At 37.0% G+C, this 144,010-nt stretch overlaps 4 protein-coding genes across 5 annotated transcripts; 2 read left to right on the top strand and 2 right to left on the bottom strand.

Moving 5' to 3' along the window:
- Nucleotides 1–25,154: 25,154 nt before the first annotated feature.
- On the bottom strand, nucleotides 25,155–93,122 carry LOC125241882 (5-hydroxytryptamine receptor 2C). The gene is made up of 9 exons (XM_048150567.1): nucleotides 92,480–93,122; nucleotides 90,556–90,658; nucleotides 72,342–72,463; nucleotides 71,519–71,717; nucleotides 65,690–65,806; nucleotides 44,059–44,253; nucleotides 42,306–42,475; nucleotides 41,389–41,515; nucleotides 25,155–25,376 (listed from the first exon to the last, which is right to left on the bottom strand). The coding sequence occupies exons 1-9, from the start codon at nucleotides 93,120–93,122 to the stop codon at nucleotides 25,190–25,192; spliced, it is 1,863 nt and encodes a 620-aa protein (XP_048006524.1). The 3' UTR covers nucleotides 25,155–25,189.
- Nucleotides 93,123–97,811: 4,689 nt separating this feature from the next.
- On the top strand, nucleotides 97,812–100,117 carry LOC125241545. 2 transcript variants are annotated; one of them, XM_048150074.1, is made up of 2 exons: nucleotides 97,812–98,039; nucleotides 99,813–100,117. In XM_048150074.1, exons 1-2 carry the CDS (start codon nucleotides 97,908–97,910, stop codon nucleotides 100,062–100,064), a joined length of 384 nt encoding a protein of 127 aa, XP_048006031.1. In that variant the 5' UTR covers nucleotides 97,812–97,907; the 3' UTR covers nucleotides 100,065–100,117. The 2 variants fall into 2 exon arrangements, with proteins under 2 accessions (XP_048006031.1, XP_048006033.1); XM_048150076.1 differs by lacking the exon at nucleotides 97,812–98,039 and adding an exon at nucleotides 98,102–98,143.
- Nucleotides 100,118–122,252: 22,135 nt separating this feature from the next.
- LOC125241881 lies at nucleotides 122,253–128,339 on the top strand. The gene is made up of 4 exons (XM_048150566.1): nucleotides 122,253–122,980; nucleotides 123,577–123,814; nucleotides 127,872–128,048; nucleotides 128,223–128,339. The coding sequence occupies exons 1-4, from the start codon at nucleotides 122,253–122,255 to the stop codon at nucleotides 128,337–128,339; spliced, it is 1,260 nt and encodes a 419-aa protein (XP_048006523.1).
- LOC125241937 lies at nucleotides 128,340–132,693 on the bottom strand. Its single transcript, XM_048150650.1, has 2 exons — nucleotides 131,810–132,693; nucleotides 128,340–129,009 (listed from the first exon to the last, which is right to left on the bottom strand). The coding sequence occupies exons 1-2, from the start codon at nucleotides 132,597–132,599 to the stop codon at nucleotides 129,005–129,007; spliced, it is 795 nt and encodes a 264-aa protein (XP_048006607.1). The 5' UTR covers nucleotides 132,600–132,693; the 3' UTR covers nucleotides 128,340–129,004.
- Nucleotides 132,694–144,010: the final 11,317 nt, after the last annotated feature.

Here is a 144,010-nt window from a genome sequence, read left to right as displayed (position 1 = left end):
TTTGAATTACATTCAGGCGGCGTGACGGAGACGTCCGTTGCGCGCCGCGAGACACGCGACGCACTCCTTTTTGCTGTGTACTCAACACAGCAAAAGGGAATGTACAAGTTTCTAATGGGGTGGCAACGCGCATGTGACAATGTTTGAGTTGCAGGCGTCCATAGGTTACGGTGACTGCTTTACATCAGGCGGGCCGTATGCTTGTTTGCCACCGACATAGTATAAAAAAAAAGTTAAGAAACATTTCACGTCCTAATAATAGGTATGTATAATTTTCAAAAAGGAAATTTATTTAAAAATATCTAATACATTTAATTATCAATCGTTATTGCTGCTCTGTAAGGCTTCTGTATACGTAATACTTTTGGCTAGTCCACTTATATCGCGGTGTAGGCGTACTACTAGTAGGTACTTGAACATGAGTTGACATAGCTAAACTATTCCTATATCCTTAATTGCTAAGGGCCACTTGCACCCACGAAAATGGAGAGTTAACCCGAGGGTTAACCCACCATTTTATATAGAATTTGACAGTTGACAGCCCACTAACCCTGAGTTAAGTGGTTGGTGCAAGTAGGCCTAAGAGTAGTACTGAAACTTAAGCAGTTTCATGTGCTTTGCTTACCCTTATTGGGAATAAAGGCATGACTTTATGTTTTTTTTAGATAGGTACCTATTTTATCATCAATTAATTATTTATAGGTATGGCAACGTATAGGACTAGAGATGAACTTTGATAAGACAAAAGTAATGACGAACAGTTTCAAAACGCCGATCAAAGCTTGTCAAATAAATATAGAATATTCTATATCTTTTCTTTTGACCCAAATAGTGCTGCCGATGAAATCAATCGTAGAATAAACCTATCGTGGAAAAAGTTTTGGGCCCAAAAGGACATTTTTAAAAGCGATTTGCCCTTATCAATAAAGAAAAAAGTTATGGACAGTTGTATTTTACCCTGCCTTACATATAGCGCGCAAACATGGCCACTAACAAATTATATTAAGCAGAGCATACGTTCATGTCAATCAGCGATGGAAAGGTCAGTACTAAAAATCAGGAGAATAGACAGGTGCGCAACGCAAAAATAAGAGAAAAAACCAAATTCCTAGATTTTTGGTACAGGCACTTAAGTTGAAATGGAGATGGGCAGGCCACCTGGCACGGCTGCAGGATGGTCGTTGGACAACAGAAGCTACGGTGTGGACCGGGCCCACGGGTAAGCGCGGCAGAGGCAAGCCGCGCACGCGCTGGTCAGACGACCTCGCCGCCGCCGCCGGCCCCAACTGGATAACGACAGCTTCAGAGAGAGAGCTCTGGAGATCCTTGGAGGAGGCCTATACCCTATAAAAAGGGGTTCTCACTCAGGAAAAAGACTCCTGAACTTACCTTACTTAGTTACTAATTAGTGTTATTGTGAATAAACTTTCATTCATTCATTCATTCGTTATAATGTTAATTATTCTGGTGAGAAATAAACGGCTTTTTTATTTTTTTTATTTAGGTATGGCAAGGTATCATTTTTTTTTGGCTGCTGTTGCAATGGAAGAAAAGCAATTGAGGAAGATTCAACGACGAGGTATAAGAGATGTGTCGAATCCTTTTCAAATGCCCGGCGAAGAGTTTCGGCACATATATAGAGTGCGCAAAGAATTGGCGCTCTATTTATCCTGTGGTGGACGTAGGACATAAACAGTGTTTACAATTAATAAATTAACTTTTTAACAAAAAATAAAACCGCCTTCAAAAAAAAGCGCGTTACAAAACACGTAGAAACTAAAAAGCAAAAAATAATAAACCTTTGAATTCAGATTTCTTATCGTATTGCAATAATCTAAACATCCAAATTATAAACAAATCAATTATTTTTGTAGTCGGTGCCAGACCTGTTCGTCGCCTTGCTATATTGCCTGTTTGGCCCCACCCAACCATACTCAGGCTGGCCCCGACTCCAAAAATAATTGATTTGTTTATAATTTGGATGTTTAGATTATTGCAATACGATAAGAAATCTGAATTCAAAGGTTTATTATTTTTTGCTTCTTAGTTTCTACGTGTTTTGTAACGCGCTTTTTTTTGAAGGCGGTTTTATTTTTTGTTAAAAAGTTAATTTATTTGTTGATTTTTAGTGGTTCCTATTGATATTATATGTATCAATCCGAATATATGTACAGTAGTGAAAGAATTATCCTTTAACTCCTAACCATTGAGGAGTTGACCTTCCATTATCAGCTCAGCCACATAAAATTATTACCATCAGGCGTAAATACTGGTGTACCTTTGAAAAATACATTAAAAACATTACATGTGCCTATAACATTTGAAGAGTTCCCTCGATTTCTCCAAGATCCCATCATCAGACCCCGACTTGGTGCCAATGGGACCATCTCGGGGTTATACCCGTTCGATTAAAAAAAAAATTTTGAAAATCGGTCCACGATTCTCGGAGATATCGAGTAACATACATACAAAAAAAAAAAAAAAAAAAAAAAAAATTCAGTCGAATTGAGAACCTCCTCCTTTTTTGAAGTCGGTTAAAAATAAATACACAAGATTAAAATGAATGAGTAAGAGATAGACATTTCTATAATTAATAAGTACTTACTAATAAGGAACTTAAAAAATTTTCTTCTTGGAATTTAAATTTAAAATAACATAACAGCTTTTTTTCACTTATTTAAGCATATATCCTGTTTGTGTGTGTGTGTGTGTGTGTGTGTGTGTGTGTGTGTGTGTGTGTGTGTGTGTGTGTGTGTGTGTGTGTGTGTGTGTGTGTGTGTGTGTGTGTGTGTGTGCGTGAGGTATATATATACGTAGTTACAATTCATATTTTTCTTTTTAGGTTCTAACATCATTGCACCTTTTAGCTGACGGTGGTTAGCAGAAGGGTAAGTGGGCAAGACCACGAGATTGAGATTGACCAAGTGATTATTTCTTCATTACAAAATTGTACAAGTATACAAACATGCCTCGAGAAACGTAAGTACACATTCAGTTTATTACTACTTTGTTTATACTGAGCATACATTTGGATTACAGTTGTATTAGATACCCTCTGGCATTTCGGTATATGCGCGGTTTTCGAAGATCGAAGAGTGTCCTCGTATTCGAATGTTACGACGAAGCGTTACAGATGTAGTGCGAAAAGGTTTTCCTTTGTATTTTTTCGGAAACGTTCGTATTTGTCATGATAGTTCAGATAGTCTTACGTTTTGTACTGAGACATTGAAATAGAACGACAAATTCGACTACTATTTATTCAGAAAGGTACGTAACTCCAGGCGACTGGTATTGACTTGCATTTGGGCGGTGTCTTTTCAGACGTTGCACGCTAATGCAAAAGAGAAAACTGTGCGAGTTCATGGCAAGTAATCCTTTATTCGCCAATGGTGAATTTGACGGGCCTCTTGGGACGTCCCGCTATAAAGCGCAGTGGGCTCGTCTGGCCAGCGAGCTAAACACTTTTGGACCCACCAAGACTGCCAAGGCTTGGAAGGTGGTAAGTAACGTTGTAATGACGTCCCTTAAAATTTATTTCTTTATTTACGAATGAACTTAGTCAACAAACTTCTAAGCTGTCGCTAGCCGTCACTCTCCGGTGGATTTTACTCACAATCGCAGAACGACCTACGCGGAACAAGAATACCGAATAATATTAATATATAGCTTTCAGTATTAACATAATTATTTTTAATGTCAGACATGGCGGGACATAACGAGAAAAACCCGGCAGAATAATGCGGCCGCAAACCGCACGTGGGAGGACGGGAAACTTCGTGGAGGTGCCAGCGGTCACCGATGATGACGAGCTGGTGCTTGCCGCCATCGGAAGAGAGAGCTCGGAGGGCGTGGGCCCTGAAGAAACCAGGATCGGCGACGTGAGTAATTGCTTGTAATTCAGTCACCTACGAACTTTGCTTCGAAAATAAAAAACACGGCCAAGAGATTGTTGGGCCACGCTCAGTTTAGGGTTCCGTAGTTTCCCGTGTCCACGTTGAAATGTTGAATGGGTCAGTCTTCAGTAGAAGTTCTCAAAAGATTATGATTACATTAAGATTATGATATATTACATTAAGATTAAGAAAGAAAGCTACATTAATCGGGAGTGTTCTTAGCCATGTTTCATGAAAGTCGGTTTGTGTCGGGGTTTTTTTTCAAAATTATAATTTTGTGGTTAGGTTATTGGAATAATTCTTTATGCGTGAACCGAATTACAGTATAATAATTATTATATTGTAACTATACGGTTAAATAACAAACTTACTTTTCATACTTATGGTTCAAAAGTTAGAGGGGGAATTTTTTTTCTTATTGACCGATTATTTTCTAAAATATTAACAAAAAAAAATGAGAAACCCCCTATTTATTTTAAAATACCTATCTAACAATATATCACACGTTGAAAAAAAAATCACTCCCCACTTTATGTGTAGGGGGGGTACCCCAATAAAATATTTTTTTCTACTTTTGTTTTTACCACTTTGTCGGCATCATTGATGTACATATTGTACATATTGGTACAGTCAGCTGCAGAGAAAAGTACTCTGCAGCTCTTTCTCTGCAGCTGACTGTACCAAATTAGAATTTGTTTGTATGAGAATATGTTGAGCAGTGGCAAATGCTGGGATAACGCATGGAGGATGATGATGACGAGAAAATGTATTATTGACTTTATTTTGCACTGTGAAAAAGGGTAATTTGACTAATTTGAGTTTAGGTTCTCAGTGAACCGGAAGCGCACATATTGATACCCGAGCCAGCGAGAGATTCCAATATTCTGAATATAATATAGAACCTTGAGCGTTGCGACGTACAGTCAAGTGTAAAAATATGGGTGTACACATCTTACTCAAAAATATGTCCTATAGCATCTTAGTCCGGTGTAATAAGAGCGTAGTACCATATTTATGAGACGATTATTTCGATGCGTATTTTTGCACTTGACTGTACATAGGTTAAACGGTATACTCTTGGGTCGACACGTTCGTTTTTCGTCACGTTCCTAAATTTGTTCGATTCTGTTTTCGTCAGCCATTCTTCAATCGTCAACTTAACGATACGGATTAAGATAAAGATGAACAACGGACTTGGCCGTAGTTGAGAAAGATCATCGACGATCGTGACGAATAAAGAATGACTGACGAAAGCAGAATCGGACAAATTTAGGAACGTGACGAAAAACCAACATGTCGACCCAAGATTATACCGGTTAAGCAGATTTGCCAGATAGTGAGACACAAAAATTTTCACCACATACTTAAATACGAGGAAAAAATTACCTAAACTACTTTGCACTCATGTGAATAAAATGCAACTTTGCTATTTGTTTTCAAAGAATTAAGAGAGCCTTTACCAGTTGGTGTGGCGAAATAGTACATTTCGTTATTAGTGCGTAGGTATGTCTTCTTTGTTGAACTCTTTGAAACGCCGGTTGCATAAAATACTATATTTAAGCATTTACTCCCTTAACGTGTAATTTAAATTGGTTACTTAAATAAACATTTTTTTTTTGTTATTCATTTATCTTTTAAACTTTCATGTGCTGATGCGTTCAGTTACACGAGGTGATGGTGCCGGGAAGCTTAAACTTCATGGCTGGGGATGTCGCGCACACGCACACTATCAGATCAAATAACCACGCATCTTCATCAACCCCATTAACGACCACGACGTTCCAGCACGCACCTTCATCAACCCCATTAATGTCCACGACGTTCCACCACGCACATTCGACCCCATTAATGACGCCACGCCACATCTTGACTCACAACTTCAGTCCTTCTTCTTCTTCAATATCGTCTATATTTCCTGCAGCCACTACACACCTTCCATACGCTCATATTACACGCCCACAAGCTCATTCTTCATCATACGTCAACCATCCATCCAACCATCATCCCCAAATCGCACAACCCCAGCTGGCTACACCGCACAGAGCCACACGTCCCGACCTGGCTCTTCCGCCACAACCCACGCCTCCAGCGGCTCTTCCAAATGAACAAAACGCTGCGCCTGCCTCCCAACCACGCACAACGCAAGCCCGGTATCGTGGCGCAACGACAACGACCAATTTTACTGAATTACAAAGGGAGCAGAACGAAATCTTAAAAGTAATTATTAAATCCATACTTATACAGAAATATGTAGTAAGAGTGGTGATACCATACCAGTTTAATGCTAAGAATATAATTGACAACGTTTAAAATTTTTCAATGTCCCTAAATCGAAAACCATTTCGAAATATACGCTTGTAGATCACATAAATCATTTTTTTAATTTTTTATTCCGCGTTTTTCGTATAAAAATCTTAAAAATAGTTTAAAGGGGAAGTGACGTCAAATAGCTGATTTAGAGCTGCCACTATATCAAAAAAATCTTCCAGTTGGGATGTCATTTCAGTTTGACAGTGAAACTTACCACAGTTCGTCTTATAGACCTCATCAATATTTTTTACTATATTATTACGATATACGATACTCAGGTAGAGTTGATAGCGTACATGTCATGGAAATAACGTTTACGGTACCTACATTACGTTTTCGAATGATAGTTATATTTCAGATACAGAGCCCTCATCAATAGTTTTTGACGTTATGGAATAAAGACTCAATAGGTGTCGGTAGGCACTCTAAACTGCAGTTTTGGACTGAGGCAAAATATCGTACAAGCTTTTGTAGTACACATAATATTTTGCCTCCGCATTAGCCGAGGACTTGCTTACAACGAAAACAACTCACTGGATTGAGTTGCATAAACCCAAAGTTTTCTATTATCCTCGGATCGAGAGAGGCGATGGACATTAAAAACCTATATATTTTCACAGAGAGGACGGGTACAAGTTAAATCGTCAACATGGGGACCACTGATTCAGATGTTGAAACCACTCATGGTTTATAGATCTCTATCTACCTATCTTACGCCGTGGCTTGCGTGGACGACGGTCGCGCGACGGCGACCGTCGCCCACGCCACCACTGAGTACCAGCTCTTGTCAAAGGTCTTATTGAGACGATCCCATTGAGCCTAAACACGAAGTGGTTTAGTCATATGGTTCATTGGTACTGGTGACCACCATCTGGCTCCATCATCAGACCCTGAGTACCAACTCCTGTCAAAGGTCTTGTTGAGACGAACCCAATGAGTCCAAACACGAAGTGGTATAGTCATATGGTTCATTGGTACTGGTGACCACCATCTGGCTCCATTTTCAGACCCTGAGTACCAGCTCTTGTCAAAGGTCTTATTGAGACGATCCCATTGAGCCTAAACACGAAGTGGTTTAGTCATATGGTTCATTGGTACTGGTGACCACCATCTGGCTCCATCATCAGACCCTGAGTACCACCTCCTGTCAAAGGTCTTGTTGAGACGAACCCAATGAGTCCAAACACGAAGTGGTATAGTCATAATTATGGTTCATTGGTACTGGTGACCATCATCTGGCTCCATCATCAGACCCTGAGTACCACCTCTTGTCAAAGGTCTTGTTGAGACGAACCCAACGAGCCTAAATATTACAAAAGCAAATATTTACGGGTCTAGGATCAAATTCGTTGGTCGCTGTTTACACACACACACAATGCGAGGATAGCCCGTGTATAAACAAGGCGTCCGACCCACACAACGATAAATATTCTCGTCGTTCGCGATCAAAATTCGGAGAGCGGAGCGACATACGTCTTACCTTCACGAGCTCCGACGCGGTACTGAAATCGCGAGCGTCCGTCACCGGTAAAATAGCGACAGGAAGGCTAGTTTTCAAAAAATTGCCAAAAAACCATTATAAAATATTATAACGACAAATGGATAACAGCAATTTAAGCAGATTGTGCAGATTATTTATATACTAAAATAACTTCGATAAAATGTAGATTTTCGGAGAAATGATCACTTGTTTCGATGTATTTTCAAGACAAAATTGAGTTCGTTTTACTTTCAATTTCTCAATTTCAAAGTATTAAATGATAAATAAATATTGTTTAATGGGACTAAAATACAAGATATTAGGAACTTAAACTTACCGCATTTATGGGAGTGAGCTTATCAAATTGTACATAATAAGAGCTCCGAAATCTGTGCTTCACGCGGTTTTTTCTAAACGAGCATCAGAAAAAAAAATCATTACTAATTGGGAAAGCTTTTTCTTCCATATGTTTTTTAATTAACCGACATTTAATAACATGTTCTAACTGAAACAAGTACTTTTACTGTCTTTTAGTATGAGTAAAGTGTACAATTTTGTCGATAAATATTGTACATTTTACAATATATCGCCTTTTTTTGTCATAGCGCTCTTAATGCAACATAAATTTGGCCTTTTACAATTTTTTTTTTGCCAAATCTGTTACAGCTTTTTCCAGAGTCGTACCTTGGAGTTTGTGTACTGTTACCGCCCAGCTTAATATTATCGGTAACATACGACGCTCCACATCTCCATAACCGTTTGTAGCTTGGAATATGGCACTTGATGGGGGTATGGGTATGTGTCCATCACTATCCTGTAGTCTTCGACCAATAGTGGCATCGTCAAATTTAACGAATATAGCTTCCGGCAACTCCCCATCTTCCAGTTGGTCTCTTCTTAACACCGGCCATTTAATTCGTTCTATTATTTCCATGGCCCCATTTACCAAGCCTTCTGAGACGGTAATATTGCGTCTCAATATTATGCGAGACTCAATTGCAATTTTGATTGAAGACAAAAGTCCGCCACAGTTATTCACATCTTTAGGTATTACACTTTCAGGGGGTTTCATGCCATATGTCGCAGCTTCGCGAGATTCATCTACCGCTGTTATGAGATATGTCCGGTAAAGGCTGGAATTTTTCTCGCTTATTCTGTTGTTGTATTCATCTACTTGCTTGACAGTTGGGAAAATACGCACAGCAACCCCATCGGCGAATTCCCCATTTAAAGGTATGTGTCGTCGCTCACAGAGTAGTTCCAGTTGAGACGTCGTGAGCTCACCCACCCTTAAACTGTTCAACAAGTCAACGAATTCACTGTCATTTTGCTGGCGCATGTTTATAGTCAGTTCATAAAACGAAAACCGATTCCATAGATTTACCTCTGCCGATAACCACGATGGCTGTATGAAACACCAGTGTCCTTTCACCGGCGGAAGTTGAAATATATCTCCAAAGAGCAAAATGTTGACTCCGCCGAATAGTTTCTCGTTGTTCTTGTATTCTTGAAGTCTAAGGTGTATAATCCTTAAGTTTTCATATGACACCATAGAAATCATTTTCGAGCCTCTGGCCAGTCAATTTTTTGTACGTCATTGTGTTCCCTTTCTCTATCGGTAAGAAAAAAATGCTATGAAGCGTTTTTCCAAAAATTTGGCGCGCTGCTACTCCAGTTAGCGCTCCGACCATTACGAAGCTTGGGTTAAGAAGTGTATTTACTGTTGGTGCGTAACATCTCCTAATATGTTCTACTATCAATTTTAGTATAAACGATATACCGCTCCCTGCACCGCCAGTAATGAAAAGCAATAGTTGATTTTCTTCTCCAACCAAACCTTTTTCAATAGCGGCCGTAACTTGCCTAAACAAAACTTTTTGTTGCATATTTAACGCTCTAATACTTTGTAGGAAAACATCATCTGACATAGTTATTGATTCACCTATGTCTTCGCAATAATTTTCATCATCATTGACAATTTCTTCAACGTCAACAACCAAATTAGGATCACAGTCTAAGAAATGGATTTCACGTGCAGCATTGAGCGCGGTTGGGCAAGGGCCTGCTGAATCACTTGTTCAGCATAAGCAAATTGTTCTGCGGTGACGTCGTTCTGCAACGGGCTAAATCCATTTGACGCCTAAGAAAACATTCTTCGCTGGTCTCATTTGCAAACAGTAATTCGCTTTCATCCCGAAAAGGTATATGGCAGACAAGCAAACTATAGTAATATGCTTCTTTGTCGCTGGTAATGGTGTAGTATCGAGTACGTAACACTCCTAGACTGTTTCTTATGCGCATTCTCGTGTTATCCTGTAATTTAATGTATCTTGCAGGTGTATTGTCTTCGTCTCTCAGCTCCTCGTCACCATCTTCCTCTGACCATGCCGTATTCATTACCGTTTCATAGCGAACAGCAAATTCAGCGAGACTTAAATGCTCCAACTCGTTTGGTCGCAAGATGTACCGATCAAAAATGTTATTGTAAATAGTTGTTTCACATTGATCGAATCTTAAAAGTCTGTAGCGTTCCTCTGGCTTGCAACTATTTACAAAAACAGTTTTATGCGACGACATTTTTAATGGCAAATGACATAATCTGTACGCGCACTCTGGTGCACTTACTAAGCGTTGATTTAAAATTGCCATTGATACACTAAAGAGCTGTTGCCCCACATCACCGCCTTGTCGCTTAATTTTAAGAATTTGTATTTTTGACGTTAAAGTAACTATTTAATGAATCAAAACTTTGTCTTCATATTAGCTTTTTTGGAATCAATTGTATAATTTAAATGTAGTAAAATTGTTGGTTGTATTATATATTTTGTTTTGACGATGCAAATTTGCTGATTTTATAGGTATGTATAATTTGTAAATATTTTGATATTGCATGAAATCTACATATTTTTCTACTTATTATTATTATGAAATGACATAAATACCAATAGGTAGTCACTTTACGCGCATGGTTTAATTCTTAGTTAGCTTTAGTTTAGTACCTGTTCAGTAATTCAATTCCTGTTTGACATCTTTCCTTATATACAGTAATATAATTATTCTGTATTGTAATTGTGCATGTTTGAGATATAACGTAGATATTGACGATGCAAAAGCGGTCTATTTGATCCTACTTGAATAAATAAATTTTTATCTTTTATCTTTATCTTAAATTGCTTCTCGAATAACTTCACCCGTTTCATGCGGTTCGCATTTACTGGCATATTTTGCGATGTATTATGCCACAGCAGTGACACTACCACACGGCTGTATGTCTATATTTGCCTTCCACAAACGCAACAGTTCAGGATTATAATTATTAACCATGCTTTCCTCGGGCGTTCGTTTGAGCAAACAAAATCGTCCATTATTTGCTAATGCTTCTTCTGACCCTAAACACACCGTCCTGTCACTCGCTGGCTTTGCAAATCCGAAGCGGCAGTTATTGTCCTGGTGACTTTTTTTGCACGTGGCAGTATGTTTGTGAATCTGCAAATCGTTGACTAATTGTTTTAACACATGATCTTCAGGATTGAGGGAGCATGAAATTACCTTCTCAATCAAAGCAATTCCTTGTGGATTGGTAAAGTCAGGAATATTCTCACACCAGACGAGCATATGCAAATGGGGGCTACCACGGTTTTGGAATTCTATTCGGTACCAATAGTCTTTTAGGGGACCACCCAGACAGTCTTCGCTGCGCTTTGAAAATCGCATTAGAGCGTTAACTCGAAGTGTGAACTGTCGTGCCACAACCACAGGACGTTTTTCGACTAGTTCTAGACGGTTACCCTGGATTATTTCCAAGTCCGTGTAATGGGCGCCGACAAAAGGTTCAACCGGAATGAATATTTATTTTATTCTTTGTCAGTAGTTGAATATTATCGGGCCAAATCAAGTGTTTCTGTGTCATGCCGAATGCGACAAGATCATCATGGAGAGCAGATACCTCAAGGGCTTCAACAAGCCCTTGAGGTATCTGCTCTCCATGATCTTATCAACATAACATGCATCTTACAATGCGAAACATTAGAGGATCTGCCTCTTATTTAACCTGGTTTTTAACATTTTCATGTAACGACCTGAATTGGAAAGACATGTTGAAAGCTTTACTCATAGCTGATGACCGTGACATTGTTGACGAGGAAAGTCTATCCTTCCCTGAGCACAATGCATATTTAAAATTTGCTGTTTCGCTGATAAGTTTTAGGTTTTAGTTCAAAAGTTCAAAACTCAACAATCTTTCAACAATGAAATGAAGTTGTCATTGTCAAATTGCTTGCCAAATTTATAAATTTTCTCTAATAGCTGTAACAGACGGTTAGATGTGGTTCGGGCCGGACCGGTCGGATTTGGTCCGCGTGCTCTACAGACGGCCGGATATGGTTCGGAGCGAATTAAATCCGCTGTCCGACTCGAACCAAATCTGACAGTTTGTTACAGCTATTAATTTTATACTTCACAAAAGTAGTGATGAACCGGTACCATCGCAAATAAATTTCGCTCCGTGCAAAACTTAGGCGAAGGAAACCGAAACGATCACAATCCTCAAGATCTCTACACACATGGCGATCGGTTGCTCGATTAGAGTGAGATAGAGCGATAGAGTGAGGCAATACATGTTTGTCCTTCTCTACCTATTGCTCCATCTCACTCTAATCGTGCAACAAGTAGTTGATTAGGTGGATGTCACACTGGCTCCGATTCGCATCGCACAACCGGAGCCAGTGTATCATCCACCTTAATATGTAGCGGCCAGGTAATGCGGCTAAAAAATATTGCTTGAAAACGAGCAATTCTTGTATATTTATTTATTTATTTATATACACCGTCGATCTCGGAAACCGCTCTAACGATTTCGCTGAAATTTGTTATGTGGGGGTTTTCGGGGGTGAAAAGTCGATCTAACTTGTCCTTAGGTCCCGGAAAACGCGAATTTTCGAGTTTTCATGAGTTTTTCTTCGCGCGCCATCTCGTGTGGAGTAGTTGCATTATTAAGACAGAATTCTTTCGGTCGATGTAGGTACTATTTATTGCAAAAACTAGATGGCGACACAGGTCAAGGCCCCGTATACGAAGCAACAAACATTGAGTAACTTATGAATCGCGGGCGAGGTGTAATAATTTTTTCAAGTCATTTCATATTACTGAAAAAAATACTTACCACTAATAGAAAATTACACAATTTTTTTGAATGACAATTTTTGTGGCGGAAGCGCGCCATTTCGTGTGGAGTAGTTGTATTGTTAAGACTGAGAATTCTTTCGATCGATGTAGGTACTATTTATTATCAAACTAGATGGCGACACAGGTCAAGGATATGAAACAACAAACATTGACTAACTTATGATTCGCGGATGACAAAACTTGCGTATTCATTATGTGCTTTAATTATTATTACGAATTTTAAGCTTCTTCCGTTATCTCAGTAGTATTTTTAAAATTAAATACTTCAAACAGAAGTGCATTCTAGAATTATCCGGAAATAATAGGCACATACCGCCATCTGTTAATTGTAATCCGTACTAGCAAGTACTGTTATTTTAGAACTATGAACAAGTAAAAACGAGCAATTCTTGTATATTCATTTATTTATTTATATAGATGTTCGCGGAAACCGCTCTAACGATTTCGCTGAAATTTGTTATGTGGGGGTTTTTGGGGGTGAATAATCGATCTAGCGAAGCCTTATCGCCATCTCGTGTGGAGTAGTTGTATTGTTAAGAGAGAATTCTCGGGCGGCGAAAACAACGACCATATAGCTGCGCTTAGCTCAGCGATGAGGTCGATCTAATAATGTTCACAGACAGATCGCATGTGTCAGGGTTTCGAATTTCGGCCAGAAATTAAGTTTTTGTTTTTATTTTTTTTACAACAGTTTTTTTTTTATATAAAGACGTGATATAATAAAATAGAACCGAGCGAAGCTCGGTCACCCAGATATTGAAATGAATGAGAATGAGCTGTCATAACAGAAAAAAAATCTGTTAGACGTTGTCAACTGTTATTGCTGTGATTTGTGTTTTGAGATAAAATAAAAATAGTATATTTTTGTAGTTGGAATAAACTAGCTTAAATGGTGTATTTTAAATGAATGGTAAAAAAACTCCAAATTGATTTCAAAAGCAATTTAAAGTATTACAGTTAGTAACTAAAACAACGCAATAACCGGATGATTGCCACAAGAGGAAAAAAGTAAGTCATCTTATCTCTTCAATAGGTATGTGTATATTAAATAGGTACGCTATAATGTAATTAATGATGTAGCTACTTAATTGTGTCAAGTAAAAATGGTCACTTCTTTGCCTTGCCCCATGTTTTGCGCCTCCAAGTATAAGGCGATACGAAGTACGCGGGGCAGCTAGTCTCGAATAGAAATTGATATTAGAATTGTTTTTTTATTGGCAAACTGTTCACATAATATATTATCTTTTTCTCTAAATTTAGAGTAAAGAGCCAGGTGTTTTGAAACGACCATGCAATTCTTTTAAACTATACATATAGATCATTCCAAATCGTTTGGTAGTAGGTACGATAGTGTAAACTGCTTTCTGACTCACATATTGTGCGGCAATTCTCATAGTCATCCAAATCCTTTGCAGATAGTTTGGTCACAATTAAAACTGTTGTTGTTCTATCTCTCATCTTGGCATTTAAATTACATATAATTTATTTTGCCTCCAATTCTTAGAAGTCACTTTTTACCTATCTGACGGATTGACATATGACATACGATATAAAAAATTGACTTTTTTTTTCAAAGCATTACCTACTAACTTGTTTCCATAAGCAACGTAAGCAAATTTCTACAAAGCTCCGAATTAACATTTAGCGTTGATGAAAAATGTCTGTTAGACATAAATAATTTACTACTTACTGACTAATTTAAAAGAACAGGTATTATGGTGTTCTGTAAAAGTTTCTTTTTATTTGTGGGTCGTTAAATTATATTATATTTATCACTATCCAAAAAGAATCGATACATCTCGATTTTTTTAGTAAATAGAGACAGGATGGCGTTTTTTCGTTTCTTTAATACATACTTTTTTAAACTACGTGTTTGAATTTTATTCCAATTTCTTCCAAATATACTAATCTATAAAGCCGTATATTCGATTTTTTTGATAGTATGCGTTCTTTTAGACTAGCAGTACAGTCGAAAATCTGGAAAACTCACTAGGATACTAATTAAAAAGGCCGAATAACTACGATACTGTTTTTAACTTAGAATCTCGAGTGCGAGATTGGCATTGTTGCTAAGCAATAAGACAGTATGTGATTATATATACGGCGTTATAACCTAGTTTAAGAGAAAATCCTAGATTAGAACACCGTATAAAGCATATTTACTGCTTTTTTGACTAGTAATATGTAGATATTTTTGAAGCTCAAACCAGTCGCTATACAAACATACAAATAATGTCTAAAATAAGTAAACACTTATACCTACTATATACAAAAAGAAATAATGAAAAAAGTTTCCGTTCTGTAGAAATTCAAAAAAGAAGGTTTTTTGCGATTATCTCAAAACTAGCTTTTGTCGAATAGCTGCCTTTTACCTTAGGACGGCAGATCAAGCGACCTGTCTGCTCGTTTGCCTCCTATCCCATAAAAAAAGAAAAAAAAAACAAGTACTTTGGCTAATAGTACTTAAGTTTAGGCACAGAATATATTATAGTTTAAGATAGGAAGGATGTAAAGATACACTTAATGTAGCTATTAGCCTAAGGTCCTACTATCATCTCTAGGTACAGTCAACCAATTGGAACCCTAGGCCACTCTACAACCATGTCAAAATGACAAGCAGTCAGAGATTTCTTACAATCTTATAACGTCACTATGACATAGTTCTACGGTGGCCTAGGGTTCTAGTTGGTTGACTGTACCTACCCATATACCTACACCTACAGTAAATATTTGTACCTACCTATTTCGTACAATTTTCGTAAAGCTGCAGAGAGGAGTGATCACCTACAAACATTTTTTTCGCATAGATGTCACTTTTCTCTGTAGGTAGGTAGGTGGGTAGATATCTATCTCTATCGCTCTTGCGTATTGGCGCGACAGAGCCAGACTACCTTTCGCGGCGTTTCGTTTCATTTCGCGTCGCAGAAATTTCCTCCGCTTGACTTACGCAGGGCTCCTATTCTGTGCATTTGGCCATTTGAAGAGATCTACCTGACGAGCCTAACCTATCTATACCAGTGTGCGTAGCCGAATGGCATTTCTCCGACGCCAAACCACAGAATATATAATAGTACAAGTACAGAAGGCCCACTGCTTTGATGTTCACGAAATGCCGCCTTTTTAAATACCTACAAAATTCTCACAAAGAAACGAGCCGCACGTGCGCAGCGCCCGACGCTAGGGTTGCCTGTGGATTAAAACGAATTAATATTAAAATAAAATGTTTAACTATTATATTCAAGTCTTGGGTACTTTCTAAGTATATATACAGTATTTATAAATTTTTGTTTAAGTTCCATCACAAACCTTATTGAACTTTTCCGTGGGACTTAATCAATAGTAGATCTGTGTAAGAATGTCCTATAGTATTTATTTTGTTCATGATGTCTATTTAACTAATCAGTATTAGACATTCCACACGCGGATATCGCATATGAACCTTAAAAAAACTCGCGACGTAAAGTAACAATAGAAAGTGAAAACGTGCGTTCAGTGAGAATGCGGGCCACCCCTGAGTAGGCTCGCGGCCGCCAGCATGTACTTGTAGCGCGGCGATAGAATCGCGGAGTGAGCCGCCCCTGGCCAAACGAAAACGAAACGCCGCGCCAGTTAGTCTAGCTCTGTCGCGCCAATACGCACGAGCGATAGAGATAGATATCTACGAGCGCTTCGTTTCGTGAGCGTTTGTGCCATTCGGCTACGCACCCTGGACATTTTGCGGTTTAGACCAGTTCCAAAACGTATCCATGGAAGTCTCTGTCGTAAATAAACATATTTATTATTATAAACGACACTATCATATCACCTACCGTTATACCTGTCGTTGTATATATTTATTTATTTATTTATCGTATGACATTTTTTACGTCTTACTGGATTTAGATTACATATTTCCTTACGTAAATATGTACTAAATGTTATCTTAGTAAACTAAACCTATACGCATGTTCCTCACAATCGCTCCTCTATTAATAGGTGAAGACGGCGTGAAAATCTGCTAAGTAGATTTTAAGTTCATAGTGAACTTAAAATCTACTTATTAGACACATATTAGACAAACAAGAACTTTGTTTTCTTTTATTAGGTGTAGTTATGTAAATAATTACTTAATTGTGACTTTAGTACATAAGTATAACCCTTTGTACGCCCGCGCCAGTACACAAAACTCAAAAGTATGCGCTTGCTTTGCATATAATCATCTGTGCATCTTACAAATTCTACCTTTTTGTCTGTTTTTGTGTGATAGGCGTAGATATATAAACACAAAAGTTATAGTCAATAGACGGTCTTTCCGGGTAGACGGTCTTCCCCACACAGACCTCACTACATAGAAAACATTTATGACTCAGGAACAAATAAATGCCCTTACCGGGATTCGAACCCAGGACCGCGGCATAGCAGGCAGGGTCACTACCGACTGAGCCAGACCGGTCGTATACATAAATAAAAAATATAAAATTCACTATAAGGATGACGTTCAGACTTGAGGAGTTCCGTTCTACTTAATCATCATCACCAGTTCCACTGCACCAAATGTCACTGTTCTGAACGTAATTGCATGCTGCTCTTATAAAAATACCAAAGTCACTATAAGTGTGCCGTTCAGATTTGAAGAGTTCCGTTCTGATCTTCATCAGCAGTTCCACTGCACCAAATGTCACTGTTCTGGACGAAAGTGCATGCTGTTCTTATAAAAATACCAAAGTCACTATAATTGTGCCGTTCAGATTTGAGGAGTTCCGTTGTGATCATCATCAGCAGTTCCACTGCACCAAATGTCGCTGTTCCGTACGTAAATGAATGCTTTTCCTTTAAAAACACAAAAATCACCATATGTATGCCTTTAAGATTTGAGGAGTCCCCTCGATTTCTCCAGGATCCCATCATCAGAACTGGGTATTGATAAAAATGGAACCAATCTGTATGTCCAGTAATGAGGGAGATATCGAGGAACAAACATAAAAAAAAACATACAGACGAATTGAGAACCCCTTCCCTTGAGATTTGGAAGGCGGTTAAAAAACAAAAATAGGTTCAAAAGGGCTTTGTTCCAATACTACATAGTTAGATGCCCTACTTGTTAACAACTTTTTACTTACCTTAGCAATGATATGTAAATCCGTATTATTATATTAACGTTATAACTAATTATATATTGTATAGACTCGTGGATCCCACAGTCAAACTGTGTAAACAGTTTTGGGGGACGTTGTATTTATTTTTATGTTCATGTACGATTCTTATTCAATAGACAATTCAATTCAATCTAACCCGGCCAGTGGGGTATCATCCTTTGAAACAAGGTCTCGCAAAACGTTAATCACCTGAAAACTGTTATAGTTAGGACGACAGCAGCCATTCTCGATTAAAAACAAAGAATAGTTTCAAAGTTATACGGGGTTTTCTGAAAGTGGGTCATCTAACCCGACTTTCCCCTATGAAGGAGGAAAAAAAGGCTTGAAATTAAGTTTTTTATCTATCTTTATCGCTGTTGCGTATTGGTGCGAAAGACTGCATTTCTGGTAAATAAATAGACAGTGTAGTGGTACTTTGTTAGAAGTTTGATTTATTCCAATACAAATCTTTATCTTAGTTGTTGTTATGTTAAAATATTTTTGGGCCAACCCAATAGGTATGTGTTTTACAAGGGGGCAAAGATGTTGTTTAACTGCACGTACCAAAATATTCCAATATTGAACCGCAAGCGTAGCGAGGATTTCAAGGCATGAAGGTTAAACAAATTTTGACACCGAGTAAAACTCAAAGAAATATTAATTAAAATTACTTATTACACTATTACAATTGTAAAACATCCAACTAAATAAAATTTATTAATTTAATAAGCATTTCTAATTCAAAATCATCATTTGAAAGTCAATTCTATCCGTCAGGTTAGGACATCAAGTTAAAAGGGCGTACCAGGATCAGCTAAGTGAATCTGTTGCCCCCATGAGTTTGGGCTTCTAATTTTTCCTCCAGGACCACCAAGTTGAATTCCTAAAATGTTGGATTTGCAAAAAGTTGAATTTGCAGGATGTTGAATGTTAAAATGTTGAATTTGCATTCTGTTGAGTTCTTTTTATGTCCAAATTGCATAAAGTTGAATTTGCAGCTTGTTGAATCCTAAAATCTTGAATTTGCAGAAGTTGATTTTGCGGTATGTTGAATCCTAAAATTTTGAATTGCCATAAGATTGAATTTGCCCCTGTAGCCACGTAGTCCGACTGCTTTGTCCGACTAGTCGGACGACGTGGATTTATTTGTCCCGTTGGTCCGTCTATCGGACTATAAGGAATCGCAATTCCACTTCGCCCGAGTAATCGGTCTACTTGGTCTTTTGAATTCCAGTTAGATCGACTATTCGGCCTACATGGATTCGCAATTCCGCTCAGTCCGAGTGATCGGTCTACCTGGCCTTTTTTTTCCTGATAGATCGATTCATCGGACTAGAAACTCTCTCCATAAAGTCAAAATAATTAAAACAGTTAAGTACATGTTTTTATTATTATGTATTATATATCTTAATTTGATAATGTAACTAACATAAACAAAACAACTCTTCTGGTTTTCAAATAAAACTAAAATTAATACTATGTATTAACATTTAAAGAGCGAGCCTTTCCAAGCCAAACGCTCTAAAAAGAAACCTACATCCATATCTAAATCTGTAAGCATTGCATTTGGTTCTAAAATAAAGTTAAGTACATGTTTTTTATTTTTTAGTATAAATTACTATTATTATCATTTATCCAAAGGATAAATAGGATAGGATAATAGTAATAGGATATAGGATTATGGTAACACACTTTGTAGGATCATGTTTACCATGTCCATTACGACGAGACAACTTTATTTTAGAAACAAATGCAATGCTTACAGATTTAGATATGGATGTAGGTTTCTTTTTAGAGCGTTTGGCTTGGAAAGGCTCGCTCTTTAAATGTTAATACATAGTATTAATTTTAGTTTTATTTGAAAACCAGAAGAGTTGTTTTGTTTATGTTAGTTACATTATCAAATTAAGATATATAATACATAATAATAAAAACATGTACTTAACTGTTTTAATTATTTTGACTTTATGGAGAGAGTTTCTAGTCCGATGAATCGATCTATCAGGAAAAAAAAGGCCAGGTAGACCGATCACTCGGACTGAGCGGAATTGCGAATCCATGTAGGCCGAATAGTCGATCTAACTGGAATTCAAAAGACCAAGTAGACCGATTACTCGGGCGAAGTGGAATTGCGATTCCTTATAGTCCGATAGACGGACCAACGGGACAAATAAATCCACGTCGTCCGACTAGTCGGACAAAGCAGTCGGACTACGTGGCTACAGGGGAATTTGCGGTAGGTACCTACAGGGTGTAGCAAAGGTCCCGAGTGATACTTTAACAGCTGATAGGGTTACTAATGACCCTAAGTGCGATACAAGTGAAAAAATTTCGTAGTTCGAAAAAAATGAGTTTCGATTTTTTCCGCTTAAATAGCAATCAGGGTATTGACCTTGTCGGCTGTTGAAGTAGGGTGCATTGGGGTAATTTCGAACGTCGTCTAATTTCGAAAGTCACATAGAAATCACCATTATTTCCATCATATCAAGATTCTCCTTTCGAAATTACCCGAGCATTTCTGTATGTCGAAATTATCTCAGGTCATACAGAAGTATAAATGCTTTGAAACATTCTCTACCAATCAACCAATGGTCAACCAACAGTCAACCAACCAGAAAGATTAAGTAGGTCTTTAGTGTTAAACGGTATTTGGTTTATTTGGTAATTTATATGTGATTTGTTCAAAAAATCGTGGACTCTTTTAATCCTGATAGCCTGATAGGAGAAAGGAACTGTCCCAAGATTTATTTTCCATTCCGTTTACCATTTTTTCATAGCTATATCGGTAATGGGATGGACAATCCCAAAAATGTCTGGAAATCTTGGGACAATTTTTTTCTCCTATTAGGACCAAAAAGCTCGCGATTCTGAGTAAAAATCATATTAAAAAATACCCACGTTAAAAAAAGATTCCAGGAATATAAACTTGAGTTCCTAAAATGTTGAAATCCCGAAATGTTTAAAGCAAGGACCATTTAATACTAGACTGATATAGCCCATACAAAAAAGCGTACCCCTGAAAAAAGCTTAGTTTTTGCTTTAAAACTAGATGGCGTTGTTTCGTAACCCGGGAGTGGAAAAAAACATATTTTCACACATATTTTTACTTGTTTTTATATTATACTATGAATAACTATCAAAAAACTTTATTTTAATATCAAAATATTGTCTCAAAACACAATTTTTATAAATTATACTTTTTGGTCGGCCTCGACGTAGTTGTGATCACTTCGCTGGCTAAGTTTGTTCGCATGTTATCTAATTATTGCCAAATAAAATGACTAGATGACGTTGGTGGACTAGGAAAATGTCACATCCGTTTCGTTGTTCATTAATATAATATACTTAGTGATAATAAACCTATATGTTGAGCTCAAATACGTTCAACAAAACGCAATCATTGTGCCAACAGATGTTACATCTGACATCCATGTCACATCACAAATGTCATTGTATGATTTATTGAATATTCATAATATGGATATTAAATATTTTAGAATCGCAGTAGCAATGCGAGTAGAGATACAGAATTAATAACGGTATAAATTAATAATTGTATGACCAATGACCTCATACATAAATTTACCAGTTTAGGTGACAGAAGGCGAATCCAATTTGTAAACATTAAATGTGCTAAGGAAAAGAATCTTTCCGATTTTCAACGGGACACAGCTGAAGGGGCGAGCTGGTTTCGACTGCGCCCATGCATCTCAATTGTCCAGAAAGTTCATTCGAAGATCATTTTGCTTATAATAATCTGAGTAATCACAGTGAACGGTTTGACAGTATTTCAGCTAACATGTAGAGAGACTTGCTAGCTTCGTCGGTCAGGCTTCGTCTTGGACACAACGCGGATAGTTCAGCGTTTCTTGTATGTCACTCCGAGCACCCTGACCATCGGCAGCGTAGGCCATGCACTGGCCGACTAGGTGTGGCACTTTGGATTACGTTTTTATAATAAATTAATGATAGTTTGTATTGTTTTGGTAATATATTTTCTACTCGTATACTACTCGTTTGGTACTCGTATAAACCTAAACTCTGACATAATTAATAATTAATGAGACTAAATTTAATGCGTTTTCACATTATCCGATCCGATATCGGATGTAGGACTGATACCCCATACATTACAGGCGCTATCTTGGATTGTTTCCAATGAAATCCTTCCGACATCCGATATCGGATCGGATAATGTGAAAACGGACTAAGACAATAGATACCTTGTTAGTGTTATATACCTATGCCTATGTATATCCCACCAAAAACATTCTGTAAAAAATAGCCGTTTCGATGGAGCTGCTTGTTTATCTCTAAAAAGTAATGAAATCTACATAAAGTTCCTTACTGCGATTTCTTTATTATTATAGTTAACTAGCCTTTGCCCGCGGCTTCGATCGCGTTAAATTCGAAAATCTCTCCACAAACTTCCATCCTCCATTATAAGGAAGTGGGGGGATATAAAAAGAGACAAAAAGTAGCCTATGTCACTTTCCATCCCTTCAACTATCTCCACTTAAAAAATCACGTCAATACGTCGCTCCGTTTTGCCGTGAAAGATGGACAAACAAACAGACACACACACTTTCCCATTTATACTTGACGTGACTTGGCCGTTGAAGTGTAGCGGTGCTGGCGACAGATTGGTGCAATGGTATCATGGAGCACCTGGTTATAAACTTCTTTATATCCTTGTGTACAAAGAAGTTTATAAGTTTCATATTCGATGGTCCGAGCTTAAGGTTCGTAAAGCCATGAAGCCGAGCTGATAATCATTGACGCTAAACGCCGATCGAAACGCAGTCTGAAGTGGGCGATAGACGTACGATACGAGCAAGTATGCGTACTTATGGCTCGACGACCTTTTTCGATTATGTGTCACCGTAAGTGCGTTTTCACATTATCCGATCCGATATCGGATATCGGACCGATAATCCATCCATACATTACAGGCGCCATCTTGGATTGTTTCTATTGAAATCCTTCCGACATCCGATATCGGATCGGATAATGTGAAAACGGTCTAAGTACGCGTAAAAACCGCCGCGCATAGTAGTCGACCATCCAACGCGTACTTGCTCGTACGCCTATCACCCACTTGACGTCGCGCCAACACTTTATGGAAAAAGCGGGTTTTCGACAACTACCAATAAGATTTTAGACATTCAAAAATTTTCAATAATACTCGACTGTTTCGGTCGCACTTGTTCAAATATAGGATTGGATTGGTGTGAGCGAGACGGTCAGGAGATTGATTGTCAACATGATATCTATCATAAACACCGTTCGAAATGGCCTCATTAAAATCTAAATTTTAAATATATTGAAAGTAATATTACTAATCATTGACGTCACGCTGAAATGAAAGAGATAGAAAATTTGACAGTATGGTACTCTTTTGCATGATTGTCATAATTCAAAATAAGAACGATGGCTTGCGTTGTAAACAGGGACCGAAACATGACACGGGCCCCTAGCGTCATCTATGTACTTTTCACTGTATCACTTGTAATGCCGTTGAACTACCGCGTGCGTACTTTAAAAAAAAACGACATTTTTATTCAAATGACACTCTTAGTGACATCTAGCGACATAGATTTACGGCTGCCAACGGGGTACGGTGTTTAGTATGGACTCTGCTGGTCCTTTATAATCGTCCTTGGTTTAAAGTATACATTTTGAGAATTCAACTTTTTAATATTTCAACGTTATAAGAAGTCAACATTTTGCGAAACTGAAAAAAATCAACATTCTGGGAAAGTCAACATTTCGGGATTTTAACATTTTAGGAATTCAACCTGGTGGTCCGGGAGGTAATTTTTATGGCCTGTTTTTATGGCTTGAGCACTCTAAACTCAAACTGTAAAAAAATAAAATCGAAATACCTATAATTTTTCTACGATATTTTTTTTTCTACTTAGTTAACTTATTTTAACGTGCTTTACATATATTGGCTACGCTTCTACGTACAATTATTAGAGATGATTAAATGACAATAATTACATTACACAATTTCGTACAAAAAATTTAAAAAATAAATGCCGTTAAATTTTTTCAGATTATTTTTTATTTACTTCCAGGTTAGAGACCGCTCAAATTGTTTCACTAATAATACACCTACCAGCGCATTTCAGCTCCTATAATACGTATTTTTTTTAAATTTTAGCCAAGGGAGAACATAGAGAAATCTTCGACCTGATTTTTTAAGAGTTGAAGGGATGGAGAGTGACATAGGCTGCTTTTGTCTCTTTCTAATTCGTGCGAAGCCGCGGGCAAAAGCTAGTTGTACAATATATGTAAATCAAGCAAGAAAAAAAAATATCGAAGAAAAATTATCTTTCGATTGTTTTTTACACAAAAACTATAAAGTTTAGAGTGCTCAAATATTGCAAAATAATTACTAACAATGAGGGCAGATTCACTTAGCTTTTATGGCCTTTTATCCTGGCACGCTCTTTGTTGGAAATTAATGTGTAACTTTAGTGTTGTCGATAAAATGAAACTTTCTCCGTTTTTGAATGGAGCCTTTACCAGTTAGTGTGGTGAAAAATATATAATCACATTTTTATATTGTCTATTGTCCTTTGAGTCGTCGGCAACCCGATCCCTCCTTAGAACTTGTGCACTCTTTTTTTGCTGTGTCTGTGTACTTAACACAGCAAAGGGGAGTGTACCAGTTTCTAATGGGTTGGCAACGCGCATGTGACACCCTTGAATTGAAGGCGTCCATAGGCTACGGTGACCGCTTTCCATCAGGCGGACCGTATGATTGTTTGCCACGATGACTACTCCGTGAAGACAGCTTAAAATATCCCAAAAAAACCCCGTGGCAAAGGTAGTTCACTTTCTACCTGGCGGACTACTAGAATCGAGAAGGATCTAAAAAGCCCTGAACATCTCATCAACGACAACCCAGGACAGACGGTCCTGGCGCCTACGTACAAGGAGGCCCGACCCCAATTGAAAATGGGAATGTGGCAGGAAGAAGAAAAAGATGCTTGTTTGCCACCGATGAAGTATGAAAAACAATTATACAGTTAGTTATATACAGCAGGGTACGTAGCCGAATGGCACAAACGCTCACGAAACGAAACGCTTGTAGATATCTATCTCTATCGCTCGTGCTCAGAGCCAGCCAGACCACCTTTCGCGGCGTTTCGTTTTCGTTTCGCGTCGCAGAAATGCCATTCGGCTACGGCACCAGGTAATTAATAGTGACGATCGTTTGGTAATGTTGGTTCCATCATAATAGTCTCAATGGAATCTGGCACTCTCACTTCATCCAAGTTCGGGGGGCGGAGAGATATAGCCAACGGCAACGCAGATTGTGCGCATAACTGCGAAGCGCTGCGTGCGGATCCTGCGGCAGACCGATACAGCGTGCAGCGTCCGCGCCTGGGAACACCAAGAAAGAGTGAACGATATTTTTCATATTTATATTTGAATAGGGCATTTTGCTTTATTAACTAAAATGTTAGTTTTAACTCAAAACTCAAATAAAGGAACCGTTTATTTCTAAGGAAGATAAAATGGGGTTTATATTTTTAACCCCCGACGCAAAAACGAAGGGGTGTTGTAAGTTTCACGTGTCTGTCTGTCTGTCTGTCTGTTTGTCTGTTTGTCTGTCTGTCTGTGTGTGTATCTGTCTGTGGCATCGTAGCTCCCGAACGGATGAACCGATTTTGATTTAGTTTTTGTTGTATGAAAGCAAAGTTAGTCGGGAGTCGGGAGTGTTCTTAGCCATGTTTCATGAAAATCGGTCCACTGTGTCGCGGTCGGGGGTTTTTTCAAAATTTTAATTTTGTGGTTAGGTTATATTCAAAGATGTCATATTGGCTTCGTGCGAAGTGCATGGAGGGGGTAAGCAAAGCGATCGCAGTGCTTGCGGTGGTCAAAATCGACACTGATTGTGGTTGTCATCTATCAAAACTCATAAAATATAATACAATGTGTAATGTTTGATATGAGGCACCAATGTCGTTTCGTTGTTAATTGTAAAAATAATGGCATAAATAGTCGTTGCACGTTCTATGAGTTTCTTAGAGCACACTGGAAATTGGATCAAAGAACTAAATGGATAGCTACCGTAAAAAGAAAACGTAAGTGACATGTCAAAACAAAACATTATAATAAATTATATTAAAGCTTTGTTTACCTAATATTGTTCAATACGCTGTTAGTATTTTTCCTACCGTAAAAGATTATGCTTAAAGAATCAGGCCTAGCCTGGGAATAGGCCCGTGTCGGATATTTCTGCGGCCGCGGACATGACTAGGTACTTACGTTTAGATTTGTTTTACATGGCATTAACGGGACGGAGGTTTAGGGAATACCATATCACTCGCTCGTAGAACTTCTACCGTTACTCCTATGTTCTTCAAGATTCCTTACATGCCCTGCCAGCACCAATTTATTGCCTCTTTCTGTGGTCTGGGGTTGGAAGTTTATACCGTGAGTAATGCTTTGGAAACTGATTTTTATTATTATATCCATGTCTTTATAATCTATCTACCTAAATTACACTTGAAATAGTAGCTCTTGTTATTCGCGGTATTTAAAATTAACGAAAAATCGCTAAAATATATGTTTGTTTACATGTCATTTTTTGACATTTTCCACTTCAAGTTCACATGGTAGTGGGCGTAATTGTCGTGCACGTAGCCAATACTTATACCAAATTTAGTTCTATGACGCTGATACTTTTTTTTTGTTTAACTAGTTGTCAAAGCGGACTCAGGCTCCTATGAGGCGTGTCAAAATGTCGGGATAACGCAAGGAGGACGATGATAACATTTTTTTTTTGTTTAACAAAAGCTTGAACATACGGAGATTGGATGTACGGGGAATTAGATATTCGACTCATTCGAGGCCAAAACGAGTAGGTATGCCAGATTCTGGCCCCCTGGAATGTCCATGTGCCTCGAATGTCTAATTCCTGGATTGTCCATATGCCTCGAATGTCCAATCCCGGAATATCCATATGCCTCAAATGTCTAATTCCTGGATTGTCCAGATGTACCAACCTTTTACTTTCATTAAAATGTAGTACGGCTAACTCGAAAAAGAAAAATCTAAACCATAATTTAAATAATCTATGCCCGAAAGAAAAAAAAACATATGACATTGTCTTTTGTAAAAAAGAGATAGCAATAACAGACGTTGCCAGCTCGTCCTAAAGGCACGTTTATACTTCATTAGCAATTATTATGTATGAAAATTTATTTAAAAAAATCTTGTGTTTCGGCCTAAAAGTTCATATAACATTTATAACTTCTTATAACATCAGGAATTCGTGGTTGAAATCTCTCACATGAAGCACCGTGTATTATCGCACTTGTTAGGTAATGTGTTCATTACGCAACTACGTCAAACATATAAATGGCCGCATGTTACCTAATGTAAAACGTTGTACGATACATGTGTGAATAAAAAATTTGCAACTCGTGTCGATTTAAACCACTCTATGTTCGTGTTTTTACTTATCGCCACTCGTTTTTAATTTCTTATTTGTCGCACTTGTATCGTAATATATTTGGGGGAAATATGATTTTGGCCACTGCGAAGCTGCGAACAGTGCTATCTAGTTTTAAGGCTGCTTTCAAAAAAAACGTCAAAAGAATGTAAAATTGATAGTTTTAGTCAGTGAAATACTACACTTTCCGTTATCCAATAGATTTATTTAATTCAAGTTCCAGTTAGAGCATCTTATTATCTTGATTTTTATAAGACTGGATTTTTGAAAACTAACTCACTAAATTAAAAATGAATTTTTCTCTAATGGACGTTTAGAAAAACGCACGTATAGAGCTGAATCAGTCGATCTTATTTGTAAAATTTGGACAATTTTGAATATTAAAACGGGTAAATTTATAATTTGTATATCCTGTACCATAATCATTTCAGACTAGATTTTTATTTTAAGTTTTTGAAAAAGAGTAAACTAGCCTAAGGCGAATTCAATTTTTTTCAGAAATTACCTAAAATTAAGTGACAATTTCTTTGAAAATCTACATCACATCGAAGTAAGTTTTATACTAAATTAATCTGCAACGTTTACTTAAATTGCTGTTATGCCTTAGTGATTATAAATTGCTATTATTGATTTTTGCCAATTTTTTGAAAACGAGCCTTCACCGGTACAATTATTACCACTTTTGGACATTTTCTCATATTTTGTTAGACCAAGTAGAAAAAGTCCTATAATGTGATATATATTTATAAACTACTCGCAAAGTCCTTTAATTTGATACCACACACGGTATGATCGAGCGCTCGGCTGCGATTTCACTATTTTTAACACGAAAGCCCTCTTAAGCCTAGAAGGCCCATGTTTTAGGGGTACGCTTATTTGTATGGGCTTTGTCAGTCCAGTATTAAATCGTTCTTGGTACTATCTAGACACGCGGTAGCGTGTCAAGACAAGTTAAAGTAACAGAACTGGCGAGCAGCACCGTGTGTTAATATTACACAAACCATTTGGAGCCACTTTTGACCCCCTCATAACTCAAAAACTATTTTGCATAAACGTGTCAAATTTGGCTCATATATTAAGACATGCGAGATAGACTTAGTAACTTTAATTCTATTTTTTATTAAATTAGGACACTTTGTTCGGTTGTTTGTTTCCTTTCTTTTAGTGAATATTTCAAATATATGATTTTGACTCATGGATACCATATACATCTCTAAGGAGAATTAGATTAAGTAGATATACATTTTATTTTTAGTTGTGACATTTAGAGTCTTTTGCACCTCTAAAGTAATTTTAGACATTTTTTTTGTATTTGTACTTTTTATATTAAAATTTAATGTAGTTCTTGGTAGTAATTCGACATTTAGAGACCTTCTACATCTCTAATTAATTGTATAGAGTTAACTTTAGTTAGAACTTAGAAATTAGTATATAATAGTATCAATTGTAATTTCAACTCAATTTTAAATATTTTTTAAATACCTATGTATATGTGACGTGTAAAAGTGCCCCTGTGGCCTATTTGCTGAATAAATTATTTTGATTTAGACATGTGCGCCAAATGTCATAAACACCTCAAACGGTTATTGAGGTAATAATGTCCAAAAATCGTAATTTTAATTATTTTTAAAATCGGGACTTAATCGCGTATGACTACATATTAAACTGACCTCCCGTCCTTCTGATTAGGAGGTCAGTTTAATATGTAGTCATACGCGATTAAGTCCCGATTTTAAAAATAATTATGTGTAATAATCGTGAAAGTTTAAATCAGTGAATCGTCATTTTTATCATATACCTATAGACATAAATTCTAACCCAGTTCCATATGACCTAGAAAGTTGAAAGGTCGTAGCAGGATAACCAAAATGAAAAAAGGATTGTATGATAAAGTTAAATAATTTTAGAGAAAAGTCATATTTCATGAATTTGGATTTTTTCTTCTGCTGGCTGAACCACTGGGAATTTTTCAACAAAACTTTGCACAATCTTAGTACTAAGTGTAAGTAACTATAGAAAAAAAAACCAGCTCCTAATCATAAAGGGCACTTTTTGTTCCCTTATCCTGCTACGGCCTTTGGCATGCAGACTGGAAATTAGGTAAAAACACGGGAAAAAATCAGAAAATGGTATTTTTTACCCTAACATTCCCGCGTTAGTGCTTACAACTAAGAGTATAGTCGACTATCGTATTTATTACGTCATTAACTGGGATTTAAAATTAATTCAATATTTAGCGTATATAATTTATCTACAAAAAGTAATGATATCCCATCAAAAACATAAATGTGAAATGAGAGCCAAGTTCAATATTATGCAACCTATATGCCTTGGTGGTTAACTTCAACGAAAAAAGAAGTGAAATCTAAATGGGTGCCAAGTTCAGTGATCCGTCCTGAAATTATAACAACATAAAATATTATTTCTTCTTATTACTTAGGATAATATATTGTAGCCTAAGGTCTGACTTGGCTAGTTTTCATATACAAATTATAATATTATAGCCCTCGCAAGTTCTAAACTTGTTACTTCTTATTTTATTATTCCGAAATTTGACTTGCTGATAGAAACTAGCCATTGAACATAATTCGTATATGAGAACTCGCCAAGTCAGACCTCAGGTTACAGTATATTATCCTAAGTAATAAGAAGAAATAATATTTTATGTTGTTATAAATAAATTTCAGGACGGATCACAGGCACCCATTTAGATTTCACTTCTTTTTTCGTTGAAGTCAACCACCAAGGCATATAGGTTGCATATTATTGAACTTGGCTCTCATTTTACATTTATGCTTTTGATGGGATTAATTACTACGGCGGTGATCAAACTTATTTTCCCATGGAACCCATTTAGAAATCAAAATATCTGACGAAACCCTTTAATTAAAAAAATGGTTGCAATCTTTATTTTAATAATAATAAGTCATCATAATAGTAAAATCTAATCATTAGATTCTAATGTGAGGTACTACCTGAAACTGATTTTTATTTTTCAGTACAGATGGTGTCTTTTTTACGCACTAGTGCGAGAAGTGGTTCATTATATGCCAGGGGCCCGTTTCTCGAAAGGTATTACAAGTGCGCGAACTGTCAAATCGTATGGGTGCCATCTGTACTGAAAAACGTCGTACGATACACGTGCGAAAAGGAAATTCGTAACTCGTGTCGATTTAAAACACTCCTTTCGGTCGTGTTTTAATTTATCGCCACGCGTTTCGAATTTCCTTTTTTACGCACTTGTATCGTAATATAGGTATTTTCCCATTATTACCTCTAGTATTTCTATTATATGAAAATACCGGTAATGAAAGCCCTGTTCACAGTATTACTTATCCGCTTGATAAAAATCAAATACAACTAATAATAATAACATTTCTTTGTAAAGTTGTAAAAAACTACCCAACACACTTCTTATACAATTTACTTAAGCATAGGTAGTATGAATGTTTTTATTTTCTTTCTTTATGGGATTTCTTTTTAATATTAAGAACAAGGCGTAAATGGATGACTAAGAATCTTATAGGCTGCATTTCACTTTAATCAGAAGTCGTAAGTATTGTCTGTCAAACTTTATGTCTATAGGTCTTCTATTTCTTTTGGGTGCATCGTATATAGTTTGCGAAATTTTCAGGTCGTGATATGCTGCCTCCTTTTTCATACATTGTATAGTGTATGAAAAAGTAAATGTTAGGGTCTGTGGCAATTTCATGTTAATGCGGTAGTGCCAACCCTCCAATGCGTTATTAGTACGATTTATTTTCGCTTCTGCGCAACTTATAAATTCAGGTGTAATGTGTAATTTTTCTTATCCACTGCTTTTGAAAATATCTTTGAAACTTTTTCACTATGACGGTTTGCGGAGTACACTCTTTTATCGATTCCCATGCTGCAGTAATTTGATGAGCAGTAGGCCTAGCACATGATGGTCGCGAGAGTATGTCGCCGCGAGATAGATCACACGTCTTCTTCTAACTGTATTAAAGACATAAGGACGGGTAGTCTATCTCGCGGCGACATACTCTCGAGGCAATTATGTGCTAACCCTGGAGTGCAAGCAATGGCAGAAGGGATACTATTCTAGTCATATTTCGTCCTTCTTTCGTTTTTTTAGTTTGTTTCTTTGATTGTCTCCATATTGCTCTGCTAAAAATGGTACCAACAGCCAGAGATTCGAACCTCTGGAAACAAGGCTTGCACGGCATTAATTTGTGCCTGCTCGTAATCGCATTTGAAATCTGTTATGCATACACCAAGCTTCTCTTTCAGCAACTTAAAAAAGCGGTAGTAGGTTTATTCCTTTTCATTTGGCAGTAATCCATATACTACGGGAAAAACATATTAGATTTGCTGTTTAAGTGCAATGTGTACATTTGGACGAAAGGGCTTGGTGCGCTTTTAAATGTGCCATCAGACGGAGACTGGACGTACGGGGAACTGGACGTACGGAGACTGTACGTACGCGGAATTCGACATTCGAGGTCAGGGGGTCGATTTTTGAATCTCGGCCATTCGATTTCGTGAAATTCGTTCAATAATATCTCCACTACTCTGCCGTCTGAAGGAGAAAAACTATAACTGACATTTTTTACGATTGACACCCTCATCAGGAAGAGAAATGTGATTTTTCTCTCTAGTCGCTGTAGAGATATCTCTAACCAATTACGATTTAGACAAGCATAACTGCATGCTATTTCGTTAAAACTACATCATTTTTGGCAAAGAAAAAGCATAAGTGTATATTCATAGACAGAAAGGTACTAAGTGATGCTCTTGTGCTATTTTACTCATACCTTACTCTCAAGTCCAACGTTCAATTCAGAAGAAGAAAAACCATATGTTTTATTCAATTTCTGTGCAAAAAAGCCATAAATGTACATTATATGTTTATTAAGGTTAGTATTACATTAGAATTGTATTTACCTCTCGGAATGTAAAAAAAAATTTCACAACTTGCACGTTATGGTTAATTTTTGACGCATTTATAAAATGTAGCGTTTTGCCAATATTTTTAGACAAATATCTGCAAAATACTTCATGATATGATATATATTGCAATATAACATTGTATAAAATTTATTTTTCTTTAGTTTTAGTGCAAATAAAGGTCAGTAAGACGAATAGTTACTTTGGTGAACAAAAAAATCTATAAATAGAGAAGCCAAGAGTCTGGTAGATTGGTTAAGGTAAAATAGTTTACGCTAAAAGTTTTAGGTTGAAAGTGCTATCTATTCGATCTTACTTTCTTTGATATCCGTTTATCTGAAAAAAATTGTCTAAGCTAACTTTGCATCGATTTGACTATTACTAATGAAGAAATAAAATACAACAAAATTTTGAAGTTTAGTAAATTAGAAAAATAAAACAGAATTAGTTAGATTTTACTTTTTCCTTTTTGAGGGTCCTGGTTCTGCATCTTGATGGCACAACTCCTGTAGTGATAGAAAGTCCACTTGAGTTGTATTTGACCACCAATTGCTGTGGAATAAACTACGGGAACGTAAAGCGCCCACGCCAATTATTAAGATACTGGAGAAGTGGTATTCCCAGCAGAAGAACGTAGTAAGATGGAAATCAACTCTGTCCACAGCGAGCGGGCTAAACTGTGGCGTGAGACAAGGAGGCAGTATGTCTCCGGCTCTCTTCAGCGTGTACATGGATGGACTGTCGCAGGCTTTGACCAGTACCGAGGTTGGCTGCTCCATCAATGGGCAAATGATAAATCACATCGCTTATGCAGACGATATGGTCCTACTAGCACCATCTGTGGGAGCTATGCGTAAGTTACTTGCAGAATGCGAGAGATACGCCAGCCAGCATAACATGAGATACAATCCGGACAAGTCTGAATTTATGCTCATGGAGGCAGCACATATGCCCACACCTGTACCACCTCTTTTGCTTGATGGAGTTCAAGTACACGAAGTCAAATATCTTGGCCACATCTTGTTGTCCAGTTTAAAAGACCAGGAGGACATAGAAAGGCAGAGGCGAGCCACCGCAGTAAGGGCAAACATGTTGGCTAGAAGATTCACCAAATGTAGTGACAGCGTAAAAAGACAGCTGTTCCTCAGTTTTTGTACAAGCGTGTATACTGTCGAGTTATGGCCCGACTACACCTGCGCGGCGGTGAGAGACCTGCGCGTGCAATACAACACATACTATGTACTGATATTTCGTTAAACGGAGAATACTATGATTCGGGCAGGTCCACGACAACGCTCGTGAGATCGCATCGATGTTATTGACCCTCAGTGATATGCTTTAAAAACCAGTCCGTACAAGAACAATTTCGGAACAATCTGATTCAATTAATGAGGGTTTTCTACTCGTAAATATTTTTTTCCGCTAAGCGGCGATCCTGAGGTCTTTCTGACCGTAAACTTAACTTACTAAATAAATGTTGATTTGATATACGCAAATATGTGTCTAAGGCCCACTTGCACCAACCACTTAACTCAGGGTTAGTGGGCTGTCATCTGTCACATTCCATATAAAATGGTGGGTTAACCCTCGGGTCTTTTCTAACTCGTTTGACTCTTTCTTATGCTTTTCCTGCTGAGTAACGGTTTCAAAAAAGGGAAGTTGTGGTTTATTTCTTAAACGCGACCGACAGTCATTTATGCTTTATCAGGCTAGTACGAAAGTAATCGATCGAGCCTCGCGCCCCTCAAGTGCAGATTTTGGTCGGATTTTTCGGCGCACGAGGCTCGATCGATTACTTTCGTCTGGAATAAGTAGCGCGTACGTCGCACGTATTTATTACTCCTGTCTGCTTCGTATTAGTAGGGATGCTATTGCAAAGAACTTTTTGATTAAGCTCTGAAACGGAATAGTTGTTCTTGGTTGGTTTTAAAATAGAAAAAATAAAATAAAATAATAAATATTATAGGACATTCTTACAAAGATTGATGGAGTCCCAGGGTAAGCCCAAGATCGATTGTGTTGTGGGCATGCAACGATATGTATAATATATTCACTTATATAAATAGAAAACACCCATGACTCAGGAACACTTGTACACTCCTTTTTCTGCGTATTTAACACAGAAAAATGGAGTGTACAAGTTTCTAATGGGGTGGCAACGCGCATGTGACACTCTTTGAGTTGCAGGCGTCCATAGATTACGGTGACCGCTTTCCATCAGGCGGGCCGTACGCTTGTTTGCCACCGACGTAGTATAAAAAAAAAAGAACAAATATCATCACACAAATAAATGCCCTTACCGGGATTCGAACACGGGACTGTAGCGTTATAGTTTTGAGTAGATTCGGACCGGGAGGCATCGAGAGCCTTTCTGCATTTAGGATGGGGAAGGGGGAGGGAGTATGGCGCTTTCCGCACTTCCTTTCAAATCATACTTCTCTAAAACTTTACGCAATAGGGCAAGTAATAAAATTATAATTTTCGGATAAATGAAGGACGAGAAATTGATCTTGGAACAAAAAAAAATGTACTTTAGATGATCTTGGGTTTCATAACATGCAAAAACCGTAATAATTCCATTTGTTTAGTATTTATTGCACCTATCCTAAACTTTAAAAAAAAACCGCAATAAAAAAGGGATACTTTTTTGTCAAATATCTCATATTTTTCTTTATGCGCAACAGCCATACAACACAACAGCAAAAAGCCACATTTATGTTGTTTACAAAAATAAATACTTAGTTTGTTTTGTTACATAATTATACTACCAAACGGATGATAAAAATTAATGAATATGATGCGGCAGGGCAATCTTGATGTACGGTTCAATTTTTATTATTCAGTGAGGTCAGTGAGGTGTTTTCTTTTAGCTTATATCTGTGGGGTTTATTTCGGATACTCTTTGACCAATGAGGATCTTCCATGCAATTATTCCCTAGAATCTTAAGATTTTTCAGCTGTTCGAGAGCTTCCCGATCATGTTAAATGATGAGGGTCATGGCTTTTTCTGAATTCCTTTGGTCCCAGGTAACCTGCTCTAAAATTCTTTACACTTTGTCTGCTGAGGGCGTAACATTCTCTTTTTAGGTATGTAACATTCCCTTTTTCTTTGCTACACATACAACAATCTGCCTAGATTAGTTTGACCCCGTAATGGGATGCATAGCTGAATGTGCACGTCGCAAAATGAGCACTAGAGCAAATCGCAAAAGGTGCAGGTCGCCAAATGGGCACATCGTAAGAAGTGCAGGTCGCAAAATGGGCACATCGTAAGAAGTGCATGTCACAAAATAGGCACATCGTGAAAAGTGCACGTCGCAAAATGTACACGTGAAAAAGTGCAGATCTCAAAATGTACACGTCGCAAAATGTACACATCGTAAAAAGTGCAAGTTGCAAAATGTGCATATCGTAAAAAGTGCAGGTCGCGAAATATTTATGCATAGGAACGATATGCAATTATCGTGCCAGCATTTTTATCTGAATCAAGGCATGTAGGACTAAGATGAGTATCCACGATGTCATCTGGTAGCACAGAATATATAATAGTACAAGTACAGAAGGCCCACTGCTTTGATGTTCACGAAATGCCGCCTTTTTAAATGCCTACAAAATTCTAACAAAGAAACGAGCCGCACGTGCGCAGCGTCGGAGGATAGGGTTGCCTATGGTTTAAAACGCATTAATTCTCAGATAAATAGTTATACTATATATTCAAGTCTTTGGTACTTTCTAGGTATATATACAGTATTTATATATTTTTGTTACAGCCTTCAGCATCACAAGCCTTATTGAACTTTTCCGTGGGACTTAATCAATAAGATCAGTGTAAGATTGTCCTATTTTATTCATGATGTCTATTTAACTAAGCATTATTAGCCATTCCACACGTGGACATCGCATATGAACCTTGAAAAAAACTCGCTACGTAATGTAACAATAGAAAGTGCGAACGTGCGTTCCGTGAGAACGCGCGCCACCCCTGATCAGGCCGCGAACTCGCGGCCGCCGGCATGTACTTGTAGCGCGGCGATAGAATCGCGGAGTGAGCCGCCCCTGCTGGTAGGTAATGCTATATATTGATAATCTGACAAATTGTACCAGTTCCGTCGCGGTAATAGCTGTCATATGTGGATAACTATAGGCTCATCAGACTATCGGCATTGGCATCTTAGCCCCACTGAGTGGACGCTCGAGCGGAGCGTGCAGCGGGCGGATCGTACGGCGTTCATGTAAAACACAAACCAATAATGTATGTAATCGTCCTGAGTGCACGCTGCAAAAAGCACCAAGACGCTGCACGCCACGCTGCCCGCCCCGCCGCACGATCACGACTTACGAGTAGGTACTATAACTGTTACAAGTGTATATGAGATTGAGAGTTGTTGAATCTAAGCCACAAGTGCATAAAAGTTGGCACTCATTTAGATCTCCATTATTTTTGTATTGAACTAGGCTCTCCTTTTTTACGTGTTTATGGTGGGATTTCATTACTTTTTGTAAAGAAAAGTAGGCAGGTAATAGTACATTTGATGCTAGTGCGAAAAGTATGTCATTACTTCACGAGTTCCGAGATATTTTCCGAAACGAGTGAAGAATAGCTCCGATTAGACACACATTCTGGATCGTCAATCTACCAATCCTCGTGCCCGTTGTCTATGGTCTAAGGTGGGAAAATATGAACGAGCCAATCATCGTGGAGGATTCAACATTCCAGAACGTCTACAAGAGATGTCCAGACGATGATGCCACCCTTCAATTATATTTGTGGTCCTGTGTTTTGACTCGGCACAACTTAATATTGACGATTTATATTTTGGATACCAATTCGTCTGGAAATATCCAATAAAGCAGGTGAATTTATCTTCATCTGGCAGTGCGTTAACGATGTCACACCAGGCACTTCCGATGAAACGGGCGGGCAACATTGGCAAATTTGTAATTAGGCGCACCAATTTCCTTTCTTCACTTGTTTGGGTGACACCAAACGCTTTAGCATTATCCCAAACAGCTTTTTAGGGTTCCGTAGTCAACTAGGAACCCTTATAGTTTCGCCATGTCTGTCTGTCCGTCCGTCCGTCCGTCCGTCCGCGGATAATCTCAGTAACCGTAAGCACTAGAAAGTTGAAATTTGGTGCCAATATGTATATCAATCATGCCGACAAAGTGCAAAAATAAAAAATGGAAAAAAATGTTTTATTAGGGTACCCCCCCTACATGTAAAGTGGGGGCAGATATTTTTTTTCATTCCAACCCCAACGTGTGATATATTGTTGGATAGGTATTTAAAAATGAATAAGGGTTTACTAAGATCGTTTTTTGATATTATAATTGTTTTCGGAAATAATCGCTCATAAAGGAAAAAAAAGTGCGTCCCCCCCCCTCTAACTTTTGAACCACATGTTTAAAAAATATGAAAAAAATCACAAAAGTAAAACTTTATAAAGACTTTCTAGGAAAATTGTTTTAAACTTGATAGGTTCAGTAGTTTTTGAGAAAAATACGGAAAACTACGGAACCCTACTGAGCGTGGCCCGACACGCTCTTGGCCGGTTTTATTTATAATGCTGGTAACAAATATGTACATTCGCTTCAGGATATATTTTTGTCACTGTATTGATTGGGCCTTTTTCAGCGTCACATATATACCTATTCTTGCATGATTAAATGCAAGTTGTCCCGTATGAGTCCAAACAAACGTACATAAGTACTTTGCTTCTTATTCGGCAACAGAGCGAAGATCACAGGAACAACATTTACCGTATTGCCATCAGAAAACAAATCCACGTGGATTGTATAGAGCTGTGCGAATGGTTTGGGACAAACTTTGAATGTGCCGTCTCTAAAACACGAGTCAAACGCGGAATTTTTTATAATTTTTAGGGTTCCGTAGTCAACTAGGAACCCTTATAGTTTCGCCATGTCTGTCTGTCCGTCCGTCCGTCCGTCCGTCGGCGGATATTCTCAGTAACCGTTAGCACTAGAAAGCTGAAATTTGATACCAATATGTATATCAATCACGCCAACAAAGTGCAAAAATAAAAAATGGAAAAAAATGTTTTATTAGGGTACCCCCCCTACATGTAAAGTGGGGGCTGATATTTTTTTTCATTCCAACCCCAACGTGTGATATATTGTTGGATAGGTATTTAACAATGAATAAGGGTTTACTAAGATCGTTTTTTGATAATATTAATATTTTCGGAAATAATCGCTCCTAAAGGAAAAAAAAGTGCGTCCCCCCCCCTCTAACTTTTGAACCATATGTTTAAAAAATATGAAAAAAATCACAAAAGTAGAACTTTATAAAGACTTTATAGGAAAGTTGTTTTGAACTTGATAGGTTCAGTAGTATTTGAGAAAAATACGGAAAACTGCGGAACCCTACACTGAGCGTGGCCCGACACGCTCTTGGTCGGGTTTTTTTCGCTTGAGATGAACAAAAGATTAAAATCTTTTCGTCCTGCCCATCTTCACACAACAAAAATGATTCGGCCAATGAATTTGGAACAACAACATCTTTGAGTTTTTTAAAAGTAGTGGTTTTTGAGTTTAAAAATGTTTTTCTTTTTCTGTGTAGTGTATCGCGAACTGCCGCAAAATGTGGCAATTGGTCACTGTATTTATCGTCCTTAAACAGCAAGTCTTCCATATTGCGCTCGTATATTTGTTGGACAGGACCCATGTCGTTACAAACATCCTCCTGCGTTTTTTTTATCAACATATAGATATCGTTCTGAAGATCATTAGATTCACAGGTGTGCTCACTTTTTCGTATTATTTCATTCATTACATTGTTAGTAGTTACAGACGCACAACAATCAGACCTCTTCACACACGTCCACAAAAGACTACCGCTTGGATTTTCCTTTTTTAAATTATAACGATAGCATTCGTGAAGCAATGTCTTATTGCCTTTTTGATTTACACTTATTTTAATATCCATGTTTTCGATCAATCACGTCAGAACCTCTGATAAACACAATAAGTATTTCGTTAAATTGATGTAATAATGTTTTTGACGTAATGTCACACATGACAGAAAAGATGTAACAAAACTAGCATGGAGGATTGTAAGCCAGTAATGAAGAAGTTTTACAATTTTAAGTCCGTCATAATGGATTTTATTAGATTAGATTAGATTAGATTTCTTTATTTCATGATAAAAATTACACTATAAATTTGCTACATGTCAAAATTATGTTTATCTTCTCATCATGATCGTCAAAAATTACATAATAAATTCCAAATAAAAATAATTGTGTCTCCCAAATGAGGATCGTCATTTACAAAGAAAGAAAATACACATGCCAAGCTAAATAAAATTAATAAATTAAGTTACAATATCATGAAATTATCACGAAGCAAGAAAATATTATATAACAGAGAAATATAGGTATAATTATATCATCGGTCATTAAAAATTCAAATCCATGTACTCATTTACAGAGTACATGGGGTTATCTAACAAAAGGTTTCTCAATTTGCGCTTAAATGCTTCGTCACATGGCTCATTTCTCAGATCGGCAGGTAAGTGCTCATAGTAAGTAGGGCCGATGACTCGAGGGTTCTTTCAACGGAATAGAATTCAATAGGGAATATTTCAGCTTTTGCCACCAGAGTGCATCACTGGCATCTATGTTAACAATATTATGATAAGTACTTCAAGCACATTTCTCAAACATGCAATGAAATGCTCTAGTTACGTTCCAAAAAAGCAGCCGGGAAGTACCTCGTTGCCGGTGCGGTCACTTCACCTGCTTTACAAGTGGCCGGCAAAAAATTCCATACAACATTCCCGGCCTAGCCCGGCAAGTGCCTCTTTTCATGCGACCATCCAAAGCAAATACTTACATGAACGCTGAAAAACGATTGTTTTCAGGGTTCATGAAATGTCCACGTACCGGTAGACCCAGCGTGGGAAGGCCAAAGATTAAATGGAACTACGATTGTCCGACATGCTCATTATGAGACCTGCACATTTTGCGATGTGCTCATTGTGCGATCTGTACATTTTGCGATGTGCTCATTATGAGATTTGAGTGCACATTTTGCGATCTGTACCTTATGAGATGTGAGTGCACATTTTGCGATGTGCACATTGTGAGACCTGCACGTTTTGCGATGTGCTCACTATGCGATCTGTACATTTTGCGATGTCTTCATTATGAGATCTGCACGTTTTACGATAAACCCAGTATACGTAGCGTGCTCATTTTGCGACGTGCACATTCAGCTATGCATCCTATCTCAAAAAGTATCTCAATGTATCATTTAAAAAATAATTTCGAGTAATTATTATCACAAAAGTTTCAACTTTGTCTTTTGAATTTATCCTATTTTAAAAGAGCGCAAAGTTTTTTGGCTTTTTCTCGAAACTTACTTTTTGTCAGTTATGGTTTTTCTCCTTTAGACGGCAGTACTAGCGATTTAAATTCTACTGACAGAATCGAAAGCGAGTGGTCATTACCACTAGATTAAAAATTACTAGGCGTCCTTTTTCAAAAATAGCATTACGTCGTTTTCCACAGACTTTCGAACGGCGAATTCGTGCGTTCGAAATTCAAAAATCGATCCCAATGGTATGCCAATGTCCTGCATGTTCAATGTTCTATCAAAACATTTAGGTATTACCACGAAAGGGAATTTCAAAGGTGTAAGTACTCACATGTGTTTGTTTTACAAGGGGTTAAAGTTGTTGTTTAACCGCACGTGCCAATATTGATACCCGACTAAGCGAAATATTCCAATATTGAACCGCGAGCGAAGCGAGTTCCAGAGCACGAAGTCTAAACAAACTTTGCCACCAAGTGAAACATAAATTTTTTATCACACCAACACGAACAAAATAATGACTATAAAACATCAAACTAAATCAAATCCATCAATTTATTCAATAAATTCTACCAGCCAGCTTAAAATATCAAGTTAAAATTTGTATGAAATTACTTTGTACTAGACAGCCCTTACCAGTTGGTGTGGTAAAAAAAAATATATTTGGGCACTTACCTTGAACATTGGCAGCAAAGTAACCGCAGGAATGCAGCTCGAAAGGTTCTATTGAAAATGGTGTAGATGATGGGATTGATTGTCGATGAAACATATCCAAGCCAAAGGCAGACGTCTACCACGTGGTCTATAAAAACAGGTACATAATTTAATTAAATTGGGCCATTCTTGAAACGGCAAATGATTTGCGTCTAGACGAAGAATGTATTAAAATATCTGATCTCATACATATTTATGAATTAGGTACTACGTTACGCATTGTGAGTCATGATCTCAAATCTCAGAACCCTGGCGTGACCATATCCTATTTTTTAACAGACCACTCTAAATAAACCAGGTCATGCATCGAAAACCAAATACCTAAGATTTAAGGAGTGGATTAGTTAGTAACATTACCGCAGACGCCGAGAAGTAAGGGGTTGCCGGCTGAGTGTTATAGGCCATAGGCCGACAGGGATACGAAGCCGGCAAGCCCACTTCACGGCGACGCATGTATAGTTCTTTTATTAATAATAAAATAAAAGTCTACTAAACATAAAAGCCTTCAATGGCTGTATCTCCAAAACCGTGGCACGCAGTGCAAAAATAATCAAACTTGCGTTCCCATTAAGACCGCGTTACATAGGTAGCAATAAAAAATAAAATAATATAAAAAAAATTAAAAAGTCAAAACGAAACTAAAATATTGCTTGGACAAGTAGCTGTCTGAACTTCTGTAAAGCCCCTCTTAGTTTTTTAAAATTGCCAAATACTATAGACGGTCAACTGACCAGACTAAGGAATTCATGTACTTAATACATTCAAGGTAGCGTGTAAAAAACATACTGCAAGGCATATTTTTTTATTATGATGTCCCTAACACACACTAGGTACATGAAATAAGTCTGAAAAAAATACCTACTCGTAAGATTGCTTACCCGGAACAGAACAACTTGGACAAGAAGCAAATAATATATTTAGTAGGAAAAATGGAGCCCAACATAACACGAATGTAAAAAATACCAAGCCGAGCACTTTAGTGGCTTTTTGTTCATTTGCCACCGCATTAGCGCTCATGGCGCGGTCCTTTTTCCGATAAGGTAGAAATCTGTAACAGAAAGTAAGCGTAAAATTACAAGTTTAATATAGTCAACACTAATAAAGTAATAAATATATAAAATTCTGGTTTAAGAGTTCCAGATGAAAATAGTTTATTGTGTGGTAATATTAAATTACACCTCTTGTCATTGAGATTTAATTGTCAGCAACTTTTACAGACCAACTGATTTTGATGTCATTAGGTACAACGTTTTAATACCACGTTGATGCTGGAATGGAATGGAATGAAAGGTATATTTGGCATTTAATTTTTTAAGAACCGAATAATAATATGATGATAATATTCAATAATTAATATGAATAATAAAGCTTGTCCCAAAAAAAAATGTCGTTTATACATTACGTTACGTTAAAACTTCCAATCAAAAAGGTTTAAAAAAATACTGTCATTTGTAAGGTACAATCCTATATTAATAGTTATTACGAAAAAAAAACTAGAAATAAAATACATTTTGAAAATGTCGTCTTCCCAAGAAAAGTTGCACAAAAATGTAGTGTACATATAAACACGTCGAATATGGAGGTAATACTACGAAAAAGCAAAGAACCGGCATAAGAACCGTTCAAAGGGTGCCTGAACGATTTAAGAAGACTGGTGGGATTCGGTGCTGGCCTGGAAGTGGTCGTAAGAGAGGGAAGATTGAAAAATTGAGAAGAAACTCATAGCGGCTTTGCAAAGAAAACCAGTCCTAGCTCAGTAACGGATTTGGCTAAAAAGTTTAAAACTTCGAACTCTACAGCGCAACGAGTGAAGGAAAATAATCACAAAAGTCTATTCATCAAATTAAAAAATAGAAATACCAAGCAGCCAACAGAAGAGAAAACCAGATCAAGAAATCAATATTCAAAACTAATCACATAAAATACTTTATTTTTACTGCAAATAAGACTTAAACCCGGGCATCATTTTTATTCTGGACCCAACAGAAAAGCTATCGATGATGAGTACAAGGTTATCAAAACTGATGAATTTGCCAAGAAAGTTCTGGCATGGCAGGCCATTTGTCCTTGTGGCAAAACAGTACCCTATAAGGAGTATAAGGGTACTGTTAATGGCGATATATAGAAGAGCGAGTGCCTAAAAAAAGGACTGTCGCAGTTTATAAAACGGCATAAGAAGCCTGCTCTGTTGTGGCCTGATTTGGCCACGTATTACTACACAAAGAAAGCTATAGAGTGGCATTAGTCCAACAATATCGAATATGTGGAAAAATACCATTATCCTCCCTGCGTTGCGGCCCATTTAAAAATATTGGGCCAACATAAAGCTTTTAAAACATAAAACGAATGCAACATCAGTTGATAATTTCGAGCGAAAATGAAGTAAGCTTCGAAACTAATCACAGATTCAGATGTACAAGTGTTGATGGCAGGGGTGAAGCTTAGACTAAGAAGTTTTTGGATAAATAAATTGTAAAAATATTAATTTATAATTTTGGTTACTGAATGACCTTTCATCATAGGATGATTCTTTTAACTTACCATTTATTGAGGCAAAATGAAAAACGTTATTTTTTTCTGGGAAAGCTTTAATATAATGATACCAACTTCGATCCTATGTAAGTAAATTACCTTAATGTCAATGGATTTGGAGCATGTATAAGTTTCGGTGGTCTGGTCCTAGCCTTTCTGGTTTCAACACCAATATTGGGCGGAGTCTGGGTGCTAACGTTACGCGCTCTTTTACTCCTTATTGTTTTTGCGCCGTTTAAGTAACTCAGTTCGGGATGGGAAACACTTACACCCATCGTCTTACTTTCATGACGGCTGTTGGATAAAATGTAAAAAAGTACTATGTACTTTACTTAATTATATAGCTACATATTGAGCCATTGGGCCACCAATTATACGATGCAGACTAGAGATGGGCCGAATATTTGGTAAATATTCGGTATTCGGCATATTCGGCAAGTTTTTCAATGTTCGTATTCGGCCGAATAATTCGGTTGAATTGCCGAATATTTACCGAATAAACAAAGTAAATAACTAATGAAGATCTTATGTATTCCATTGGATAATAAGCTTCTATTTTAGAAGCTTTCTAAGGAACTACTAAAAACAGATAATTAATACGTCAAAATATGTAAAAAACCGTAGTTTAAGAGTTGAGAAGAGTTCAGAGTTGTTTTAATAGTCTAGAGCCAATTTGGCCACAAGTAGTCTCCTTCACGATTTTCGTCGACATCTCTTCTAAATACCTAAAACAAGTATGGATATGTTCCTCGTTCTCTCCAGATTACGAATTGACCTGTTTTAGTTTAAGGAGAGGGGGACGGGTCGATAAAAAGGGGGGGAAAGATGGCGACCGACCATCATAGATATTTATTCACATCTCGAGTCCAAGAATCTTATATACCATGGATATTGCGTGCCGAACATTACGTTGAAGCCAGAAAATTTGACCTTGAATTACGTCACGCCGGTCTTGCATCTCTTTCTTTAGGGTGTCCATGATTAAGCATACATTAGGGATATCCCGCGGAATTTGACGTATTACGTTTATACGACTGATTAATTTTGTAACTTATTAAATTCAAATCCGATCAATCGTTTTATCACGAAAGTGAACATCCATCCTCACAAACTCAAAAAGTAAGGCACATTAGGGCAATTCCGAAAGTCGTCTAATTAGGAAAGTCGCATAGAAATCACCATTATTTCCGTCATATCAAGATTCCCCTTTCGGAATTATCTGAACATTTCTGTCATTCGGAATTACTCTAATGCACCTTACTAATTTGTCAACCGCCAATAAGGTCCATTTCTACACCACTCTGCAGTTACTTTGCCTTACGCCACAAAATACGGTACAGTTTTTACCAGTGGTAAACTACTGGGATTTTTTTTTCAGAACCGTTCCAGAATAAGAGCGTGGTGAGTGTTGCAATACGAGGCTTAAAATATAACTTTTCTTTTACTAACTGACACCTGTATTTATTAAAAAATGTTTCAGTCACTTTAAACCATCACAACAATATTTTGGTAGAACTACTGGGAAAACTAATTTAACTAGTCAACTACCAAACCAGGTGGTTTGGTAGTTAACAATGTGGGAAAAATCCCCGTAGTTAGGGCTGGTAAAACTTGGTGGTAACTAGTGGGAATAGTCCCAGAAATATAAGGGAAGTATTTCGTCACTACTTTTCAAAAATCTCGTATCTCATGCTTCTCCTCAAAGTTAAAACACAGTAAGTCTATATGCATTCCATACATACTACTACATTTTCTTTTAATTGACAGAAGAAGATACAAGTTTTTTTCAAAGTAATAATTTTTTCATTGGGGAAATAATGAAATACTAGGACGTTTTACAACAGTATCTTTATTTTTAAGCGCCGCCCGTGTTTTGTATGTTTATTCCACGATATCTCCGTCGTCACTGGACCGATTTTAAAAATTTCTTTCTTCCTTTCAGTGCCATAATCTTCAGGCTTAAAGTGCAAAGCTGCAAATTGTCGAACGCTCTGAAATCTTTCCCTTTATCGGCAAAATTGACAGCCAAAGCTGTCTCCTTGCTTCATCTTTTGGAACACTGAAATGTATAATATTATTCATGTTAATTTGTAAAGACACGAACAATAAATTTGGTATTATATATGTGATATGAATTATGAACATAGAAACCGTACCAAGTTGATAGATTTAGCTCCATGCATGAAAAAAGATTGGTCACCCTAGTCGTAAAACCACACATAGCATTATTTTTAGGGTTCCGTAGCCAAAATGGCAACAACGATTTTTGGTTTGATCAAAGTATCTCTTATAGTTTTTGAGATAGGTTGATTTAACTGTAATTTTGGCAGGTGTATAAATTGACATAATAAGTTTATTATATTTGCTGCTACGGAACCCTTTGTGCGCGAGCCCGACTCGCACTTGGCCGGTTTTTTTCTTTAAAGGTCATATTTATCGTTCTAAACCTATTCGCGGGAATTTTGATATCATTTGAGACAATGAAAACAATATAATGATTAGAACTAACCAAGATTACAAGCAAAATAGAAGAAAATTGATTACCAGTGAGGTTTATGAACATTTTGGTAAAATAAGTACTTACTTGTGAAATCTTATGTCGGATTTCGGTTTCCATTTACTTCCACAATGCTGCACTATGCAATACATTCCGCATAACTTAAGGAAACCGACGAAAAATGTTTATATCACAAAAGAAAACTCTGAATTGGTGAATTACTTTTGACAATTCTGACATATCGGGCATATTTCTTTATTATTAGTGTTCCCATAGTACGCAGGAGGTAAATACCGGAGAAATAAGGTTTTTGCTTGAGTGCTTTTTTGTATAATACAAAGAAAACTAAGTCAATTTGATTGAAGAATGTTTTATACGTTTCTTTTTAGTAACTAATCTGGCAATACATCACAGTCTCGGAAAGAGCTTACTTCCATGCAAATCATGCGATGGCACGTATTTACCGCAAGGCTATTTAAACAAGCTGTCGCCGCGTGAAATTATCGACTAGAAGGAATACAAAAACACTGTTTGTATGTGTGAGTGGTACTTAAAAATAGTGTAAAATAGTAAATTTATTTACATTAAGGGGATTAACGTTACAATGAGAAGTTGAATGTTGTTGTAATACGTCAATTTTAATATTAAATGTTCGCGAAGCATAATTGAAAGTATATAAATGCCTGTACGACTCCACAAAAAAAATAAGACTGGTAATTTTCAGATTAACGCCATCTAACGCAGCCTGAGCTTCGGGTAACCTAGGCGAGCCACCTTAAGAATTTTGTTTGGCAGGGGTTATCCTCCAGGTCGCATAAACGGGCGCTGACCGTAGTAAAGTATTCAATATTTTTGAGGTCTTATTTTACGGATCCATATGTGAGAGGTATCGTTTGAAAGATAATTAAACCTAGTATAATTGTTTATACATAACTATAGTATTAAAGGTAGCTGTTTACACAATATTTGAAAATATGTGTTTTTTATCGAGCATGAATAGCACAAGTACTGGTAAAAAATGTTTCTAAGTCAATAAACAATAACGTTACCGCAATTGATGTTATTATAAAATTTACGCGACGATTCATGAGCTTTCTAAAAATATAAGTTTTATTGGTAAGTGATAATATAACTATTAAATTACGAATTTTGTTTCGTAGTGGTCACTCCGCGGGTCGCATAAAAATGAGCGCTGACCGTAGTAAAGTATTCAATATTTTTAAGTTCTTATTTTACGGATCCATATGTAAGAGGTATCATTTGAAAGCAAATTAAACCTACTATAATTATTTTTGAATAAATATACTTATAAAGGTAGCTGTTTACAAAATATTTGAAAACATGAGTTTTTTTTTCGAGCATGAGTTGCACATATACAGATAAAAAATTTACGCGAAATTTCATACGCTTTCTAAAAATATAAGTTTTATTGGTGTATGATAATATATGACCAAGTAATTACGAAATTGGTTTAGCAGGGGTCACTGCGCCCTGTCACGATATTGGGTGCTGACTGACCGTCGCCAAATTTTCTACGTTACTCAGATCCTATTTTACTGATACATTTGTGAGAGGTATCATTTGAAAGCATATTATGCGTACTATCTTTATTTCTAATATTTCAAGTCGAAACTGTAGAAGTTTACAAAATATTTGATTAGTAATATGTGTATTTTACTGTGCATGAATAGCATTGGCATTGATAAGACACGCTTCTAGCTCAATAAATTATAGTTTTCCGCAATTGAAATAATAACAAAATAAACGGAAAATGTATGACTTACACAAAAAATAAGTTTGGTTTGTATTGCATAAACAATTAATTTGAATTTGTTCAGCTCACCTACTGCGCACCATCATATAAATGGATGTCCACCGTCGTTGCCTTTTTTCATGATTTTCAGATTTTATTTCACTAATCGTATATTCATAATAAATATAATCTATCACGTATCGAATTTACTTATATACTTAATTAATCAGTAAAATAAAATCTGTAAAATGATGAAAAAATTAAGGCAATGGCGGTGGACATCCGTTTATATGACGATTGACCGTGCGCAGTGGGTATGGTGGACAAATTAACATTAATTGTTTAAGCAAAACTAACAAAACTCATTTTTTGTAAAGGCCATACATTTTGCGGTTCATTTCGTTATTATATCAATTGCGGAAAAATATAATTTATTGAGTTAGAAGCATGTTTCACTCGTATCAGTGCGAATGCTATTTACAGTAAAAATACACATATTGTCAAATATTTTGTAAACTTCTACAATTACGACTAAAATTATTAAAAAGTAACAATAGTACGCATAATATGCTTTCAAATGATACCTCTCACAAATTGATCGCTAAAATAGGATCTGAGAAATACATAAAATTAGGCGACGGTTAGCACCTATTTACGTCACGGGGCTGCAGTGACACCTGCTAAACCAAATTCGTAATTACTTGGTTGTATAAATAATATCATACATCAATAAAACTTATATTTTTAGAAAGAATATTAAATGTCCTGTAAATCTTATCATAACATTATTTGCGGTAAAGTTATTGTTTATTGGTCATGCACCAAGATACAATCTTAAAAATTATGAAAACGGCAACGAAAATGGTCATCCATGTATATAACGGTGCGCAGTGAGTATGATGGATAGAAGGGATGTTTACAAAAACAACATAACTACACTAGACATGAATTTATTGGAAACGAAAAAAACTAAATGGCTTCTTATATATTAGTTATTGGAGATAAAAATTGTATAGGTGATTTTATTAAGAGGCCAATAGTTCCGAAATATACGATTACATATTTCAAAGACCAATATATTTAGGAAAAAAATGAAAAATAAGTTCGTCACTTACGCTGTTTTTGTAAAATTTTGTTAGTTATGTTCTTTTTGTAAGAAAATAAAAAAAGTTTCTATAGAAATTATGTTTTGTATTATATGAGAGAAGTACAAGTTTATCTTACTTAACTAGTGGATTTATTTTAATCCTCACATCCGCTGCTGTTGTCATCGCTATCTACCTCCAGAGACGACGATTCTTGATGCGTTGGATACAACATTGATTGGTAAATTGATGGCTCGATGGTTTGACCAAAAACTGCATCAATTTCCTCAAGTCGCCTGTTTTATGAAAATTTTCCAGTTACATAACCTACTAAAGAGTGTGTTATTTTTAATTAAGTTTATTTAAAATTAAGTTTTTTACGTGAACAGTACACAGTTATGTTCTTTTTGTAAAAAACAATGTAGATATGTAGTTTTTGTAAAATGGGTATATTTTTGGAGTCTGATTTTGGACACTTGGAGTCATTTTTGGACACTATCTTTTGCTCTACTTGTAGATCCTGCTTAGATGAATGCTATGATACAAATAACTCAAATTCGCAAAAAATGTTAGTTATGTTGTTTTTGTAAACATCCCTTCAATTGTTTATGCAATACTGTCAAAACTTATTATTTGAAAAGGTCATACATTTCGCCGTTTATTTTGTTATTATATCAATTGCGGAAAAAATATAATTCATTGAGCTAGAAGCATGTGTTACTCACATCGGTTCCAATGCATATTTTCAAATATTTTGTTAGCTACTACAGTTACAACTAAAATTATTGAGAACTAATGATAGTACGCATAATATGCTTTCAAAAGATTCCTGTTAAATAAAATAGGATCTGAAAAATATAGAAAATTTGGCGACGGTCAGCATCCATACGTGACCGGGCGCTGTGAGTAGTAGGGTACCCCCGTTACCAGCCCGGGTCTGGGGCCTGCTCCCAGGACCCCACCACCGCCCATCCATGGTCTTACTGAACCTAAAAAAAAAAAAAAAAAAAAAAAAAAAAAAAAAAACTAATAGCCCCCCATTTAGATTCATTGCGCTGGGTCTCGACGCTCTCAGAAGCCTCCTTCTAGTATTTACAGAATACGTTCTTTACACAATAAACCTTGTGCACGACGGTCACAAAAGGATTACCGACCCTTTCTATTGTTCGATCTGGACTCGGCGCTAGACCATTGTTACCCTACCCAGCTACCTGGCAGTGTCATGCACACCTTTTCCTTGTGTCTCATACTGATAGGTATTTTATAATTAATTTTTACTATAACTTTGTAATCATATGGATTGCGATTCTAACCTAACCTAACCTAATTAAAATACCTAACTTTTCCATTCGTAACCTAACCAAATTTAATTAAAACCTACTCTTAGTTAACCTAAGTAGTCTAGACTTACCTTTATGAAACCTAACTGAGTTTCACCTACTTTTACTTTTATTTCTATAAATGTAGGTATTTATGAAATGTATTATAATTACGTTTTAACTTAAGAACTTCTGAGTTACATTTAAGTTTATCCAAATACCTAAACTTAACGATCCTATCTAGCGTATCTTTCTTTTTCTCGAATATTTATGATATCTTATACCTATTTCTATCATACATCTCTTTGTTGTATTACCAAATTTGTACATATGATTAATAAGTAAATTTTTTGATTACGTCTTAATAAAAGTTAATTTCCCATCTTATCAAACTTTTTTTTTTTACATGTATTTCAATGTTTTGTATCTGAATAAACCTCGGTAATTTTGTGAAGTTGCGTTTTTGCTTAATTGCTTTATTTATTGTACCTTCTTTGAATAATTTACTTACCTATGTCTATTATTATTTTTTATGACTTGTGTATTGTTTAAGAGAATGCATACTTTCAATAAACTTGTTACGACGTGAGAAACTGAGAACCGGTTAAAACATGTTTAAGGCTAATTCTATGTGAATAAAAATGTCTTTTGTGCATTTTTAAAGATAATATATATTTATTGTTTCCGCTTATTTGAATAATTCGGGTTTTGGGTAAAGAGATCCTTCGACGAACATGTCAAGGCATGATACTTTCTATTCATATTTAACAAAGAGCATTAACTGGTGTAAACATGTTTTAGACTAACGCACCGGTAATTCTTGTGACTTGAATTTATTATTGTAACAACTTAGTTGCTTTATTATAGATGTTTATTGTATTGTAAAATGACAAAAAGTTTATTGTTTGCGTTCAGGTATAAGATGAACTGGTTGAAACAAGATTTATGGTACGTTCCCCTGCTCTCTACCATATTACGAGTATAAAAGCCAAAGAGAGTCGAGGCTGAATAAGTATTCCTGTAGAGGCAGCCTTCTGTACCAGAGCTCCTTGTATCTAGTGTGGTATATAGAGAAGTGGAGTGTGCGTTCAAAAGTGAAGTGTTTATAGACAGATCCAACAATGGACGTGAGTATGTTTTTCTTTTTAAATTACTGTAACCCATATTGCCTTTTTATAATATTGTTTCGTCTAGTGTTCTTTGTATTTAATTAATAGAATTGTTAATAGTGTTTAAAATATTGTCTTTCATTGTTTCAGTTCTCTGAAAATACTTTCAAGAACTATTACTACCCGGAAAATCAGGGTGATTCAACCGATGAGGAAGGTACAGCTGGTTTCAAAGTTAAGCAAGCCCTCGCAAAGAAACGTCCTGGAAATAATATTGACAGCTTCTTTGAACGACCTAAAAAGCAGTGTAAAACCTTGAAACGGTCTTCGAATGTAAGCAAAAGTTCGCCAGAAGGCGTGGCTAATTTATCATCTGGACAAGACGATGGGGCGTATTCATCTCACTTAATTAAAATAGAGATATATGATATGCAAACAATCAAAAACATCCCATCCACGGAACACTGGAAGCACGCGGACGTCAGACTGAAGTATTTTGCGTTGGAAGACGACTTGGAATTACAAAATACGCGAAATATTGTATATAATATTACAAAACAATTAGCTTCTAAGGACACATGTGTAAAATATTTTATAGATAATAAGAAACAGTGATAAATATAATTTTTAACGATAGCAGTAGGATAGTGTTAAAGTGTTTCACATTTCTTATCTTTCCTTTTTATGATTTAAGTAAATTTCCTTGTAAGATATTCTTTTGCATTGTTTCACATTAAAAATGACGAAAAGTGTTAAGTCGGTCCACTACATTTGATAATATGTAATAACCCTCTTTGTTTTATAAAATGTATACTCTTTATTGAATTACTTAACGCAGAAACTCAATGTGGGGAGGCGGCTTCGTTTGACAATGGATTCTCTGAACTGTGATGTTTATGATGCGGAACTTATAAGACTCTGTGAAGTAATCGAACTAGATGAAGAGTTATATGAAGCCGCCCGACTTGTGAGCCAATGTCACGGAGAGACGTAAGTTATTTCCACTTAAAATATTCATGTTCCTGCATGTTCAAACCATTTAACGAATACCTGGTTCATGTTGAGTTTTAACTTGTTATGACCGGATCTTGTTTCTACTTGTAGCGATTATTCCATTACCTGCTGAACAATAGGATAGTTTTTTAACGAGGCGATACTTGATCTTATTGTTACGTTGATGGTGAGGTGGGAGAGCCCACATATATAAACGGGGTATCTGAGATTGTTATCATTCAGTGTTTTACCACCGTGCTTCAATAATTGTAATACTTATTTGTGACGTTCATTTCCAAAATGGTTTTTACTTACTATCATATTGGTCCCACTTTACCTCGTGACAAGATTGCACAATTAAGTAAAGAATTTATTTTAAAATGTTTCCATAACAGTATAAGGCTCTGGTACACAGAAAATAAGTTACCTTCTACATTAGTGGAAGATTTTGATATTAAACCATACTTTACACCATGTAGTGGTCATTATATCAACGATTCCAAGAAGAAAACTGTATCTGAAGATGTAATTGACGGTGTTTTAATGATGCAAGCCTATTGTCAGCAGTGTCGAAAAGATTTGAGTTAGTATAAATGAAGTAACATTTAAATATTTTTAATTATATCTTGCATCAGAGTATTTATAAATGTATATGTTTTCGTTGTTTTAGATCTTCTCAAATAGGAGGTGGATTGAAAAGGTCGGCTACAGTTTTAGAGACAGAAGAAGAAGTATCTGTTAAGAAAAGTCGCCTAGCTGTTGAGCCTACATCATCAACGTCATCTAAACCAACCCCTTCTGTCATTGTAAGTACAAATAATAATGCTGAAATTGAATGTTCTGTATGTAAAAAGTTAGTGTCTAAAAGATATTTTAAAAATCATTTAAACAGTAATCTTCATAAAAATAATGTTATAAGATCTGACTTAGAATGGATTGATGTTCAATTAATTGAGAATGCGTTTAAGAATAGGGTGGCCACTTATAGAATACTACTTAATGAAAAAGTTTACCAACCTTTTACACCTGAAACTATTTTACAAAAGAATAGAGATAAAATCTTTGCATTATTGGATCGTTCCCTTAGTAATCATTTTGCATTGAAAGTTAACTTTATTCTAAATGCCGATTTTACACAAGAGAGCAAACAAATCAATAATACTTTTGATTTCCAATTATGTAACAATATTATTGATACTAGTAGCGACAAGGATGAAATTTTCGAGTCCGTGATTAAGGATATATTAACAAAATTATCTAACTTTGAAAGAAAAGACAGTGGGTGGGGTTTAGTAAAATTTAACTATCTAGATGTTAATGTTAACAAATTTAATCCGTTGCGCGGTTCTTCTTATATTGAGTTACCACGAGATATTCAAAATAAAAAAGCAGTTATTAATGTAAAAAATAGTGATCAAGAATGTTTTAGATGGGCAGTATTGTCAGGATTATACCCCCAACAAACCATCGTTCAAACTGTACTAAATCGTATATTGTTCATAAAAATAAATTGAATTTTAGAGATTTAACTTTTCCAATAAAATTGAGGGATATTCCAAAATTTGAAAATAATAATAATATGAGCATAAACGTTTTTGGAATTGAATACAATTCTCAAAATAAAAAACATGATATAGTAGGACCATTGTATTTAACAAAGTGTAGAAAAGATATCCATTTGAACTTATTGTATATATCCAAAAATAGTAACGGACATTATTGCTTTATCAAAAACTTATCTAGATTAGTATCTAAGCAATTATCAAATACACAGCATGCTGTTCATATTTGCGATGGATGCTTATCCAACTTCACAACTCACGAAAATTTAATGAAACATCAAAAAAACGATTGTTTCCATGTTTGCACACATTTACCTTCAGAACAAGATAAAAAGAAAAACTGGTTCAATGAAAACGTTCCCACCAATGAAGTTACCTTCGATAATTACGAACGTAAATTAAGGGTGCCTTTTGTTGTTTATGCTGATTTTGAAGCCTTTTTAAACCCAATAGCAACACAGTCAAATAACCCTACAACATCTTCTACTACAAATATTCAAAAACATGAGGTATATAGTTTTGGATATTATATTAAGTGTTCTTATAATGATAAATTGTCTGTGTATAGAACATACAAAGGTAAAGATTGCACCCAGGTATTTATGAAGTACATAGAAAAAGATTTAAAAAGCATTTGTAAGAGGAATACTTTCGGAAAAACTCCATTGCCTTTATCCATTGAAAATAATAAACATATTGCTCAGAGTAGGACATGTTACATTTGTGATAGAAATTTAAATAGTGATTCTATCATTTCCTACAATTTCCATACTGGTCTTTACGAAGGCGTAGCACATACATTTTGTTCTGAAAAATACAAAGCACCTCAATTTATACCTGTATTTTTTCATAATTTGAGTAACTATGATAGTCATTTCATAGTACATGGACTTGGTTTGGTGGAAGGGGACATTGAATTGATTCCACAGAACAAAGAAAAATACATTTCATTTTCTAAGAAGTTACAAATAAATAATCGCACAATCAAATTGAGGTTTGTAGATTCACTTAAATTTATGCCCAGCAGTCTTGATAAACTAGCAAAAAACTTGTTTCCTAAACAATTTCATGAATTAAAATTGAATTTCACTTGTGAGGACGATTTTAAACGCTTATTACGAAAGGGTGTGTATCCGTATGAATACATGACATCATACGATTCTTTAAAGTTAACTGATCTTCCCTCTAAAGACAATTTTTTAGTTCTTTGACTGATAGTCACATCTCAGAAGATGATTATAATCATGCAAAAGATGTTTGGTCCCATTTTCGTTGCAAAAATATGGGCGATTACTCCGATTTATACCTAAAAACAGATGTTTTGTTACTGGCTGACGTATTTGAAAATTTTAGAAACCTTTGTCTTAAGACGTATGGTTTAGATCCCGCTCATTATTATACTGCTCCAGGATTAAGTTGGGATGCAATGTTATTTACTACAAAAATAAAATTAGAACTCCTAACTGATATAGATAAAATATCATTCATTGCAAAAAATATTCGAGGTGGCATATCGCAATGTAGTAACAGATATGCGAAAGCTAATAATAAATTTATGGGTGATTTTGATTCAAACATACCATCGTCCTATCTTATGTATTTTGATGCAAACAACCTTTACGGATGGGCTATGTCTCAATGTCTCCCTACAGGTAAATTTGAATGGGTTCATGTAGATACAGACTTCAATATAGCCGATGACGCTGATCATGGTTTCATATTAGAAGTTGACCTCGAATACCCTAACGAAATTCATGACTCACATTCAGATTTACCATTCTGTCCTGAAAACGTTTGTTTGGGTAATTGTAAAGAAAAAAACTGATTCCTAATTTAAATAGAAAAACTAATTATGTAATTCATTATCGAAATCTAAAACAGTGTTTGAAGAATGGTTTGGTATTAAGTAAAATACATCGCATTCTTAAATTTCAGCAGTCTATGTGGTTAAAAAGTTACATAGATTTAAATACCCACATGAGATCGCTGGCATCATCTGATTTTGAAAAAGATTTTTTTAAACTAATGAACAATTCAGTGTTCGGTAAGACTATGGAAAATGTTGCAAAACGTGTAAACGTCAAATTATTAAATCACTGGGAAAATCGAGGGAAATCGCAAGGGGTTCAGTCTTTGATAGCTAGACCTGAGTTCCACAGTCTATCCATATTCTCAGAGAATTTAGTAGCTGTTCAATTGAAAAAACTAAAGTCTTTTATAATAAACCGATTTATTTGGGGTTTTGTGTATTAGATATATCAAAAACTTTAATGTATGACTTTCACTACAACTACATGAAAATCAAATATCCTAACAAACTCAAACTTCTTTATACAGATACGGATAGTTTAATTTATCAAATTTTCACTGAAAATTTTTATGCAGATATAAAAAAAGATCTTAATTTCTATTTTGATACATCTGACTATCCTCCTATCAATAAATATAATTTCCCACTTATAAATAAAAAGCGATTAGGATTTTTCAAAGATGAAAATAATGGTAGAATTTTAAAAGAGTTCGTTGGTCTAAAATCTAAAATGTATGCCTTAGATGTTGAAAAATATGATGAGAATGATGACAAAAAAGGTAAATATGGTGTTTTATCAAAAGCTAAAGGAGTCAATGTATGTGTTACAAAGAAATTTACTCTAAATAATTTCAAAACATGTTTATTTAACAAAAATGTGCAACGTGCTCAAATGCTAAGATTTAAATCTATAAAACATGTAATATTCACTCAAAAAATTAATAAAATATCATTATCTCATGATGATACAAAACGTTACTTATTAGAAAACACTTGTGACACCCTTGCGTGGGGACATTGTAAAATAAAAAAATAATTTAAATTTTGTCATGTAAATGACAGAACATTCAAATTCGAATTATTGTTTGTAATATATATTTTGTATGTAAATTTGAATAGTTAACTTAAATTTAATTGTAAATTATATTTTAATTAATTGTTTAATTTAACATTTATTCGTGTTTTGGCATAAGAATATTGTAAACATAGATTTATTGTTTTTTATGTTTAAATTTAAATTGGTGGTTGGGTATATAAAATGTAACAATAGATTATAAAGAAAAGTGTTAATATCAGAATAAATATACATATTTTTTATCAGTTTTTTTTTTTTACTCTACTTTAGTTTAAATAGTAATATGTTTATTGAATAGCACCATTTAATGTCTATCCGCATTCATATCAACACTGTTAAACATATTACAGCATTCAAAGATGATTCATTTTTATCATCCTTTCACTACCATTGTCGCAGGTCCCAGTGGGTGTGGCAAAACTCAATTTGTTACAATTTTTTTGAATAATACTAAAGAGATATGTAACATAGAATTTGATGAAATTATTTGGTGTTATGATGAAATGCAACCTCTTTATAATCTAGAAAATGTAAATTATAGTCAAGGAATACCAGATTTTTCAACTTTCGATGGGAAAACCTAAACTTCTAATAATAGATGATTTAATGAGAGAATCAGATGGACGAGTTGTTGATATTTTTACTAAAGGAAGTCATCATAGAAATTTAAGTGTTTTTTATATAACACAAAACATATTTCATCAAGGAAGAGGTCAACGTGATATTTCACTGAACACAAGCTACATTGTATTTTTTAAGAACCCTAGAGATAAAACTCAAATACGATACCTGTCACGACAAGTTTGTCCTGAAAACTCAAAATTCGTGGATGAAGCCTACAAAGATGCTACAAAGGATGCTCATGGTTACCTTATGATTGATCTGAAACAAAATACAAATGACATATGTCGTTTTAAAACAAAAATATTTCCATTTGATGGACATTGCACAGTGTATGTACCCAAAAAAGGATTTAAATATGATAAAAATCAACAAATTTTAGTCAGTTCTACATGACGCATGCAAGAGTAAACACATATAAACATTTATTAGAAGCATTGCACTTGCTTAAACCCAAATATCGTACTGCATTACTTAAATCTTGTGATGATGAAGAGATCAACATTATATGCGAGTGCATTTATAACGTTCTGAATGGGAAAATTCCTTTAGAAAAAAGGAAAAAACAAAGTTAAAAAAGTACAAAGACATATTAAGGAAATTAGTTTCAAAAGGTAAACATAAATTAAGAAAAACGGTTATAATTCAAAAAGGAGGTGCCTTTTTACCTATTATTTTAGGAGCAGTTCTAAGTGCCTTAGTTAACTCTTTATCATAAATAAACAAAATGGAAAACACGAAAAAATTGTTATTAGTTGAATCGGACTTTATTGAAAAGTTGAAACGCAATGAGAACCCTCCTGAAAATTCCTCATCTCGGCTAGATGAAGAGATGCAAAAAATTCTCAAAAGTAAAATGAACGATCGTGAAAAATGGATGCTTTATTCTCAAGCATTGCAGCGGTTTCTACATTTTATTGAAACAGATCGAAAACCGTTTAAGATACCTATAGTAATGGAGGGGTTCGATCAATTCAACAAAGAAAGTAATGATATCATAAATTCAAAGATACCCAAAAAGGAGGAGACAGAATATAAGGAATCAGCGAAAGGTGATGTAACTGAGATAGCTGCACCATCTTTGTTTAACACGACACCTGGTGAAATAAATCAAGAATCAATGCCGATCAGTCCATCAAAAATAATAGAGATATTACCTAAATCTTATGAAAAAAAGCTAGAACGCTATTAGATTACATTGTTTTAAGTAAACCTAAAATTTGGTGGAAGCAGACTGGTGAAGTTGTTATAAACAACCAGACTATTCAAAATAGCAATATTACTGATTTGGTGAGCGACACGGTTAGATGTCTTAAACGTCCTAAACCAATTGGCTGGGAAGTGTTTGCTTTACTTTTAAAAGATATCAAAGTTCCTAAGTCATGCATAGGTAATCCTACAAATTTAGCATTTATTAATGACACTCCTTTGATTGAGCCCTTTACCCCCTCTACTTCTATAAGAACACGAGCCTCGTTAGATAAAGAAAACAACACATCTACTCCTCTTACTACACGAGTACAAAAATCATCTGCAAAAACTATAAATTGGGAAAGATGGACTCCTTATTAGATATTAACAGAATCTACTATGATATCTCTCATCCCGCTGGTTATAGCAGTTTAAATAATTTAACAAAGGAAATGAAAGGTCAAATGAATAAAGAAGATGTAAAAAAATGGTTACAATCTCAAGACACGTATACACTACATAAACCTGTTCATAGGCGGTTTACTAGAAATAGATACATTCTATCTAACTTTAATGAACTTTGGCAAGCTGATTTGAGTGACATGAGTACATATAGTCAATTTAATGATGGTTACAAATATATTCTTTGTGTTATCGATGTATTCAGTAAATATGCTTTTGCAAGAGCCATGAAGAAGAAGGATTCAGCAACAGTTAAACATTGTTTTGAAAGCATATTTACTGAAGCCAACTCAGTTCCTCGTCATATCCAATCTGATAAAGGTACGGAATTCGTTTCAAAGGTGGTAAGAGATTATTTCAAAAGTAAAAATATTAATTATTATACCACTAATAACCCTGATATTAAAGCAAGTATAGTAGAAAGGTTCCAGAGAACTCTTAAAACGAAAATGTGGCGTTACTTCACTCATAAGAATACATATAATTACATAAATGTTCTACAAGATCTTCTTTATTCTTACAACCACAGCTATCATTCAAGCATAAAAATGTGTCCAGTTGATGTTAACTCTAATAATATTATGACTGTTTGGTGTAATTTATATGATCGCAATACAGATAGACAAATCTCACCAGAAACTGCAAAACTAAACGTAGGAGATCATGTTAGAATCACTAAATACAAACATATATTTCAAAAAGGTTACGAAAGTAATTGGAGTGATGAAATATTTATAATTAATTCAATTATTAAAAGATCTCCTCGGATTGTTTATACACTAAGGGATTTGGAAGGCGAACGCATAATTGGGACGTTTTATTCAAAAGAAATACAAAAAGTAACTTACCTCCCCTCCAACGAGTATAAAATTGATAAAATATTACGTTCACGTCGAGTTGCTGGCAGAAAGGAAATACTAGTGAAGTGGCAAGGTTATCCTAATAAATTTAATTCTTGGATACCTGAATCAAGCTTAAAGAAAATATGAGTGATAATAGCTTTTATTTAACTTTGTTAAGTAATAGTTCATCCGATTATTACACAGATAATACGACTGCACATTTTTTAACAAAATTACCAAAGACCATTAAATTGGATGGAGAATGGGTAGTTGGTTTGGTGGAATTTCAATACCCTTGTTCTATGTATAATGTACAAGAGCATGAAAACATAATTTATATAAAGAAAAAGTGTTTTCGCCTGCTGACAAGACTTCAAAAATTGTGGATATAAAAGCTCATATACCAGCCACTACTTACGATAATATAGATCACTTTCTTCAAGCGTTTAATGAAAACCCTCAGTTAAAAAATAATGTTAAATTTCGTTATGATGAACTAACAAAAATGATAGGAGTAACAACATCAAATAAAGATATCACTTCTATCATAACAACTCCAATACTAAGTCTTCAAATGGGTTTTAAACCAAGAACAAATTTGAAACAAATCACATTGGGAAAAAACCCAGCAAATTTATATTTAGGTTTACCATCTCAAATATTTGTTTATACAGATATCATTCATCCACAAGTAGTTGGAGATGTTATAACATCGTTACTTAGAATAATACCTTTAGATCCAACTAAGTTCATTTATGGAGCTTATAAAACACATATTTTCTCACCTGCTCACTATGTACCAGTTTTACGAAGAGAGTTTGATACAATTGAAATAGATATAAGAACAACAACCGGTGTCAGAGTACCATTTCAATTTGGGTCTTCTTGCGTGAAACTACACTTTCAACGTGTAAAATGATGTATAACAGATCATCAACCTCTTGTCCTTACGAACATTATTATTCACACCAAGCCGGCTCTGGTGTAGGAATTGTCTATAAGGGAGTTCCATATCAAAGAGGACATGGTATAGGCAGTTTTTTGGGAGGACTATTTAGATCCGTACTCCCTTTATTATCTAGTGGTTTAAGAACCATTGGAAAAGAAACTTTAGGAGCAGGAGTTGGACTCTTATCTGATATGGTAAATGCTCGCCCTATAGACAGTTCCATACGATCACGATTCAAGGAAGCAAGTGCAAACCTGAAAAGAAAGGCCGATGAAAAAATTGATTCCCTTATGTCAGGATCTGGGTATAAAATGTCCAATAAAAGAAGGGAACCGCTCATTGCTCTAAAAGCATCGCGACGAAGAGGAAGTAAAAAAAATAAAAAAGATATAAATAACGATATATTTTCAAACTAAATAATGTCATTTTTACATAATCATTCATGTGAGTGTGCGAAATCTGAATTAGATATATTTGCCCTTCCATCAACTCAAACAAGCATTGAAAGCGGACAGTGGATTCATTATAAACCAATTTCATCTTTAAGCGATGACGGTCCAATCGAATTTCAAGTACCTGGATCAGGTGATGACTACATAGATCTATCACACACAATGATACACATTACTGCTAAAGTGTTGAACCAAGATGGTACTAAATTAAAAGCAGATGCTGCAGTTGGACCCACCAATAACTGGTTACATTCTCTTTTTAATCAACTTGATGTATATTTAAATCAAAAACTCATATCACCACCAAACAATACATATGCCTACCGTGCTTATATGGAAAATCTTCTCAACTACGGACCAGCAGCCAAAACAACTCATCTTACTTGTGGATTGTGGTATGAAGATACGCCGGGCTATATGGATACTGTTGACGTTAACAACAAAGGGTTTAACAAAAGGCTGGAATTTATCAAGGAGAGTAAGGAAGTAGAAATGATTGGTCATTTACATGGTGATATATTTAATCAAGAGAAATTCTTAATAAATGGTGTAGAACTACGTATTAAGTTAGTTCGCTCAAAAGAATCATTCAATCTTATTTGCCACCAAGATAAAAAATTCAAAGTACAAATAATGGATGCCAGCCTCATTGTAAGGAGAACGAGAATCAATCCTAGTGTTTTGTTAGCCCATCAAAAGTATTAGCCACAACAACTGCGAAGTACCCCATTACGAGGGCAGAAGTTAAGGTTCTCACAATACCAACGGGGTTCAGGGTAAAACATTAGATAATATATTTCTCGGACAAATTCCTAAAAGATGTATTATTGGATTTGTATCAAATTCAGGTTTTAATGGTAATTTAGCATTAAATCCGTTTAATTTTCAACATTATAATATGAATTCATTTAGTTTGTTCGTAGATGGTCATGAAGTTCCTTCTAAAACATTACAACCTTCATTTAGTTCTGGTACAATAGCAGCAGCATATCACACTCTATTTTCTGGAACTGGTATTCATTTCCATAACGAGGGTAATGGAATAAGCAGAACAGATTTTGGTCAAGGTTATTGTTTATTGTGTTTTGATTTAACTCCTGATTTATCTGCTAATTCAACTTCACACTGGAATCTTGTTAGACATGGTAGCGTTCGGATAGAAGTACGTTTTGATTCCGCTCTAACTAGTACCATTAATTGTATTGTGTATGCAGAATTTGATAATATAATTGAAATAAATAAAAATCGTGATGTATCTGTAGATTACAATAGTTAAGAAACATATAAATACCCCGTTCTCTTTAATTTATTTTATTTGGAATTCACCATTGTTTGCATGATCATCAATAATTTGTATATGTTACTTAACTATGGATACTAAAGAAATTCAATTTTGTATGAGGAAACTAAACCCATTGTTTAATTCAAATGTTTTTGCTGCCAACAAAATACCTATTCGGGTTAATCTACCTACCTTTATTGTCAGTAATTTGGACCCTGATTCAAAACCGGGTTCCCATTGGGTTGCTATACACATTGATGTAAATGGTGTAGGTGAATATTTTGACTCCTTTGGCAGGAAACCTTCCGGTTATCATAAGTCATTTCTAGATAGAAATACGAGACGGTGGTTTTACAATAATAAATCACTTCAAAACCATTTCACTTCTGTTTGTGGTGAATATTGTTTAGTTTATTTGTATTTTAAGTTTCATGGAAAATCTATGAAACATATGCTTAACTTGTTTTCTGATAATTCTTTATGTAATGATCTAGTATTACGAAACATGTTTAAGACCTTTTTTGTGAAATAAATAAAAATACGTGTACTGGTAATAATGATTTTTATTTTGAATTCTCACATAGTAACCTTTATAAAACTACAGACATTTGACACCATTTTATTTCTTATTTATTTTGTTTGGAATGTGAAACAATGCAAAAGAATATCTTACAAGGAAATTTACTTAAATCATAAAAAGGAAAGATAAGAAATGTGAAACACTTTAACACTATCCTACTGCTATCGTTAAAAATTATATTTATCACTGTTTCTTATTATCTATAAAATATTTTACACATGTGTCCTTAGAAGCTAATTGTTTTGTAATATTATATACAATATTTCGCGTATTTTGTAATTCCAAGTCGTCTTCCAACGCAAAATACTTCAGTCTGACGTCCGCGTGCTTCCAGTGTTCCGTGGATGGGATGTTTTTGATTGTTTGCATATCATATATCTCTATTTTAATTAAGTGAGATGAATACGCCCCATCATCTTGTCCAGATGATAAATTAGCCACGCCTTCTGGCGAACTTTTGCTTACATTCGAAGACCGTTTCAAGGTTTTACACTGCCTTTTAATTAAATTTGGTTAGGTTACGAATGGAAAAGTTAGGTATTTTAATTAGGTTAGGTTAGGTTAGAATCGCAATCCATATGATTACAAAGTTATAGTAAAAATTAATTATAAAATACCTATCAGTATGAGACACAAGGAAAAGGTGTGCATGACACTGCCAGGTAGCTGGGTAGGGTAACAATGGTCTAGCGCCGAGTCCAGATCGAACAATAGAAAGGGTCGGTAATCCTTTTGTGACCGTCGTGCACAAGGTTTATTGTGTAAAGAACGTATTCTGTAAATACTAGAAGGAGGCTTCTGAGAGCGTCGAGACCCAGCGCAATGAATCTAAATGGGGGGCTATTAGTTTTTTTTTTTTTTTTTTTTTTTTTTTTTTTTTTTTTTTTTTTTTTAGGTTCAGTAAGACCATGGATGGGCGGTGGTGGGGTCCTGGGAGCAGGCCCCAGACCCGGGCTGGTAACGGGGGTACCCTACTACTGCTGTGGCCCCTACTTAACCATATTTGTAATTACTTGGTTATATAATATCATACACCAATAAAACTTATGTTATTAGAAAGCGCACGAAATTCCGCGTAAATCTTATCATATAGCGTAAATCTAACATCAATTCCGGAAAAGTTGTTGTTTATTGATTAAGAAGCATTTTTTACCAGTAGGTACTTGTGCGACTCATGGTCTATAAAACACATATTTTCAAATATTTTCTAAACAGCTACCTTTATGATTATAGTTGTTTATAAAAAAATATAGTAGGTTTAATTAGCTTTGAAACGATACCTCTCGCATATGGATCCGTAAAATGGGATCTCAAAAATATTGAATACTTTACTACGGTCAGCGCCCATTTCTGCGACCGGGCAGAGTGACTCCTGCTAAACCAAATTCATAATTACATGGTTATATATTATCATATACCAATGGAACTTATATTTTTAGAAAGAGCATGAATAGACGCGAAAATGTTATAATAACATCAATTGCGGTAAAGTTATTGTTTATTGAGTTAGACGCATTTTTTACTAGTAGTTGTGCAATTCATGCGCGTTAAAAAAACACATATTTTCAAATATTTCGTTAACGGTTACTTTTATGAGTATAGTTATTTATAAACAATTAAAGTAGGTTTAATAGGCTTTCAAACGACACCTTGCACGAACAGATTGGTGCCATAGGACTCGAGATGTGAATAAATATCTATGATGGTCGGCCGCCATCTTTCTCCCCCCTTTTTCTCAACCCGTCCCCCCCTCCTTAAACTAAAACAGGTCAATTCATAATCTGGAGATAACGAGGAACACATCCATACCTGTTTTAGGTATTTAGAAGAGATGTCGACGACTTTTTGTAAAAGAGGTCGTTTGGCTATAACTAAGTTTTAATTATCCACTAAATTATAAGAACATAGTTGTAGTAACATATGTAACCATTATCAATCATTTAATAGTTTTAATGAACATCCGCTTTAAAAATACGGCGTAACCGAATATTCGGCCGAATGTTCGGTTCGGTAAGAGCTGAACCGAATGTTCGGCCGAATATTCGTATTCGGCAAAGTCCATATTCTGCCCATCTTTAATGCAGACATACATCATTAGGCATTTAAGAGTTAAAAGTCGGTTATAAACATTTATCTATCGCGAATTACCTTGCTCCTGATAGCCTCCAAATAGTCTGCCTCGATACTGATCGGCTTGTCGACAGATTGGGTGAACTTCTGGCTCCGATCCGTCGTATATTTTGTCCAGTGTTATAACCACGTAATCTGAGTAAATACAATTTTAAGTTCACTTTTTTGTGCAAATTATTAACAATTCGCGGAGTCAATTACACTGCGGGCTTTAAATTAGGTAAATACAATACAAATACTCGTACTCTTTATTGCACACCTCGATAAAATACAACAATACAAAATAAAGAAGCGCCACAAACAAAGGTAAACAACAGGCGTCGTCGGTCTTGTCGTTATATATTTTTACATTACAATTTAGTCGTATCTGATGATAATTCGTGGTTTACAACGCAGGGGTACGCCACGTCACGTACACGTACACGTCTATGCATACATCTATGTGACGTTCCCTTTATGAGAATTCGTATTTTATTGGGTTGGTAAGAAAGTAATGAGCGAATCATAACCAATATTGTAATTTTTATTTAATTTATTATTTCAATCATTTATCAAAAATATAACGGCCTTCGTTATCTACTACTTGTCTCCATCGTTCTGGTAAAGAATGAATAGTATCGGCGAAGAAGTTCTTAGGTTTAGATTCAAAAAACTCAGCTATGTACTGTCGTAGATGGGCTTGATCATCGAACTTTTTTTCATTCAAGGCATTGCTTAGCGATCTGAACAATGCGTAATCCGTAGGTGCCAAGTCTGGAGAGTACGATGGATGAGGTATCACTTTCCAACCTAGCTCCAATAGCTTTAGCCGAGTCACTTTTACAATGTGTGGGCGAGCATTGTCGTGTAAGAAAAAAACTTTAGCATGCTGTGGACGATTCTGACAGATTTTTTGGTTTAAATTTTCAAGCTGATTACAGTATACTGATGCGGTAACAGTCATTCCACTTGGTAGGAGTTCCCAGTGAATAATACCATGAATATCCCACCAAACGGACAGCATAACTTTTTTCGGGTGAGGCTCTGTTTTTGGTGCCTCTATTCCTTTTTCGTTTGGAGCTAGCCACTGACGTTTGCGTGTGTGATTTATATATAAGACCCATTTTTCATCTCTAGTGATAAGATGGTCCAACCAGTTGAATGTGCGGCGAAAAGACAGAAGTTGTATGCAGATATCGGCACGGCGGTTTAGTTGATCTCTATCAAGTTCGTGCGGTATCCAAACACTGTATTTGTAGTTTTTTCCCAACTCGTGTAAATGTGTTTCTATGGTGACATGAGAGCAGCCTAACTCGGTAGCAAGAGTACGACTCGTTAGCCTCGGATCTCCTTCAATTAAGGTTTTTAATTTGGCTACATCAATCTTCACCGGTCGACCAGACTTAGGTTGATCTGATAATGAAAAGTCGCCACTACGAAACCGCTGGAACCATCGTTTCGCCGTGGCCTCAGACACAACTTCAGGAGCAACACGCTGACATATATTACGCACTGCTTCGGCGGCTGAATGGCCAGACTGAAATTCATATAGTAAGCAATGCCTTACATGCACTTTTAATTCGTCCATTTTCTTCCTTATATTAGCTCGGCGACAGCTAGTGAATGACTGACGAGAAACTGTGCGACTCGCCCTTTATATACTTTCGACCATAGAAGATTCTAGAACTCTCTCAAAAATTTTATGTGGAATTCAATCGATCGCTTATTACTTTCTTACCAACCCAATACAACACAGCTGTACGCGTATTTTATTATTATTTATTTATTTGAATTATTAAAACATAATATAGTGTCTTAATCTAGTACAGTTCCCTGCAAAACTGCATAAACAGTTTGTCTGCAGGTGCGAGTCTCTTATATTACCTACTTACTTAATCTAATATTGCAGGACATATTGTTAGGTACAAAATAAAATGTGCTTAAATAAGGACTTTTTAAATTTAGTTTTATTCGGTTCAAGGCAGATGTCGTTAGGCAAACGGGTAAGGAAATACGGTAGTCTTTTGCGTAAGGTTCGCTCTCCAAAGTAATTACTGACACGGGGTACTCCCAAATTTGGCCGCGGACACCGACCTCGTCCAGTGTTTGTTAGTTCGTTCGGCGTTACAGGTACAGTTGACTTCGTGGAAACTCGAAGGACCGACCAAAATATTACGATTTATCGAGAGTTTTAATTATCAATTGGTTAGAAAATTTGTGACAAAAATGAAACTACTACTTGTGCCTGAAATACATTTTCGTTTGTGTCGTTTTGTAGACAGAAGCTTTTCAATGTTGAAAAATAACGAAAAAGTAACTTAAGTGAGTGGCTAACTAATAGAATACACATACGCATTTTAAATCACTTGTACTGTATTGGACTATATTGGTTGAGTTATGCACTTGACTACTTTAGTTATAGGTATATGGCTAGGCTAACAGATATTTATGTTTTAGACTAACAGGGAGTATTTTACAGATTTTAAACAATAGGCTACTAGATTCATTTCGAATTTGGCCTAATAAATTATTGTCTTCTGTAGTACTTGACATAAAATTGCAATATTTATAGATTTTGGGTATTAAAAGCGTATGACGACTACGTATTTTCGATTATAAATGTATTATTGATTTATTTTGGCCACCGAAAACACTTACAGCGATGTAGTGACGTCATCGAATTCGAACCTTACTGCATGTCAAAACAATCACTGACATATTGAACTTTATGCCTTCATACTTAAAAAGTTGGAAAATGTTGGTTTCGCCTGATTGCATAAAGTATACTTTAAAAATATTTTTTGCTGTTTTTAAGTCATACTTAATAAAATATGATAATATTTTATTTCGGTTACTTAAAGGTGGTTTTCCACCGGGAGAGCGTGAATGGGCAGAGCGGGGAGGGAATTGAAATTTGTATGGCAAATTTTCAATTCTCGCCCAGCGCATCTTCGGTGGAAATAGTAAAGATTGACTGGGATGTGCGGGACTTTAATTGAGATATTTATTAGTGTAAAAATGAACTGTATTGCTTCCGATTTAAGTATAAATTAACTCTGATGATAGTTTTCCGCCGGCAGGGCGAAACGAGAAGTGGCTTAGCGAGGAGAGGAGTGGATTGACGTGGATGTGCGGGACGTGAATTGAAATATTTGTTAGTGTAAAAATTAACCGTATTGCTTCCTACTTAGAGAATAAATTAACTTAATTAACTCGAAGGTGGTATTCTACCGGCAGAGCGCGACAAGACATCGCGAGGCGCGGATTGAAGAGGATGTGCGAGACTTGAATTGAGATATTTGTTACTGTAAAAATGTACCGTATTGCTTTCGACATAGAGTATCGTATGAAACCTACAATCTGCGGCAGGCACGCGCAGGCACGCGCGGGCACGCGCGGGCTCGCGCAGGCCCGCAATGGCTATTAATGGCAATTTTTAACCGACTTCAAAAAAGGAGGAGGTTCTCAATTCGACTGAATATTTTTTTTTTTTGTATGTATGTTCCTCGATATCTCCGAGAATTGTGGATCGATTTTCAAAATTTTTTTTTTGATCGAACGGGTCCCATTGGCAAGTCAGGGTCTGATGATGGGATCCTGGAGAAATCGAGGGAACTCTTCAAATGTTAGAGGCACATGTAATGTTTTTAGTGTATTTTTCAAAGGTAAACCAGTATTTACGCCTGATGGTAATAATTTTATGTGGCTGAGCTGATGATGGAAGGTGAACTCCTCAATGGTTAGGAGTCTAAGGATAATTCTTTCACTAGTGTACATGTATTCGGACTGATACATATAATATCAATAGGAACCACTAAAAATCAACAAATAAATAAACTTTTTTAACAAAAAATAAAACCGCCTTCAAAAATAAGCGCGTTACAAAACACGGAGAAACTAAAAAGCAAAAAATAATAAACCTTTGAATTCAGATTTCTTATCGTATTGCAATAATCTAAACATCCAAATTATAAACAAATCAATTATTTTTGGAGTCTGTGCCAGCCTGCGTATGGTTGGGTGGGGCAAACAGGCAATAGCAAGGCGACGAACAGGTCTGCAAAAATAATTGATTTGTTTATAATTTGGATGTTTATTAGTGGAAAAGGGTCCGAGGAATTTCAATTCCCTCTCCGCTCTGCCCATCCACGCTCTGCCGGTGGAAAACCACCTTAATTGGACAGTACGAGTACTTAATCAATAATCATATAAAATAGACTTTAAAAAAAGGTCAAAGTAGCCTGCATTACTTTAGTAGCTTGGCATTACATTTAGTGTTTTCATTTAGGTACAAATAGTTTTAAGAATCGTGTTTGCAACATTCTTATATGTTTTGAATCCATAGCAGTCGAGTGCTACAAACGTAGTCAACGTGTTGTTGCCAAGAGAATGCAGAATCGGCTTAAATCATCAATTCATCGTATAGGTGATTTAATAAGGAGAAATTTAGTTTAAGTGTGTATTAGTGTGTGTGTAGGGTTAGTGCCGGCGTAGCTTTATTTGACGTTCATATGCGCATTGTAATATGCCTACTTGAAAAATAAATATTTCATTTTCATTTCATTTATTACCTTCGTGTACCTGAGTACAGTACAATACCATTATCGGGAGACCATTTCACTACTGCATCTATATTTTGTTGCACCAAGTGGCATGTTTCGGTGAGATCAGTTCCGGCGCGTAGAGTGCAAAGCTTGTCTGCAAACATATGTGCTGAACAATTGCGCAACATTTCGCATAGGCTTTTGACATGCATAAGGTAGCACACTTGTCCGCATACGGAGCCTTGGGGGACGACGCATCGCACCTGTTGTTCGTCACTTATGCCATCACCGACCCTAACACGGTACGAACGTGATGTGAGGTGGTCACGGAACCAAAAATTCAGTGGCTGTCTCACACCACAGTCGTTCACTTAAAAGAATGCCGGTTTCTAAGGTGTCGAACGCTTTTTTAAAGTCGTAAAAATATTGCTACTCCTAACTATTTGTATCCCAGTTAGGTGTTTATCTCATTTGTAAATTTTGACAGAAGTGTAGTAGTACTTTTATTTTTTGGAAGCCATGTGGACAGTTTTTTTTTGCTAGCCTGGTGTAGTGTCCCACTGCTGGGCAAAGGCCTACCCTCGCCTTTTCCATTTAACCCTGTCACAAATTCTGCCAGCGTGGTTAGAATGCGTTCAAGTCATCCCGCCATCTCTTTTTCGGTCTTCTGGTCTTTGGGGTTCACCCCGGCCTGCTACCTGGTCACTACGGTGTTCTGTGGGTCCCATTCAATAACCAATTTGGCCTACCGTTCAGGGAGCATGCGGCAGACATGTCCAGCCCAGTTCTACTTAAGCGTAGCGGTCTTGACTTTTTGTCTTTTGAAGCGTAACGCAGTTCCGTGTTTCTGATTCCCAGTAGTTATACTGCGCTCCATGAGCTCCATCGCTCGTTGGCAAACCTTGAGTGACTTCTCCTTATGTGATTTATGTGACAGGAACAGGGCCGGGTCATATTGGGCGTTCAGCGGGGCGGGGCGTGCGGCGTGTAGATATGTCATGTGAAAGAAATGAAGCTCATACAAGTTTAGTGTCCTGAAGTCGAGGCTGCATAGGGTGTACGGTACGCAGTACGCACGCTCGCCCGCCCCTCTGCACGCCCTGCCGGACGCTCCGATCTGAGCGTCCACACAGGCCTTACATTCAATTACATAGCTAGTAGCTAATTAGCTTTCTTGGCTGACCAGAAAGTGGTTTACCACCTTTCGACTCTATTTTTAAACACATAAGGTCGAAAAGTGATAAACCACTTTTTTGGCTGACTGTACCAAGATAAAATAATATTATTTCGAAGGTAATATACACTAAACATAATTATGAATTACCTTCTTTGAGTGGCCCCAGTTACTGGCGCAGCTACCATTTTGGCTTGTCTCTTCAATAGGTGGACCGTCAGTGCAAATGAAACTACCATTGTCAACATCGGTATATAGAAAGCGACGAGTGAGCCGAATATCCAGAAAAGCCTGTTGTTGATAACACATATCCTTTGATTGGGCATTATATTTTTATTGTTTATTAAACCTATAAAAATATCCAAGGTTTAGGGATTAATGTAAAAACAAAGTTTGTAGTGGGGTTAGCCAAAATTACAATCGTATGCAGAAAATGAAACGCAAATTAGTACAGTGTGTAAATCAAATACGTGCGAATCCCTAAGAGAGGACAAACACAGTCTTAAAATTCATAATCTGAAAAATAAATGTTGTATGTAATCTGTCAAAACAAAATAAAAAATAAGAGTGTGTGTCATGTGTGTGGTTACTGGACAGTTGCGAAATTGTATGGAACTCCGTGCACTCGATTTGATTTTTATATTATGATTTTTTTCAGATTATGAATTTTAAGGCTGTGTGTGGCCGGCCTTCACGGTGAATAGTACAGGACATAAGATAAATAACGAAAGTTTAATTTAATTTAAATTAAAAAAATATTCGTATAAAATAATTCGGTATTTTTTTTTCACGAGTGTTACGGATCAATTACATAATGACAACTTACTCCTTGCAGTAGGAAAGGAATTAAAAACGCTCTAACAAGCTTTGGGAAAATACGGGATAAGATCCGACACGAATTGAAAAAACAACTTTACTACATATTTAATAGCACATATTACGCATACTTAAGTACATATTACTGCAAACTTACCCAATATTGTTATAGAACTCGACACTGTCATACTTAGGAGCCACACCAGTGCTATTTTTATTATGACAACTCTCTTAGTGGAATGGTGACGACTCTTTAGAGGGTTACGAATTCCCACATATCTGCAATCAAAAATTACTGCTAAAAAATACCTATTTCAAAACATATTCCATTACGGAACCAAACTGACTAAAATCCGACGAAAGCGGTCTATAAATAAACACAGTCCTCCTAAGACCCAGATTAATATTTGTTGTGTTGAATTTGGAACTTAATTGTAGTATACTTATGTGTTTAAAAATATTCTCACCACACCAACTGGGAAAGGCTTACTTTGCTATTCGAAAACAGATAGCAAAATTGCGTTTTATCCACAAGAGTGCAAAGTAATTTCATACAAATTGTTGGCGACTGGCTGGTGCGCGACCTCCTTAAACGTTTGAAATAATGTCACTTTTATATTGTATGAAATATGATTGATTAGTCGTCAGTCTGCCTTATGTCACGGAACTATACGTTTTGTTTACCAATATTGTAATATTAGTATTTAAAATAAACAACAACCATGACTAGCTTGGTCTAAGAATGATTTATTCAACTGTTAAATCATAGACACGAAACCAGAAAGTCAAAGACAAAACTAAACATACTCTACATCTCCCTTTTCAACATAAAGTAAAATAATTAAGTATGAACATTACTAAACTAAAAAGAACTGCAGACATAATCGTTAAGACGTCTAGGAGGTCTAACATCTCTGTTAGATCTTCTGAGTGGTAGAGGAGCAGGGTCTTCTATAGCACTCGTTGACGGCATCTCAGTCTCAGGAGCTAGAGCTGGAAGTAGGTCAGCGGCTGGCGGCTGCTGAACAGCAATCTGAGACCACGCCGACTGTGCATGCGGTTGATCAGGTTTTCTACCTTTATCCAATTTGATGAACCACGAGTTTCTAGTCTTTAAATTTCCATAATAATCTTTTATTATTATAGATCGTGGGTTGTTGGTGATTTTGTAGACTGTACCTGGTTTCCAAATAGTGCTATTCTCGTTTTCTTTGTACACTATATTTTGCCCCTCTTTGAAAATGTCATTTCTATGTCTTGTGTGTTGATCATAGTACAATTTGTTTTGATTACTATTATTCAGTAAACTATCTTGAATGTCATTATGCAGTTTTGGTTTTAAGAGCACATTATTTATAGGAAGTTTAGTTTTACAGAGTCTATTGAACAACAACTGAGAAGGTGAACTTTTAAGACTAATGATTGGGGTATTTCTATATTCCAACAGAAATAACTCAATATCAGTTTTTGTTTCAGCTGCTTTCTTTAGAAACCCTTTGCAAGTCTGGACTGCCTTTTCTGCTGCTCCATTGCTTTGATGATAATGAGGACTAGAAAACACAATTTTGAAACCCCACTCTTTGCTGAAATTGCGGAATGTTAATGAATTGAAAGGCATATTATCAGAATATAATACTTCCGGTATACCATGTGTTGAAAATATGCATTTCAAGACGGAAATGGTTGCTTCAGCTGTTTTATTGTTGAGTTTGTATAGCTCAATCCACTTTGAATAGTGGTCGAATAGAGTGAAATAATCATTGTTACCGTACTGTAATATATCTACGGAAACATGCTGAAAAGGCAGTTCTCCAGTATTTCTCTCACTATCATTGGTTCTTTCATGTTGTTAGTGGAATGCTTAAGGCACACACTACATTCAGAAATGAACTTGTCTATGTCAGAAAACATATTTTTCCTGTAAAATAATGTTTTCGCTCGAGCTTTGGTCTTACTCATGCCGAAATGACACTCGTGCAGTTTCGTCAACATGAGATTTTGTAAAGACGTGGGAACGTAAAGCCTGTTGTCTATAAATATCAAGTCATCTTCAAAACAAATTGTTTTTCGGGTGTCGTAATAGTATTTTAGTTCAGTCGGTACCTTAGATACAGAAGCTGGCCATCCTTTATTGAAGAAATCAATGAATTTGGATGCTACAGGATCTACTTGTATTTCTTGTTTTAATTGCGATAATATCTCATCTGAAACGTTAACACTGTGAATCACAACATTGAGATCACTGTCCTTGTTGTACAAATTGCTAGATTTTGTTACCCTCTTTAACTCTTTCCTCTCATTTACTCAAAGGTTAACTGAAAGAAATCCCTCTATGGGATAAGTTCGCCTTTGTACTTCGCATCTCAATATATGTTATTTTTAATGTGTTTTTGTACAATAAAGAGTTACTACTACTACTACTACTACTACTACTACTACTACAATCTTGACTAGCCGTGGAGCAGGCTCGACTTAATGCATCTGCTATATGCATTTGGGTACCTGGAACATGCTTCATGGTTAAGTCGTATTTACTTAATTTTAGTTTTATTCTCTGTAAGCGAGTTGACGGAATGTCATGTAGGTCTTTTTTCATTATTGAAATCAGAGGTAAATGATCCGTCAGCATGATAACTTTTTGGCCATAAATAAATGAGTGAAACTTTTTACATGAAAATAATACGGCAAGAAATTCTTTCTCTATCTGACCATAATTTATTTCAGTTTCTGTTAACGATTTTGAGGCATAATAAACAGGTTTATTATCCTGTAAGAGAACACAACCTATACCTGTCTTGCTCGAGTCAGTTTGAATCACGATCTCTTTACTGGGATCAAAAGTCTGCAGAACTGGATTAGTCGATAAGATAGTCTTAATTCGCTCAAACGCATCAGTATGAATTTTTTGCCAGTCAAATGTCGTGTTTTTCTTTAGTAAATCTTTTAATGGGCTAGTAATTGAAGCCAAATTGGGAATACACGGTCGTAAATAGTTAATGAGACCTAAGAGTCTTTGTAAATCTGACTTGTCATTGGGCCTGTCAAAGTTAGTTATAGCCCTTATTGCGTCATCGTCAGGTCGAACTGTACCATTTTCAAATATTTGCCCTAAGTACTTAACTTGTCTAATCATGAATTGAAATTTCTTTTTATTAAATCGAACATTGTATTCCCTTGCTTTTTCGAACACTTTAGATAAGATGTCATACATTTCTTCCTCAGTTTCCGAAAAACATAGCACATCATCAATGTAGTTTACAACACCATTTATCGAGCTAAAAATATCAGATAACCGTTTGAAATACTTCTGACGCTAGTGCGATTCCAAACGGAAGACGATTAAATTTATACGTACCAAACATTGTGGCAAATGTGCAATATTTTGAGGAACTGTCAGTCAAAGCAATGTGCCAAAAAGCGTCTTTCAAGTCAAGTACAGAAAAGTATTTGGCATTCTTGATTTTCGCGGATAAATCTTCGATAGTCGGAATGTAACAATAGTCTTTGACAATTGCGTTGTTAAGATCTTTCGGGTCTAGGCATACTCTAATAGACTTATCAGGTTTTTCAATGACCACTAACCTGTTAACCCACTCCGAGGGTTCCGTGACTTGGCTTATTATGCCCAGACCCTCCAGTATTTCCAACTCTTCTTTTAATTTTGGTCTTATTTTTAGAGGAACTCTGTATGGAGGTTTGGATGTAGGTATAACATCAGCTTTTAATTTTATTTCATAAGGATCATTGAACTTACCCAAACCTACAAACAAGTCCTCATTTTCACTAATCAGTTGTTGCTTTCTATTATCTGTAGTAGTATCTATCGATGACTCTTTTTACTAAATTTAAGCGAACACACGTATCTCGCGATAAAATTGGTGTGGATCCGGCATTTCCTGCAATGCAGAACGTTTCAGTGTATAATTTGCCGTTAACTTCAATGTTCATTGTCGCTAGTCCTTTGACGTCTGTTTTGTATCCATTCCAGCTCTCTAGCGTTGACATGGTTTTTCTGAGTGGAACTGGGTGTAAAAACTGACCTTTTCATAAATATGTACGGGTAATATGTTGACGTCTGCTCCTGGGTCAAGTTTAAATTGCACTGGATTGTTTCCGGGCAGTATTACCTTTTGGAACCACGCCAATGAGTTTACAGACATATCTGAAGTCACAGATTCTACATAGTAATCTGAATAGTCTTCCACAGTTACCTCGTTTGATGTAAATTTATTGGAACGGCACATTCTAGCAAAATGATGTCTTTTCTTACAGTTGACACATGTTTTATTGTACGCCGGGCATTGACCGTAGGTATGATGGTACCCACAGTTAAAACAGGTTTTCTGGGAGCTTCTAGGCATCGTTACTGCATTGACATCAGGTTTGTTGTCAGTTATATCTCTGACATGGGCATCCGTGATTTCCGATATTCTGAACAATGACACTACATCATCCAGGGTTGGGTCTCCTTTCTTTGTCAGCTTTTTCTGACAATCCGTGTCACTCGTACCTAATACGAGACGGTCCCTTAAAATTTCATCTTTATTTTTGAAATCACAATCATTGCATAATTGTTTTACGTCAGTCAGATAGTTGTCAAAGGTTTCTCCTATTTTCTGATTTCTATTATAAAATAGGTATCTAGAATGAAGTTTGTTTTTCTTGGGGTTGCAGTATTTTTCAAATACCTTTAATGTATATTCGAGAGTTTTTACATCTTCCGACTTTACATCTAGAGTGTTGTAGACGGCAAGAGCCTCCTCACCGATGAGATTTAGCAGGAGCGAGACTTTTCTTGCCTCTGTGACTTCGGAGAGACCCGCGGCATTCAAGTATATATCGAATGATTGCCTGAATTTTTTAAAGTTCTCACTTAGGTTTCCCACCAGGGATAACTTGGAAGGTAAATGGTATCCTGTAGCCATACTTGACTGCGCCATGTAATATTAGTATTTAAAATAAACAACAACCATGACTAGCTTGGTCTAAGAATGATTTATTCAACTGTTAAATCATAGACACGAAACCAGAAAGTCAAAGACAAAACTAAACATACTCTACAAATATCAATTTAAATTACTTAATTAAAATAAGTGCTTTTAACCCTTAAATGCATGGTGATGTATATTGGGACCGTGCGCGACGACAACGCCGTTGTTCACGAAAGACATCGCATTGTCTCCTTACATCACAGAATATATAATAGAACAAGTACAGAAGGCCCACTGCTTTGATGTTCACGACATGCCGCCTTTTTAAATGCCTACAAAACTCTTACAAAGAAACGAGCCGCACGTGCGCGGCACCCGGCGACGGGGTTGCCTATGGACTAAAACGAATTAATACTCAGATAAAATGTTATACTTATTGTATTCAAGTCTTGGGTAATTTCTAGGTATGTATATAGTATTTATATATTTTGTTTGAGTTCCAACATCACAAGCCTTATTGAATCTTTTTGGGGGAGTTAATCAGTAGTAGATCTATTTCAAAATGTCCTATGGTATTTATTTTATTCATGATATCTATTTAACTAAGCATTATTAGCCATTCCAAACGCGGACATCGCATATGAACCTTAAAAAAAAACTCGCAACGTAAAGTAACATTAGAAAGTGCGAACGTGCGTTCCGTGAGAACGCGCGCCACCCCTGATTAGGCCGCGAACTCGCGGCCCGGGCATGTACTTGTAGCGCGGCGATAGAATCGCGGAGTGAGCCGCCCCTGCTTACATGAAGACGGTTTACCGGTTGCGGAGATCATGCGTCGTACAGGTGTTACCCGAAACACAGTACAGTTGTGGGTAAAGCGATGGGAAAGAATGGCAATGTGAGTGTCGCTCGGAAAACCGGCCGCCCTCGGTGTACTACAAATATACAAAATCAAAAAATCGTGCGTCAATTTGAAGCCAATGGATTCACGCGTGTTAGCAATGTTGCAATTGAGGAAAATGTGTCCACGTCCACGATTCGTCGGCGGTTGAAAGACGCAGGATGCCATCATCGTCACCCGGCACGAAAACTGAAACTTACACAGCGTCACAAAGATGAAAGATTGGAGTTTGCGAGACAATACCTGGACTTCCGATTTTCAGAACGTGGTGTTTTCTGATAAAAAAACCTTTTCATCGAGGGAATGTGATCGTTTGACTCTATATAGGATGAACAACACTCGATACGAGCAAAAAAACGTTGTTGAGGCCAGATCTAGCGGGAGGATAAACGTTGGCTTTTGGGGTTGGATGTCCGCTGCAGGACCAGGCGAATTTGTAGAAATCGGTGGGCGTCTAAACAGCCAAAAATATGTGGATATACTGAACGACACTCTAGTTCCGACGGTGAAGATATTCTATCCAGAGCAGTTTCAGTCTGTTTAAACTGTCTGAAATAGGAGCTGATTTATATGTTTTCAAAACAGTCCAGTAAACGGTGCCTATTTTTGATGGTTTTAATAATAGAAGTTACCGTATCTAAAGTATCTTTTAATGGTTTGATATTTATTATATCGCAATATATATGGTTAAGTGCGTGAGCAGCACAACCAAAGCAAGCTATATTTGGGTGGAGATTTTGTAGAAGTTTCCATGCTGATTTCATGTTTTCGCGCATTATGCGTAATAATTGCTACAACTTTTGTGGGTGAAACCTCGTCTATTACTTTGAGAATTTCATTTTCCAAGTATTCCCCTGTTTGGCGTTGGCGTCCAGGATACACAGATTTTATAAAAACCGGTTCAGGTGTGGTTAGAATAAAATTCAGCACACCTTTTCTGTTGACATCACTCCATCCATCTGTGATAAGAGCTATGGCTACTGAACGTTTTATTTTCTCATCGATTTCGGTTTTGACACGAGTGTACTCTGCTTCCAATCGATTGTTACTAATGGCATGTCTTTTCGGAGGATCATAATTAGGGTCCAATGTTTGCAAGGCTGCTTTCCAATATTTAGACTCTAATAGTGACAGTGGTGCTCCGGTTGCATAAATGGCTCTTGCAAAGCTTTCATCTGCGGTTTCCTTATCTGTGGCAGGTTTTGGTTGTTCAGGCAGGGGCGGCTCACTCCGCGATTGTATCGCCGCGCTACAAGTACATGCTGGCGGTCGCGAGTTCGCGGCCTAATCAGGGGTGGCGCACGTTCTCACGGAACGCACGTTCGCACTTTCTATGGTTACTTTACGTCGCGAGTTTTTTTTAAGGTTCATATGCGATGTCCACATGTGGAATGGCTAATAATGCATAGTTAAATAGACATCATGAATACAATAGGACAATCTTACACAGATCTTATTGATTAAGTCCCACGGAAAAGTTCAATAAGGCTTGTGATGCTGAAGGCTTAAACAAAAATATATAAATACTGTATATATACCTAGAAAGTACCCAAGACTTGAATATATAGTATAACATTTTATCTGAGAATTAATTCGTTTTAATCCATAGGCAACCCTATCATCCGACGCTGCGCACGTGCGGCTCGTTTCTTTGTTAGAATTTTGTAGGCATTTAAACAGGCGGCATTTCGTGAACATCAAAGCAGTGGGCCTTCTGTACTTGTACTATTATATATTCTGTGGTTCAGGTTCATTTACTATAAGTATTAAATCAACAGAGTGATTATTTAAATCACTCTCGTGGTCTCGTATATCAAATGAACACGAAGGTTTTGTACCACTGGAACTTGCAAGCTCGGCGTCATTTTTAAGCGCCGCCTCAAATCTCTCAAAAGAAGGTGGTTCTCAATTCGTCTGTATTTTTTTTTAATGTTTGTTCCTCGATAATATCCGTCGTTACTGGACCGATTTTGAAATTTTTTTTTTATTGAATGTATATGCATACAAATTGGTCCCATTCTTCTCAGAACCCAGTTCTGATGATGGGATCCTGGAGAAATCGAGGGAACTCCTCAAATCTGAAAGGCATACATATGGTGATTTTTGTATTTTTAAAGGAACAGCATGCATTTACGTACGGAACAGTGACATTTGGTGCAGTGGAAGTGCTGATGATGGTCAGAACGGAACTCCTCAAATCTGAACGGCACGCTTATAGTGACTTTGGTATTTTTATAAGAACAGCATGCCCTTACGTCCAGAACAGTGACATTTGGTGCAGTGGAAGTGCTGATGATGGTCAGAACCGAACTCCTCAAATCTCAACGGCACGTTTATAGTGACTTTGGTATTTTTATAAGAACAGCATACACTTACGTCCAGAATAGTGACATTTGGTGCAATAGAACTGTTGGTGATGGTCAGAACCGAAATACGTAATCCAACATTCGCAAGTAGCTTTCACCAGAACCCCAAAGGCGGCGGTTTTTTTTTCTTAAAAATAATTATTAGTATCTTCAATTGATATTTTATTTGTAACTCTCACATTACTTTTCATTTTTTTCGAAAAAGAACGTTTTATATCACTCGGGCATTTTCGGCATTTTTGCATATGTAAAAGCATTCGAGTTGCATGCGAATTTTATACTCAGTATTGCAATAAATGCAAACTACGTGTTTTTTGTTTGCCGAAGTACCAATTATTTGATAATGCAGCCAAGTATCTCCAACCATCCGCGGCATTTTATTTATTAATATGCAAATTGATTGACAACTGTCAATATAGACACTATATATTTCTGGGAGTCGCTTCTGTAAGCAAACTCGTACCCATATACACTTGAAAGTTTTCAGCTTACGAAAGTGGTCCAAACTTACCGTAAGCTGCTCACAAAAACCATTTACAATTGAAAGTTTTGCATGAGCCGCTTACGTAAGCTGTAAAACTCACAGATGTAAAGGTGGCCTTACGCGGTTTGATTAATAAAAGGGACGGGATTTTTGTGTAAAAATCGTGAACGTTTAAATCTTGCAAGCGTAGCGTCGCGCTAAATGTATGGCAAAGCCTGACGCCGCGTCGGCGCGACGTCGACGCGGGAGTCTTTTTTCATACAGTTGGCCCGACGCTACGCTCGCAAGACGTTAGATGTGGGGGGACCCACAGTCTGACTTACGCTTGACTGTGTATTTCTAATAGGTTTTCCTGTAATCTATAGTTTGAAGGCTATCTCGTGTATTTTTTTTTACGCTTAGTAGTTTCGGAAATAAGGGAATAGTAATTTTTTGGCTATTTTCTTAAATTAATTGACTAAAAATTATAAAAAAATAACCGGCCAAGTGCGAGTTGTACTAGCGTTGCAAGGGTTCCGTGCACTACAAGAAGGACTTAAGCGTCTCGTTTTTAGTAAGAACTTAAGTCATTTTTGCGAATAATCGATATTTTGAACAAAACGAAACAGAAATGAGTTTATATGTAATATTCAAACGCGCTCACACAATTTCAAGAGATTTGGTAATTCATGGCTCCTTGCAGCGGCAGTGAGTGAAATTCGTAATTAGAGTTTTTTTTATTTTAACTCCGACTTACGCTAAACTGTAGATTTCTAATAGGTTTTCCTGTAATCTATAGATTTCTGCTCTTTCATTTGATATGCAACACTAGGTAAAAAAACTTTGTTTTTAATTTTCACTTTTACCCCTCAAAAGTGGCCCCTATAGTAAAAATTCCTTAATTTAAATTACATCCCGTCTTTGGTTCACAGGTTAACATGTGTGCCAAATTGCAAGTTAATCGGTTCGGTAGTTTAATAGAAAATTGGCTGTGACAGATGGACAGACAGACGCACGAGTGATCCTATAAGGGTTCCGTGTTTCCTTTTTGAGATACGGAACCCTAAAAATGCTCATATAATGAAAATGTTAAGTTATTTGATTTAATATCTAGCTTATTATTCACTGTTATTACGGAAAATATCATGATTTTGATACCTATTCCCATACTGAATTACGCGGTGACGAGTACTAACGAGGGGCGTTTTAGTTTACCTTATTTCTCCAAAGTATTGTAACAGCTTTGTAATTTATAATATTTATTAGCCCATAGGACCATGCGGATTGTCCTAGAATACTTATCATCAAGTTTTATGCATTCAAACTTTATTTCAAATAAGGTATGGGCGTCTTGCCCGTACTGACCTTAGTAAGGTCAGTGTTGGGAAGACCGTCTACTGAATATAACTTTTGTATTTATATATTTATCAATTCTTACACCTCCGAAGGTAAGGTATATCAGTTTTTCATCCTTAATCCACTGGTCTTCGATAGATATCCCTAGGACGAACATTACTTAACACAAAACTTGATTCGTGTTTCGAACTCGACCATCGAGTTCAACATGGTTACGCAAAAAATGTAAATAAAATAGAAGCAGTTGGAATATTTGTGCCCATAATAATTTAATAATCGTTCTTCCTGTTTAGTACAATTAATGCTCTTAACCTCTCGAATGCGGCCTGTCAATTTTGATCATTGAAATAGTGACCTTGACATTTAAAACAATAGATTAAAATTCCCACGCACAGATCCGCGTTTAAGCATACGAGGGGTTAAAACGCGTTCAATTTATTGTGTTACGTTCTGAAATATGTAACTTCGAAATTGTGCCTAGTCGGAAATTCCGCGCATATAAAGAGTAAGGCACCTTTTTAGGCTTTATGGGAGTCAAGTTTAAACGGGTGTTGTAGGTTAATTTTAAATATAAGTTTAATTGGCTTAACTTTTGTCTGGACCTGAAAAAAGAAGGTTATCAACCTCATTTACGGGAGTATGGGACATATGACGGTCTTGCCTTATAAATAGAAAAATGCTGATATGTTGAAAATATCAACGTTACTTATTTGTTTTAATATCTATCATATTACTCCCTGTTATTACAGAATATAACAATGAACATGATTTTGATACTTATTTCCATATGAAATTACGTGACTACGAGCACTAGACGGTCTTGCCTAACTCAGCGCGTGGGGACGGTCAACCCGCCGAGCCTTAAAAAAAGTGATTTTTATCACATAAGTTTACTTTAATTCACCAAAGTGTTATAAAAGCTGTGTAGAATATAATATTTGCTAGCCCATAGGACCATGCGGATCACTCCAGATCCAGACTACTTTAATTGTCTAGTTTTATCCACTCAAACTTTATTTCAAATAAAGTATGCCGGTCTTGCTCGCACTGACCTTATGTTACATTACATTACAGTAGGTACCTACAGGAAAATGTATCCCGGCGAAAGCAATCAGCGCGAATTCGAGATAACCCAATTAAAGCGCAAATACGATTTCAGTATCCAATTTAAAAATATGAGTTTGGAAATTTTATTTTGGGTGGTCGGCTATGGTGTGTTCCGTTAATATATTAACATCATAATGACGTTAATGGTGCAATAATGTGATGAAGGATGTAATCTTGACTTAGTAACATTTAAGGAATATATTTTTTAAAGGCACGTATTTAACCGGTCGACTAAATATTCAAATTTCGGCAGTTGAAAAAAATAGAAAAGGGTATTAATAAAAATAATAGTTTGCCGACTAAAATGGGGCCTCAAAATATTTCAATATTAGGTAGCATTTTAATGTCGTTCGCTGCGTTTTATTCCAACGCAAGTACCAACTATTTATTTGGCAACTGAATTATTATATTGGAAACTTTTTAAGAGATACAGTTTAATCGGAAATCGGCTGTCTATTAATATAAAAAATACAGTTATTTTAAATATTTATGTAGCAAATTAACATAAAAAGTACATTTAAAATTTATAAACTCATCACGTAGGCTGTAACTGCACGTGAACTGTCATCAACGCACGACCTTTAAAATAGGTTTAGGTTAGGTTAGAAGAAGGTTACGTTAGTTGTGACCAAACATAAGAACAAATAATTTACAAATTGTAAAATTTTCGAAAAATTTACAATTGAAATACTTAAGTATACACAATTGAAATAATATTACGCGTAATAAATTTTATTTAATGTAAAACAAAATGAGATGTAAAAACACAAAACAAAATACCACGATATAAAGTATACTCTGAATAATTTATCTACGAAGTAAAGTCCACGGTTTAATTTGACTTGTATCGATCATTCTACGATATGAACTGTCGATGAAATGAAATTATTTGAAACGTTGTCTTTAAAATAATATTCGATTAATTGTCTGTCGACGACTCAAGGGTAAACCGGTTATTTAAGCCCCATTTATTAGACATTTTTGCTTTTCGGATTTAATCATTAGGTGTTTTGAACGTAGGTCATTTCCTTTCTGCCGCTTATGTAACCGAGTTTTGTAACCAGGTACAAACTAAGAAAATTTTCTCTTTTCTTGTAACCGGGTAATTCATCAACCGAGTTTTGTAACCAGGTACAAACTAAGAAAATTTTCTCTTTTCTTGTAACCGGGTAATTCATCAACCGAGTTTTGTAACCAGGTACAAAATAAGATTTTTTTTTCTTTTCTCGTAGCCAATTACAAACTAAGATTATTTTATTATTTTTTCGTAATTGTTTTCCCAGTTACGATATCAGATTTTTTATTCCTTGTTGGTAACCAAGTTGTAATCAAACCTTCAAGTAGAAACGATTCTCTTTTCTGAATGTTATTAGTACTGGCCATAAAGATAACAGTCTTTGAACGGTAATTGATAAATAAGTAATGTCACATATTATATGCAATTGAGATAGTCATTGATAAAGTGCAATTTTCTATTACGATTTTCCATTTTGACATAAGTGATTTGTGGTTAGCAACATTTGTAATGTGCCCGCATCCTAAACTAAAATTTATATCAACAAGAAGAGGTGGTGTTCTATTACTCCACGATGGACGGCGATTCCATCGCAGAAAAATATACAAAGATGGAAACTCATTCTGGCTCTGCTATACTAAAAACCGGCCAAGTGCGAGTCGGGCTCGCGCACAAAGGGTTCCGTAGCAGCAAATATTTAACCAAAATTACAGTTAAATCAACCTATCTCAAAAACTATAAGAGATACTTTGATCAAACCAAAAATCGTTGAAAGAGTTAATTAGCATGCATCACCTCTATTTTTTTTAGAATTTTATACCCCGTAGTTATAAAAATAGAGGGGGGGGGACATACTTTTTACGACTTTGAGAGCTGATATCTCAAAAACCGTTCACTTTAAGAAAAATGTTTTTAGAAAACTTTATATCATTTTAAAAGACCTTTCCATTGATACCCCACACGGGTATGTACATCGAAAAAAAATTTTCATCCCTCAGTTACATGTATGGGGGCCCCACCCCCAATTCTTTTTTTACTATTTAGTGTCATAATTTTGTAGCGGTTCATACAACACATATTCCCATCAAATTTCATCACTGTAGTACTTATAGTTTCCGAGTAAATCGGCTGTGACAGACGGACAGACGGACAGACGGACAGACGGACAGACGGACATGACGAAACTATAAGGGTTCCGTTTTTGCCATTTTGGCTACGGAACCCTAAAAAGGATGTAAAGGGAGTGTTAAGTTAAGTACAGAGAATGAAATATTAAAAACGAATGGGCACGATAATGATTGCTGTAGGAATGAGGATAAAAATATATTTTTAGAAAAAATGGATAAACTAAAACAAACTACAAGTTGTAACTTCGAACCCATAGAAAAACAATACAATAATATGGTTTGTGAACTGAAGGATAAGGGTTTCCGCATGAATTATGATATTCCAAGTTTTAAAAATATCAAGACATAATAACCATAACAAAATTGTGGGTGCCCCAAAATTACGTTTCAGTTATTCAGAATGTTGTGAAGTTGTAGTACCACAAAAATTCAAACATTTTATCCTTGCTGATTACTTAGATGATGACGATACAAGAATATTGTGTTTTGCGGCAAGGACATCAAAGATTTGACATCTTACAGTCATATATTCGCGGATGGCACGTTTAAATCATGCCCATCATGTTTTAAGCAACTTTATACAATACACGGATTTGACGAAAGTAACAAAACGATTGTACCATTGTTTTTTTGTCTGCTACCTAATAAAAAAACGAAGACGTATGCAATTCTATACCATTTGATAAAATCGTAGACTGGCAAATTTTTTCATCCACAAAAAATAACCTTGGATTATGAGTTAGCGGCAATTATAGCTGTCCAACAAGTTTTGCCAAACATTATCGTAAAAGGATGTTACTATCATTTTAACCGAGGTGTATTCCGTAGAGCCAAGAAAATGAAAACAAGAGTAAAACAGAGGCACGTTGCTCGGTGCGTTGGTTTGGCCCGTTTGCCAGAAGAGTATATACAAAGAGGATTTGAATATGTAATGTCAAGAAGTCCAAAAGGAGATGATATCGAACGCTTCAATAAATACTTCAAAAAACAATGGTATAACCAAAAGGCATTTGATTTTGCAAAGACATGTGGCTGTCACATGGAAACAATAAGAACCACAAATCATCTAGAAGGATGGCACAATAAACTTAATAGAAGTATCGAGACTAAAAAACCAAATATTGGCAAACTTTTAGATGTACTGGAAAAGGAAACAAAGATATGCAATATCAATTCAAGCTTCAAAAAGAGTTGAAAAAACATTAATTACACGGAGATTGAAGAAATTGTTAAAGCTATTGGGGAACTCAAAGAAAACATGATAACAACCGGGCATTGCTTGGAAATTATTTTTCCATACACATTTATTTAAGTAACGTCTAAACTATTAAAAATAATAATTTATTTTTATAATGCGAGAAAGCATAATAAATAAATAATTTATTTTTGTGATGACCTTCGTACTAGGTACATCTATGCTATTTTGTAAGACAATGGCAAAATAAATATAATTTGTTTAGGTATCAAACTCTAAAGCAATAATGGTAAATTACTGGCCACTTTAAGTTCAAAGAAGAGTTTGCTAAATGTTAAACGTATTTGCAGATAGTGACTTCATACGTCAGAGCTGTCATTAAGAAACTTGATTCTATTACACATACTTGCCTTCTAATAATCCACGTAAATATACATATAACTATGATGGAAGTCAGTGGTGGTTCCAGTTCAGAGGATCGTCATTTAAAAAGAGTTTTGGGTGACGTAACGAAATGTGTTTTTGGGTGCTCTATGGTGCACCTTATGCCAATACCATTGCTGCAGAAAGCGATGGTGTAGAGTAAACATAATATATATCTTCCTCCGGATTCAAGGGTGTGCCTTGAGCACGTGGATTCTGAAGACTGGAGGGCTGTAATGGACAATTCGGCACTCACAGACTACTTTAATGAAGTGCATGCTTTTGATATAGTGCAAATATTCAAAAGTGTACTAGAATTAGTGCAAGTTACGGTATCATCTGCTCTACATAATTAATAGTTAATTTTAAGATTATGTTATTAAATAAATAAATTTGCAAGTTTCATAACATTTTCGAATAGATTAACAATAGAAAGAAATTGGTAGGTAATTAATTTTCTGTGTTATTTATTGTTTTACCAATTTGTACACAAAAATATAAACTAACAATAGGAATTCAATTAACTGAAAGGCACTACACAAAAACAGTACATAATAAACTAAAGTTATCCTTAGGGAGGTATGTACGTAGAGTCAAGGGCATAATTTTGCTTACAGTTTTAGACCGTATAGGCCTTAGCATTATTATGTGCTGAGTGAGTCCCAGATATTTTAGTCAGGACTTTACGTGGAGATTCTGAAACAGGCCCTTAAAGTTACAAAATAAGAATTTAACATCGTTATTGGTAACTTAGTTTTTTAAATACAAAACAAGAACAGAAATTCTTTCATGGTAACTATTTAAAATTAATTATATGTCTCTAAATATTTTACTAGTTCGTAACTGGCTACGAGAAAAGAAAAAAAAATCTTATTTGGTACCTGGTTACCACAGAACACCCCACTAGAAGCCAAATGCAAGCGATATTGTTCGAGACGCAAATCACCAATCCTTGCGGGATGAGGCGGGCGCGCACGGTGCTGCCATTGGTCGTTTCAAATAATGGCGCGCCTTTATGATTAGCAGTAGGGATGGGAATGGGACATGTCTATTATAGACAATGGTACCGGTACCAGTACTGTGGTGAATTTGTTTTGCAACAAATTATAATATTATAATTAAATTATAATAAGGCCTAGTTACCCTTCGGGTTGGAAGGTCAGATGGCAGTCGCTTTCATAAAACTAGTGCCTACGCCAAATCTTGGTAGTAGTTTCCAAAGCGGACCCCAGGCTCCCATGAGCCGTGGCGAATGCCGATGCCGGGATAACGCAAGGAGGATGATAATTGTGATAGCATCTCAATAAAAATCATTCTAGTAACTAATAACTAAACTGTGCATTTTTACTTACGTTTACTAAGTTAAATAACCAACTAAATATTCTAAACTAATCAATGAACTAAATACCACTACAGACTCTACAGATTCTAGATAATTATTCACTATTACAAATCTGCTTTCTTTTATATTTCATAAAATGGTAGCACATGGTACGAACGGCAGTACGAAGTTCCCGCAACAGACATAAACTAACATGGCCCCATGCCTAGTCGTTTACGTGAAAGGGATAGCATATCACATTGTTAACTCGGTAAAGAGGGATGGACGCGCCTCGGCGCCGCTCAGCACAACCATATTGACCAGTATAAATGAACTCCGCGGACAATAAACAATATTCAACAAAATAATTAATTTGACTTAACTGTGGAATGTTGTTCCATCTTTTTTACATGTAGAAGTGTTAGAAGACTTGCCACACCACTTTATGCTGTAAGAGACCATTGTTTGCAACCAAAATTGATAATTTAAGATTTTTTCCCGAGCGGACACGGACACTGTTAGCGGGTCGTATACTTGGGCGCTACTGATCGGTGTCGCACGCGTTCAAACTTTTATAAACCTGATTTGTCGTATGCTTGGTGACCGCGAGTCGCCCTGTAAGGGCCATCTTGTTGTATTGATCTGTGCTGGTTACACAACTCGGTTACATACGCGGCCGAAAGGGGTCATTTAACGTTCGTTTTTTAAATTTTAGGTATTTTGAACGTAGGTCATTTAGCGTTAGGTTTTTTAACTTAAGACATTGTGATACGTACCCATTTAAACATAATATGTTAGGTAGAGGACCTTGAGTTGAAGTTTTAAAATTTTTAATTTTTTATGTGAAATCTAATTTTTTTTATGGCGAAATGAATTGAATGGTTATTTTTTGTAGATTATATTAATTAATATGAAATTTTTGACTATAAATGTATTTTTTTAGCAAATTATACATACTTATAAAAATCTAATTCGAAATTAGTACAAAATTTGAGTTGAAGGAATATTTTGAGATGCTCGATTTATACATATAGCATATACAATTATTATACATAGTCTTATTAACAATTGGAGTTTGACTACTATTAAGTGACTATCATTTTGCATGTTATACTGTTTTTTTTGTGATAAAGTATGACCGTGAATTAATTTTGTTACGAAATAAGTCCCACCTCTTGCCTTTTCACCGGTGACAGTCATGGACGCTTCAGTAACCAATTTTACACATCGCTTTACTGCTTGAGTGTGACACGGCTAAAGTGGAAACTCTATAATATCCTGCAGCTGTGAATAAACGAGGTCTTCTAATTCTTTGTTCGTGGCATCGTAGAGCATTGGAGGTGTAACTCGCGATTCGCCCCATATAATTAAGTCGGTATAGTCTGTCGCATTGAAAGCTATTAGGTTTTTTTTATTAAGTATCGAAAGTTCTATGTATTATAAGATATTATTGGATTTTTAAAGTTACGACGTTATCCTTTATAAATGAATTCGTCGTAGATCGGACACTTTTTTATGTTTAGGTAATCACCATTCAAAGAGAAAACTCCTCGTTTATATTGTACAAACAATTGGCAAACTGTTTCACGCCACTGTGCAATGTGCATTGTCCCCATTGGCTGAAATTGATCGATCACTGTTTTCAATTTAATTTTGCTCAAAACTATCTAAACCTATCTATTGTGTGATGAGCACAGATATTTGTTCCTGAGTCATGGATGTTTACTATGTATATAAGTATTTGTATATTATATATATCGTTGTCTGAATACCCATAACACAAGCATTCTTGAGCTTACCGTGGGACTCGGACAATCTGTGTAAGAGTGTCCTATAATATTTATTTATTTATTTACAATAATTGAACAAAAATATTTTCGCTTTGAATCTACGCGATCGATGAAACATTTTTGCCGTGTTTGAATTTTAAATCAATTTTATGTAAAATAGAATTATATTAGCTTTTATTTTTATAATATAAGATTTTAAATAATTCCTTGTGTACCACAAAAATACCTACTACCTAATGTAATTTTCTATTCCAGTCAAAATGCAGTAACAAGGATTTCAAATAATTAAGATAGGATACTTATATGAGATGTACCAAATGGAACGAAGAAGGTATGTAAACAATTTAACGATGAGCATGTATTATTTTAAGCAAACCTGCCGATGCTGATGAAGCACATATGCATGATGCTAGCGGAACATGCGAGCACGTCACACGTCACATACACGTTGCACCAAACCACGCCAAGTGGCCAATGACCTGTAAGCATTTACAAATTCTACAATTCAATATCACATTGCTGTCAACCGTTAATGACTAATTTATTACTTCTTATTACATTACATTTTTAATAGCTTGGTTTTTCAAAATCCATACCATAAGTTCTCTATAATTTGCTTAAGAGCGATAAGCAAATGGCTTATATGAATTACTAGCTTTTCCCCGCGGCTTCGCTCGCGTTAGAAATAGACTAAAAGTAGCCTATGTCACTCTCTATCCCTTCAACTATCTCCACTTGAAAAATCACGTCAATTCGTCGCTTCGTTTTGCCGCGAAAGACGGACAAACAAATAGATACACATACTTTCCCATTTATAATATTAGTATGGATTAAATCTGTATTAGCAAATACACAAGTGCATCGTACTGTTTACGATATCGGCAACCGATACTCGACGTAACATAAAGGAGAATAGACATTTTGTCCCATGAATGTATTGTATACTCATGGAACATAGCTCGCTTGAAAGGGCTTATTTATAGCATTTTTTTAGTCTTTGATACTTAGTCAACTATAATATTTCATTACAATTCACTTTAGTTAACTGTAATCATTTCAAAAATAGAACTTCATACAAGTTCTCTACTAATTTGCGATACCTGGCAAATTTTTCTGCATCTGAAACACATTTTTTATCTATCGCGTTATCTACCAATCAGACAGTTATTACAAACAATTGGTTATTAGGAAATTCGATGTTGATACAACGGTGAACAACGCTATTGACATTAACTTTAACTCGAATGATATTATTGTTCATCCATTGATGATGAAGATGATGACTCATGGAAAAAGCAATGTATACAATAGTGATATAATTAAGCTTTTCACTCTCGTACCGTACTAAAGTGGCCTAAACATGGTACTGGACTGAAAAGCTTTGTATTATATCAGGATTGTATAAAATACTATTAGTATTATGCCTCATACTTAAATGTCAGGAAATTTTGTGTTCAATTCGATTGACGTCATGCACAGACAATCTATAGATTAACATGGCTTATATTGTTTTTGCCTAAATGAAAGTGTAATTTATAAATGTTAATTGCCGTTTTTGCAAGTCACAACAAAATATGGTACCTACTTACCTAATATTTTTTCTAATTAATAATATAAGATAGACTTTTAAAAAACCGGCCAAGAGCGTGTCGGGCCACGCTCAGTGTAGGGTTCCGTAGTTTTTCGTATTTTTCTCAAAAACTACTGAACCTATCAAGTTAAAAACAATTTTCCTAGAAAGTCTTTACAAAGTTGTACTTTGGTGATTTTTTTCATATTTTTTAAACATATGGTTCAAAAGTTAGAGGGAGGGGGACGCACTTTTTTTTCCTTTAAGAGCGATTATTTCCGAAACTATTAATATTATCAAAAAATGATTTTAGTAAACCCTTATTCATTTTTAAATACCTATCCAACAATATATCACACGTTGGGGTTGGAATTAAAAAAAATATCAGCCCCCACTTTGCATGTAGGGGGGGTACCCTAATAAAACATTTTTTCCCATTTTTTATTTTTGCACTTTGTTGGCGTGATTGATATACATATTGGTACCAAATTTCAGCTTTCTAGTGCTTACGGTTACTGAGATTATCCGCGGACGGACGGACGGACGGACGGACGGACGGACGGACGGACAGACAGACATGGCGAAACTATAAGGGTTCCTAGTTGACTACGGAACCCTAAAAAGGGTCAAGTAGCCTATACAAATATCACATTAATTTAATAATAATAATACTTATTGTTTAATTTAGGGTTTGTGTAATTTGTTTAGTTTGATACAAGAAAAATCTTACCCAGAAATCCTGGTATTGCCCCCATTGGCATCACGAATAAGCTGACAAGTAAGTCAGCAATTGCTAATGACAACAAAAAATAATTTGTTACGTTTTGTAGTCTTTTATCCAAACACACAGCCAAGCAAACCAGAATATTACCGACTCCACCCGCTATTATAAATATTATTACAAATAAAAAGCTCCAATCGTACTCGATTCTCGTAGTGGACTGTAAGGAATCATTTTTGAACCTCCATTTACAATGTAAGAGTTCTGATGAATTGCTTTCACTATAATTGCGATCTATATAATTGTGAAAACAAGTTAACTGGTCCCAATGGCAAAACGGAAGCACCGGAAGACTAAGCCATAAGTCCTTTAAAGCACTTTCAAATGCAACTGACAATATGTTCAATTTAAAGTCGACGTCACAAAGTGAATTGTTGCGGTAAATACTCAATGTGCTATTGAAACACCTGTTACAAGAATAAGATGTTTCATTTTGTATGTCAATATTCAAACTGCAATGATAATAACTCGGTATAGTTAGATATGCGCTATCTTCACATTGAAATCCAAATGTATAGTCTCCGCATGCAGTGGTAGTTCTATGACTACATTTATAATTTTGTATATCCACGAGCGTTGTGTTATTCAACATTACGGCACGTTCATATCTTTAGCACGTGAAGTTCGTGTTCTGGAAGCATCGCTGTCACTGGTTAGCCATTGTAGTAAATATCTGTAACAAATTATAAGTTTAATGTAACAATTAAATTACAGTGTAACAAATTATAACTTGGAACTAACCCCAAGCAAAAGTGCACAAACATGAAAAAAAGAATTTATTCGAATTGAAGTCGGTAAAAAAAAAATCGGTTAAGTGCGAGTCGGACTCGCCCACCGAGGGTTCCGTGTTCTTTCAAACTACCTAGTAAAAATAATCTCATATTTTCATATAACTCTAATTACTTGACTAGAAGACAAAAGTATAGGCACTAATGAGTATTATTGTGTATAGCGCCATCTCCCGGTCAATTTGCTAACTAATTTGCGCGACCTGGTTTTTCAGGGATAATTCTTTATAATGTTAACCGATTTAAACAGTTTTTACTTTATTGAACAGAAGATGGTTTACGTAACATCTCGTATTAATTTGAAGTACGATATACATCCGCAAGGGTGGGTAAATTGAAAGTAAAAATCTGAAAAGTTTTTTATGAATTAAAAAAAAAGTATTCGAAATACAAACACGATTATATTTTTCCTGTAATATTTAGCATAAAACCAATGTTTACTAAAATTTTCATAATTTTTCGTTGGTAAACTTCGGAGATAAGGGGGGGGAACGGTATTTTTTTTACATTTTCCTTCAAAATTATTTTTTTTTCCACAACAAAAAAATTATAGAAAATTGCTTATTTACGTTCAATTTGAGCTCTTTCCAACGATACCCCACTTGACCTAGTAACTTGAAATTTACAGTTTGCCCCCCTTTCATTTTGGCCATTTTCAACAATTAAAATTAATATATATACAAAAATTATACTTTCTATTTGTAGAGGTTTACAATGTTCATAACTATTCCAAATTTCAAGTTGATAGCATTAGTAGTTCTCGAGATATTTAGGAATGTGACAGACGGACAGACAGACGGACAGAGTCGCACCATAAGGGTTCCTGTTGTACCTTTTTGGTACGGAACCCTAAAAATGAAAGGATCAAAGGACCGACGATCGTCTACTACTAGCCGACCAAGCAGTCTGTCCACGCACCTAGGTTAAGGGTTAGTATTTTTTAGGGTTCCGTACCTCAAAAAGGAAAAACAGAACCCTTATAGGATCACTCGTGCGTCTGTCTGTCCGTCTGTCACAGCCAATTTTCTCCAAAACTACTAAACCGATTAACTTGAAATTTGGCACACATATGTATTTTTAACTATATTGTGTTACACATCAAATGAAAGAACTGTTTATAAGTATTTAAAAAATATTTTTTTAAATAATTTTTAGTCAAGTAATTTAAGAAAATAGACAAAAACTGACCATTCTCCCCCGAAACTACTAAGCGTAAAATTTTAAAAAAAAATACACGAGATAGCCTTCAATCTATAGATTACAAGAAAACCTATTAGAAATCTACTTATAGTCAAGCGTAAGTAGGACCAAAAAGGTACAAAAGGAATCCTTATGGTGATACTCTGTCCGTCTGTCTGTCACATTACTAAATATCTCGAGAACTACTCATGCTATCGATTTGAAAGTTCATAAAACATTGTTATTATAATTATTTAGCTTTGTTCTCACACATCCCATATTTATTTTGCTATATTATTTTGTTAATTGTATATTGATGTGTAATACCTTAAGGGTAAAAGCCTCATCCATCTTCCATTTAATTTTGTTTTCCGCAATATGCTCCTATTTATTTCCTGCGGTTTCTATGATGTCATCATTCCATTGTTCCATTCGTTCCAAAACATTGTTAACCTCTACAATTTGAAAGTATAATTATTTTTATCTACCCAAATATCATAAACCCTCTATATTGCGTTCAAAATCCATAAACCAAACCATGACCAGCATTACCAATCAGCAGAAATAAACGGAACTGCAATGTTAACATTACCTACTGAAAACAGAAGGTTTTGAGACTTATGAGTTTAAATTTGGAACAGCTGTCAAATTGAAGTTAGGGTGCTATTCTAGTTTCTATAGACATAATAGTATTTTATGCAATCTTATACTTTTAAACGAGCAATTCTTGTATATTTATTTATTTCGTGCTGTGATTTATTCTATATATTAAAACCTGTATTTCATGATGATGTTGTGATAAGTTCAAGAACTGAATGTACTGTATGAGATCTTGAATATCATTAAGCAATCAAGGACAACTTGTGAAAGGTTATGTTATACACTTGTTAAAGAAGAGTTTTTACCTATTGCGCATAAGCAGCAGTCTTAATTCTTACCTTTATTGACATAGACTGATGTCATTAATAATTTTATTGCCATTGACTCTTAGTCTACTCTTCATAATATTCAAAGAACAGTAATAATAATATTGGACTATGAATGCCAACTATGGCAGCTAGATGACTACAATAACATCATAGTCAGGCACCATAATAATTGCCCTGAATCCTAATCATATAAAATCCATTCATCGGTAACAAGCGCAGAAAATTCTGTAGTTGTGTTGGAAATGCTTATGATATTTTATCAGCTAAGGTTTCTGATTTATTATTGAGCTTCATTAGAACACTGTCTAAATCTAATGGTTTTTACCAATATTACTGGATTCTATAATTTAACTTCAAAAAGTATTGCTTATTAATTATCCCATAAGTTACCATTATGAGAGTTCGGTGATTTAATATTGAGTACCTATTATTGTCACTAAAAATATTTTAAGCACTGAATGAAGGTAATTAGTTGAGAACTACCTGTGTGGTGTGTGAATATTACTCCTTGGATGTTATTATTGCAATTAATAATATAATGAAATCTTGAATACCTATTTATGCATTACCGGCATTGCTGTCATGGGTTATTGAACAGCATGTTTCTCTTTTCACAAAATTGAGTGTTGTGTGAAGTGTGGCATTATTAATTATGCAGGCATGTTGGTAATAAATGTAATTTCAGGAAAAGTTGTTGCTTCAATTGTATGTTCACAGAATAAACATGTTATCCTGAGGTTATTATTTACCAGAGAGATGAACAAGAGGGATGGGTGTCTGCCAATCTGCACACCCATAATAGAAGCCTAGTTCCTGCAAAATTATTGCACAAATATGTGTAATATTGTTGTGTGTAAATGGAGGTACATAAAATATAGTAAGCGGGACAAAATTGAACATGGTAAGGTCAAATTATATCATATGAGGTTTCACTTTTATGTGATTGATATCCACATATGTAACTTGAAGTAATAAATAGTAGTTCATGGTTAAAATAATGTCAATTTATTACTGATCAAATATAAAACTCACATACAAATGATTATATGAGCCTCTTGGACTTCCCAAGAGATATTAGTGGACATGGACACTGAATAACTAAAATAGAGCTAATGTGTCAATGTTTTAGAAATAAAATAGAACAGGCTAGCACGACCACCAAGGGCCTGTGATGTACAAGTAGAAGGATTGAGGTGATATGTATTGTTAACAAGATCATGTCACTCATGTCATTGATTTATTATACTGTTTTGCTAGAATGTGGCATACGGATATAAAAGAGTGTGTGAGTTGACTTATCCTCACTTTTGTCATCTTTGAGTCAGGTACCAACTGTTAATGTTGACAGTGCTATATCAGGCAGTAATATGAATGAATAAAATAGACAGGGAACATGATTATGTTATGATTTTTGCAGAACATCTAAACCTTAATTGTTGGTCATATGATGTTGTGATGGAAAATTAATATTTCCTTTTAGTGTGAGAGCAAAGTCTTGATTAGTGATGAAAATTATTGGGTTATCTATAATCACATTGCCCCAGGGTAGATGATACATCTAAGTTCAGCTTCAAGCGTTCATGAGAGAATCAAGTTAATGAGTGAAGGAAAATAATGTTACTTATTTAATTTTGACAAATTATATTTGTATCTAATTTATGTGAAATGTTATATGTTGTTAGAATTCAAAATAGCTTCACATTGCTCCAGCTGCATGATGGGAGTTGTCACCAAACTGTATGGTGCAAGGAATTATTGGCAGTGAAGTAAATATTTGATGAGAAGCAACTGAAGGTAAAATGTTAATGGTTGCCAAGTTTGATGATACAGCATCAAAGACTGACACAAGTTGAGAATTTTTAACTAAAGTTCTTTGTTTGAATAATTTGAAGTATAAAATTGTCAATGTCATGGGACAAGTGCAACGAATGTACTACTAACTGGTAAAAAGATAAATACACAATAAAATATTGATGTATCAATTTGCATAGAACAATTACATGTCTTGAAATGGAAGTGATTTTAATAGAACAATTGATATCTTGGTATAGCTAAACCATGTTGGAATACCTAGAGTCAACACTGTGAGCATGTACATGTTTAAAAAAAAAGATATCAATATTCTTGATAGAGTATCTGAATTGGAGTACCTATCTCATGGTCGTTCATCGGGTTGCATAGGTATCAATCTGTTCGAAGCTGTCATCATTATTACCCCTATAAAATGCTTCATAGATGAGCACAGGTCTCTCTCCTCGAAATTTATATATATAATTAATTCTAAAGAGACAGATAAATTACATTTATAAAAAAAAAAATAGTAAGGGTTGAACCTTACCTAAATTCGTGCGACTAATCTAAACGTTTTTATTTATTTTTATTTTATTTATTATTTACATAGAATGTTATGGCGAACACAGTTATTGCCTAAGAATTGTGGTTACAGAATATACTGGCAGGAGTCTGCTCGCCTATGCGGCGATGCGAGTCTGCACGCCTGAGCGGCGGTGCAAGTCTGCTCGCCTATGCGGCGGTGCGAGTCTGCACGCCTGCGAGGCGGTGCAAGTCTGCTCGCCTATGCGGCGGTGCGAGTCTGCTCGCCTACGAGGCGGTGCCAGTCTGCTCGCCTATGCGGCGGTGCGAGTCTGCACGCCTGCGAGGCGGTGCAAGTCTGCTCGCCTATGCGGCGGTGTGAGTCTGCTCGCCTGCGAGGCAGTGTGAGTCTGCACGTACCACGAGCCCGTGAGGATAAACGCTTAGCGAGCCTAGACGTATCAGCTTAGCGAGCCATGATACAAATGATTAACAAACCTGTGAGGAGTGTCAGCTTAGCGAGCTATGACACCAATGCTTAGCGAGCCTGTAAGACGTATCAGCTTAGCGAGCCATGATACGAATGATTAACAAACCTGTGAGGAGTGTCAGCTTAGCGAGCTATGACACCAATGCTTAGCGAGCCTGTAAGACGTATCAGCTTAGCGAGCCATGATACGAATGATTAACAAACCTGTGAGGAGTGTCAGCTTAGCGAGCTATGACACCAATGCTTAGCGAGCCTGTAAGACGTATCAGCTTAGCGAGCCATGATACGAATGATTAACAAACCTGTGAGGAGTGTCAGCTTAGCGAGCTATGACACCAATGCTTAGCGAGCCTGTAAGACGTATCAGCTTAGCGAGCCATGATACGAATGATTAACAAACCTGTGAGGAGTGTCAGCTTAGCGAGCTATGACACCAATGCTTAGCGAGCCTGTAAGATGTATCAGCTTAGCGAGCTATGATACGAATGATTAACAACCCTGTGAGGAGTGTCAGCTTAGCGAGCTATGACACCAATGCTTAACGAGCTATGATACGAATGTTTCTTAGTGAGCCCAATAAATAAAATTATCTTAGAGCCCATGTTAAGTATCAGCTTAAAGAGCTATGATACCAATGCCTAAAGAGCCCCATAAATATAATTTAATTTAAAGAGATATGAGGTATCAGCTTAAAGAGCTTATGATACAAATGCTTAAAGAGCCCCATATATTTAAATTAGCTTAAAGAGCTATTATACCAATGCTTAAAGAGCTCCCATAAATATAATTTAGTTTAAAGAGATGTGAGGTATCAGCTTAAAGAGCTTATGATACAAATGCTTAAAGAGCCCCATATTATTTAAATTAGCTTAAAGAGCCCCATATATAAATTAGCTTAAAGAGCCCCATGTGTAATTTAGCTCAAAGAGCCCATATATTGATTAGCTTAAAAAGCCCCATATATAATTTAGCTTATAGAGCCTATATGAGGTATCAGCTTAAAGAGCTTATGATACTAATGCTTTGGGAGCCTATGTGACGTATCAGCTTAAAGAGCTTATGATACAAATTCTTAAAGAGCCCGTGATCTTAATAACCTTAAAGAGATTGTTGTACAAAACTTAAGCTATAGCAGCTTAAAGAGCACAAGTTCTTTTGCTGGTTGTTTTTGTTTTAATTATGTTTCTTGATGAAATAATAATAGTTGTCTACATGAAGCTTACTCTAAAAGCAGAGTATTATCTACATGATGTTTTCCTTAAGACAGCCGCCATTAGTCTAATGTCGTGATGTTATCCTTTAGACTTTGATATTTGATTTAATAGGAAGTTGTTTTAAATGTCTATGATCCTTCCTTAAAAGTTGTTGGCTGTGAGTGCGATATTCGCCTACATGATGTTTTCCTTTTAGGCCAAACACTTGACAGTGGATAATATCGCATCAGTTGAAAAAAAAAAAAATAATACCACACTAGTATTTAAAGGGCCAACAGTAATAAAATCGTAACTCTGATGTGGCCTCAACATTAGGAGATTACTTTCTAAGTGAGAGATGCCAATTGGTATCGTTTTCGTTTGTCTTAGAAGCTATCGGATATGCTGAGCTCCAATCGGCTGCGACACAAGTCTGATGGAACGACTTGGAAGGCGCAGAAGGTGCAGGAGTTCTGTGGTGCTGCTGCTGGTCTTCGTGGGCGAAGAATTCTCATCAGGGAGGCCGAGCTAATAACCGATTGTGGTGCTTGCTGTGTCAAGCCCTACGGTCGGTGTCGCGTCACTAGTTGGCGCGGGTGGAGCTGTCAGAGGATCGTCGGCCATTACCGCGTCGTGCTGTGAATTGTCTCAAGCTACGCTCTGTTTTCTAAGTGTTATGTATTAAAACCTGTATTTCATGATGTCTGGTGTTTTCCCTTTTAACAATATATTTATTTACACTGACGATCTCGGAAACCGCTCTAACGATTTCGCAGAAATTTGTTATGTGGGGGTTTTTGGGGGTGAAAAATCGGTCTAACTTATACTTAGGTCCCGGAAAACGCGAATTTTCGAGTTTTCATGCGAGTTGTTAAGGCTGAGAATTCTTTTAAGGCTGAGAATTCGATGTAGGTACTATTCATTTTTGAACTAGATGGCGACACATGTCAAGGATACGAAACAGAACCCAGCTGCCCAGATATTAGGCGTTTAAATGAGGTGAGGTTTAAATGACTAAAAAACTTTAGAGCCGTAAATAGTAAAATAAAACATCGATAATTATGAGAGAACATCGATATGTCTTGGGGGTATATTTAAGTATAGCTCTGTATGAAGTGCTACTTAGCTCAAAGACTTCAATTTCAGAGAGTGCATGATTAATGCACAGAGTTATTGTGAAGCTGGTCGTTTTGTGTGTGTGTGTGTCTGTGTATGTGTGTATGTATGTGTGTGTCTGTGTGTGTGAGTGTATGTGTCTGTTTGTGTCTGTGTGTCTGTCTCTGTGTGTGTGTGTGTGTGTGTGTGTGTGTGTGTGTGTGTGTGTGTGTGTGTGTGTGTGTGTGTGTGTGTGTGTGTCTGTGTATGTGTGTATGTATGTGTGTGTCTGTGTGTGTGAGTGTATGTGTCTGTTTGTGTCTGTGTGTCTGTCTCTCTGTGTGTGTGTGTGTGTGTGTGTGTGTGTGTGTGTGTGTGTGTGTGTGTGTGTGTGTGTGTGTGTGTGTGTGTGTGTGTGTGTGTGTGTGTGTGTGTGTGTGTGTGTGTGTCTTTATCCATTGTTTTTATTACAAACGCTTTATCAGCACAAACACACACTAAAATACTGCATATAAATTAAATGCAATGTTCAAAGAAGCATACAATTTAAACTTAATTTACGTGTCCATCAAAAAATGAATATGTTGTTAACATTTTCATTTTATTCATTTTCTTATTGAAGTTTCCGTTGTACTGGCCGTTGCTATGGCAACGCAGTCAAGCGCGAATCGAGATGGCCGTCACAATTTCCTGTCAGATTATAAATTATAACGACTTATCTGCATGACATTTACAAAATAAATATAAAACACACTGAAATAATTATAAAACATAAATAAAATGCGATTTTTATAATATGTAAAAAATAGCTTTATATTCGTAGTCTGCAATGCAACAAAAATCCTTGGCTGATTGAAACATCCTTTGCTTGAAGTATGGTACATTATTCTTCAGTACACGTAGATGCAATGAGACCTTTAAACAGCAAATATGTTGAAAACATATTAACATCACTGGCCGGAATAATTTACCTATACCAACTTTTTAACTGTTTTTCATAGGCGGGAAATTAAAAAAAATACAGCAGTCTTTTGTTTTGTTTTTTACATTTGTTTAAATGGAGAAAGAACAGTAACGGTCTGTAATTAGATTCTTGTTTTTGGAAGGAAAAACTTGCGATGAAATAAAAGTAAGAATGAAAGCGGTTTACCATGTGTTCCTTCTATGACAACCGTCAGATACTACTAACGAGTTCAAGCGAGGAAGAACAACGGTTTTTGACGAGGATCGCCCAGGCCGCCCAGTTGAGGTGACTACGGACGAGATGGTTGAAAAAAATCTAAATATCGTTCTAGCCGACCGCCGAATTGAACTTCGAGAAATCGTTGAGAAATTTCGATCGAGCGGGTACAAAACATATTAGAAGAAAAATTAGGTATGAAAAAAGTATCTGCTCTTTACTAACTGAGGAACAAGAACGCCCGGACTAGGTTGAATTCCTAAAATGTTGGTTTGCAAAAAGTTTATTTGCAGCATGTTGAATGTTAAAATAATTTTAACTTATAATTGAATTTCTTGTGACATATCATAGATTTTAATTCGATAGGCAACTTATTACACAACTTAACTGATTGAATCCGGGCACCGCCAGTCGTGACGCCGCAATTGGAGGAAAATTGCTTGTTCTAGACCTAAATCTCAATTCCATTTCAGCCTGTGACTCATAACATTCCCGATTTTTCATAAGACCCGTCAACAGAACTAAAATATAAAAAGACGGAGCTGTTAATATCTTTAACTCTTTAAAGTGCTCCTGGCATAATTCCTATTGTAGAATACGCACCATGGCTCAAATCGCTTTTTTTGTGTTATGAAGGCGCGATCCATGTTATATTAAATTTGTAGATGTATATGGGCGGTTGACCTACATTTGTGTGACTTCAGTAGGCAAGTCAACGAAATATGATCTCAGTTATGCACTAAGACATGCTAAAAACCGGTTTCAAATGCGCAGAAATGCATGCTCCAACGAATACAAATGAATCACGCTAGTGTTCTCGCTGCTCAGTATCTACTCAATATTTACGAACTATACAAACTTAACAAAACCGGCCAAGAGCGTGTAAGGACTATAAGGAAATATGGCGATGTATGAAAATGTCTAGGTACTTGAATAATTTCGTCTCTATATAATTTTGACAAAGTATAAAAATGTCCACATGTAAATTAGACGAAATATAAAGATGTAGCATCAATGGACTATATGGAATTATGACGATGTATACTAATGTCCACTTGAATAATATTGTCACAGTGTACCTAACAAAGCATTTTTTCCACTTTTTATTTTACCACTTTGTCGGCGTGATTAATATACATATTGGTACCAAATTTCAGCTTTCTAATGCTAACGGTCACTGAGACTATCTGCGGACGGACGGACGGACAGACAGACATGGCGAAACTATAAGGGTTCCTAGTTGACTACGGAACCCTAAAAAAGAATAAGCAGAGGGTCACGACACTCACGACCAATCTAACCTGGCAGCGAGTTTGATAGCCCAGCATGTGCAAGTGCATTGTAATAATTACATAGAAAGGATTATAAAATGACAAGATCGCTGCTAACTTATTTATTTTTTATTAAGATTGGTTTTAGGTAGGTAGTTTAGCTATTTCACCGGCCGTGCAACATGAGGGCAAAGTTGGTATTTGCATTGAGTGACAACAACAACTTTGAGTCCCGAGGAAGATGCTGCTACGCTCGTGATTCTAATTTAGAATTTTGTGCGGAGGGACTCAAACGTCACGAAATGTAAATCATTTTGGTCTCGTGTCGTACCTATATACAACTGTTCATCTCAGCACTCTCAGCAGGGCTAACTAAAACAGTAAAAGTCCAAAATATGACACGCTGCCCCCCGCCCCCCGCTCCGCCCGGGCGTCCGGACACTTCTATACCTGAGAAGTTCCCAAAAACTTTCTACAGACGACCAAAAATGTGGTTTACCGCCCTACGGTTGAGGTTCGTTTGAACGTCATGAGACAACAAGGTCGCTTTCCCCTTGCAATAATATTATGTCAGTGACAATTGCTCTCTCTATACATATATGATACGAAAGCAGTCGTGCTATTATGCTTCCAATTTTATCACTTATCCACGTGGATAAGACATCTGTCACTCTCACACTGACATACTTGCCAGGACGTGATGGATGCTTTATCCACGTAGATAAGTGATAAAATTGGAAGTACAATACGCCGGCAGGGTAAGAAGTCTGGTAAAAATCACATTCAGGGCGTAACCGTCACCAAGTCCAACCTTTTTGGAGGAAAAGAAAATACTTGGCAAATATGACCAGCCGGCGTATCATGCTGCCAATTTTATCACTTATCCACGTGGATAAAGCATCCGTCACGCTTTAGCAAGTATGTCAGTGTGAGAGTGACAGATGTCTTATCCACGTGGATAAGTGATAAAATTGGCAGCAAGTGGTCCATTAGGTATATTCATTAGGATCAAAACTTCGGTGGGCCATCTGTACTGAAAAACGTCGTACAATACACGTGCGAAAAGGAAATTTAGTTCCTTTTAGCTTGGGTTAGATGTACGGCAGAAGCTAATATCTACTATTAGGTTTATGTAGAAGCGGCTAGCCCATGTCCTTTTAATAAGTATTTCTTTATCTACCTTTCAGTCCATCGTGGATTTTTTACAATTTCTTGGAGATTGGGAAAAAATAGAAAAAAAATACCAGTATCGAGAAGTACGATAACCGGATTAAAAGTAACATTGCGCGCAACGCTTGAAATTTTGAACATGCTTAATGCCACATGTAATTACAAATATTTAATGACAGCAAATCTGTCCCAAGATCCGTTGGCGGTAATTAATCCAAATAATATTATTAATGATTATGTGCTAGTTCGGAGCAAATTCAAAGTGACGTGTGTCATATCAAATCCACAACAGCTTGTAAGCTATAAGGTGGGTACTGTATGTTCTCTTTTGCAAGGAACAACAGCCACAGTTTATGTACTTACGCCTATTCATCTCGTCAATATCTAAAGCTAAATTTAACTACGGAGCAAAAGTAATCACAAATGACGCCGACCGACCCGGACGCCCGGTTGAGGTCACTACACCAGTGATGATCGATCGCCAAACTCCACGACATCGTATTGGATGACTGAAGAGTCAAAGTGCGCGAGATAGCTGATAGTACCTATAGGCATTTCAGACAAAAGGGTTCGAAATATCCTACACAATCATTTAGATATGAAAAAGCTATCCGCCCATTGGGTGCCGCGATTGCTCACAGTAGACCACAAGCGCACTAGGGTGACCATGTCAGAGGAATGTTTTTAGGCATAATAAAAAGGATTTCTGGCATCGTTTCATAACAGGTTATGAAACCTGGATTCATCATCATACACCAGAAACCAAGGACTAGTCAAAACAATGGATTGCTTCGGGTGAACCGGCGCTGAAGAAGAAGACCAAAGCAGTTTTGTCGGCCAAATAAAGCCTTATTTTGAAGGAGAAATCATGTTATATGAAAGGAATCGAAAAACAAGAAAAACGTTGGAACACGTGTATTGAGTTAGAAGGAGAGTAAGTTGAAAAATAAATATATACTTTATCAAAAATAAAACAAATAGTTTAATTTTGATCATATTTTTCACTCTGCCCTCGTATTACCTACGTCATGCCATGTGTGATGTGTCAACTTGTCAAGTCAAAGGATTCGGATTCCCCCTGCCTGTCTCAACCTCAGCATCCAATATATGCCGCTCCATCTCTACAACAACCACAAACATCCACACTTGAAGACGCCTTTGGATCGCCTTACCTCAATAACAGAGGTGCGCAGACCGGAATATGGCAGACACGCTGGAATAAAGCTTGTACTCTTCGAGGCAAGCTATATGATCTCCCTTGTTCTAATACTGTCAGTAGAAAATTTATTCATACGCTCGCAGATGAAATAGAGCTGCTAACCAATGACCAATATCCCTCTGAGAGAGTCCTAATCTTCATCGTAACCATGCTTCAACGAGATAAGAATTTCAAACAAGCGAAAGACATATGCCGATTATTAGAACGACGTCTTAAACTTTGGGCTGATGAACTGTATGATATTCTATTAACCGAATCAATCAAATCAGACAACACCCTTCGTAATTCATTCGATCGTAAAAAGCATAATGATGACATTGATGACGTCACACGAAAATTTACACGCCTAATCCTGAGGGGCAAAGTACGTGATGCTGTAAACTGGCTAGTAACAAAAGATACCAGCAAAATACTGAATACCCATGATGAAATAGATCCTACCGGTAAAACAGTCGGTGATATTCTAAAAGAAAAACATCCACACCATACCATTCCCGATCCGGAATTATTCACTCTTCCTAACGGCGTCACTGACCTGCCACCACTTCTAGAGGTCGATATAACTAGCAGCCATGTAGAACAAGTCGCTAGAAAGTTACATGGTGGCGGTGGCCCAACCGGTAGCACTTCCGAAAACTGGAAGGATTTCCTCCTCAGATTCGGTGAGGCAAGCCTACATCTCAGAAACTCCATAGCACAATTAACAATGAAACTTAACAATGAATATGTCTCTTGGAACCATATACAAGCACTAATGTCGAGCCGCCTTATAGCCTTAGATAAATCCCCCGGTGTGAGGCCCATTGGCATTGGCGAGTGCTTAAGACGTATACTATCAAAATGTATGAGCTACCGGTTCCGAAGTAACAGAGGCATGCGGTCAGTCACAACTATGTAGCGGTCTTAGTAGCGGTATCGAAGGTGCAACACATGCAATGAGTGACCTCTTCAATATTAACTGCCACCCCGGTTCAAACTGGGGAATGCTTCTCGTCGACGCCAATAATGCATTTAACGCCGTTAACAGACAACTAGCCCTATGGCAAGCTAGAATACATTGGCCACACTGTGCTCGTTTTCTATATAACACCTATAATGGTCATGCGGAACTTGTCATGCGCAATTCCGACATGAGACTTTACAGTCAAGAAGGAGTAACTCAGGGAGATCCACTGGCCATGCCGCTCTACGCCCTTGCAACACTTCCCATCATAAACAAACTTAAAGATCAGCAAGGAACCACACAAACCTGGTACGCCGATGACTCTTCAGCCCAAGGTGATCTGGGAAGTCTACGCACCTGGTGGGACAAACTTAACAGCATAGGACCATCCTTTGGATACTTACCGCAAGCTAAAAAAACTATACTCATAGTTTCCGAAACCGACAAACAATCAGCCCACCAAATCTTCAGAGACACTAACCTAAGTATTGTTACTGGATCACGTTTCTTGGCAAGCTACATAGGCGAAGGGAAAGAGGACTTCATACAAAATAATGTGAACAGATTCGTCTCTACCATAGAAAAAAATACAAAAATTTGTAAAAACTCTCCGCAAGCTGCTTATACTGCCCTTACCAAAGCGATTCAGTTTCAATGGTCATTTATACTAAGAGTCCTGAAAAATTCCCACAAACTATTTGAACCAGTAACACATGCACTACGAACACTGTTTCTGCCAACTCTCTTTGGAAGCAATGTCACCCCGACAGAAGCTAATCTATTTTCTTTACCAGTAAATAAAGGCGGATTAGCAATTTCTGACCCATTTAACGCCACCAACCTAAATTATGAAATTTCCAACAAAGGATGTAAGGTTCTCACAGCCGCCTTAATAGACAAACAACAGATTGTTTTATCTGACCACGTTACTGCCCTAAATGATGCTCGCAAAAAGGGCCACAGAGAAAAAGAAGCCCTTGATGATAAACTTCTAGAAAGTACATTAAATAACTTTAGTACCACTAAGAAAAGAGCAATCGGAAGATCCATTGCTTCTAAAATGAAAACAAAATCCTCAAATTGGCTTTCAGTTATTCCCACAAAGAAGGATCATTTGGAGTTCAGAGATGCACTTTCAATACGATACCAATATACCGTAGATCACCAAACGCTATGCCACAGACGTGCGACGGTTGTGGTAACAACCATTTCAACATCGATCATGCACTGTGTTGTAAAACCGGCGGCCTTATCACACGGCGTCATAACGAGATAAGGGATCTATTCTGCGAACTCTGCCAATACGCTTGGGGCAATGTAACAAAAGAACCAATAATAGCTGAAAACGATTGCGGCATACGTGCAGACCTTTCTTGCCGTGGGGTATGGGATGCTCAGAGGGAGGCGTTATTTGACATCCGTGTTGTTGACACCGACGCTCCTTCTTATATCTCAAGACCCGTATCTTCCATCCTTAAATCAGCCGAAGATGAAAAACATAGAAAATATAATAATGCCTGTGAATTACGACATGCAACATTCACCCCACTCGTAACATCGGTCGACGGTGTCTTTGCTCCGCAAATGTCTTCCTTCATTAAACATATCGATACCTCTGGGTTCAATTGGCGTAAAGGACATTTTGGCGAAAATGAGTTATATATACAGTTTTGTTCAGAATTTCAAGCGCTATCGATCTGTGTAGTTAAAATTTCGATATCTCTTAAAAAGTTGCCTTTACGACCAAGATTTTCTACTATGGACTTGCAAAAATAGCTTTTCTGAAGGGGCGTAAATATCAAGTCATTAATTATAAATTATTATTTGTGTCGTAAAGGAAATCTACAAATAAAAATATAGTCGCAAGTCACCTTGTTATATATTGTTGACCTTTAAGCCCTTACTTTTTAAGGATCACTTTCTATAGTAGTGTGATAAAGTTGGGCGTAAAGGACAAGTTTTTTGTTCTTCGTCCTTTACGACCAGCACTAAAAATATTTTATCCGCAACTGTAATCGATATCTTTGGGTTCAATTGTCGTAAAGGACATGTAATGCAGGTTTCAAGAGAAAGATAAACCCACTTTTTTGTTTTTTTGACCTATATTTGTGACGTGTATAAGAAAAATATGCAGATTACGAGTATCTTTAACCTAGTGTAGCAACCGTAGTGATAAACTAAACGATTTAGAAGATAGATGGTTGTAAAGGACACGTCAAAATGTTATAACGTCCTTTACACCCATGATTTGATACGGTCGTAAATGACGGTCTTAGATGATTTTTATACAAAGTCGGGGCGTAATTGTAACCGAAATGGTACAAATGTTGTTCTAAGTTTACAATTAAAAACTGGAAAAATGTATCAAAACGTACTTAATATGGCATAGAATAGCTCTACATCAGTTTAATGCAGTGTATTATTTATCTAAGCTATCTTAGCAACAAAAAAGAACAAGACTAATATTTTATATCCAGTTTTGTCATAAAGAAACAATATTTGCTTAAAAACTATCTAATACTTTGGCAACAAATTCAAAGTTATTTTTTTAGTATTCGCCGCTGTCTGAATAGTCAGTAGGTTACGCATTCAGTCTTTAATTCTAGCAGGGAAACGCTTTCGTAGTATTATTATACTGCGGCGAGATGTAGGTAATTAAAAAAAACATTATGGTAATCAGGGTACGTACCCAAATGCACAAACGCTCACGATAATATCTATTTCGTAGCTATATATCTTTATCGCTCTTGCGTATTGCACCAGACTGCATTTTTGTCGACGATTGCCATTCAGCTACGCCGGCAGTAAACTTTAACAGTAGACTATACTAACATTAAGTGCGACTGCGACAATAACAGGTGCGTTTCGCTAGCGAATGAGCGTTAGCGTTTGGTGACTTGGCTATGTACCCAGGTACTTAAAGCATTGACTATAATATTTCTAGGATTGAACTCATAATTAAAATTATTCTTATTTAACAGGTTTAAGACTAAATAACAATCTTCTATTTTAAAATTATCAAAAATATGAATCAACATAGTAGGTAGTCTTGACTATATATACAGTTTGTATACGCGTCCTAACTTGCGTTTATAAATAAGTACTTAACTCTTAGTTATTCTTAAAACTTCTTTCTACTTTAGACTTAAAATTACTGTCGTATTAATATAGTCTACTATTCACAGTTGCTGATTACAAAGTTTACGTGATTACAATTAGTGTTTTACTTAAACTACGAAATCGTTTCCCTGCTAGAATTAAATACTGAATGCGTAACTTATTGAGACAGCCGAGCGGCGAGTACTAAAATAATAACTTTCCAAAATATTAGATAGTTTTTAAGCAAATGTTGTTTCTTTATTGCAAAACTGGATATAAAATAGTCTTGTTCTTTGTCACTGTTAAATATTTAGATAAATATACACTGTAACACTAATGTGGCTATTCTATGCCATATTAACTACGTTTTGATACATTTTTCAAGTTTCTCAATTGTAAACTAAGCTAAAAACAGTTGCCATTTGTACCATTCCGGTTACATTTACGCCCCGAATTTGTATAAAAATCATCTAAGACCGTCATTTACGACCCTATCAACTCTAATTGTTCAAAAAAATCGTGGGTGTAAAGGACGTCCATAGCATTTTGACGTGTCCTTTACAACCATCTAACTTCTAAACCGTTTAGTTTATCACTACGGTTGCTACACTAGGTGAAGGATACTAAAAATCTACATATTTTTCTATATACGTCACAAATATAGGTCAAAAAACAAAAAAGATATAAACATTTTTCTAAAAAAAAAGTTGTTTTTTGCTTCTCCTGAAAACCTGCATTTTGTCCTTTACGCCAATTGAACCCAAAGGTATCGATATGGCAGAAACCATATCTGAACGCTGGAATCGCTCCTTGAGTACCATCCTAGGCTGGCTTCGAGCGAGAATTAATGTCGCAGTAATACGCGCTACAAGTATGTGCATTCGAGGCACTCGCCACCGCTTCAAGCCCGCTGCCAGATGGCTTGGTTTCGACGATGGTGCTGCCCTCCCCCACGTTGGCTAACACTTTTTCCGGAACTTTTTTCTAATTTCAAATTATTTAATGTATCGTAATGTACTATTAATGTATTATACTTGTCAAGTCAACCTTAGCGATCGTTAGAGCTCACAGAATCTTTTGTCAAAAGTGGTAGACCACTTTCTTGGCCGAATGTACATAGCCACGTCAGCAAATTTAATTGACCCTATTTTGTTACTAACATTAAGTAGGTAATATAAGTCGACTTTCATAAGATATACTAAAGAACCTTACTGACGAAATAAAACTTACAAAAAAAATAAATTCATGAAATAAATCTTGGTAACAAAATAGGAATAAAAACAAACGATTTAACTATTTCCTTGTTCCTTTCCTTAATTTTTGTACAAACTTTTTGAGAACTGCTGATCTATAGTTATTTGCAGTGAGCAAATATGTACCTAGCTACTTTGCTCACATATCTTGAATAGACAATCAATGAGCTTCTAAAACCGAGATGTTTATTTTAGGTTAGTATCCTGGCGTCTATAGAGCAATTCGTCTATGGGGCAACTCGTCTAAAACGCAGGTTGTCTAAATCGCAGCTCGTCTACATATCAACTCGCCTAAAAGCATCTGGTCTACATGATTTTTTAAGTAGCAGCTCGTCTAATTAGCTATTGGTCCATATAACGCCTCGTCTAAGTAGAGACTCGACAAAATCGCAACTCGTCTAAAGGGCCTGGCCGGACTGCTATGGTAAAATTGCCCCTGGCTAAATATGAAATATTGATATGCAGGATTATTCGTATTGTTACTACATGTATTACTACTGGATATTATGCCTCAAACTATTTCCGTTTACGAAAAAAATTAAAAAAATGAAATTTTGTTTTTTATTTTTTTCTTTAAAACCGCGTATCCGATTGACTTGTTCTTTGGATATTTTATAGATATATTAGGGATACATCAATTAAAAAAAAATAACTTCCTGACTTTTTGTTAAGTACATTTTTTTTTTAATTTATGTTTTAAATTTTTTTTTAACCATTTAAGAGTTAGCGACACCTACTATATTTTCATATAATAATCGCCATTTTATACTCTATTACATATATTTTTATCAAAAATATTAGTTTGGATCAACAATGTCAAAATAAGTTATTTATATATTACTAGTATTACCCTTTAGTACGTTGCTCCTGGAAAGTGATGTATGAAAATTTTGGCATAATTAATGGAAGATTTTTTTTAAATTGAGATATGTAGATTATAGGCCGAAGTTATTTTTCATCAACCCTCCCCACCCCTCCTCCCTCTGCGTCACCCCTCTACCCCCCCTTAAAGAGCCGAAAATGTGATTTTTCTCAATTTCTGACAAAACCGATGTAGATACAGAAAAAGCGTGTAGGAACGAAGTAATCCTTAATGAATTTACTACAAATCTCATTAACACTTTAGTGCTAGCACTTATAATTTTCGCGCAATCCGTCACGAAAGTTGCTCCTTTCTGAAATTTTCTTTAATGAATGATAAGTTTTTTCCTTAAATGCTTACGTAAACGGAAACGGTTTTCGTAAACGGAAACAGTTTGAGGCATAATATCCAGTAGTAGTACATGTAGTAACAATATGAATAATTCTGCATATCAATATTCCATATTTAGCCAGGGGCGATTTTACCATGGCAGTCCGGCCAGGCCCTTTTCCATTGTAAATAACCTGAACCGTTCCGTAACCATGAACAATTTCTTAATATCATCATCCTCCTTGCGTTATGCCGGCATTTGCCACTGCTCATGGGAGCCTGGGGTCCGCGTTGACAACTAATCCCAAGATTTGACGTACGCACTAGTTTTACGAAAGCGACTGCCATCAGACCTTCCAACCCGGAGGGTAACTAGGCCTTATTGGGATTAATCCGGTTTCCTCAAGCGACTGGCAAATATCAAATGATATTTCGCACATAAGTTCCGAAAAACTCATTGGTACGAGCCGGGGTTCGAACCCGCGACCTCCGGATCGAAAGTCGCACGCTCTTACCACTAGGCCACTAGCGCTTAACAATTTCTTAATAAATAAAGCGTAAATAAATAAATAAATATGGTTGTAGGGTCACTCGGACTTTTTTTGAACTTCACCCGGGCACACTGCTGTGTATCTACAATATTTCTTCATATCATACCTATATATAAAATATACTCGTACATTTTGCATGAAATCTCTTTCATGACTAACTGGTATCTTATAAAGAGGCAACTTATTGATAAAAAGTATGTAATGACAGCTAATGTCGTACAGCTCAATAACTATGTTCGCGGAAATGTTGTAATATCGATGATTGCAATATGGATAACGGAGGGCCAAGCAATAGTGCGAAGCACCAACGTTCTGAATTAGTTTTTATAGAATCACAAAGGAAATGGTTATAAGAGATATAATTTAAACAAAATAAACCCAACAGATTCTTCATCCTTATGGTGTTGTGCCAACAGAACTGAATGCAGTGCATCAATAAAACTCAATAAAAAGCGAAACACAGTTTTAACAAGATCGTCGCATAGTTGTAGAAAGAACTACACAAACAACGAAATTGAAACTGTTATTGACGAGTGCAAGAAAAACGTATGCAGGAGTTTCGACCCCGTAAAGGAAATATTTGAAAAAAATATGGCTGAAGCCTTTCATGATCGTTCTGAACGTACAGTGAGTCAGATACCGTGTTACGACTCAAAAAAAGATACATTATATAGACGGAGAAGAGCTTTTTTGGGCGTGTCAAAAACGGAGACTAGAAATTTAAATGAAGTTAAAGTGCCAGAAATTTTGGGTAATGGATTTCTGGTATCTGACGATGGTACTGAAGATAATAAAATGTTGATCTTTTCCTCAGCACAAAGCCTAAAAATCATGAAAAGACAAACGGACAAAAGTTTTTATGGCGACGGTACATTCAAAAGAGTGCCCAAACCTTTTGTCCAACTTTTTTCTATACATATCGATGTGGGCAGCAGTGAAGAAGCTACTAATATTGTGCCTGTTCTTTACGCTTTACTCCCCGATAAACGCAAAGTGACGTACGAAAGGCTCTTTAATATAATAAAATTTTAATTGCATGTTCAAATAACGTCTTATAAAAGCGATTATGAAAAAGCCCAATACACTGCTTTTAAAAGCGTGTTTCCAGAGTCACAATTATCGGGATGTTACTTTCATTTCAACAAAGCAATCTGGAAGAAAGCTAAGGAGTTAACAAAGTTTCATAACTGCACAAAGTTTCATCCCCTGTTACCCCCTGGGGGTGGAAAATACCCGATTAACACCAAAACTGTTTTATTTATTTTCTCCGAAACTACAAAAGTTACTAATTCAAGGCACCAAAGAGCCAATTCATATTATTTTCGTAATGTTCCTTCTGGACTAGGTCAATGAAACTTTTGTATGATGTACAATATAAATTGGTTCATATTTAAAAAAAATATGGTGTTTGTACCAAGAGCCGAACTTGTTATACAGAGTGATTAAAAAATTTGTTCAATTTTTTTTAAAGAATGTTTATGGTTAGAAGGGTCATATTTTTTTTACACATAGCTTTTAGTGCCATTAATGTTTGTACAAAATTTGGAATTAGTAATTTTTGTAGTTTCGGGGAAAATAAATAAAACAGTTTTGGGGTTAATCGGGTATTTTTCACCCCCAGGGGGCAACAGGGGGATGAAACTTTGTGCAGGGTATTACCTCTTCAAAAGTCATCATTAGATTATAGTGTCGACCCAAAAACGCAGGGGGCAATTTTTCTTAGCTTATCCTGCTATACCCTTTGCCATTACTACCCGTACGACATCTTGGCGACGCATGGCTAACCATACTACAGGTTTCTACGGATTCAAATGTGATGAGAAAATTTCAGAAATATGTACACAAACAGTGGATAAACTTACCAATGATTAGTTGTGCAAATGAAATGCATCGCACTACGAATGCGGTTGAAGCGTGGCATCGTCGAATCAAGTCACGCATACCATCCAGGCCCACTTTTATTCTATTCCTTGAAAAACTGAGAAAGGAATCAAAACTGCAAGACATGAAATAAAAAAAAATTGCCACTGGACCGTATAAAAGAGACTTGGGTATGAATTTTGGAAATGTCACCAAATTTTCCGTGCAATCGTCGTTTCAAACATAATTTTGAGGGCCAATGGCTTAGCAGTAAAATTCCATAAGAAGTATTAAGTGTGGCAGACAAGCGTCATCGTACCAATGCTTCGGGCATATTGAAAGTCTCTGGAATTGGCCACTTATAAAAGAGAAAGTAAAAAAACAATTATACAATTTAAAAAAAGAACTCTCTGGTAGTATGTAGCCGTTTTATTTGTGAGATTGTCATTTGTTTTTTCATCGTGACGTCGGTTGCAATTTGTTTGTCGCCGTCGCAATGAACTTAACCCGTGAAAATTATCGAAGCTTGATTTTTTACGATTTTCGATGTGGCTTAAGTCAGCAAGAGAGTTGTCAAAGACTTCAATTAGCATTTGGTGATGAAGCCCCATGTCGTAGCTCTGTCTATTCGTGGTTTAGTGAATTTAGACATGGACGTGATCATCTCCATGACGATGAACGTGAAGGCCGGCCGGTGACCGCGGTTACTGATATTAATATTGAGGCTGTACGAGAACTAATTATCACTGACAAAAAAAAATACGTGTCAGCAGATTCGCAATATCTTAGGCATAGGAATGAGTCAGGTCCAAAAGATATTACATTTATATCTGAAGGTTCGGAAATTATGCACTCGATGGATACCTCATGATTTATCAGAAGACCAGAAAGGACTGCGTGTAGAGTGGTGCCGTAAAATGATAAAAAAAATTGACGGAGGGCAATCAACGGCTGTGTATAATATCGTGACTGATGACGAAACATGGGTGTACTGTTTTGAACCGCAAAGGAAAAGTCAGTCGGCGAAATGGGTCTTTCCTTTTGAAGAGTTGCCGATGAAAGTTAAAAAAAGCCGAAGCACTGGTAAAAAAATGGTTGCTTCTTTTTTCGGAAAATTAGGGCATTACACCACTATACCGCTTGAAAACCAAAGAACTTCAGACTGGTATGTACATACGTGTTTGCCCAGCGTGTTCGACAAAATTCGTGAAAAGCGTCCCCTTAGCAAAATAGTCCTTCACCACGACAACGCGTCGACACATTCCGCTAAGGCAACTAATGCGTTTTTAAAGTTCTCAAACGTAAAATTAACGACTCATCCGCCATACAGCCCCGACCTAGCACCATGCGATTTCTTCTTATTTCCAAAAGTTAAAGATAAACTTAGAGGTTCGCGATTTACTAGCCCTGAAATGGCAGTGAATGCCTTCCGCGAAGCCATCGAAGAGGTCCCTAAAGAAGACTGGATCCACTGCTTTTCACAATGATTCCAACGAATGAAAAAGTGTGTAAATAGTAAAGGTATATACTTTGAAAAACAATAAATATATAATAAACATCATGTGTACTTGTGTAGTCTTATTTATCAGAATCCAGAAACTTTCAGTATAGCCCACGTAACATACAATTGTATATGTGTATAACTTAGACGTTTATAAGAATAAATGGGATGAGCGCGACTGTAGATCCTGAAAATAATGTCTACCATCTGCATCAGCTCCATGGGAAATAAATAAACAATACGGGCGGAAATCCATTAGCCAAGAGACGCTTCTCCATACAAACTTGTAGGTCTGTCGTAGCATATGCAGTGCCATTTGGGGTTTCGCGAAATATTATTTTTTCACAAGCAAAGAACAGTTTATCAGAATACCAAAAACGCTTTTTGCTATGCAATAGATGGCTATCATATAACATAAATAGGGTTTATGTGGTTAAATAAGCTTTTCACCACACCATCTGGTATAGGCTCTGTTGATTCCGTTGTTAATACTTTGCAAAACTGACCTTTGAAAGTGACCAAACCCTCTTATTTCTTCAGAGAGACTTTGTTCAATCATGTTCATAATGAATTACAGATCATGCTGGGTAATGACTCTACTTATGGGACGCAACGTGCGTTAGCACTTTTGCACCGTTCTATCTAAGTCGCACCATCAGTGCTGCTGGTGCGGTTGCCGAGTATGCGGCGAAGCAGAAGCACTCTGTCTTGGAACCAACAACGTATGATTTTATACCAGTTGCAGTGGAGACTGCCGGGCCTTAGGTTGCGGAGGAGTTTCTGTGGGAATTGGGTCGGCGGCAGGATCAGGGGGCCGATTTTTGAGTCTCACTGTCACTAAAATACCGGTTGAAAACGGTGAATTGCCTATTATTTTCAGTGACAATTTTCTGAATTCGAACGCCGTGAGACTCAAAAATCGGCCCCCAGGGGTCGCGATCCTCATTCTGGGTCCAACAAACTTCCCTGGCTGTACAACGGGGTAACGCGGCCAGTGTTATGGGAACTTTTAAACCAACTAGGGTCCGGGGTGGCATGTTGCGGATAACTTCATTTGTATGTTGATGACAAATTTTCACTTGACGAAGCCTGCGCTGCTCTCTATTATTTATTTTGTTTTTATTGTACGGGTTTTGGGTGTAGTGGTAATTTTTTTTTATTGTATTTAATAATGAAAAATTACAGATTTAGTATATGATAGAGAACATGAAAAAATAATGGATACGTCGTTTTCTGCTTTTTCACGTCAAACTCATATAAAAATAAATCATAGCACTTCCCTTTTAGTACGGGAGCCCAGATATCCTACAATTATCTAATTTCTAACCACTTCTCATTAGTACCTACAGGCTTGTAGGTATGTCTCGTAGATCACAAAAACCTAGGTCTTACAGATCCTAACCTAACCCATCTCTAAGTACAAAATTAAAAAAAAACTCATAATTCCAACAAAAAATCCTTGGGCTCTCGTTGCCGAATCAATTTTTAGTCAACATACTTATTTTTTTCGTCACTTCCTGAGTGGGATCTTTACCTAAGCGACCTTCCGGATTAGGAAATATTTTATCCATCAAACATCGTTTATAGAAGTTAACAGATAAATGCTAGGCGGACTGTGTTGCAAAAGCTGAGGTGGGTTCCGCAGAATTTGCAGTGGGCTCATTCGGGTCAGACAACTACAAGAACTACAGTAACTGTAGTGTATAGTTACTATTGTCCCTATTGAGTAGAACAATTATTTGATTAGAGAATTTTTTTATGGGTTAGGAGGCAAACGAGCAGAAAGGTCGCCTAATGGTAAGCGATCACTGCTGCCCATGGATACCCGAAATACCAGAAGTGTTGAAGGTGCGTTGCCGGCCTTTAAGATGGGTGTACGCTCTTTTCTTGAAGGTTTGAAGGTCGTATCGGTCCGGAAATACCGCTGGCGACAATTCATTCTACAGTTTAGGACTGCCAGCCTTTCTGGAGAAACGGACAGTTGAGGATTGCCAGCCATCTAAATTGTAAGTAATTAATTAATGAGAGGCTGGACAACTAGGGAACAAATCAAATTATTTTATTAATATTTTTTTAATTTGTTCTTTTTCAAGTAGACACACTAGGACTACCATGAGTACTATGTATATATAAATTATAAACAGAAATAGATATCATACACGAAAGAAAATACGCACGACTAGTAAAGACATTAGCCGCGTAAGCTGAAGACTCGGGTTCGATTCCCGGCTCGGCCACCAGTGGGCCTTCTCGTTTTTTCTTTCGTGGATCTATTTCAGTCAGTCAGGTCAGGTCAGGTATCTATTTCAGTTTATACTGTGAGGCTGCTTTAATTTAGTTTGTTCAAATTTAATTTCATTTTTACAGATCATGTAAGTATGTACAAAGAGGATCGAGTATTATAGAGAGTTACTGTCGAAGTAAAATGTGTAATCACAGTGCACAGACTGCCATCTCTTGACACAGGCTTAAAACTTTAGAACCTCAGTTTTGACAATTTGGCCCATATTCTTAGCTTGATATCTGTTAAAATGTCAAATATTAATATTAGCGCCATCTAGCTGAGCGTACCCCAAAGGTGTAATGCCATCTAGGCCACCGTACCTTTTTCTGTATGGTACCGAGGAACGTTTTTTTCTTAGACTTTATCTGTCTGTGTTGCCTGTGTGGTGACGGGTTAAGAATTTCACCACCCCCTTTCTTCCCGTGGGTGTCGTAGAAGGCGACTATGGGATATGGGTTAAATTGTGGCGTAGGCGAGAGGCTGGCAACCTGTCACTGCAATGTCACAGTTTCGTTTTCTTTCAACCCCTTATTTGCCAAGAGTGGCACTGAAGCTTTAGTGGTTTCATGTGTTCTGCCTACCCCTTTATGGGATACAGGCGTGATTATATGTATGTATGTATGTATGTACTTTATCTGTCTATACGCAGTTATGTATGTCTTTGGTATGTATAAGAAAAATACTTAATTTGTAACCAGCTCGACAAGAAGTAATAAAATTATGCATATGACAAGAATTACGTTTTATTCTTCACCTTTTTGCCCCATACATTTTTTTTTCAGTAGGTCCAGATGGTGCTTTTTGCTCGCACTAATACGCAAAGCGGTTCATTTCTTGTGACATATAAAGGATATTAAAATATTTATAATTATATCAATTCGCTATGTCAGAAAAGCGCCTGGCATCATATACATACGAGTATGCAGTGTATTACCATGCGGGTATTTATTTAATTTCATTAGCAAACGTTTGCGTGTATCATTATTGATACACGCAAACGTTTACTTGACATTAGTGTCTGTGCTGTACATTGCTGACAATATTTTTCTTGTTAGAAAGTTTTTGTAAAGTCATTTTTTTATTTATATTTGATTAAGTTAAATAACTATGTTAGATTACCTCCTTTTAAAAAAGCCTACATGATTGTAACATTTGTATGTTTATATATTATTTTGTATTTTGTTTTTTTTTTCAATTTGAACGTCGCTTTGCCATTAACATTTGAAAATATTATTCCTCCACTTATCTATGACATTTTCAATACTAAATAAACATGTCATACAAAATTTTCCTAATATATAAATAAAAATATTGTCTCAATAGTAATTGGTAATATACTTTTTCATCACACCCGCGCTTTAAATGTGCTATTACCGCAGGCGGAGCGTGAGTTATAGAAAAATCGTTCTCCCAAGGGAATAATGAAATTTCTTGTACCGTACTTCTTTTTTACATCTATTTACATATTTTTTACATTGCAACTGTCATGAAAAACATTGTGTGTAACTCGGGGAGTATGAATATTACTAACTCGAGTCTTTAGTACTTACTCTCGTTAGTAATATTCAACTTCCTCCCCTTGTTGCACATATACTATTATTAATACATATAATACAAGCCAAAGCTATAATGAATAACAAAGATATGGTGAGTCTCATAGGAGTCATAAGTTGTTTTATAGTACCTAAGTACCTATAAGTAACATTGACAAGGAAAAAAAGCTTACCTTATTCAAACTTTTAAAAGATTAGTTCATCGAGATTTTGGCACGTATATAATATGTAGCTCAATTTATTTATCGTCGTAGTAAACGTTACTGTACTGTAAAATACCCCGATAAAACTATGCGTTCTTTCCCTCGCAACCGTCCGAGTTACACAGCATCGCTTGGGAAACTGGCGGGAAATCCGGCAATCCTCTCGCGGGAAACGCGCGCAGCACTTGTCACTGAACTGGGATCGACGCTGCAAATCGCAAAATAGAACACCTTCAACTCCCATTTTTAACCGCCGCCCCAAATCTCAAGGAAGGTGGTTCTCTATGTGCCTGTTTTTTTTTAATGTTTGTTCCACGGTATCTCCGTCGTTACTGGACCGATTTTAATTTTTTTATTGAATGTATCTGCATAGATACAGGTTGGTCCCATTTTTATCAGAACCCAGTTCTGATGATGAGATCCTGGAGAAATCGAGGGAACTCCTTAAATCTGACCCTTTAGCACTACTTGCCTTGTCGCGCGCGAGTCCATACATCAAGCGCGACTTAGGGCCTATTTAGACGGTACGAGAACTCGCATACGAGTTTTATTACATTGCGGTATTTGATGGCTGTGCAAACTTGTAAAAGTATGGACTCGCGCGCGACAAGGCAAGTTATGCTAGAGGGGCTGAAAGGCATACATATGGTGATTTTTGTGTTTTTATAAGAACAGCATGCATTTAGGAACATATCACGTGTATTGTTTTGTTCCTGTGTGATACACTAGTATAGTTAGTAAACATAGTCATATTTCTGACCTATGTTTTTAATGTATCAACTTTTACATAACCAGACTATCAAAACCTGAGGTGAGTTTTAATAATACGGGTAAGTTTACAGTTGGGTTTTTTACTTCTCAAAGATTTTTTAGTTTGCCCTCATCACGTGTACTTATAAATAAAGTCTACTTAAGTTAGCAAAAACATGAAAATATCACCAAAGATCAGCCAAAAACGTATGGCGAGATTAATGGACGCCCCCTAACTATGAAGATTGGTTTTTCTATTTTGCAATGCAATACGCTTGAAATAGTTGCAATGTAAAAGAAGGATAGGACATTCAAGTTTTAACACGCATAGCGGTAGAATTTTTACATGTTTACATGTTACGGGCAATTTTTTTTCCACGGATTTCAAAAAAAGGGAAAGGAAAAACGAAACCCTTATAGGATCACTCGTCTGTCTGCCACAGCTAATTCTCTCCAAAACTACTGAACCGATTAACTTGAAATATGGCACACATATGTGTGATATATGTACTTGAGGGTACGCTCAACAATTAGTGAAATATTATGTGGGTAATTTGGTAAAATTAGTTCTAAATTAAAACGGGACTTAATCGCGTAAAACTTACGTTTTATATTTAACCCGACGTTTCGGACATGACATTACGTCCGTGGTCACGGGTAGACTGGCTGGAAGTTGTATCAACATCTTCTAGCTGTACGAGTTTTTCGAACTACCCGCACTTGATTGTCATCAGTCACTTTTACGCTAGGGTTGCCACTCTGCCTACATACAACACTCACGACATCCGATGGTATGAGACGGGAAGTTTTCTCACGTTTACACTTGCTAATCACTGGATTCCACGAAGATGAAATCCCTTGCCCTTCATTTTGATTGAAATTACGATGTTTCCTGATTTCAATCGCTTCACGTACTTTCCTGCTATAGTAAAGACGTTCAGTTGAAAGGACTTTGGGATTATGCAGTTCAATCCAGTGGTTCGGTCCTGACTCTAGCAAATGCTCGGCAACCGCAGACTTATTTATTTGTCGTTTTTTGACCGCCGCGATATGTTCTTTGACCCTTTCCCCTATGGTGCGTTTGGTTTCTCCAATATAAGAACTACCACAGCTACAGTCAATCTTATAAACGCCTGGCGTCTGATATGGAATAACATCCTTTGCTGACCTTAGTTGCCCCGCCACCTTCGACAACGGCATGTACACAGTCTGTATCGAATACTTCTTTAGTATGGTACCAACCTTGTCTGTCACTCCCTTCACATAGGGCATAAATGCCGGTCGTCTTGCAACATTCGGATGCTTCTTCGCAGGCGTTCGTCTTGGTTGCCGACAATCCACCCTGTACCCATTCTTTCTAAGAACCTCCTGAATGTGTGACATCTCACTCTCTAAAAATTCAGGGTCACAAAGGTCATGTGCTCTGTTCTTTAGGGAATTAACGACGGACATTAGGTGACGAGGGTGGTGGTGAGACTGAGCATTGAGGTATCTATCTGTGTGAGTAGGCTTCCTGTATTCCGTTTTAATTTAATAATATGAGTGAAGATCGTGTTAGTTTAAATCAATATAAAATTAGTTCTGTAATAAACGCCGTATGAGTAACACCGTGTTTCGTTGTTCAACCCCTAAACCGCCCCCGTATACTATATTGGCGACGATTTCGAGTCTACGCGAAGTGTGACAGTGTCATTAACAACATTAATATGCCTATCGGTAAAATAGAAGTGTTTAATATCGAGTCGGACAGCTGGTCGACTTACGTGGAGCGGTTGGAACAGTATTTGGTGGTCAATGAAACAAAGGAGGATCACAAAGTGCCTACGTTAATAACTGTTATGGGAAATCAGGCTTACGAACTGTTAGTTACCCTTTGTACACCAGATAAGCCAGCTAGTAAAAAGTTCGCCGAGTTAGTGAAAGTGATGAGCAGCCATTTGCAACCGAAACCGAGTTTGTTAGCAGAGCGGTACCGTTTTCGTAACAGGAAAAAAAAAGAGGGCGAATCTGTGGCGGATTTTGTTGCAGAACTCAAAAAGTTAGCAAAGCATTGCGTCTTTGGGGCGGAACTGAAAGAAAATTTGAGAGATCAGCTGGTGTGCGGACTTTGTGATGAAACAATACGGCAGCGTTTGTTTACCGAGGATGATATTTCGTTCGACCAGGCATTACAACTGGCGGTAGCGATGGAGGCAGCGCAGTCAAATGCGGCGGCAGTGGATGGTCGGGCTAAAGGCATAGAAGGCAATCCGAGCACAGCGAGTGCTTGTCATGCGGTATCGGGGCAATCGTGGCGCGGCAAGAGGGCGATGACGTCATACCGGGGATCAAACAGCAAGGATACGCGGCAGCCTGGCAACAGCGAGTCACATCTTTCGGGGTCTAAGCGCCAGGGTCAGGGTCATCGAGAGAAACGCCGGACTGAACAAGCGACGTCGTCGGGGGCAGAATGTAGTGTATGTGGACGGCCCCATGACTCATCGAGTTGTAAATTTGCTAATTACGTCTGTCGCGTATGCAATCATCCAGGGCATCTAAAAAGGATGTGTCCCAGACTACAGATGAGCGTTAGTACGTACAGAAATGAAATTAAAGACGAAGCGGATAGCGATTTTAGCGACGAGGTACCTTTTAATGTTTTTAATATTAACGATATTGCACAAAGTAAACCTTTCATGTTGCCAATACAAGTAGAGGGGAAAATAATAGAAATGGAAGCGGATACGGGTGTCCTATTTCTTGTATAAATGGGGACTTGTATTTAAAATTGTTTTCCCATATTCCCCTGCAAGATAGTGGTATTGTTATGTGTTATTATACCGAAGAGAAAAGGAAGCCCATGGGCAAAATTACGGTAAATGTAAAGTTTAAAAATATTTGTCAACGATTGGACTTGTTTGTAGTAAATCGAGGCAAGGGACCGTTATTAGGAAGGATATGGCTACGTGCGTTAGGGTTCAAATTAGATGAATTATCATGTTATGACGTCGAGGTCGCTGCACAATTTAATTTGAGTGAACTTAATTCCAGATACAGTGAAGTATTTGCGGAGGGGCTCGGGCGGTACACGGGTGGCGAGGTGAGTCTGCGGGTGCGCGAGGGCGCGCGGCCCGTGTTCCTGCGCGCGCGACCGCTGGCGTACGCACTGCGCGAGCCGGTGGAGCGCGCGCTGGACCAGCTGGAGCGCGACGGCGTTATTACGCCGGTGGATTCGTCGGACTGGGCCACGCCGATAGTACCCGTAGTCGAGACGGACGGGACCATTAGGGTATGTGGAGATTTTAAGTCTACTCTTAATAAGTGCCTGGAGGTAGATCGTTTTCCATTACCTAGAGTAGAGGACTTATTAACCAAGTTAAATGGAGGAGAAAAGTTTACTAAAATTGATTTGTCCCAGGCATATGCTCAGTTTGTCCTAGATGAGCGCTCGAGAGCTTTTACAGTTATTAACACACACAAAGGGTTGTACAGATATAATAGGTTAATATATGGGTTATCATCAAGTCCTGGTATTTTTCAGCGGAAATTGGAACAGATGTTTGCCGATCTTCCTAGAGTAGGAGTGTTCTTAGATGACGTTATCATAACAGGTACGAACGACCAAGAGCACTTGGAAACTTTGCATAAAGTTTTAGATAGGTTACAAAAATTCGGCTTAAAAATTAAAAAAGAAAAGTGTCAATTTTTCGCTAAGTCGGTCACTTACTTGGGGTATGTAGTAGATAAAGAGGGCATCCATACAAATCCGGACAAAATTAAGGCCATTGAACAGGTACCGACCCCTACTTGCGTAACAGAACTGCGTGCCTTTTTAGGTATGGTCATGTATTACGCTAAATTCGTAAAAAACATAAGTTCCATATTGGCACCTCTTTATGCATTACTAAAAAAAGGTGCTAAGTTTGAGTGGTGCGAGAAATGCAGAGAAGCTTTTTTAATGTAAAAAAAATATTGGCTAGTAGTACAGTATTGGTACACTATTCTCCGGAGTTACCAGTGGTACTCACTACAGATGCGAGTAGCGTGGGGGTAGCTGGGGTCATTTCCCATCTGATGTCGGATGGAAGTGAAAGACCAATTGCGTATGCCTCGCGGGTGCTTAACGCGGCCGAGCGCGGATACTCCCAAATTGATAGAGAGGCTTTAGCTATAATATTCAGTATAAAAAAATTTCACCAATATTTATATGGTCGCAAATTCCTTCTTAAAACAGATCATAAACCTCTCGTTTCTATTTTTGGGCCCAATACACTGGTCAAAAAGAGGAATAAAAAAACAAAGTGTGATGTAAAGCTGCATTTTTGGTATGTTATTTGGGGTCCTTGGGGGAATGTAGGACTATATTTTGCAAGCAAAAAAATGATGTGCTAACTTCGTAATTTAAAAAAAAAAGTAAAAAAATCAGACTTTTTTGGTTTTTGCCGTTTTATTAAAAAACTATGCATTTTTGGTCAAAAGTTGCTTTGTAATGTTGAAAGCGCATTAAATTCCAAACAGTTTGACATCTTTTTTATCAATGTCCGTCAAATATTTTTTGAGATATGAAGCGTCAAAAAAAGAGCATTTTTCCCCTTTCTATGAAAATATTCGTTTTGCTAATATTTTGAGACAGATATCAGCAAAACAACTCAGGCTATTACATAAATTGTAAAAGGAAAATGTAGAAAATTTCAATAAGACCAAAAGAGTGCCAGTTATTTAAAAAATAGGATTATAATTGGTAATGGCCAAATGGGATAGTTTACATATATTTACAGGAGGCGTAGCGGAGAACGAATTATTATTATTTGGGGGCTGTTCAAGTATTACTCAGACACATATTTGCGTATATCAAATCAACATTTATTTAGTAAGTTAAGTTTACGGTCAGAAAAACCTCAGGATCGCCGCTTGGCGGAAAAAAATATTTACGAGTAGAAAACCCTCATTAATTAAATCAGATTGTTCCGAAATTGTTCTTGTACGGACTGGTTTTTAAAGCATATCACTGAGGGTTAATAACATCGATGCAATCTCACGAGCGTTGTCGTGGACGTGCCCGAATCATAGTATTCTCCGTTTAACGAAATATCAGTACATAGTACTATTAGTTCTTAGGGAGGAACTTTAGTTAAATCAGTCGATTATTCATTAAAATGAAATATGAAACCAAAATTAAATACAATTTAATTAAAGAAAATACGATTACAAGTACATTTTCAATATTTGAATTAAATTTATGATTAAAAATCTGAGAGCTAGTATTTAAGTTTGTAAGATGTTAATCGAGCGAGCGTCTACGGCCAAATAGGCAGAGTTTCGGTCCTCGCAGGCTGAGGAAGGGGTCCCGTCGGGTGGTCGCGTTGCCTCGTCAGCAGTTTGCAGACATTGTAGCTAACAGTACTATATGTGTTGTATTGCACGCGCAGGTCTCTCACCGCCGCGCAGGTGTAGTCGGACCATAACTCGACAGTATACACGCTTGTACAAAAACTGAGGCACAGCTGTCTTTTTACGCTGTCACTACATTTGGCGAATCTTCTAGCCAACATGTTTGCCCTTACTACGGTGGCTCGCCTCTGCCTTTCTATGTCCTCCTGGTCTTTTAAACTGGACAACAAGATGTGGCCAAGATATTTGACTTCGTGTACTCTCCGCAATTGAACTCCATCAAGCAAAAGAGGTGGTACATGTGTGGGCATATGTGCTGCCTCCATGAGCATAAATTCAGACTTGTCCGGGTTGTATCTCATGTTATGCTGGCTGGCGTATCTCTCGCATTCTGCAAGTAACTTACGCATAGCTCCCACAGATGGTGCTAGTAGGACCATATCGTCTGCATATGCGATGTGATTTATCATTTGCCCATTGATGGAGCAGCCAACCTCGGTACTGATCAAAGCCTGCGACAGCCCATCCATGTACACGCTGAAGAGAGCCGGAAACATACTGCCTCCTTGTCTCACGCCACAGTTTAGCCCGCTGGCTGTGGACAGAGTTGACTTCCATCTTACTACGTTCTTCTGCTGGGAATACCACTTCTCCAGTATCTTAATAATTGGCGTGGGCGCTTTCCGTTCCCGTAGTTTATTCCACAGCAATTGGTGGTCAAATACAACTCAAGTGGACTTTCTATCACTAAAGGAGTTGTGCCATCAAGATGCAGAACCAGGACCCTCAAAAAGGAAAAAGTAAAATGTAACTAATTCTGTTTTATTTTTCTAATTTACTAAACTTCAAAATTTTACTGTATTTTATTTCTTCATTAGTAATAGTCAAATCGATGCAAAGTTATCTTAGACAATTTTTTCAGATAAACGGATATCAAAGAAAGTAAGATCGAATATATAGCACTTTCAACCTAAAACTTTTAACGTAAACTATTTTACCTTAACCAATCTACCAGACTCTTGGCTTCTCTATTTATAGATTTTTTTTTGTTTACCAAAGTAACTATTTGTCTTACTGACCTTTATTTACACTAAAACTAAAGCAAAATAAATTTTATACAATGTTATATTGCAATATATATCATATCATGAAGTATTTTGCAGATATTTGTCTAAAAATATTGGCAAAACGCTACATTTTATAAATGCGTCAAAAATTAACCTTTTTTGACGCTTCATATCTCGAAAACTATTTGACGGACATTGATAAAAAAGATGTCAAACTGTTTGAAATTTAATGCGCTTTCAACATTACACAGCAACTTTTGACCAAAAACGCATAGTTTTTTAATAAAAAAATAAAAACCAAAAAAAAGTCCGATTTTTTTACTTTTTTTTTAAATTACGAAGTTAGCACACTTTTTTTTTGCTTGCAAAATATAGTCTTACATTCCCCCAAGGACTCCAAATAACATACCAAAAATCCAGCTTTACATCACACTTTGTTTTTTTAGCCGATTTTCATGTAAGATTTGACCGGTGTACAAGTCTGGTATACCAGTGATGGCAGCTTCGAGAATGCAAAGGTGGGCAGTGATTTTATCGGGCTATGACTATGATATACAGTATGTGAATACCAGTCAAAATGGCGCCGATGCATTGTCAAGGTTACCGCGCGAGGGGGTCGTTGGGGAGAAACGGCCAGAGTGCACATATATTAACTACGTTAATAATTTTTTACCTATCACTCACAAACAGGTTTGTGAAGAGGTAAAAAAAGATATGGTATTGAGCAAAATCATTTTATACGTACAGTCCGGGTGGCCATCTCACAACTCGCACATCGATTTGCAACCCTATTTCATAAGAAAGAATGAGTTATATTTAGACGCAGGTTGCCTTATGTGGGGTTACAGAATTATTATTCCCCCTGTGTTTAGAGAACAAATCCTTCAGGAACTACACGTGGGCCACTTAGGAATAGTAAAAATGAAGGCCGTGGCCCGGAGTTACGTGTGGTGGCCCGGCATCGATGCCGACATTGAGGCATGCTGCGCGGGCTGCCACACGTGCGCGGCGGAGGCGCCGGCGCCGCCGCGCGCGCCTGTCAAGCCGTGGGAGTACCCCGGCGAGGTATGGACGCGGGTGCATATCGATTTTTTGGGTCCGTGGCAAGGTAAAATTTTTCTGATTTTAATAGATGCATCTTCTAAGTGGATAGAGGCCTTCCTAATGACAACAACTACAGGAGCGGCGGTTTTAAAAGTGCTAAGGGAGATTTTTGCACGTTTTGGCGTTCCTAAGCAGGTAGTTTCGGACAATGGCCCTCCATTTACCAGCAAGGAGGTGGACACGTTCATGCGATATGGTAGGTATGTGAGGACACGAGTGAAACGCACCGTAGCTAATTGCACACTGGTTTAATAAGAATAGGCCTATCGCGGGGTGCGCGGGCGCAGCCGCTGCCATGCATACGTACTATATCCCTCCACCTTTATTTAACAATATCTTAAAAGTATTTCTTCAAATCTAAATTAAGTCTAGCTTGCCGTGGTGGCAAGGGTCTTAGGTCACTCGTGCCTTGAGGATCTGAGTTTCCGGGTTGTTGAGGTGACTGGGCCTCCGGGGAGGCGAAGACAAGATGATCATCCACGTTCTCTGATGTCTGGGGGTTCTGGCCCTCTGGGTGCCTACTATCACCCTCTTCCCTCTCCGCTGGATGAAGAGTATCCAAGCCATCAGGTTCTCCGGGAGGCGTCGTGGATGTCGCGCTGACACTGGTGGAGGCTGCTGGGCCCGGTACGGGCAGGAATATGGTGGGCTCCTGTGCGGTCGGCGCCAGCTGTCTAGTGGGCACCGTACATTCTGTAGTGGGTGAATTGGTTGGCATCCCTTTGTATAAAACGATTTGATTGATATGCTTTTTTATAACGTGACGAGTTTCTTGATCTTCTATTAGGTACAACCTTTGACCTAGTTTTTTTGTTATTTTTCCTCTTATCCAATTAAATCTATTTTTATTTATATATTTTTTATATAATATCTGGTCCTCGATATTAAAATCAGTTCTCTCAGCGCCTCCGTGATAATTAACCTGTGAGGACTGTTTATCTTTAACGGACGAGGCGGAGGCGGTGAATGATGATGGTGGTGAGTGTGCGGTGGTTAATAAGTCTAATCTGGACTTTAACTTTTTTCCGAACACTAATTGAGCGGGTGAAGTACCGATGGTCGAATGAATAGAGTTTCTGTAGTCAAATAAATACTTCATTAATTTACAATTTACTTTTGCATCGGGAACATTTGACATAAGTAGCGATTTAATACCCTTTTTCACCACTTTTACATATGTCTCAACTTGCCCATTGCTAGCTGGTTGATATGGTGCGCTCGTTAAATGTTGTATATTGTTTAGCAAACAAAATTGTTTAAAATCGTCTGACGTAAACGCCGTGCCATTGTCACTCACTATACATTGGGGGGTGCCGAATCGAGACATAACTTCGCAGAGTTTCTCAATAACACTATGCGTTGTTGTGTTTGATTTCATATCGAAGCACTCGACCCATTTGCTGTAGGCATCCACTATAACAAAGTATGAGTGGTTATTTATTGGACCGAGAAAATCGATATGTAACCTTTGAAACGCGTACTCAGGATATGGCCAAGGCGCTATCGTCACTCGCGGCGGCGAAGGACGCAGCTGGATACATACGTTACAAGCGCCAACAATTCTCTCAATTGCTTGGTCCACACCAGGAAACCAAAATTTTGAACGAATTTCAGATTTACACTTAACTATTCCTAGATGTGAACTATGAACTTCATGTAAAACCTGTTCCCTAAGCGCCATTGGTATAACAACTTTGTGCCCTCTCATTAAGCACCCATTTTCGACTGACAATTCGTTTCTGCATAAATGATACGGTTTTAAATAGATATCGCTAATTTTTTCGGCCAACCGGTCCTAACAAATTCGCATACCTTTTGCAGTTGTATATCCTTTAATGTTTCGCGGCGTAAATCTTCAACTGTTAAAGGTAAACATCCATCTACTACAAAGTTTACATACGCCGCGCGGTCGTCGAATTCCTGACCCTTGGTGACGTCACAGCCTTGCGATAACGTGCTGTTACTAAGTGCAAGCGGCGCGCGCGAGAGATAATCTGCACTATTATTTTCACTTCGTACATATTCAATAACGTAATTGTACGCCGATAAAAAAATTGCGTACCTCTGTAGCCGATTCGCCGTTACCTCCGGAATGCCTTTTTGTGGCCCGAATATAGATAGTAACGGTTTGTGGTCCGTTCGGAGGACAAACGGCTGTGATCTACCATAAATGTAATGATGGAACCGTTTAATAGCAAAAATTATTCCCGTTGCTTCCCGCTGAATTTGGGAATAATTTTTTTCAGCATCCTTTAATACTCGCGATGCGAAAGACACTGGCCGTTCAATCCCGTCAGTACCTATCTGTGATAACAAACACCCAAGGCCGACCGGCGACGCATCAGCTGTAACTATTATTTTAGCCGAAGGGTCAAAGTGCGCTAAAACCTGGTCGGAGGACAAGTGCCGCTTAATTGTCTCGAATGCATTTTGATGAATAGGCGTCCAGGACCATTTAACATTTTTCCTTATCAGGTCGTATAGAGAACTTAAGATGCTAGATGCGTCAGGTACAAAGTTACGATAATAGTTAACTAGACCTAAAAAGGACTGCAACTGAGCCACATTTTCAGGCCGCGGTGCCTTACTAATTGCTGCTACCTTTTCTTGCGATTTTGAAATGCCGTGTTTATTGATAACATGCCCTAAATATGATATCTCATCTTTGAAAAATTCGCATTTTTCTCGTTGTAGTGTTAAACCGGCGTCCTTAAACCTCGTAAGTACTTCGTGCAATCTATGTAGGTGTTCTGTCTTATCGCGCCCCGTTATCAATACGTCGTCTAAAAAGCATAGAACACCGTCTATTCCTGCTAGCAAAGTATTCAAGGCACGCTGAAAGATAGCCGGAGAACTGGTTAGCCCAAATATTAACCTATTATACTTATATAAACCACGGGTGGTATTTATACAGGTTATGTTATCGGGGTCATTTATCGGAAACTGATTGTAGGCCATAGACATATCTAACTTCGAAAATTGGACTCCGCCGTGTAATTTTGCGAATAACTCATCTACTGTCGGGAGCGGATAGGTCTCGGCGATCAGCTGTTTGTTGATAGTGCGCGAGTAGTCTGCGCAGATGCGCACGGACCCGTCCCGCTTCAACACGGGCACTATAGGCGAAGCAAATTCTGAGTATTCAATAGGTTGCAAAATACCTAAACCTACTAACCGATCAATTTCGTTCTCGACTTTACTCTTAAGCGCAAATGCAATCGGACGAGCTTTAATAAATACAGGTTTTGCGTTATCTTTTAAGTTTAAATTTATCTTGTATTTATTGAAACAGCCCAGCCGGTCTACAAATATATCCTTATAGTCAGATAGGATTTGTTGTACCATATCTGTATCCGTACAATAATTAAACGGTGCGTCGGGAATTCGTGCTAATTGTAGATGGAATTTCGAAATAAAATCGCGACCTAGGATTGGGGGTCCACCATTAGGAATCACATATATATCTAAATATTGTTCTTGGCCGTCATAACATATAGGTACATTAATTACGCCCGTAATAGTAAACGACTCCCGCGTATATCCAAACAGTTTTTTCTTTGGGGGTAACAATGGCACGTCGCTAAAATAACATTTATAAGTTTTGTCTGAGATAGCCGATACTGCTGCCCCACTGTCTATTTGTAACTTAATGGAGATGTTGTTCACTTTCATACATTCGACCATAGGTGCCCCATCTTCAGTACGAATATGAAAAAACTCACCGTCATCACCTTCGTTCACCTCCTCCGACTCGATATATTTTACAGCCTTGCACATGTTACTTAGATGGCCTTTTGTTTGACACTTCCTACACTTATAATTTCTAAACCGACACTTTGTAGCACTATGTTTGAATCTACCACACACCGAACACTGTACATCAGACGCCGCAGCAGACGAGCGCGCAGGTGCTTTTTCAATCTGGAACAGCTGGCCGCTGGCCTCTGTGGCCACCGGCGCTCCAGCGGGGCCGGCGGCAGCGCCACCGGTGCGAGCAACCCTGATGCTCTCCGCCAAGTCTATCGCCTTAGACAACGTGAGCTCGCCGACATTCTGCGTGAACAGCTTTTCACGCTCTCGACCTGGGAGCATGCCCATTACAAATCTGTCGAGAATAGCGTCGTCCATATTTTTGAAATCGCAGTACGCGGCGAGGCCTTTCAGACGCGCAGCCCACTGCACGTGACCTTCGCCCGCTTGCTGGGTGGCCGAATAAAAATGGAATCGCTCAACGTACCCGCAGCGTTTAGGTGTGAAATGTGCATCTAAAATCTTCACCACATCCGAATATCCCTTTTCTTCTAACGAATCCGGTAATGCTAAATTGCTTGCTAGCCGGTAGGTAGATTCGGCGAGTGCGCTTATCAAGATAGCTCGACGTTTCACTTGGGCTTTGTCTGTGTTGTCATTAATATCGTTGGCTATGAACCACTGAGATAGACGATTTTTGTAGCTTCTCCATTCCTGGGTTTCGTGATTAAAAACCGAAATTAACCCAAAAGTCCCAGCCATCGCCGCCACTTGGTAGGTATGTGAGGACACGAGTGAAACGCACCGTAGCTAATTGCACACTGGTTTAATAAGAATAGGCCTATCGCGGGGTGCGCGGGCGCAGCCGCTGCCATGCATACGTACTACGATATAATGGTATCAGTCATATTTTTACACCGGCATATCATCCGGCCTCAAACGGCGCAGCCGAGATGGCCGTTAAATTATGCAAAAGGGCTCTCAGAAAGGCAGTTAGGGATAGCATAAACGTGGAAGAAGCTCTTCAAGAATATTTGATGGCGTACAGAAATACTCCCCACAGCACCACGGGACAAACACCGGCCATGCTCCTACAGAGGCGGTCCTTACGCTGCCGACTGGACATGTTGCGGCCCGCGCGCGGACTCGAACAACGTGTCGAGGCAGCACAAGAACGTCAAGTGCAGCAGGCGGGCGGTACTGCTCGGTCTTTTCGGGTAGGGGACCTCGTGTGGTTTAGAGATTACAGCTCTGGGGAGAAATGGCTTAAAGGAAAGGTGGATAGCTTGATAGGTTCTAGGACGGTATTAGTGGTAAAGGAAAACGATTTATCGACTAAGTTTAAAAGGCACGTAGATCAAATAAGAGCACGACAACAGGTATCGACATGGGCGTGGCCTGGTCCGAGGGACCACCCTCAAACCTCCCAGTCACCACCGCCGCCACCCGGGCCGTCGTCAGTGCAGAGACCTCGCCGACATGTAGCACCGGTCGATCACTACGGTGATCCTCTCTTATATTAGTGGAAAGGCCACTACCTATTTTGTTTAGTTGTAGTTCGCTGTTAAGTTTTTTAAGTATTAATATCATATTAAGTGTAAGGGTGTGATATATGTACTTGAGGGTAGGCTCAACAATTAGTGAAATATTATGTGGGTAATTTGGTAAAATTAGTTCTGTAATAAACGCCGTATGAGTAACACCGTGTTTCGTTGTTCAACCCCTAAACCGCCCCCGTATACTATTAACCTGTGACCCAAAGACGGACATGTAATTTAAATTAAGAAAATTATATATTCCTAGTTCCTAGAAGGATTCCTAGTTGTTTATATATGTATTTTTGTGTGTATATATGTATATATATTTATGTAAGTTTATGAAAATTTATTATGTTATTTCTATTGTATGTAATATTTTGTTATTAGCACCGCCCACAATATCTCTGTTTGCCTAAAGGTTGACTGGTAGAGAATGCTGTCTGGCATTAAGTCCGCCTTTTGTACTATAAGTTCTTTTCTTTGTGTACAATAAAGATTAAATAAATAAATAAATAAATATATAGGGGCCACTTTTGGTAGTAAAAGTGAAAATTAAAAATCAAAGTGCTTTGAACTTGTTACCTACATATTAAATGAAAAAAATACACGAGCTAGCCTTCAATCTGTAGATTACAGGAAAACCTATTAGAAATAGATAGTCAAGCGTAAGTCGGACTTCAACGAATAAAACTCAAATTACGAATTTCCCTCACTGCCGCTGCAAGTACCAAGTCTCTTGAAATTGTGTGAGCGCGTTTAAATATTACAATTATAAATTCATTTCTGTTTCGTTTTTTTACAAATTGTTCAAAATATCGATTATTCGCAAAAATTACTTAAGTGCCTTCAAAAAATGAGGCGCTTAATCCCTTCTTGTGGTGTACGGAACCCTTACAACGCGAGTACAACTCGCACTTGGCTGGTTTTTATTTTTTCTAAACTGTACATGATGGGTACCGTCACTATATTAAATTGTTTCAAGAGATACGATAAAAAGTTATTAAGAATTGTGAACCTCTACCAAAACCACCTACAATAACACTATACCGGGTGGAACAGAACGATGGTATTTTACGAAAACAGTGAATTGTTTACCTTAAGAGGTTTATTTTTTTTCCTATAAAGTATAAACTATGTTAATATTCTTAGTCGTTTTCGAGATAAAGCTTGTTAAAGTTTAGTGCAAAAATCCACCTGTTTCAACCCTAGCAAGTTAATCAGGTGACGACGTCATCAAGTTTAGGTTAATGACCTGTGGAAAAAATACACAAACTAAGTGACATTTTGATGTCACTGAAAAATCTCTTACAGGCAACTGAGGTTTTAAGCCACACGTAACAACATTGACATTGAGATATTGCCGTATGAATATTGAACAAAGAGGTTAGACCAACCAAAAGTACCTCATTATTAATTAATTGTTCTTCCTCTACTATGATAAACAATAATATTATCTTTTACTTTCTGTTTTATTTTTTTCACGTTGCACGATTTATTAATGAATGAGCAAGCTAGAAAGTTCATGTAAGTGACAAAGTTGTTATGTAGCGGCGGACCTTTTTACAGCTTAATAATACTGGCCATACAGTTTCTTGCTTGACGATTGATTGAATACAAAAACAAATTGACATTGTTATTGACATTAGGGGGCGTCCATTAATCGCGTCATGCTGTATAGGGGGGGAGGGGGTCATAGAAAAATCACCAAATATCACCATGGGGGGGGGGGGTCAGGAACATATCACGTGTATTTTTTTTTGTTCCTGTGTGATACACTGTGTTATATTAGTTAGTAAACAAAAAATCATATTTCTGAGCAATTTTTTTAATATATCAACTTTAACATAACCAGACTGTCAAAACCTGAGCTGAGTTTTAAAAATTCATGCGCCGTAATTTGCCTTGCAGTTGGCACTTGCGTTGTGCAGTGCAAAGAGCAGCTGGGTGCAAAACGGTTATTATTAATTTTCAAAGATTTTTTTTAGTTTGCCCTCATCACGTATACCTACTTATAGACGGACGGTCAACCATCATGGCACAAAATATTTTGTTAAGAAAAAAACGCTGCTTTTGGGTTTCTGGTGAAAGAAACTTGCGAATGTTGGATTATGTAGAAATGTGCATTTTTTAAACTATCCCTTCACTAGAACTTGAGCTGGTCCAAAATGTGACATGTAAATCCAACATTCTGAACGAACATAACGAAGAAAATAAATCTCCTCACATGAGCTACGCGTCATTGAGGAGTTCCGTTCTGCTCATCATCAGTAGTTCTACTGCACCAAATGTCACTGTTCTATACTGTTCTTATAAAAATAACAAAGTCACTATAAGTGTGCCGTTGAGATTTGAGGAGTTCAGTTCTGATCATCATCAGCAGGTCCACTGCATCAAATGTCACTCTTCTGGACATAAATGCATGCTGTTCTCATAAAAACACAAGAATCACTATATGTATGTATATAAATTCTACTACTATTACTACTTATTGGCGCAGCGACCCAAAATGAGTCTTGGCCTCCGACACGAGTGTACGCCAATCATCCCGATCCTTAGCGACGTCCCTCCAGTTGTATGCTTGGAGATCGTGTATATACATTCAGTCAAAAAAAAATTCAAAATCGGTACAATATGAGTAGATATCAAATAACAAACATTAAAAAAAAAACAGACGAATTGAGATTTGGGCGGCGGTTAAAAAGGCGACAAATTTCACAAATGTTGGGCTCAACGGCTAATTGTCTTCATAAAACCTGTCCCTTCCTAAACCTTGACGTTGTTGGCGGAATCATCGACGAGCCATAACACTTAAAAATGTATTAAAGATGTAAGGGCGAATGTTCTCGGCATCCAAGCTCTTGCTTGGAAGGCAAAACAAGGTGGAACTGGTATGGATACCGGGACACGAAGGCTTCATTGGCAATGAAAATGCTGATGAACTTGCCAAGGCCGGATCTGAAGACAACTTCATAAGTCCGGAACCTTTTGTGGGCCTTTCACAAGGAACCATTAAAACGGCTATGAAAGACCGAACAAAGGCTAATCACCAAAAAGAGTGGGATGCCCTGGTAAATCTGAAGCATTCAAAGCTCTTTATGCGGAGGGTTGACTCTGGATGGAGCAAAAAGCTAGGAAAGCTAGGCAAAAGACAACTCCAAATTATAACGGGGGTGTTCACAGGCCATTACGGGGTCAAAGGAATCTTGGCCAAGATGGGACACGCTGACAACACGGATTGTCGCATGTGTGGTGGAGAGGAAGAGACCGTCAGACATCTAATGTGTGAATGTCACGCCCTCGCCAGACAAAGAATGAAGAACTTTGGAGCAGGCTACCTGGTACCAAAGGACTTCACAGAGCTACCCATGAGCCTCATCATCCGATACGTGGAGATGGTCGAGAAGCTCTTGAATAGCTGAAGGATCTTAGGATCGTAGGGGGTAGTGTATCCGGAAGGGCCCCCGCAGATTTAAGATAAGATAAGCTAAGGGCGAAGGTTTGATTCCCTAAGAAAATTTGAATTTCGCGCCATTTTTAGTGCCAAGATTTGGTTGATTCGTTGATTCATGTATTCGAAAAAAATCTACTAAAGTTGCCAAAAAATTACACGTCATATTGGCCGGGGGGGGAGGGGGTCCTGAAAATATCACCAAAGACCACCATGGGGGAGGGGGGGGGTCCAAAATAAGCCAAAAACGTATGACGCGATTAATGGACGCCCCCTTATTATGTTTCAAAATGCCTCAATTTAATACTAGAGATTATTTAAATTTATTATTTGTGTACGTGGAGTGTAATTATAACGCCGCCGAAGCTTTACGCCAATACCGTATCAGGTACCCACCACCGCATCCAGCCGGGCACTTAACAATTTTACGTGCGATTGATCGTGTGACAAACAATCGTCCTATTGTACCACGAACCGGTCAAGACGATCAACGCGGTGGACGCGTTATTCAGCATGCAGTCGGATTTGAAGAAGGGTATTACGCTACTTTGACAGAAACCCAAGAGCAAGTTCGAGACAGGCGGGCCGACATTTCGACACAAATCATTCAAAAAACGTGCCGGCCGTCATCCTTCCAAAATTCAAAGGGTTCAGGCTTTGCTGCCCAGAGATTGTCCTGTACGAGAAGCGTATTGTCAGTGGCTTTTACAAAGAGTAGCGGATGATGGCGAGTTTCTGAAACACGTGATTTGGACCGACGAAAGTACGTTCACTCGTAAAGGAATGTGGAACCGGCGTAACGAGCATGTCTATGCCGAAGAAAACCCATTCGGGAATTCGAGAAACCGGAGACCTTTGAGTTTGAACATCGAGTGTAATGTAAAATTCGAAATAGGGTTTTTTAATGTGTTTCTTGAGTATTGACATGTGTCATTGAAAAATATAAATAAAGCGGCAGGGTTGTCACTAAACTCAAACTGATTTTCTTTGTTATTGTTTATTGTGTTACGTAACCTCGATTATAACCTTAATAATTTGATTGAACATCAATTGGATAACACAACACTTTCAGGAAAGATCGCAGAAAAGTTCCACCCTGTATACTGTATCTCGGTTATCGAACGGCGGAATTCATTCATTCCGACTTTTCAAAAAGTTCCACCCTGTATACTGTATCTCGGTTATCGAACGGCGGAATTTATTCATTCCGACTTTTCAAAATGTAAAAACCGGCTTATACAACCCACGCAATATAGTAGAGGAGATATAGCCTTGAGGATTTTTCTTCCGCGGACGCGCGTTATCCTGCGAGCTAGCTGAGGACTGTTAAGGGTGCCTTTCCACCAGAGATGTGTTATGGATGCTTTTGATATCCACAATCAGCTTAGTCGAACCCGTTCCTACTAGCGCTACGCTTTGTGAACAGTGAACATGATTGGTGGATATCAAACACTATCACGTTGCGCATCTCTAGTGGAAAGGTACCCTAAAGGGCCAGCAACGCGCATGTGGAGGCTCTAGATTGGCAGGCGTCATAGGCTACCGTAACTGCTAATCACCAGGCGGATCGTACCCGTATTTACCATGGTGTGGGACATATGAAAAAAATTACATTGCTGAAATTTATGTTTTAATTACTTCCTTTCATCAAATTTATGATTTTTATCATTTTTTATTTTACCAAAATAGTGAAAAATATTTATATTTTTGCTAAACATCAACGCTATAAAAAAATTTGCCGCCTAGCTCCCCATAAGTTGATACCAGAGACGATTTTTAAATTTTAGGATTTTTTTCCATAGTAATTTTTCATACAACTTTTGGCGGTCGAAAAAACGCATTTTGCATAAATATATTTTACTATATTTTTAGTATGTCAAAAAGACACACACAAAGAACTAAAAAAACCAAACTTCGGTTCTGTGGTAATTATTATGACCCCCCCCCCCCCCCCCCATACAAATTCTCATTCCACTCCTCTACTAATAATTGTTTAAATGTTGTTATTTAATGGTTATTCAGATGTATGCGGTGATGATAATTCAGTATAATAGCTCTTATGAAATTCCGCAACATGGCGCGTAGTCATATATTTCTGGTCAGGCTTTATATTACACATCATATTTGGAGATGCAGGAGCAAAGACCTGGTTCCCTTGATGCTATCCAAAAGATCTTTCTGGACATTGAAATTAAGGGCCATTTTTAAATGATTTTATTTTGATTTAAGGTGAAGCAGAACGCGGCCGAAGAGCTATTTCCGAACAGGCTAACTCCGCAAAACGCACGAGTACTTAATCGTTAATCTTCAGCGTATTCGCGATAACTATTCTATTACTTGCAACATTTATTATTTTGTACCTTGATACATGACCAACAACAAGGAGATGACGGAATTTTATCAAATATCGTTGAACCGATGAAAGCACGTTCACGAAACAGGGTCGCAGGTAAATTCACCCCTGATGAAAACAGTTTTTACCGTAGCTGCATAACTTGCTTGGAATGGGCGTGTCCATCACTTCGAGTCGGACTCGTTCACCGAGGATCCAGTACAAACTTTCAATAGTTGAATGATCACAGACTTGACTAAAACCCTCAAGAATTCATTTCCCACATAACAAGTAATATTTTAATATACAATTTTATTGTTAGACAACGTTAAAAGAAAATCAAGACTATTCGACTTAAATAGTTTACATGTAGCATTTGTTAGTCGTATAACTCGAAATCAAAAAATCCTTGTAGCTTTTCACCTATTCGCGTTTTGCCGCGATAGCGTATTTTGTTGTAGCGTGTAATATCGATAGTATATTTTGTTACTCGCATATATTTTCAATAGATTTTTACAACAGTAGCAGATTTTAATGTAGCGTTTATCACTAATAGCCTATTCAGTTAGCCGCAAATATTTTTAGTCGCATTTTACCTGGGTCTCATACTATTGTATTAATGGTTTAAAAAAAAGGCTATATCACTGGGATATAATACGTTGTCAAATGGACATATATCAACATCAACATTTGCATTAGTAATATAATATTTTATTAGTAATATCAGTGATATGCACAACGAGGTTATATAACCAGGAGAAAACCTACAAATGCGAAATGCATTTGCAAAACAAAACTAAAGTGCTAAAAAAAGGAAATATCACAATATCTAATAACGCATTACAAACAAATATCTATTGAGGTGAAAAGCGACTACAGTGAAAAAAGGCAGGATAATAAATATACTATGAATTTTATACACAATTGTAATTGGCGACCAAAAATCATACTACAAGAAAAAAATATTGTTCAGAAATTTTGAGATCGCGGCAAAACGCGAATAGGTGAAAAGCTACAAGGATTTTTTGATTTCGAGGTATACGACTAACAAATGACATGTAGGACTTTATATCAGGAAAAACGCGATGTAAGAAATGAGAGTTCAACGTACAGCGAGCTAGTAGATATAGAAGATGATTTTTATGGGATATTTTTTTATTGCTTGAACCGATTTTAACCATTATTCGTGCTGACTTTTCAGTGTTGGATAGTCTTTGACACTAAGTCAACTATATTTCTTTTTCTACTCGTCGACTTTAATCTGTCAATTAGGACACCACAGACTAAACTATATTTAAGTGCGGACTTTTCAGTGTTGGATAGTCTTTGACACTTAGTCAACTATAATATTTCATTACACTTCACTTTAGTTAACTGAAAAAAATTCAAAAATAGAACTTCATATAAGTTCTATACTAATTTGCGATATCTGGCAAATTTTCTGGCATCTGAAACACATTTTTTTTTATCTCTCGCGTTATCGACCAATCACAGACGGTTATTACAAACAATTGGTTGCCAAGTAACTCGATGTTGATACAACGGTGAACGACGCCATTAACATTAATTTTAACTTGAATGATGATATTTTTCGTCCATTGATGATGAAGATGATGACTCATAGAAAAAGTATTGTATACAATAGTGATATAATTAAGCTTTTTACTCTCGTACCGTACTATTAGGCCACTCAGCAAGCTTCGTGGCCTAAACACGGTACTCGACTGAAAAGCTTAGTATTATATCACGATTGTATAAAATACTATTACACTTCACTTTAGTTAACTGAAAAAAAATAGAACTTCATACAAGATCTATACTAATTTGCGATACCTGGCAAATTTTTCTGCATCTGAAACATTTTTTTTTATCTATCGCGTTATCGACCAATCAGATACGGTTATTACAAATAATTGGTTGCCAGCATAGATTTACATATATTAAGCTAGATTGAGTTATTAGGCCTTTGGGCAAAGTGTGTCCACATGAGAGGATAAAGTTGGGGCTGGTGTCCCTCTCGCACTTATTGCCACTGTCAAAATCATTTGAATGACGTCATCACTGTCATAATTTGGAGATACCAGTCAATATTCAAAGTTACTACCAAATCTACTAATACCCAGTTAAAGGTTTTTTTTAATTGCGCAAATCTTTGGTTTTATGGCTTCGTAATAATGATTTTTAAAATCGGGACTTAATCGCGTATAACTACATATTAAACTGACCTCCAACGTTTCAAGGACGGCGTTGTCCCCGTGGTCTCGGAGAAGACTGGCTTGAAATGACATCAACACCTGACAGCCGCGAGAGTTTTTCGAACTACCCGCACTTGGTTTTGATTATCAACTTGAACTGTTTGCGCACTAGGGATGTTACTCTGTCGACATACAACACTGACGATATTCGATTTAACGACTGTCGATATTATTTTCGGCTTACACTTATTAATGACAGGATTCCATGTGGATGAGATCCTAAAACCTTCGTCCCGATTGAAATTGCGATGTTTTTTGATTTCAATGGCTTCACGCACTTTTCTACTGTAGAAATGGCGTTCCGTGGAAAGGACTTTAGGGTCATGTAGTTACTAACAAAGTAGTACTCTAACAAATGTTCAGACACGGCAGACTCGTTGACCTGACGATTTTTCACAGCCGCGATGTGCTCCTTTACCCTTTCTTCTATGGTGCGCTTAGTTTCTCCAACGTAGGAGATACCACAACTGCAATCAATTTTTCCCCTCACTAGCTCGGAAACACGTGTTTTGTCCTTCAATACCAGCGGGTAAAAACGCATTTTATCCACTAGTGGGTAAAGTAATTTGACCTTGAATAAAGTCAAATTAACTGCTTTAAAATTGATAAAAGTAGGTGAATCTAGTAATAAAGATGATTTACCACCTGTGGAACTACTGAAAGCAGTGATAAACGCATTTTTTGCGCTGTAGTTTCCTCGCTATAGTGAGGGGAAAAGTTTTGTGTTACACTCGGGTGCAAATGTATTTTACTTCTCGTGTGTTAAAAAACTCGCAAGTTCAGGATTCTATTCTCGAACCACTCGCTTCGCTCGTGGTTCAACTATAGAATCCTTTCACTTGCTTGTTTTTCAATTCCACACTCGGCGTTAAAATACAACTTTGCCCCCTTGTATAACAAATAACTATTATAAACGCCAGGTGATTGAAACGGTATAACGTCCTTAGGTGATCTTAGGCTTCCTGCAACTTTGGATAATGGCGTGTACACCGTCTTTATAGAGTACTTTCCAAGTACTCCAACCTTATCCGTCACACCTTTAACATACGGCAGAAATGCCGGTTGTCTGGACACCTCAGGACGTTTCCCCCTTGCCTTCCGTCTAGGTTGCCACTTTTTATTCCAATAAACAAGACCCAGGGTTTAGAGGTCTTATTGAGACGATCCCATTGAGCCTAAACACGAAGTGGTTTAGTCATACGGTTCATTGGTACTGGTGACCACCATCTGGCTCCATCATCAGACCCTGAGTACCACCTCTTGTCAAAGGTCTTGTTGAGACGAACCCAATGAGCCCAAACACGAAGTGGTTTAGTCATATGGTTCATTGGTACTGGTGACCACCATCTGGCTCCATCATCAGACCCTAAGTACCACCTCTTGTCAAAGGTCTTGTCAAAGACGAACCCAACGAGCATAAACACGAAGTGGTTTAGTTACATGGTTCATTGGTCCAGTCCAGGTGACCACAATTTGGCTCCATCATCAAACCCTGAGTACCATCTTGAAGTAATTAGAATTGTATTTGACTTATTTTATCATCATATTAATATATATTTTACTCTAATACTTATCATATAACAAAAGCAAATATTTGGGATGGGATCTACTTAAATATGATCACAGTTTATAATTATTACCTTAATTTTTAAATAAATTTTAACATAATTAATATTGTTTTGCGCTATATTCTAGTATTTTCGTACAAAATATTTTTTATATTGATTTAAACTAACACGATCTTCACTCATATTATTAAATTAAAACGGGACTTAATCGCCGAAACTTAATCGCTGTCATGTCCGAAACGTCGGGTTAAATATAAAACGTAAGTTTAACGCGATTAAGTCCCGTTTTAATTTAATAAAATATTTTTATTACAAATCAAAATTCAAAAGTTTGTATCGAGATAGTAGATTGTGGTTGTTACCAAAATTCCATAGGAAGGATCAAGATTGTTTTGTCCATTATTGTAGTGCGAGCGAGTGGAAAGACGTGCTAGAAAGGGTCGGCATATTGGGCTCGCGCGGCGGGTAAAATACCTAATTTCGCCCGACGCCGAAATGTTATAACGCTCTTAAAAGATAATGAGAAAAATCACAAAGGTAGAACTTTATAAAGAATTTCTAGGAAAATTATTTTGAACTTGATAGGTTGAACAGTTTTTGAAAAAAATACGGAAAACTACGGAGCGTGGCCCGACACGCTCTTGGCCGGGTTTTATAGTTTTTCCTTTATGTGGCCATTAAACCCTAACTCTGTACGAAATGTCAGTTCTCTGAGTTAATGGGAAGTACTAGTTCTTTTCTGATGATCATGTGTCATAAATGCGAAACTTTGCTTTCGCTTAACTTCGGATCTAAATGACGTACAGACTTCAAATTTTGGATTTTAAGTATGTAATTAGCTTACTAGATGACGAAAATTTCTGCGTTCTGGTCTTATACAGAGGTTCTCAAATAGGGGCCTGAAAATGCTGCGAAATGGTTCCAGTAAAGGATGGTACGGCAGTCTTGGCTTCGCGCTCGACTTGGCGGGGGTACTGGCCCCCCAGATTACACCATTTACATCTGCTTCCAGACATTATTACAAGAAACCAC

The sequence above is a fragment of the Leguminivora glycinivorella genome, chromosome Z, assembly GCF_023078275.1.
Source record: "Leguminivora glycinivorella isolate SPB_JAAS2020 chromosome Z, LegGlyc_1.1, whole genome shotgun sequence".
In the NCBI taxonomy this organism is placed as follows: Eukaryota; Metazoa; Arthropoda; class Insecta; order Lepidoptera; family Tortricidae; genus Leguminivora; species Leguminivora glycinivorella.
The sequence above is the reverse complement of the archived record's forward strand: the minus strand, read 5'-3'. Positions and strand labels throughout refer to the sequence as shown.

Coding starts and splice junctions, on each gene's coding strand:
- LOC125241882 (XM_048150567.1), bottom strand. CDS start 93,122: ATGTTGAATAACACAACGCTCGTGGATATACAAAATTATAAATGTAGT. Junction 72,464..90,555: donor TGCTTCATCAGCATCGGCAG/GTTTGCTTAAAA, acceptor TTTTGATTGCAG/ATATGTGGGAATTCGTAACC. Junction 44,254..65,689: donor TGGAGGCTATCAGGAGCAAG/GTAATTCGCGAT, acceptor TTTATCCAACAG/CCGTCATGAAAGTAAGACGA.
- LOC125241545 (XM_048150074.1), top strand. CDS start 97,908: ATGCGAGTCTGCACGCCTGAGCGGCGGTGCAAGTCTGCTCGCCTATGC. Junction 98,040..99,812: donor CTGCTCGCCTACGAGGCGGT/GCCAGTCTGCTC, acceptor CGTTTGTCTTAG/AAGCTATCGGATATGCTGAG.
- LOC125241881 (XM_048150566.1), top strand. CDS start 122,253: ATGCCTATCGGTAAAATAGAAGTGTTTAATATCGAGTCGGACAGCTGG. Junction 122,981..123,576: donor CGCCGGACTGAACAAGCGAC/GTCGTCGGGGGC, acceptor ACTTAATTCCAG/ATACAGTGAAGTATTTGCGG. Junction 128,049..128,222: donor CGTGGGAGTACCCCGGCGAG/GTATGGACGCGG, acceptor GTTCCTAAGCAG/GTAGTTTCGGACAATGGCCC.
- LOC125241937 (XM_048150650.1), bottom strand. CDS start 132,599: ATGGCTGGGACTTTTGGGTTAATTTCGGTTTTTAATCACGAAACCCAG.